The sequence below is a fragment of the Lasioglossum baleicum genome, chromosome 6 (genome assembly GCF_051020765.1).
Source record: "Lasioglossum baleicum chromosome 6, iyLasBale1, whole genome shotgun sequence".
NCBI lineage: Eukaryota > Metazoa > Arthropoda > Insecta > Hymenoptera > Halictidae > Lasioglossum > Lasioglossum baleicum.
This window is the reverse complement of record NC_134934.1, coordinates 12677695-12821873: the sequence shown is the minus strand read 5'-3', so window position 1 is coordinate 12821873 and position 144179 is coordinate 12677695. Positions and strand designations below refer to the sequence as shown.

The 144179-nt window shown below is 46.2% G+C and overlaps 1 protein-coding gene across 1 annotated transcript; it reads right to left on the bottom strand.

Annotated features, from left to right (window-relative positions):
- Nucleotides 1–80002: 80002 nt before the first annotated feature.
- On the bottom strand, nucleotides 80003–122218 carry LOC143209401 (uncharacterized). The gene is made up of 3 exons (XM_076424980.1): nucleotides 121554–122218; nucleotides 110271–110348; nucleotides 80003–87466 (listed from the first exon to the last, which is right to left on the bottom strand). The coding sequence occupies exons 2-3, from the start codon at nucleotides 110346–110348 to the stop codon at nucleotides 86276–86278; spliced, it is 1269 nt and encodes a 422-aa protein (XP_076281095.1). The 5' UTR covers nucleotides 121554–122218; the 3' UTR covers nucleotides 80003–86275.
- Nucleotides 122219–144179: the final 21961 nt, after the last annotated feature.

Sequence of the window (144179 nt, the reverse complement as noted above, 5' to 3'; positions counted from 1 at the left end):
GCGTGCTCTGGCCATCCGTCGACTCGCTCCATATAATTTGGAGCGCTCACGTGACCCTGGAACGACCAGGGTCAACGCCACATTTGTAATCTTCGAGACGCCGGCGCGACCTGTTCGCACGTTGTTCTCTCGATAGTTGCCGCGGCAGGTAGACGCCGATGACGATGGTCACCGAGGTGACGACGCTTCGACGGCGTTCCACTAGCTTCGTTTCCTCTCGGTTTTCTCCTATGCCGGTGCTGTCCCTCTTCGAAATTATTATTTTCTTCTGTTGCAACTTTTATAATATTTTCACAGAACATTACACGCATGCGTTGGATAAAAGATGAACATGTACATCCATGATAAATACTATGTCTTGAGAATATAGGTACTCTTAAAGTTGCCAGTCTAGTATTGACTAGAATTTTACGCAACTTTGAAAAAGAAATTGGAAACGGGTACCCGGTTATTGACATAAGAACGAAGTCCGACAAAGACGCGTCTAGAATACCTAACAGAAAGAAAAGAGTTACGCATTCAGATAAATTGCTCGGCCCTTCCAGAATTAATGCCACCTGACATGACCCAAGCCGGAGCTGACCAAAGACAAAAGACTCATTCCCGAGGAGTCTCCATCAACCAAACTGTTGCGTCCGGAGTGAGCCCCAGAGACATCAGTAAACAATATCTCGATCCGATCGGAGTCCGAGGTCGCAAAGCCGTCTCCCATTAACCACGGGTCAGTCTCGTTAAGTCGGATCGCGCCGGTTTCCCGGTAAAGAGAGGCGTCGGATCCATCTGTCGCTTGGCTTGGGGAGCGTGTTTCGCGTTGGTGTGGATCCGGCAAGATGTACGAGGGTACGGCAGGGGCTGAAAGCGAGAGCAATTTGGTGGAAGGGCACAAGGGCACAGGGGCACACGGGCGAGGGCGGTGGGCCCCGGCGCTGACATCTCATTTGACTCCGGCGAGTAAGCTATTTTATTTAATCCGTGATTTACGGATGCGAGGCGAACGGGGTCCGCAGGGCGAAGACATTCCGTGTCGGAGGGTTCCGCGCGCGGCTCACCGGGGCCATCTAAGTATATAAAGAGAAGATGCCCCGAAGATAAGTCCCCGGGGAGAGGGAGGGACCGACCGAGATGCATAACTTAACCGTCTACTCTCTCATTCTCTCTCTCGCGGTACGTAGGGAGAATTTAATCTCTGGTTGAGCGTGTCCGCGCGACCCCTTTCCTTCTCCACGGGTAAAATAAATAAATAGGACGCGTTCGAAATATGTCCCCCGTCCGGCTGATATATATATAGAGCGGACTACCTTCCAGCTGGAATTCCCGAGTGCCAGGGGATCTTTCCACCGCGCTTTTGTTGTTCCGCACTGGCTCCGCCCCTCCCGCTTCCTCCGTCTCCTTTCATCTTCCTCTCTCCGTCTCTTTCGCTTGCTTCTTTCGCGTCGTGTTTCTTCGGGAAGATCGAGAATTCCACGCTAGCGCGAGATACTTCACGGTGCGTCGCAAAACATTCACGCACCCGCGCGAGAGAGCTCGCGGGTACGTGCACGCCGAGAGACATGCGGCGGGTACCATCCCGCGGAATTCCGGACCCGTTCCTCTACTTATCGGAAGGGATTCCTGCCCGTCGACTCACCCGCTGCGAGCAGACGATGTTGACGCAGAGCGCAGCTGCGCGAGGGCGAGACTCCGCGAGCGCACCGCGCACTGAGGATGTTAAAGGTAATTGGTTCGCGTGATTTACTGGACGATCGCGAACCCGCGATCCTGGGGATCATCGTGCTGGGACATTAGTAAGCTGACTAGCTGTATAGCAGTCACATAATCTTGTTGTCCATATTCCGTTCTATTCATCGATGGTATTGTTTTTACTTAATATCATGGGATCCAGGCAATGATTACGTGACCAATGTTTCAAAGATCAGTGTATCTCAATGTCTTCCTTGCTCAGAGCAAACGTGAATACGGAACGAACGTAGAATTGAAAAAACAAGGTAGCTCTGGAAAGACATTTGCAAAGGACCTGGAGGGGTCCCGAGCAACTCGCGTTCGAATTACCCTCCTTCGCACCCTCTAAGAATTCCCAGCAGTTTCACACACTCACACAGCGAGAGAGGTTTGCAAGAGGGTCCCGGAGGGTTGTGCTGGTGTTGAAGCAAGGATGGACGCAACGCTGCACGAGTAGCGTGTAACCACGGGCTCGCGTAGCTCTTGTTGGCAGTCGAGGGGCCTTATGTTGCGCGGACGCCTCCGGGTACCCGCGAAGACCCTTCCACTCGGGCCCCGGTATCGGGACCCGGTGTAATTGGAGCGATCGGCACTTGTTTTCGCACGGCACGGCACGATCACGAGCGCTGCCGCGGCTTGCTGCCTCGACCTCTCGCGGTACCGGTACTCATTACGCGGCTTCGACACTCCGTGCTGCCTTCTCAGACACCGGTGTGTGTGCGCGCCTATAGTGTATCTCCGTTACGCTCGCTTGCCTCGATATTGAATATCCCGGGAGAGCACTTTGAGCGCCGAGCGCCGGTCTGCTCGAGAACGCCCGCCACTTTTAGGTCCCGGGTACTTTATTGCTCGCGGAGGTTCCGTGGGCTGATTAATGGCGGCGGTGCTCGTTTGTTTGTCGTGCGACCGGCCCGAGCGTTAGGAAACGCTTGCCATCGTATATTGTTTCTATTAAGAATAATTAGCACGGTATGACCTCATCCGACTGCGATTCGTTACTCTCCGCTAGCCTGTTCCCTAACGATCGATACGACCGCGAAGTTCTCGAATCGTCACGGAAACGTGGCTCCGACACAAATACTTTTCAAGGTAATTGGATCGTTATTAACAAGCTTCTATGATATTTCTTTTAGCGACACTTTTCATGCCTTTCTCAGTTGATACATTGTTTCTGAAAGATTTTACAATGCAGTGTAATGTGAAGTGATTGTACAGTTTTCTGTAGCTGTCTGTATTCTTGCACACACTCGGGAGACTAATTTACATTTATTTCCGATTAATATGCAGCCGAGTATTCTGGAGCAGTAACAGAGAGCGTGGAATATCCTTGCGATCCGACTCTTTTCTCGCGAATGGAGAGATCAAACGGCGATACCGCACATTCATACACGACACGGTGAACAGTGAAGTCGAGAGGTAACCGTAAAGGATCTTCAGGGGCCGAAAGCCGAGTGGAAGAAGAAGGAAGCAGAACAAGGGGAAGGTTGTCGGGAGTTACGAGGTCGCGTTGTCGTAAAGATGAGGGCGCTTCCACTCGTGGCTGCTCCCTTCGTCCCAGGACGGCGTAACCGTCCAATTGACTCCCGTATACCACGATGCAGGCATGATTCAGCCTGGCCGACTACCACGTTCGCTACCGACGCCAACTCGTGATGCTCGTGACCCGAGAGAATCCCTCTGTATACGATCCAGCTTTTACGATCGATCGCATTGCCACCATCGGATCCCGGACATTAGGGAAACAGCCTGTCGGGAATGTCTGCTCGGTGGAGCTTCGTCCATTCTAGCTTCGAGATCTGCTAGCGATTAGGCACTCTCATTACGGAGTTACCGATGGTAACTTGCTTTGATTAACACGATTCGCAATGTTTGAAAGTTGAACAATTTAGCAAATGAGATTAAAACTGGAGAGCAATTTATTACAGTTGACTGGGAAACTTTTAGAATAGGAAAAACATTTAGAACAAGTAGATAAATTGATTACAATCTAACGAGGATCTGTATATTAGCCTTTATCTGAGGCCAATAATTTCTAATTACCGCTCCAGTAGCCAGGTGCTTACCCGCTTTTATTTTATTCAATTATCAGGCAAATCGCTCTACACGTTCACTGTAATTAATTCATTGACAAAACGTTCTTTACGGCATTCCTTAAAGTCTGACCCCGCAAAGTTCATTTCACTTAATTCCCCGGTCGACTTTCCCAGCGTGAAATTTCCCATCTAGAGCCCCGATTCAATGGTGAATAGTTGCGTTTATACTTCAGGAAACTAGGAACGGGTTAAACATTAATTCACTTCGATGAACCATAAATACTTCAGCGGCGGATAGCTCGGTTTCGATCCCATTCGCCGGTGCATTAGTTCGCGATCAGCGAACCATGAAGGCGCGGAGCTTATCTTCGGGTCGTAACCGTGAATTAAAAACGGATATTCAAAATCGATTTCAGTTTACAGTCGGTTTTAGAGGTTCCCAACGTATTTACGTTAACGGCGTATTACGGGGGACCCGGCGAGCCGCTCGTTTCCTGTCCCCACGATATCGAAAGAACCCGGTAATGGTACGAAAAGTGGTTGTAGCTCGTTGACATCGGACTTTAGTGGCCCGTATCTTTTTACTGCTCGACCGAAACGAAGATCTATACGTCCGTGACACGACACGGGGGATCGAAATACCTTCCAGCTTCAGAAATCCCAGGTCGCGATCCAGCAACTCCTGTTACTCGATTATTTTCCTCCTGGAACGTTCTCCATTCACTCTGCAGTTCTGTTTCGGTACTATCCCTCTCGTTCTCTTAAATTCTGAATAATTAAAATGTTTTTTATCCCGGTATTTTTATTTAATAAAAAGTTGTGGAAAAGTTGTTCTTTAATGTATGCTTAACGGAAAATCTTAAGAGATAAAATCCTGTCTCGTTCATTGTTCGTTAACAGGCTCGTTTTTCTTTTATGAGTTGATGAATGATTGGCCTGTCATGCAAATGGGTTTTTTCTTGCGCAACATGAAATATCGTTTCCTAATTACACTTTCCACGCTTCCTCAGAGATCTTCATTTCAGCGTTAAACTTTGTCGGTTATCGTTGTATCGAGAAAATCACTTCAGCGCGGTGAAGTGAATTTTCTCGTGGCAAGTATTTAACACTTCGACTTCCGGGAATCTGCCGATGTGCTTCCGAATCGTTGTACTACAAGAAGACGTTTTCAAATAAGAATCTCGGTAGACATTGTTACATTCTATAAAACACGATCTACTTCGTTCCCGATTCACAAACGAAATATCATTCATAAAAAAGTACACGCGCACACCGAACAGAGCACATTCGTAGAAAAAAACTTTATTAAGTTCCTTATGGTTTCGAGGCGGATCGTCCGTTCTGGAAACGAGCAAAAATGCGGGCAAGGTTCCGCGACGGTTCGCGAGGAGGAGAGGGTAGCCGCGCTGTTGAAAAATGAAAGGCGGCGGAAAGTGAGTTTCGCAATTTCGATTTCACTATCGAAATAATCGTCATCGTTAAGCGGGGCTCGGTCATTAATTAAGCAAACGGGAGCCTGCTAATTGTGCGGGCCTCGGTAACGGACCTGAGTCGAGCCCCTGGGCACAGCATGGATGCGCTCATTCACTGAGACAGAAGACGCACGCATGCTCCTCGCATAAAAACGAACAGAGCGGTCCGTCTCATCCGACGGTTGCTCCTCTTTTCAGGTCACCCGCGATTGCACAACGTAGGGCCCCGACGACACGGTACGAATCGGTGAACACGTGTACGCCGGAGGCCCGATCCTACTTGTTTTCGTTTTCTCCACCTCGCCAGCGGGGGCGCTCTTTTCAAACGTGGTCCATATTCAGAAAAGCCTGGCCAGTATCTTAAAACTTTGCGATCTCCGGTTCGCCAACGGTACGAACTAGCGTATACTATTAAAAAGCGTTAGTTAAAAAATAAGTTCTTTTAGAAGTTAAACATTTTTTGTTATACAATTTGATGTATTAATGTCTAGTATGTACATCGGTAAGTTTTTCCAGTTTAACCTCATTCATAAATATAAAAATCTCGATAATCGAAAATTAATTAAATTATAATAATAATACAATAACACGAAGATTAACAGGTAGGGGTGTGCGAGTACCCGTTATTTACGAGCTGAGCTAAACTCGATTCGATTGCTCGAACCGAGTCGAGCGTTTGATTTTCCCGAGCTGCTTGAAATCGTCGAACTGTTCGAAAAAATGCGAGCTACTTGAAAAAATCAAACGGCTCGAATATTCGAGCCCTCGTAAAACTTCGATCTACTCGCAACTGAATTTTCAGCTCGTACAGACCTTTAGCTTTCGAATTACCGTGCGTAACACACGTAGTTGACAGTGCAGAACACAGGCTGTTTGACAAGAATCGTGACTTTACTGTATTCGAGTAATTGGTAAAGGTTGGAGCTAAAAATTCAGTCTCAAGTAGATCGAAGCTTTACGAGGGCACGAATATTCAAGTAACATTTTTTTCAAACAGTTCGTCGATTTCAAGTAGATCGAAAAATTCAAACGCTCGACTCGGCTCGACAGACCGAGTAATGACTCTACTTGAAATTCGTGTACTCGAATATATCGAGTATTCGCACACCTCTATTAACAGGTGTATTAAAAATTCTATTATTCATGAATAAACGGAATGTTCAAGTGATGCTGAGTTTTGTGCGAATTTGTAGAAAAATCGAGCACTGTGCGTCGTGTCGCCATAGGCCTCGCATAAATGGCTCGTTACGGTCCGCTCGGGTCTCAGCCAGTAATTAGAACGAGCAGAGAGCTTCTCGGCAGCCGCGCGTATCGTCGTCGCCTTTTTCTCCGCCAGCCACCTCTCCTCTTCCTCCTTTCCTTTTTTCGCTTTTTTTCGATCTCGGTCAACCCGGTGAACCGCCGCCGTCACCTTTCTCCGTCGAACGACCTCGGTGACCTCCATCGCATCGCCGCGCGAGAAGACCGTCCTCTCTCAGGTGCAAGCCCCGATCCCGGATAATTAGCCGCCGCGATCGAATCCGACGCGTTGACGCGCGATACGTTCACGTAATCGATGCGGATCGCCGTCAGTAATGAACTTCTGGCCGAGTCGCGTCGGGATCTCAAGGATGCAGTTCCACGGTTCTCGGGGCCTGCTAAGGAAATTGTAACACGATCGAGAAACGGAGCGCTGAAACCTCGCGCGTCGACCTGTTGCGGTTTTATTGGTCGCGCTTCTCGTATAATGGCGTTATTATTACCCGCAATTTAAATGCTGCAAACCGGGCCGAGATATTTATGGCAAAACTTGGTCCGAGATCGCTTCGCAGAGAATTTGCTCGCTGCACCTGCGGAGGAGGAATTTTATTCTAAATTCTAAACCGTTAGCCGTCCGAGTGCCACATTGATCATACGTGACCGATATGATTTTTCTACCGAACTCGAAAATCAATTTTTACTACAGAAAAATGTTTATATGTTCACCGAATAAATTAACACCTCAAAGTTCCAAATCCATTGTTGACAATGACTGAAAAAGCTAAGCGAGAAGGAGATACAACTTTTATAGACTACCTCGCGATTTGTAACCTAAATATTAAATTGAAAAAATATCCGCGTGCCGGTGAATTCTGGGCACCGGTTATTTATTCGACCTCTCCTGGGGTTTACAAAACCGTGCCCCTCCGCCTGTATAAACTAGTATCTCGGCACTAAATCTCGCGAAGATCGGCGAACAGCCGGGCACGCAATCGCGCGACTGTATCGGATCACCGGGGAGGTCAAAGAATTTCAGAAATGTCGGAGCACCGGCGATCAACTTACGGCGAGATGGGGATCGGTTGTTCCGAGAGAGGAGGCATCCCGGGTCGGTTTCGTAACGTAATGAGGATCCACTCGAAAATCCGGGGTCCCTTTCCCAACGGTGGGATATCGTCGTGTTATGTTGCAACGCGCGAACGAAATACGGTCACCGTTCCTGATCGAATTTAATCGCGGCTTTAATCGCCGCGGTGTCCACAAGTTCCGTCGCCAATTACAGCTTGACATTTTCATAACGATATTCCCGCGGGTGAATAAAATCCGGTGGTTTCGTGAACCGTAAACAGAAGGAATTTCTACAGCGAGAGATATCGGGTATCGATCGCGGCAACCACCGCCGCGCCGCTGGATTTGGCGAAATACGTCGATTTAATCGGTCGTCATCTCGAGAAGCTCGCTCGCTAATTACGGCTCCGACGTTTCCAGACCGATCCGCGGCGGCATGCAACTCCATGGAGTAAAGAAAAAGAAAAGAAACGAGAACGTCGCGCGGTATGTGCGGGGACGTCGAAGAATTTCGACAGAGAAATCAGTATTCGTCGGAGATGGTCGCGCGGCAATTTTCTCGAAATTCCGTTTCGCGCCGAGCAATTATCGATAACGCGCCCCACCCGGCCGGCCAGCCAAGCACACGAGATCGCTAATTACTCCGGGCAATCGGAGACTGCCAATTACGGAGGCGTAATTGCGCGACGCGACCGGATCGCATCGCGACATTCGGGCCCCGTCGCTTTCGTGAACGCTCGAGGAAGGGAAGGTCCCGTTCGAGAGATTCGAATCTAACGGGACACCGGGATAATGACGCGCCGCTGATAACATCGATATTATGACGGGGAAGAACGTGACGCGCAGGTGGACACACGGCTGATGAAATACGCGGGCGGCTACGCACGCGTGAAAGCAGCCCCCCTCCCCTTTCTCATCATTCTCTCTCTTTCTGTCCCCCTCTTCGCCCCTTTCTGCCCCACCGAGATGCTAATGGACGTGGAAACAAATTACGAAAGCACCGGGCCCCGCGGTGCATAAAGCCGCCTCGTAAAACTGTAACGTTAATCATGCACGGAAGAGTTACGGGGCCCTAGCTACGGGTGTCACGAGGATCCACCGTGATCCAGATTTCATGGATTTTCATGGGCCGGCTACGTTGTTGTCGTTGTCGTGACACGCGTTTCCAAGCGTCTCCAGCTTAGGATTATTAAGGCTGGTCGTTAAAATTGATTACTAGACTGGTTTCTCCCGTGTGGTCGCCACGCGAACCATGTCCGTTACGACCGTGAGGCCTTTTTTCCGAATGTTATTGGGTCTTAATTTGTGGGCCGCTTTTAACCACTGTGTTTTCATTAATTAGTTGTGAACGTAGTGCTTCGGCTGAGCCGTGTTATTGACATAGAGATAGCAGAATGGAGGCCTGGAGTAAAATCAGATCAAACTAGAATGAATAGACTGAATAGAAACAGACTAGAAAGAATGGAAAAGGCGAGTGTTTCAGCATTGCTGGGTGGGGCTTTTCGTGATTTTTTCATAGATGTGGCTGAATCCGTGCAAATATTTGGACGGCGAGTCGTTCTTACTAATTCTTGAATATAGTTCTCGAGATCAATGCTATCCTTGGAACTAGTGTAAAAAGCAAGCGGTTGGATACAAAATAACCGATTTCAAGTCTCTAGCTCATCAGGAAGTTAGTTTAAAATCAATTGCAAAATTTGTTACCGAACAGAGAAACAGACAAACAAACAAACAAGAAAGCGAGCTAATAAAAACGTGGTAAAAATTGGAATATTGGCGAACGTTTGCAATTCTGAGTCAAAATGGCCCTTAGGTGCGTCATGAATATTTTTATTTGAAAATTTGAAAGCTTGTCACCTTCAATATTAAACATTGATCAGTGAAAGCATTAGATAAAAGATTGCTGTTCCACACCCGTTGGTCATTACGCTTTCCCAAAGATGTCACGTATTCTTTGAAGTCCGTGGCATAACGGTACAATTATCCATCAAACGGCTCACTTTTCTCCTTTGAAGCCGTCAGTCTCGTGCTCGAGAGCAAAGCGTTCGATCGGCCTGGCCCGATAAAAGCAATTTATTATTTAAGGAGAGTCAGATACCACGCTCCCGATCAGCGAAGCCCGGTTTCCTTTTTTCGTTCTCCAATTTCTCATAATCGGCCACTGACATGCTCCAATGAAGTCGTAGCACTTGGATCTCTCTTATCCGTGTATCGCGCGTAGTACGCGATCGATCGGTGCCACGGTTCTCACAGTCCGCCGCGGGATCCCATTCGATCGAATATTTCATACACCTATTCCCATTCCGGCTTCCGCGGTCGATGCAGCTCACCGATGCGATGCAGCGCGCCGATGAAAGTGCTCGCGCGCGTGGGCCCGTGTGCACGCAGGAAATTCAAAGCACGCGGCGCGCCGCACCGTGCCTCTCTCGCGAAACTCGCCGCGGTAAAAGTGTTCCCTCAGCCTGATCCCGAAGGGACGCATTTTTCGATACCGAGACGAGGAGCGTCGGAAAGATCGCCGACGCATTCCCCGGTAATTCTCGCTTTTCGCATCCACCGGTTATCATCGTGGGAATTCTCCTTCGGCGTCATTAAACATCGCTGCGATCTTACTAGATGTATATCAAACTGGTACATTCACTATCTACGGTTATTTAACCCCTTGCCGTAGTATTTTCTTTACAGTTACAGTGATTAAAACGTTTTTATCCCCAAAAATGTCGTAGAAAAGGAAAGAAAATTTATATCTTTTGTATGGCTACATTGATTTTAATGCTTAAATATTGATTAAACGCGTAACATTCATATTTGTTAGACTTGGGTAAAAATCTTCATCGCGATGGGGTTAAACAAAAATTGTAGAAATGAAACACTGATAAGCAGACTGCGGATCTTTATGCAAAATAAAAAATGTCTGCATAGATTGCAATACACAGGGGCCAAACAGAAATTCCTTTCTCCTTTTAAGTGTCCTGTTAAGCTGAAATTAATACACTGATGTCCTTAAATCTTCTTAATTCATCCACTGCTTTAAATTATACGTGTCCTCTATCGTCATAAATGCATAAAATCCGCAGTCTACTGATAAGTGTATCAACTTATCCCGGTCTGTACCTTTTAAAGGAGTACTTCGGATTGATTCTGAACAGTTGAATCCTGATTCGGGACTGGCGCGAGAGGTTGACGCGACAGGTAGGGTAAAAGGAAACAGATATCCCCCGTGGCGGGCATCCGGATGATGAAGTGGCTCGTATATGGGACGAGACGGGGCCGGTCATAAGTCCGGCTAATTAAAAAATATGAATACGATGGCGTTCCGGGTTGCGACAGCCGGGGAGGGCTGATTTGCGTCCGTCGACGAAACGCCGGCCGTATTTTTCATCGGTCCCCTGGACCAGCCTCTCCGACACTGGCGGATGGAACGAACTTTCTACGCGTCCTACGCGTGGGTGGGCGAAATCAGGTCCTCGGTTTTCTCCCGGGACGGTTTAATTGACGCGGCGGACGTTACGAACGCGGTCAGAGGAACAGAGACAACCGGACGACGACGACGACGCCGCGCCGCGCTGCCTCGACTCCTAAGGAATTATTGTCGAGTGTGTTTTCCCAGCGGGCCACAAAACGCCGAGTTTATTATCCTGCAGAGCCGCGAGAAAGGAATTTCTTTTTCCCTTGAGCCGATCACCGTCGCCGTTAAAAAACGACGGTGTTCTTTTCACTTATCGGTGACTCGGATGGCGCGACTTTCAACGACTGCAATGCGATTCCCGATCGGCCGACTTGCTTCGCGGAAGTGGACTTGCGAAGATAACATTGTCCTTTGCTTGGACTTCGCCAGCTGGTTTGCATATTACTTAAGCACACTGTGCTGCTTTGAGCGCCGTAGGCTGCCCTAAATTTGTCTGTCTACAAGTCACCGTTTCTACTTACCGAAAATACTACTGACACAAATGACGTGCCTGTAAGCCGTAAGCCAAATATTCAAAGTTAATTCGACCCAGCAGGGATCTTTAGTTGCCGTAGAATTTCATTCTTTATTGTTCGCGTCATTTCGCACATACCACACAGAATCCCTTACGCAATAAAGTGAATTGATCGTTAAAATTTGGAACGATTCTTCGGAAACGGAGTCTCGCAGAGACGTACCCCGGTCGTTGAACTCGCGAACGAAAACGTTCATCCGCCGGTCCGTTTCTTAATATCCAATCACGAGTCCCCGTACACCTTCGTTCGCGGAATGTCAAAGCGGTCTAACCGAATGGCTGCTCCGTGGCTCGTTTATTACACCTTTAAATCGAGCGAGCGTCGTTCCTACGTGGGTCCCTGGTTCGTTAATCGCGTCCCGCGAATGGAAGATTCGACGATTATGCTCGAATATACGATTGTATCGGGACACATGTCCGTCCGAATGGGATTCTAACTTGTAACTGCGGTTTTATGATGTTCCTGATTGCCGGCCGGCTCATTTCCTTCCCCGGGACATTCAATTCGAAGAATAACCGGCCAGGAATCCGTGGAGCCCCGGGATCGTGAACTGCATTACGATACATTTTTTGGTAATTAAGACAAATATTGATGGTAATTCCCTCGTGGAAACACAACGATACCGGTTGTCCGACAAATAGAGAGTACACGGAAAAGTTGCGCATAACTTACACGTGTACTTCGGACCGAGCATTCTCGAAAATACTTTTACGACATATTATATAGGTCTATTATCTGTCTATTTGTTCGAGCCGTAAGTCCAACACATTTTTACGAAATAAAATCGCATACGGAACCAAAGACCTCGCATACTGAACAAGAGGGTGTTATGACAATAATTTATTTTATTTTTAAAATGCCAACGAAACTATTAAACTCTCTAGTTAAAAATATGGAAAAATTGGAGATATTGTAGATGACAATACCGTATTATTACATTAATTTTCAGGGTGGTCGCTCTGGAATCTGTATTTATCTGTTTTTTCATTTTTTACAGCCAGAGTTTGCAACTGAAAAATTCTCGAATATGTGGCTCGATATGCTAAACGTGCCAGATTTTTTAAAGAATTTTTAGCTGCAATTCAATAAGGAAAATTTGGCAAAAAACGGGGTTTTCTTAGGTCCACGTAACTACTCTTACAGACGAGGTATAGAGCTGAAACTTGGTAGAGAGGGTTCTTTCTCGATAAGCTATCGAATGAGCCATTTCCGATCAAAATCTAGACCGTTCCTATTTTTGCATAAAAATCCGCAGCCTGATCACAAAGGAAGCTCGACCGAGTCGGAGTAAAACACAGAACCGATCGGCAGGAAAATCGAAATTCACAAGGGTGGGACACTGGGGTGGAAAAACCAGGAAGAGCTTGGAGGAAACAGAAAAGAATGGAGAGGGGAAAAAACCGGGCAATCGTAGGCACGGGGCACCATACCAATTATAACAAACTGCCGTTTAATCGCCGCATCCCTGCGAGAGAACGAGATACGTCAGTTGCTCGTTAACGGCGCCCGTGGTCGGTCTTAACTCTGGTTCGCGCGGCACCGTCTCGTTTCCGGCACCGATAAGGAGGTCCGCGTTTAAACTCCGCGAGGAAACGAGCCTGAGCCAGGAATTATGGCCGCGAGCATAGCCTGCCGCGGATGCTTGTTCCACCATCCGAAATAGCCGGCGAGGGTTGAACCCGCGGGACCGAGCAATAACTTAGTTTACGAGGTCGTGGCCACGGGCTGATGGAACGAGACTATCGTTAGATACGCAGCGGGCTCATTAAGAGGCGTGCAACGTTCGTACAGGCGAACTTTATACTCTTTCCCGGCCAAATACGCGCGATACCTGGCCAGGTTCCCGCGGCGAGTACCTGAAGATACCCGGGAACTGTGAGAGCTCGCGATATATCCTGAGGTGGCTGAGAATGTGGAACGAAACGAGTTTGCTGTAGGTTTTCAACGCAATTTATTCCATCTTGCGATCGGACGTGTGGAAATTCAACAGTAACAACTAGGGCTGTTACTATCCTTCGAAGATTGAAGATCTTTAAGCCTCGAAGGTGATGAGAATCGAAGTTTCGAAGTTCCCTTCGTTCCTTCGAATCTTTGGAAAAGTAACAACCCAATAAAAACAGTACTAAGAACGGGGACTAACATACTGTTAAACAAGAGACTCGCAAAACTCGTCCATTTGATGGGTGAATTCGATATACAACCCTGATGTCGTCAAATTCGTCCAAAGTCGTTGCAGGGCGACACGCAGCTCGGTCGACCAGCGCTGTGGCTCGGACGAAATCGTGCTGGGTCGATCGAAAAATTCGGTACGCACCTTTAATGACGCTCGAATCCGCGCGCGGTTTAAGTGCGCCCGATAAGGGGCTGGCTTTTGCGTTTACGAGCGCTATTAAAAAACTCGGATCCTCGAGACTGTCGAGCACCGAGCGCGTATCGTCGAGCGCGAACAGTGGGGTGCACGCGAGCAAGAGGAACAGAACGGAAAGGGCCCCGATTGAGACGACACGGCTCTCGACCTAGTAAGGGGGTTGTTTATGAGGCCATATAGCCGCTGATATTTACAATGATGTCGGTGGCGGCCGTTTAAAATCATCCCGCGCCGAACGACTCCCCACCGGCTTTACGCCCGTCACGGATCCTCCCGTCGAGCTCCTTTCCCCCCTCGTGCCTCCATAAATATCGTTCCGCGGATCGAGATTTAATTTTCGAGCCGACCTCCGATTGTTCGTTCGCAGATTTTACGAGATCCTCCTCCTGAAAATGGAGGAAACCAGCGGAGACTCGTTCGCCGATTTTGTAGTCTGGAAATGCACCTTGTGCTTGCTTTGTGATCTCTTGGTGCATTTGGACTGTTCGGAATTCGTAGTTTCTGTGCAGAGAATTTGGTAATTGAACCACTTTATCAAATCGAAATTAAATTTAAGTACTTGCATACATGTGCCAGTTGCCTCGATGTACATTGATGGTCCTAATAGGTGTCTAGATTATTCTAGGAGCGCTCTGGGTTTATGGTGTATAACTGATAGTCTCGATAACTGATCGCTCGCGAGCTGCCGACGCTCGAGCCGCTACCCCCTTTAGCGCGCTCTTACTCGTAAGAGCGGCGGCAGATCGTGAGCAAACAAATGGTCAGATCTGCCGCATGTGTACGTGTATGTATGTACAGATTGTTTGGCAAGAGATGAGAGAAAATTTTAAGTATAATTTTTATAACCTACACGCTGTAACAGAACACACACACATACAACATGAAAGTCGCCGGTCTAAATTATGCTGGAGTTCGAATATTCTTCTGACCGACTGTAAACAAGTTCGATCCACAAAGATTGGAAAGTGAGACATTTAGTATCCCGTAACCGGAGTTTTGTAAATCCCATGACGGTGAAGATATTTATGATGCGGAGATCGCAGATCGTATTCTCCGTGCGATCTGTTTCTGCGCGTCAAGGTTCCGCGTCGGTTATCAAATAAAGAAACGTTGTTTCGCCAGCAGCACGCGCTAAACGAGCACAGCGATCTCTCTGATTACGATTCGAGGCAGACGTATACCGACCGGATAATCCCGCGGAACGAATTGTCTGGAAAAGGGCACGCAGAAGATCGGTGCCCTTGATCGGTGTGCGCGCTTTGATCCCAGTTCGCCGGCCTTCTCGTTCTGTGACGCGCGCGAACCGCAAAAAATCGGCAAGAAACTTCCGCCTGTCTCTAATGGCGGGCTCTCCGAGGCTTACTCGGAATCGAGAGTCGATCGTGCTTATTTTCCGACTGCTGCTAGCTCGAATTGTTTAAACAAGATCCCCTTTCAATTGTTCATCACCTTACAACAGGCATGTCAAACTCTTTTACCACCAAGAGACTCATTAAGTATTACAAATTAATTCGAGGACCGCAATAGAAAAAGGCAGACTCGAAATAAAAAGGAAACACATTTTATTTATAAACATTACTGTTACGCATACAAAATAACACACGCACACATGTTGTTTTTTTCAAGTTTACTCTTTATTTGAATAAAACTATTTCATTTTTGTTTCGAAGAAACTTGGCAATGTTTGTCAGTAATCAAATTTTCAAAATTTGGTTGAATTTGTTGAACCGTAATTAATTTTGAGATTAATTGTACACGTTGGTCTGTTCATTTTGACCAATCTGCAGTTTTATTATTTTTTAACGTTGAAAATAGTGGTTTGCACTACATATATATATGTGCTACCACTGCTACCGAACATAGCTGAAATAGGCCTAATTGCACATAACATATTGGGAAGTTGGTCGACAGATAAATAATTGTAGAAATATGGAATCACAACATCCATTGTATATTTTTGTTTCAATACGGAATCGTACTGCATTTCGATTAATTCCCGTTGTACAGGACTCCAAATTTACCCTTCTGCAAGTCAATTTCACCTTTCTGTAAATCAATTTAACCCTTTTGCAAATCAATTTCACCCTTCTGTAAATTATTTTCACCCTTTTGCAAATCAAATACAAATAAAGTATTTTTTAAGTAAGTTTTTGCAAAAAAAAAATCAGATCAAATGTAAATTAATCGTTAAGAAATTGAAAATTTATTTACTGCAAATATGTACATCAAATACTTATTTAAAAGTAATTACCAATTCACTAACTTTGTAATGTGCGGAAACTGTGTGTAGATATGTATATGTATTCATTGTAGCCACAGTACATTTTTATCGAAGCGTATTGAGCATCGAGTCTTCCCACGCAGTAATGACACCGTGCACGTGTGTCTAAATAAATAACTAATCGAAATAAATAAATAAATAATTTTAAATATTCTTAATGGGTGAGAGAAATTGATTTTCAAAAGGTTGAATTTGATTTGCAAAAGGGTGACATTGATTTGCAGAAGGATGAAATTGATTTGTAAAAGGGTGAAATTGATTTGTAAAAGGGTGAAATTAACTTGCAAAAGGGTGCATTTGGAGTGTAAAACCTATAAATTGTCATCAACAGTTCCAAAGTTTTTGGTCGGGCCGCAGACTACTTGTCGACGGGCCGCGTGTTTGACACGCCTGTCTTACAAGAACATTGCTAGCAGACGGCCTCGCCGTTTACTAAAATCAGTGCGTGTGGTACAATGAAAAAATCACAACAAATATATTCTCGTAATTTTTGCAAGGAACTCGGAGGAATCGAATTCTTGTATTAATGATATTGCTTTTAAGTCCACCTCTGTATACAACATCATAGAAATCTGAAATTATCTACAGAAACAAAATAGGAGATGCTCGCCGATAATACAAAGGATTATTCAAGCTGGACGAATCAAAGCGAAGAGGATCCCGAAGAGGAACAGAGAACGAGTAGGAAGCCTGACCGGGGTGATGTACGTATTCCGAGTACCTGTACCAGTCGAGTAGCCGGAGAAAGAGAGAAATTCCGTGACAAGGAGAGAGGAAAGGAGCCACGTAGAGCCCGCGGTGGGTGAGAGCATGCACCGAACCAGGGGAGTGGGTAAGAATGTACTCCGAACTCTCAACATAACGGGTAGCAATGTAACCAGATCACGACCGGCGAGTACTGCGCCCGGTGAACAAGAAGAGAACCGGGGGTTATAAAGAGACACAAGGGGAAGCTGGGGAACGCATCCGCGACACGGCGCCCGTATTACGATTATTAACAATTACAATTGATTTCGTAGCATTCCTCCGCATTGTACTATTCAAATTTATTCAAATCAGCACACGGCAGACTGCACCGCGAAAATCCCAACGGAAACTCTACTTCACTGGCCATGACGGAGTTGTAGATTCTTTTCTTTAATTCATTTCTTTTCTTTTTGTGCGTATTTTTAATCGCCCATGGATGGATCGTATCGTTCATTATTAATGTTTGGTAATTTTCAAAAAATTCTGGTCAAACTTTAACGAAGATATACCTGTTCTGTGGAACTTTTATGGAAAAATGTTACCCGTTTTCAATCTTTATAACTCGTAAATCAATCTACCGATTTAGATGCAATTCTCAGCACGTATAAAACGTAGATGTATCTTCAAAACACTTTGTTGAAATTTTTGTTACAGGCCCAAATAAAGTTTGTAATTTTGCCAAAATTTTCATTTCATATCATCTAGCAAACTAATTCATCTAGCTCGATCTATTTCTCACGCGACTGACTGTAAAACTACAATATTCGAAATTTTGTCTTTATCCACTACCATCGTAGTAACATAGGGACGTTTCTCAAGAAAGATCTACGATGCATGTCTCAACCAGAACTTACCAAAAATGTCACTTTTATCGGTGTCCGAGTGATAATGCACCGAGAAGAGCGTTAGGTGGCCGTGGTCGGGGACCGGGCGATTCTCCTAAGAGCGCGCGCGCGCCGGTTGGCTCGATTAACGATCTCCTCCGCGGACATGAGTTCCAACTTCAAAATTGTATATTCACGAGCGGTCGTGGGTGGCGATCGTCGTCCTGGCTAGCAGGAAGTCTCGGCAACATCGCCGGCGGATGAATCGGGGGTACATCTACCTGCGGATCGGTGGCCGACGAGAAAATCCTCTCGCGGAGGTGTCGCGGACCGTTTCGGTCGTGGCTTATTAATTTGCATACGCATTTTTCACCGGCGAGTCGGCACGACCGTGCTCCCAACTCGTCCTCCCTATATGGCCGACGCAGGCCGCTACCGTTCGCGGCTACCGTTCCCGAACGATCTCTGCACGCTATACATCGAAACATACTTTATAACGTCAGTTCCCCACCCCCGCGACGCAATCTCAGGGACCGATTTCGTGTAATGATCGGGATGAGAAGAGAGGCTCATCTCTCTGCTTTCTCTTTCGCTGCCGGGTAAGGACAAAGCTTTTCATACGGACCGGGTCCTGGGTCTCTTGATGGGGCCTTTTGATAAACCGTCGAATAACTCTTTATAGTTCCTCGTCTCCTCTCGATCCGGACACGTGTGACCGGCCGACGACGGGAATTTAGGGCACGCGGGATCGTATTAAGATTTATTCGCCCCGAGCACGGCTAATTCGTGCACGGAATAAATACAGGTTACTGCTTGTTTTTAAAACGCCGCGGAATCGATCGTAATCGGACACGACGCGACGGTAATTACGGTCCTCAAGTCGTGTAGACACGCTTTCTTCTTTTTTTTTGCGCGTCAGGTAGACGAATAGGCTCCTCCGTAATGGACGATTTACAAGACTTTGTCTCGCACTTCCGTTAATCACTGGGTTCGCAAGTGAATAATGCTAGAAGATAGGAAATCGTCTTTCGCGGCTTTAATATGAAAAATCATTTGTAATTTATAATACGTATATGTAGTCTAAAAGCATCCGATTTAAAATAATTCTTCGTATTTTATTAAATTTTTAAATGTCTGTTTTGATCCAGAATATGTGCCAGGCCCATTTTTGTGCAATTGTGCTTCGTTCTTTTAGCAAAAGTAAAAATGTACATGGTGTATACAAAGTAATGGTCATCCGTCGTAGGGGTGAATCTACACCTCTGGATAGGTGGACGTTCGTAAAGGAAACTTGCCGAAAAATTGTTTGTAACGAAGAAAATTGTTGTTAAAGTTTGTTTAAATAGTTCTCGAGACATAAGCTGTTGGTATTCTTTCATATTTTGCAATTTCAAATTTATGATTTGAATGGGCAGGGAGATGATCACTTTTTACAGGCCTAGCGACAAAGCGCGCACACGATCATGTTCTGTCTCATCGACACGGTTGTGTGGACTGTAGTATATAGTAGGCTTTTGTCTATACGTATAATTCGACACAATCAAATTTTGCAAGAACTTCAACAGCTTATGTCTCAAGAACTATTTGTTTGCAACATGTGGCTCCTTTCAAACTCTTTCTCTTCTCGATGAGTAGAATCTATTGATGTAAAAACAAACTTTAACAACAATTTTCTTTGTTATAAACAACTTTGCGGCAAGTTTCTTTTACAAATGTCCACCGATTTAGAGGTGTAGATTTATCCCTACGACGTATGACCATTACATTTTATACACTCTGTACATAGTAAATGTCTAATTGAAAATAAAAAGTTGGAGCACGTTACATGATACATGATATCCAAAATTTTTGATAACCATCTACGTCTGTTTCTCACAGAAAACCATCACATTTCTGTCACTGAGAAATAACACAACTTTTTCTGCAACCCCAGTACTCACTTACGTTAGAATACTTAACGTCGCGATTGGTAATCCACGCCGGCGTGCTGTTTAACGGCTACGAAGAAGTTTCTCGGTCGGCCTATAAATTGCGCCTCACCCCATAAGGAAACATAATATTGGGCTAATAAAGATGCTGACAATGTTGCTGACATATTTCTCCGGTGCTCTCGTGAGAGCGGACATTGTTGACCAATATTTTTTCACCGAGTGTTCTCGATAGATCGTAAAGATAAGAACGCCGGCAAGTGGACTTTTTACGACTGCGACTCTCCACCCCGATTCGGCGTTTGGTTCTTTTTCCTCGATGACGTAACTGGCGAAACACGAGATCGCATTTCTTTCTCTCCGGTGGAAAAGATCGCGAAAACCAGAAACGAAATGACGAACGCTGGAACAGTTTCTTCGACCGTTCATTGGAAGTTAACAGGGATGTAGTAATAGGTTGGCCGCTGCAGAATAAAAGGCAACAGCGTCGAAGGTACAGCTCGGTAGGGACACAATCTGCCTTTCAGTTTAAAAGGCGATTGCGGTTAACGTGGGGAGCACAGCGTCCGTAATTTATCGCTACCATTTAAAGCGCTATATAATAATACGCTGGCGTACGACTATTTCTTAAGATCGCGGCGCGGCGCGGCGCGGCGCGGCGGCGAACACGGCCATGGAACAGGAAAGACGAAACTTGGGAGGAAAGCGGCGGATCTTTAAGGAAGCGAGGATCTTATAAAGTACGGACACGTTTGCATAATAATTACCGGGGAAAGTTATTCGAGAAGGAGATTACTTTGAGAAGATCTCCGTAGGAGGCGCGCTTCCCGGTTCTTTCGTTCGGACCTCCTTCGTGCCTCTCCTTTGAGCCAGTTACTGAAACGTTCAGGCCCATTTCTGTCCATTCGACGAGCTTACGAACAAGTTACTTGGCAACTGCAGGTGTGTACATCGTTTTCGTTCGTCTAAGATTCACAGTAGAATCTCGTTCATAAGAACCAATTAATGCTAAACCGAAATTCAAACTACAATGAACATGCCTCCTAGTTTACCAATCTTTATACTCTCAAAAAGAAGCTTGAGAAAATTCAAACAACCTATTAGAAAAATAGATTGTGTAACAAAAGTTCCCTTTCTATTTTCTTGATATAAATACTGACTACTAACATCATGAACACAGTGTATAATTATGTCTAAAATTCGTTTTTCCCCTCAGCCCTTGAAATCGGCTTCAGTGTCGCCAGGGTGCAGACTATAGCGACAATGTGCACCGTTTAATGGTATCTCGTGCATTAACCGGCGAGTTCGGCCGATGACTCATTAATGAAGGTTGTGCATCTCGTATTGCGGCATACAGCACTCGCGGAGCACTTCTACGGCGCACACAGATGCGGTTAGGGTCGTTCGCAACACGAACACGTTCGCAACCCGGTTCTCCGCACCTTTTGTACGTACCGGCGGTGATTGGACAGTGGATACATGCTAGACGACCGTGGGTAGATCGATACATTTGCCGATCTATGGTTGGCGATCGCGCGAGCGGCTACCGCGGTAAGTAGATCATGTTTCGAGTCCGGAGCACATCTCGCGCCGATCGGGACGCGTGCAGGATCGAGGCTTATTCCCGACTCGGGAACTGGTACCTGGTAATCGGTCCCTATCGCGATCGTGTCGCCGATGCTCTCCTTTGATGGGCCGCGTAAGATCCAGATTCGATCGCGATCGCGAACGCGTAGATCGCTCGAAGCATCGCCTGCGCGGCATTGAAGTCTCTCGCGCGGCATTGAAGTCTCCGGCGTGCAACGGTCTTTCCCACCAGTTTATTAATCGTTTCCTATATCTCAGGAATGGCTTATAAGGATTATAGCAATGTGTGCGGTGTAGACCGACTTTGAAAGTAGGTCGTACACATTTTTTAATATTTTACCGATCACACTTCAACTCCTTTGTTCGTGTTCTGTGTTGCCTCCTCAACTCAAAATATTTTCAGCTAAAAATTTTAGTAAGCAATTAATTTAATATTGTGACGAGTGTACTCGTCATAATCAGCTAAGAAGTTAAAACTTGATTTTTTTCCACGATAAAAAGATGATGTACAGTACATAGAATTCTGAAATTCTGATTTTTAGAAATATTTATTTAAAGATGTAGAGAGTTGTGTGAGGTAGTGATTTTAAAACAACCGAGACTTGAAAGTTGCGATTCGTGTTCGCCTTAAAAATTGGTAATATTCCTAAGATCCTGTCGGATTTCTTAGCGGGTAATCTGTTTCACATTCTGCCATCGTTCATTTCCAGCGAGAAAGCATGCATCCGAGGATTTTTTAGAAGTCGCAGAAAAATATGATGGTTTAGAGAAATTTAGTCTACACACCGGGGGCTTGCGTGTGTTAACGCGAGAATGATTGCATAATTAAGGCAGTAGAATTTCAATAAGTTTCTACTTCTCGTTGCCCCGGAGCGTGAAAGCGCAGACTCAAGCACATACAATATTTTATAAACGAAATCATGATTCTACATTCTGACCTATGATTTATTGCCGCAGAATGTGGTTATATCGGTATTTTGACGCGATACTGGTATCGATCATACGGTAGTTTAGTAAAAGCTGCTTAGAATGCTACGTTTTATTCACTTTTTCTGTCTATGAAAGGAAGAATTTGTATGCACGGTTGTGGGTGATACTTCGATATCGAATCTTGTAATTTTTGTGAGAGTTGGAGATTTCTTATCTTTTAACATTCTATAAAACTGATGCATGGTAATTTTTACATGATTATTTAATGGTGTGCATTTGTTTATGGGAACTACTTTTTATTATTTCCTGTAAATTTTATCTCTCGATAAGCGAATCTTCGAACATAACTGAATACAACCATAATTTTAAACTTTCTACCCAAATGTCTCTGCCCAAAAAATGTATTCTTCGAATCTTCGTAAATAATTCAAAACAACACCACCCTCGAATGTCTCTTTCCGAAAAGCGTACTCGGTGATAATTCCTAGGTGTCTCGAATATCGTAGATCTCTATCGGGAAAATATTCGTACATCAGACTGTCAGACACATTCTACTAGTATACCAGGCACGTCGGAGGATCGAGGGACCGAAGAAGGTGAACAAAAGAACGCGCGAACAAACGAACGATACGGAATCGTTGCTGTCAATGCTGCAGTAAAAAAATTTGCATAATCGCTCGATGTCGTCGATACGGATTTGCATAAAGAATTCGTTGTCGAACCAGTCGAAGGTGTCCGAGATATGCGCGCAACCATCTCTGGTGGAATTTGATTTCATTCATTTCGGGCCAGGAGTGCCACTGGTCTTTTACAATGTGCGATGGTAATATTCATTTTATCTATATAGCTTTGCCTTTTATGCACACAGTATCCTTAATGGCTTTCTTATAATAGATTTCTGTCTTGGAATATTCAAACAAGATGTCAATCCCATGAACTAGATATTTTTCTTATGAAGCTGATCAAATTTTCCCAAAGAGCTTATTTTATACGTCCCAAAAAAGGATCCAAAAGATTACAAAATACAATTAAAAACATAAAAAATATTTGCACCCCATATCATGTCCTCGTTCGTAAACAGAAGGTAAAGGAATTTGGTTGAAGAATTTTTTCGACAGTCGAGTCGAAACGTTCGTATAATCCACGTTCGATAAAAATGAATTTCGCACGTTTCATTAAAGTCGGCCCAGAAAGGTATCACCGATCGTCACCTGCGGCGACGACAGCGCCGTGCGCGATGCCCTTAACCGAGGATACTTTCGCTCGTGGTTCCCCGGAGGGCCATTTTGTTGGTCCGGAGCCGGGGTTCTGTGCTGGGGCCCGAACCTCAGCGGGCAGAGGCGCGCGGCTGTTTCGGGGCCGCGACAAATTGGAAATTACCCTTCCGCGGCGCGGTCGCCTCGATTGAGATTAATTGATTTTTTCAACGGCCGTGGTGCGGTGCTCTCACCGGGGCAACGCTCGCCCCGGTTCGCCATTTTCGGACGAAACTGGCGCAGATCGGGATCGTGAGAACCGTGACGAACGATAGATCGCCTCGGGTGGAAGAAGCCCCGCGCCGAGGAAAGCTGACCGGGGACCGTCTTACGTCACACCGAAAGTACCGGAGAAGTCCGGTCCCAAAGAGGCCCCGTGTGTCGATGATCGGGATAATCACGATAAGATGGCGCGCGCAGAAAAATGCGAAGAGAAAGATACGGGTGGGCGCACACCATGACGTGCGCTCTCTCGACGCCTGTAGTTGCTGTTCACCGAAATTGGACCTCCTCGCCGCGTCTACGAGGACAGGTTCGACCGTAAAGAATCACCGTACGCTCATTTCCCGGCGCGTCCGGGTAATTAAGATATCGTTTAAATTCCGTGCCGCCGGCGCGTATCTCGATCCCCGCGAATGCATCGACCGTCGTCGATCGCCCGCTGAAATTTTTCTGCCCGGTACACCCGTTTCTTGCCAGACCGGGAGAAAGTTCGGCGGGACGTTTTAGGAATGCCGGGGATCGTAATTAGCGTTTCTACGAGAGCAGCAAATTACTCAAATTCTTCGCGTGGCGCAATCGTCCCGCGGCTCGTTAAATTGCCGCCAGAAAATTGATTCGTAAAATCGTTCCCACAAAATCTGCGCCTCGAGTGTCTCCCCAATTAAATGTTGCGCTGGTCCAGCGAAACTTCTATTCCGCTTTCCCGGAGAAAAGATACTATTTTTACTGCTGAACTTTTTTATTATTATTTCATGCAAGCGGATGACACACACGAATAAACCAGAAATTTAGAGACGAGGTCAAGTTAGATGCAGTAAACGCGAATCTCCGGGTTTTGCGAAATCGGTAACACCATTTGCACGAAAGGTACGATCGTACAGAAGATCGTGGATCGCCGAAAGTCTCGATTCCACGTAATTCCATCTCGGCTGGTCTTTTATTCGGCCGCGATTCCCGCTCGCCAATTAGAATTGCAGGTTGCGCTGGTCGGTTTTCCATCGTCCTTGATAAACGAAAGCGCCTCGCTCCGGAGCGACGTGATTCGCGTACGCTTCTCATCACCTTCGTCGTTAACCGAACAATCTGGTTAATAGTTATCGCCTGCGTTATTGCCGTCGTTGCTCATTACCTTGCTGCCGTGTTCGCGCGTTTACATCGCGCGCGAAAAGGAGCCCGGCGATCGCGCGCGAAGCCGGGGAGCATTCCATCCGCACAATGATGATTCACCCCGGATTTTCCTTCCTTCTTTTTTCGTCGTTCCTTCTTCCTCGCGCCGCGGCGTGATAATCATTTCACTACCCGGTTGAGCATGCCGCGACGGCGCCATTTATTACCCGCGACACAGATATTATTACGTTGAGTCAGGCACGGTTTCGTGAGCGGAATTCTCGTTTCTGTAGTAAAAGCGTCTTCTTTCTTTACTCCGCGATCATTAACACGCTCTCAAGCCGGCGTTAAGAACACTCGTACCGAATAATTGAATTAAGACTCGCTCGAGACTCTCGAACAACACGATGCCACATGAATCGCCTCCTGAGAAGAATACTTTGATCGTATTCTTTTTGGAGAAACTTAGCTCTCCTATTTCGACGAAGCTATCGCTCGAAGTTTAAACAGTTTTCTTAGTTTTTCGTGGTCTTTTTTACTAGGTTCGTAAACCTTTTAATTTTCGACTATCAAGGTCGTAAAGATACACGTCACGGTTCGGTGAAAAATTATTTACCAGTTACTTTCGCGAGGCCTGAAATAATTAGTATTTGAATCGGGCAAGTGCATCCCGCAATGCAGGTCTTTCACCAACTGACTATATAAATTCCGCTTGCAGCAGGTACGTAGAACATCCCGGTAGATTGAAACAATGTTACAGAATCCTCGGGTTCGCGATCGGGGATCCCGTTACGACCGATCTCGAATCGGCTGGCGTAGCAAGGATCCGCCGATCGGTCGTCCTCTTTTTTGCACCTGCTGCACCGGTCCCGGCGAGGCCTGCCAGCGTGTCCCTTCCCACGCAAACACGGTAAACATTAATTGAAATGTCACTCCCGCCGCGACATTTTCACCTGGCATTCGGCCGTAGCGGCGGTGAACACCGCGCTCGAGCGGCCACGGCCTCTCCGTGTCACTTCCTGGTGCACCTTATTAAACTGAAAATTAACATAGGCGGCTGATATGGTCGCTAAAGAAGCTCTCTCGAGCCGAGAGGTTCGGTCTGGATGCAACGGTAAGGGGATCGAGGGGAGTACGAGGGTAACCGCGGCGAAGAGAGAGAGGAAAGAGAGCAGGGAAAGGGGGAGAAGGAAAGAGAGAGCGAGAGAGGTGGAATCGTGCAGAGCCAGGGGGAAATTTATCACCATAGAAGCAATTAATGGGATTTTTGTCGGGCCGGGCCGGCCCACGGCTCACGAGCACGGTCTCCGTTCCGTGCATCGTGGTCACGTCTCTGCTGCATACACGGCCCTCTCGGCTCGGTCTGTGTGCACGCGGCTTATGTAACGCTGGTCGTCCGGCTGATATTAAGGCCACGGCTGAGAACGCCCGTCGAAATCGTCCCCCGGTTCATTAGGGTGTCTGAATAAATGAGCGAGCCGTGGCTCTCTCGGTACCGGTGCGCGCGCTCTCGCCTGGACGCTCGTCACGGTGGATGAATTTCTTGCGTCGCGGGGCCAGCGATTCCGAGTCGTTTAATTGAGGCCTTCCAGTGACCCACACCAACGCTGATGGATTTTAACCTTTTCCCACCGAACGGATTTCTAACTCCGTCACTAAGAATCCACCGACAGACTGAACAGAGAATGCAAGCATTCCTGAGGGAGACGAAGTCTCTTCTGATTTCAATTTTCTTGAATTTCAAAGTGAGAATTTGTATCGCGTCCCACTGTCTAGGTCAGTCTAATTTGGTCTCGTTACGTATAGTTTGCTCTAGCTTAGTTAGTCTAACTTGGTCTAGCTTGATGTAGTCAGATTCAGTTAAATCCTCAGTTACGTCTACTTTAATCTAGCTTGGTCTAGCTTAGTCTAGGTAGGTCTCCAGTTATTTATAGTTAGGTCTACTCAGATTAGTATGGTCAAGTCTAATTTGATCCAGTGTAATACAGTCCGGTCCAATTCAAGGCCTTCGCCAACATCGCAAAGTCAGTCCACGAGTCCACACATTATCGTCCAATCGTCACATCCCAAATGATGTGTTCACGCATTCATACGTGAGCGCCTGGAATTTACAATGAGCACGATTTAATAAAATCCGATGAAGCTTTTACCCCGTTTACAATCCGATGGTATGTTGATTACGGGGTAAATAAATATATGTTTGATAACAGGTTGTACAAATTAAGCCGGGAAAAAGAGATACATTCATTTGCATAAACACCTGCAGTCTGCTAATTAGCGGCTTCGGAATAACGGTGGACTGTCTTGCAAATCTCCCGATCAAATCTCGTTTATGCAATTTGTTACGAGATGAGGGACGTACCCAACTACAGCACTTTAGGGTACGATGGATATTATGCTCATGTAACACATTGCCTTGATATTTAATAACGAGACCGTTGATTCCATGTTTCAAGTATTTAATTGTGTTCCTCCTTTACCTGACATCCTGTACTTTGGTGATAATTATATTATTGCGTTGGTACGTTTAGGTTGGAGACGCGACAAACAACATGTATATATGTATATAATGACACACATAAAGAAACATAATGATAAACGTAACAACAATAAAACAAAACTACAATACACATACTACAATAAAACAATAATACAATAAACAAACAAACATAAAACATAGTTTGAAGTAGCTCCTATGACCACCCTGACGATTTTACGGCTTGGATCGTAGCGTCAACAGAAACGTCCCCTCGGAAAGTGGCATATCGAAACCCCACATTCCAGCTGGTCGCTTCCCTCGCTTATCAGAGAACAGCTCGAGGGATCCGTTGGCAAAAATGATGAAGCGTCGCGTGCATTCGCGAGAGGCCTGTGCCGTAGGATGAATCTCGACGCACGCAGAGGCAAGGGCGCGCAATCACCGGGCGCGATAGCGGTCAGCGGCCGGTGCCGGCCGAGTTTGACGTTAATTGGCTGTAATTACGGGGCGAACCGCTTAATTAGGTGGGCCCCGGGTCGGCGGAGGCGCCGATTCCGAAATTTATCGATGCACGGGACACGGCTCGGCGAACGGGACGCTCGGAGGCTGTCGGGGTTGCCGTGCATCGCGGCGCATCGATCGCCGAGATCGGCGGAAGAAAAAACGAGGACGCCGAGGAGCGCATTAAAAGGGGGAAAAGAAAAACCGAAGGGGGTAAAGGGAAAGAAAGAGAGGATCTCTCGCGGCCGGTCGGTGGAGCCGCTATCATGATCTCGCGATCTCGGCCGGTGTTGCGCAGAGAGTGGAGAGGTGCTAGGAGAGTGCAAGGTAGCGCGCGGACGCTACCGGCCCGGCGTTAATTAAGCGACGCCACCGCTAGAGCGGCGGCACCTAGTTGCAAGCAAGGCCTCTCGGTTGCATTCGGCGAGCCGATCCCGTGCGATTTTTACCCGCTCGCTGGCCGGCCGGCCGGCCCTCGCGATTTTTTTCGGGACAGACCCGACACCGACACCCGGGGCCCCTATCTGCCGCTCGGAATCGGAAGCGCCTCCTCGCTCTCGCGCTCGTTTCTACCCGCAGCAGGAAGAATTCGAGGCGCGCGTTCCTGCCGCGAAACCCCGTGCAGCCGTGCCAGCCCCTTGTACGGAGATAGCCGTATCGGGGCCGGCTAATCGCGCCGTGGCCGTGTCCACCCATCTGCACCCACTACCGGTTCACGCTCAAAGGTATCGGTCCGAGATCGGCCGCGAGCATCGACGCGATTTACCGGCGTCTCGCCGGGAAATTGCCCGTCTCTCGTGCCTCGGAGATCATCGGCACACGGAATCGTGAGAAATCTGCGTGCGACACTGCAAAACTACTCACCTGAGGATTCGTCCCCTCTCGAATCTTGAAAATGAAGTTCGACACTGTGAGAAGGTGGCAGATCTGCTAGGTGAGCTTGGGATGCGAGCTTGGGATGAACGATGTGGGAGAAAGACGCGGAATACTATGTTCTGTTATCCATAGTCATACTTGTGAATTATGCCATTCGGACTATGTTCGATTTAAAGTCGCTAGAAACGATCGACTACCACATACCAGTACATCATATCTTCGGAATCCTGAACTGAATGACCCGGTGTCCAGAGACAGAACCCGGCTAAATGCCACTATGACGTTCACTTAATCGCGCGATCGGTTCACACGACTCATCCCGGTTTCGTTTCCATGGCCGGCTAACTGGTCTACGTCGTGATTATCGTCACGCGATCGTCCGGCAACCGAGTTTGATGGTTGGCAACGGGTGTCAGGGAGTCATACCGGCAAACAAGTTCCTATAGAAAAGTCCGCCGTGCACTGAAACGCCGGCGCAGCCTCCGTTAAAACGCCACGGAAACTTCGCCGCGAAGGCCGTCAAATCGCAATCAACGTTTAATGAGAAACGCCATTTAACGGCGCTGCCAGGCTCTGCTACAAAGTATTTGCTTTGCCGCGACCGGCGATTTTAATTGCACCGTCGACGAATTCCATCTCCCCCGCGTCTTCCGCTTCGGTTTCTAAAGCTGGGTATCCATTTGGGGGCTGTACCCCCGAGATCACAGTTGTAAAATTTTAGTTTGAGTTAGATACTAAAATGATCGGCCAAAAGCTTACTATCAGACCGAACTCTCAGAAAGTCTGTAGCAAAATAAGAGCACTAAAGGATGGACAGTCACTTGGCTTGTCAATAATTGATCGTTTACTTCGCTTTTTTCACCCGAAAATAAATTTTCGGATGCTTAGTCCCCTTGTACTAGTCTAATCCTTTAGAATCAACGATCCCCCTAACCCATCAGAAGGGAGGATCATTCTCAAACATTGAAGAACCATGCTCGCAATCATTCTCCACGCAACGTCCACCTGCGTGCTCTTTAGAGCCAGCTCGCTAGTACCATTCTCAAATGAACACCTAGCCTAAGGTCGTGCGATCTCGGTTCCTTCTTCCGATCGACTCGCATACTGGCCCGTCCGCGGAAGAGACGAACTCGTGCACGTCGTGTAAAACGTCGGGACGTCATTCGTTTTGACGGTGTACAAGGCAACGCGCCGGTCCGGCCCGACCTGGACTCCAAACACGATCGGCGAGCCGCCGATCACGCCGATCGCGAGCTCTGCTCGCAGTCACCACTCCTACAAGGTGACTCACTGACTCACCCGCTCGCTCACCACTCACCTCAGCTCACCTGGCAATCAGCGACGGTATCTCCTCCCGTTGACGAGGCTATATGGAGGTGAGCGGAGGTGCACGGGGGTGGGGAAACGAAAAAATCAAGTGTTCTTCCCACGTCCCGAAACTCGTGTCTCGTCTCGTCTCGTCTCGTTCCGTCTCGATTCGACCCCGCCCCGGGCGATATCTCGTTTGTCGTTGGACCATAAATCGATTTCAATCGGACATCGCGGCTACGTCCGCGCCTTCGACCGAGGAAATATTTCAGAACCCGCCGGCGGGCCACGGCTGATCCTTATCGGACGATTTTATTGTTTCGCAGATAATAAGTTGATCGGCAGCTCCGAGATTCTGACGTGAGTTCTTTAACGCCTCGGAGATGCTTTCGTTAGGTTGAACATGCTCGAAGATGGCGATTTATTCTGTCTTTTTCTAGAGGTTTTTTTCTTCTTGGTTCGACTGGATCGTAATGTTGAACAATGTTCTCAACCTGCTAGTTGTAACTCTGTTCAACGTACTTACAGTAAACAATATCATGTCTTTTATACGAGACAGACATAAGAGACAGAAAAAAGTGTATTTTCAAGGAAATTAAAAATGAAATTCTACTGAGTGTCCAACCCATTATTTTTTTATGATCACTACAAGCTACAAATATAAAGCCTCGAGCTAAAAATAAGTATACAACGATTCACAAGCATTAACACCTACCAAGGTCTCTTAATAGTCTTTTAAAAACCGATGATTAACAGCTAAGGATTTCTTAATAAATTTGTCAATGTCAGCAGCAATTATGATTGCGAATCAACAAGTCATCGCGAGAAATACAAACTCACCATTTTTCTGAGAACTCTTTTCAGCAATACTGCCTTTTCTCAATGTTGCACCGAAATCTATTAATAATTGCCATGTCTGTCAAGTATGACTCGATAGTGCTCTATAGTGTATACTAGTACTGTACTCTGTGTACAGTACTCTATAGTGCGCATGTTGTATCGCAAAGATTTGCGAAATATGTTATCAATCGAGTAAAAATGTGCAATTATAAATTCCGAAACCTTTTTCTTGTTTATTTCATCGTTGTTGGAGTGGGTTAAAACAATCAATGGCTATTAACGAAAGATAAAATCATACTTTATTAAAAAGTATAAGAAAAGAGCATAGAGATGAACAGAAGAAACAACACCGATCAGATATACAGATATGACGATTATAAGATGAGCCGCACAGCGTTTTTAGAGTCCGTGTTTTTCATCTAATGTTCGAACGAGCGGTTTCACAAGCGACTTACCCGGTCTCACAATTAAGTCCTAATGGTAGCGAACAATTACGCGATTTTTCATCGCGTGTCGGTTCGATCACGGTGGCGATTAACACGCGCGAGAAGACTAGCCGCGTTCCGATTGCTTTCCATATCGCGCTTATTAAAGGGATCACGGGAAACGGTCAAGGACCGAACGTTCTCTCAGGGCCGTGAAAGTTCCTTGACAGCCTAGACCCGAGAATGGCGCATCATGAGAAACTAACCGGAGTCCTTTCGGGATCGGGGGAATCGATTGTCGTCGTCGATACGATTCCACCGGCTTCTCTATTGCACACCGTATCGCTTCATTCCGGGGAAGTTGGCAATGTTTTACCGGTAATAGAGATCCGCCGGTTCGATACCGTGTGTACCAACTTTGTACTCGTATGTTCGATCGTGTCGATCGGCCACGATCGGCAATCAATTCCGCGATCCCCTTCGTTCCATCGACTGCGATCATTTCACTTCAAAAACTCTTTATCAGTCGTTCTGAATTGATAAAAATATCTTAAAACAGTATTTCAATAATATAGGGTGTCTCAAAATGACCTGACATTTTAAATTGCGCGCCATTTTTTTTTGTGGCGAACATAGATTGTACTGATCTTTGCCAACTGACATCAGGGAGTATTGAGATTTAGTCACGGAGAATTACACGATCGTGCAACGCATAGAAATTGTGAAAATTCACTACAAAAAATGGTGAAAATTTTTCAGAGTCGGTTCGAAAAGTCCGCACGTCTTTTGGTGATCATAACGCACCATCTCCCAACACTGTGGTGCAATTTAATCGCAAAATTTGAGGATAGTGGTTCAATTCTGACCGCGGAAAGCAGTGGCCATCCTCGTACCAGTCGGTCGAATGAAAACATAGCCCAAGTGAGTGCGAGTTTTGACGAAAGTCCTTCCACCTCGATTCACCATCCTGCTCAGCAATTGAACATTTCAACATGCTCTGAGCAGCGAATTTTGACGAAAGATCTGCATTTGCATGTTTACAAGATCCAATTGACACAAGAACTGCAGCCAGGAGACCATGCGCAGCGCCGTACATTCGCCAATTGGATATTGGAGCATCAACAAATTGGTGGTGATTTTTCAAAGAAAATCTTCTTGAGCGATGAGGCGCATTTTCAACTTAATAGCTACGTAAATAAACAAAACTGTCGAATTTTGTGATTAAATGCACCACAGTGTTGCGAGATGGTGCGTTATGATGACCAAAAGACTTTTCGAACTGTCTCTGAAAAATTTTCACCATTTTTTGTAGTGAATTTTCACAATTTCTATGCGTAAACCTCAATACTTCCTGATGCCAATTGTCGAAAATTAGTACTCTGTTTGTCACAAAAAAAAAATGGCACGCAATTTAAAATGTCAGGTCATTTTGAGACACCCTATAGTAAGTGAGTTAATACAAATAATCTTAGTGTAAACTTCGGTTTTGAGTTTCGAAGAATAAAGTTTTACAGTTAATAGTATTGACCTTTTACAAGAATAATTACACGAAAAATCATCTCGTAACTTTTATTCATTTCCATTAATCTTCATTAATTTTTATTTTTTACTTCAACTCCACTAATTTCGTTTTATATATACTTTTTTATATATTTATAACATGATCATAAAAAAATTATGAATATAAGGAGGCGTGTGAGGATTGAAATAGATAAATGTGTAAAGAAGAAATTGTTGAGTGAACGTAGAGTGTAATTGTGTTTCAGGGATCAGCGCTGTAAGATTAATTCTTTCCGGACATAACGACGGTAATTTTTAATGGAAGCGATGATGCCCCTGTGAAAAATCGGATTACGCCGCGAGTGTGTGGGTAATGACCGCCTGCCGTGAAAAAGAATGAACGTTTTCATGGTATACGGTGTTGCGGGCTATAATCACGGGTACGAGTACAATATAGATCTCTCTAGAATTACCTGAAAGAGTCGAGTACCGATTTTTATAACATTCACACTTTATCCTTGACGAGCATCGGATGGTGTAATTTGTGTCTGCTGCACGATATAGACCTCAAACGAGCCAAGATAGAGGTAAATTCATCACAATTATGTCATTTTATCGTAAACGTTGCGGGCAGGCTTCGCAACAGCCTCCTTATGAATTAGAAGAGCGGCTTGAATCGGCGCTCGCTAGTTTTTCTCACGATCCCGCGATAGACCTTGCTCGAAGGCAAGAATAACGCTACGTGGCGACCGAAAGAAGTTAGGAATCCCGTAATCCGCGGCATCTTTGCCGGCGAAAGGCCGGGGGTGGTGTTATACTCTTCGCTCCCAGGCCAACGATTCAAACGCAGCACCGGGGAACCCCGGCCAAGCCGAAACGAATGCGTTATACACTCGCGAAACCATGCGAACCGTCGCGTCGTGTCAGAAAGGGAAACACGATTTTAAAATCACCTCGCGATCCACAACCTACTCAACTTCATTTTTTACTTGCAGGAAACCCAAGTTGCACCTCCATTAATTCATTAATACAGGGAGTTTCAACTTACTCCCCTTCTAGAACCACAAGGTCCCCACCATTCGAACCTCTTCCCACTACTTCGTATAGTCGGAAAGTTAGTGAGTGAGGTGGTAATGGCGGCGCGGGAAGGGAACAGGGACGAAGTTCGACGGTTACAATGTATGTGTGTTCTACTATGTATACATATGTGTAACGATGAAGTCCAAGAGGGGGGAAGAACCTAAGCGGGGAGGAAGATGCCGCGTGTGACTCGCGAGCTACAAGTTGGAACTCCGTGCATTAATAGACTGTGGATTTTATGCATTTGTGACAAAACTTTGTGCAATTTAAAACAGGAAAAACATTACAACGACATAGAAGAATCAATGTACTATCTTAAATCTCTTAAAGTCATTAAAGAAAAATGGAACTTTTTATTTGACTTCTATGTTTGGTAACTGGTGCAGATAATTTTTATTTTGCATGCAAATCCACAATTCACATTAATTATTTCCAAGATTGATGTAAATCCATCAGGATGATGGATGGAAGTGTCCAAGACGGAGTAAATGCATCAGAATTGACGGAGACCATTTTGGAGAGTAAAATGCATTTTAGTTGTTTCATTGGATTTACGAACGTCATTGTAGGTACTAGGATACAATTTTACAAGTACGTGTCTTCCGCGTACCTTTCGTCCGATTCGCGTACGGTGAAAAACCCTGAACCGCCATTGACATCGATTGCGTCGCAGCCGAAGTTATGGGCGTCGGCTTGTTCGAGCCGGATTTTCCAGGGAGCCGTGCGGTTTTCTCGGAGCGCGCGTTTTCGCGAGGTTGCGAAACACGGCCGTGGATTTTTCTGGCGGCCGCGTAGAACTTCCACGAAGCCGAAGACAAAAGGCGCGGTTGCCTAGAGCCGAGGGCGAGCCGCACGCATGTCAATGCTCCGGCAATTAAACCTTGTTTGGCGCGGACGCCGGCTCGTTTTGTTGCTCCCTTCGTCGCGGTGGAGCCCTGGGCTGTCGACCTCACAACGGGAAAGTACTCGCAGAAGCGCCGCGCTGATTTATTTCCGCGCGTCCTGCTAAACCGCCGCTCCTCTTTTTTCCAGCAAAGATTTGTACGCGCTTGGGTCGCCGCCATCCTCGTCTTCGTCTTCGTCTGCGCCGTCGTCGTCGGTTCCGCGCGCGATCGTTTGTCCTCTCCGGCCGCAATCGCGGATGGTAAACTGGAGCAGCTTTTTGCCAAGTCAGAGGAAAGTCCCACGGACGCCTTTTACGTACCTCTCGCGACCGACCGACGGCGAGAGTGATATTTCTCTCTCTCTTCCTCTCTTTCCCGAGATAGCGACCGCTCGGCATGTCACCAGACGGACGGTTCCTGTCGCGATTAAACGGCGATTTATCAGCTACATATTCCTGACAGTGATAAATGCCAACAGAACGTTGCGGTTCGAAATCGGGTCAGAAATCGAACCGACCGCGGAGTCAGCTGACTCGACCTGGCATTGAAGTCTCCGGGATTGCCCGGACGTTCTTCTGCGTTTGATGCTGTCTTCGACTTGTCTTGCCTTGAAGTGGCAATGCTGAAGAATTCGAAACTTGACTTTTACGGATGATCCTGCCTCGACAGAGCCGAAGACAATGTGTCTGTTTGATTCGGGTAATAGCTTTGTACATAAGCGTCTGTAAGATCACTCTCAATTTGATTCTTCAATGCTTGTATTTTAACAGCTGATGTTCGTTGAACCGCGCAGTTGATGCATTTATAACAACAATGTCGCTATGCAATTAAAAAGTGTGGTCTGACATAAGAATGTGGAACAGCATTCTCCGGAACTTTTTGTACGTGGCCGTACCAAGGGAGCATCCCGTAGATAATCGGGAAGGGAAATTTTAATATCGTTCAGGGTATCGAGTGTCGATCGTTGATCGGATAACCGTCGAAGCAATTGCCCTCGAATATTTCTGACAATCAAGATGGTGTTCCACCCCATTTAGCGCGAAGTACGTTCCCGGAATTTATGGGCTCCATGGGTGCACCGGCCCGTTCCTCACAAAATTCCATCGGGCCGGACCAGCTGGCAGGTGAGCGACTTTCAGGTGCAGGGCTCCAATAAATTCTTTGCCCTGGGGTCACGTCATGCACCGGTTAGGGGTCGGATCGTGTTCTACATTGCATACCCTCCGCTTTGTGCCCCGAAAAAATTAACGCTTGCTCGGAATCGTGTAAAACATTGTTTGCCTACCTTTTCTCGTTTACCGGCCCCCTTATCATAAATTATCTCCATTATAAAAATCACTGGAGATACTTGTACATATAATTATTTGAATATTGAACAGTTGGATTGAATAATTGAATTTTTGTGTTCGAAATCTTAAGTAATTGTAACGGAATGGACAGCTACCTGACGGCACAATGAAATGTTAGTGTTCTTTAGATTTTCACAGTGCTCACAGATGATTGGTAACAATAGTTTATTTAAACGCTTGATGAATAATACTGCACTGTAAGACAGGAGAACGATCGCTCAAGAATTTCGAAAGCACACATATTGATTGATTCGCCGATCGCTGACGGACACCGTGGCCCACAAAAAAGCGCGGATCATAATTATTCTACGATGCCGTAAAAATCTGGTGCACAGGCATTAACCTATCTCGGGATCGTGGTAGATTTATCGTCCGGCTCCGCTGTAATTAATTACCCGGTCGAAAATCGTCGGAATTAATTGATGATAATATTCTCTGGGAACTGCTGCGAGCCTTGCATAAATTTCACGTGCCCCACTGTAAGTGGAACCATCGGCAATTGAGAGATTGAATCACCCGGTAACTGTCGATATAAGAATGAATTCGGCGAGTGCATTGACTTGTTCTATGGTTTCATTAATTTCTTTGACAGTCGGATACGACGTCCGCCGTCTGTACGAGGTACAACTTAATTTCATGCGACTTACATGAAATCGATTTTTTCCCCAGAAAAACGATTTCAACGCTGGGGGCTACTTTCGACGTATCAATCACTGCGTCGAAAAAAGGGATATCGATTAGTATTAAAGCTGCAGGTTTATCGTCGGTCACGATCGCCGGTAGAAAAAGAACGGAGAAAAAGCGCGCGCGAGTAAAGAGAAATCAAGCGTATCGCGATCCCACGCGTCTCGCGCTCGCTCAAACAAGAAAATGACACCGCGTCGATACCGGCAGTTCGATTTGACTCGTTAGCCGCGATTAAGCGTGACGGCCGGCTATCCCCGTCGATTTATATACTAATTACGCTAATTAATTTATCCGCCGGAAGCGGGGAAGCGACCGCGGCGAGCGAGCGAGTGGAGTAGAGTCGAGTCGAGTCGAGCAGAGCCGAGCGTTTTGCCGCGATTAGCACGATCGACGCGGTCAATTTGCGCCGGTTATTTTTCATATCACGCCGACACACCGGAGCTCGTTTACGCGCCCGAGACCGAGATTATCGTACGTAATGCGATCGGTTTTTCTGCGTGGCCGCGCGCGCCCGTGTCGCTTCGTAATTAGAGGCTCCGGGTGCGTGTTAGGCGTGAGCAAGACCGGTAGTTAACAAGAGCATCGCCGTCGTATATTACGCCGATGGATAAACGGCTCTTATCAACGCCTCCGTGATTACCCATCCTGCTTTTTTCCACCGTCTATAAACGCTACTAATTCAATCTCCCGGGAAGCACATGTTCTTCTCGGGATGATCGTCGCGCAAGCATGCACAGGTGAAACAGTCCTTTGCATTTCGAAATGTTTCATTAATCTTCAAGTGGTGTGTGCTACGACCTTTTAAAATTCTTTATAAAATTTCTCGGATACCTCTAAGTATATAATTTAAGGCTAATCCAACTGTTCTAGAGAAGTTAAACAGTTCTTCCGCATCATTTGATTCAACCCTCGCCCACGGTGCTCAATACTGCATTTTTCACTCTAAGAGCGCACTTTTCCCATCGATTTCTCGGTTCGATCACCTAAATTGCACCCGAAAGACAACAAGTGAGACTTATTACAGCTGCAGGCCGGCGGCCTCGTATTTTCCCAGATTCCCAGAGCCGGTCGTTCTCATCTTCGAGCCTAATCGCGTATTCCGGCGCGGCCTTTCTCACAGACGCGAACGGGGAAGTCGGCGTCGACGGCGATTCGTTCTAGGCGTCGATGCCGAGAGGCGTCCCGACGCGGGGAATTGTGCCGAGATTATTACGCGCGCGGATAACGTGCAGGCACGCGTGTCACGCGCGTAATTAAGATTTTTCTCATTACGTGGCACAACGCGCCGTATCCCGCGTCTCGAATCTACACCCTTTCATCCTCCTCGATTAAAGGGGTAGCTCACCCTGAGTGAAAAAAGCCAAATTTCCTTTTCATTACATTGTCTCAAAGTTTACAGTATTAGATGAATGCAAAAGTTCCTGTTCAAAATTGAAACTTATGCTGGCACATTTTAAAATAACACTAAGTAAATTTCCTTAATGCTGTTCTTGAAACTATATTTTTTTGTTCCAGAGAGAAAATACTCTGCACCAAGTATTCTGTAATGCAGCGTGCGATTTTATCGATATCTCAATTATTTAATCATTGTATTAATATTTAATCGTAACTGGAACGTAACGTGATGTATGTAGTTGGTAATGACCCCATTGGATTAATGCGACTTTAAACATTTAATAATAATTATTTCATCGACGAAAAAATTCGAACGGTGAAAGCGGCTCGACGGAGGCCCGATTCGGTATCGGAAGAAGTCCTTTTCTTTTTTTTTGGTGAAATTATATTCCATATAATATGGGAGACCGCGAAGCGATTGACGGCTTTCTTAGCTCCGAAATCTGACTGAACCAGAATCTACTTTTCGTGAAAGTTGCTCCTTATTTAGAGGTTCTGGATTTTTTACACATTTATATACGCTCCAGAAGGTTCTGAGATTTATATTTGAACTAAGAATAAGTTCTTGTGTATCTGATTAGAATTGTAAGTGGAATCAATTTAAGAGACCATCGAGAATGATTAATTCGATTGTTTAGATACTTTGCTTCCATTCTTTTAGTATGCATTTATTTCGAATGTTTTCATTCATATGCGACGAGAGAGAAGTCTCAGAGAACATACTAACGGCATTACATCCAAGTTGTAAAAAAAACTTGTATGTGTGCTCAAACTACATTTACTTACCTATCACTTCAATCACTTTGTCGCTCGATCACTTTCTCCAAATTAATAAATATTGTTCTTATCTTAATCGTGAGTACATTAATACAAACGTGTTGGTTATTTAATTATGTATGCGTAGCCCGCTCGTTAAAAATCATTATTCAGGTCCTGGTACCGTATAAGAAGAGTTATCATCGACCTGTATCAAAAAATTATTTTTCCTTGCAATAATTTAAAATTCTGAAGCAGTGATGTGTTTCGACCACCGTACACGCGTTCCATAATAATTTCTATAATTATTACAAAATCCCTGGACGTCGATCAGGTTCCACCAGAGAAATCACTCGCACGAGTATTTGTAGCTCGTTTCACCACTTCCCACAAAAGCTGAGCCTCTCCCTCGCAGGAGATACGAACTTCGCCGGCCATAAAGATCATCCAACGCGTGTCCTTCCCGCAGACAGTCGGGAAAAGGGTGCGATTACGAAATCATAGCGGGAACTCGGGCGTTCCGAGTCTCATTCACAGCCGAGCGATGTATCAGCAATGAGAGGCGCCGTGGTCCGTTCGATAACGCGTGAGTCATGCTCTCTAATTAATGATGTTGAGCGAGCGCAGTAATTTGTGAGCCATTCGTAATACGTTTTTTCCGTTTGCCGCAGCGGCCCACGTTGAAACGACGCATATAAACCGCGCCGGCAACGCCACCGTTCCGATTCCACCGATCTAATGATCACCGGATTCCCTGGAAAGCATTAGGAGACGACGATCGAGCGCGTCCTCAACAGCGACAAAAGATTGATCAGCCGATTACAAGACCCCTCGTATACGGCACAATCGAGACTCGGATTTCCTGGGAAATGTTGTTCGCAACTTCCTGGTGTCCTGTTCCCCGTGTCCGAACACACTCGATGCCATTTTTCCTCGACGTTTAACAGCCTATTATCGAAGTCTATAGAAATGCAGAAGAGCCCCCTCGTACAGTTTCGTCTCGTAAAGTTGCTTTTACTTTTACAAGAGATTCCCCAGCACTAAACGTTTTCCAAGAATGAAATTCTTACAGGCATAAAATCTTCTTCAGCGAATTCCACGCGAGATCGTGGCTATTGGATTAACATCCCTGTATGAGTCACAAATACTTGCATACTGGGTGGCTCGCTTGGAACCAACAACTAAATTATTACTGTCTAACGACCATCGCGGGACGACATTCGACAATGTTTCTAGAAACAATCAGATTTTCGGTTATTGTTTTAAGGATATTCATTGTTCTACTTTCAATATGAATGCCTGTATAGATTGGGTTATACTAATTTTATTCGAAAACTGCATGAAAGAGTTGTTTCTCTTTATAACATATCAAGTATAAAATATGCAAAATATTCCATTGCTCTCTGGTCTACAAAATTGAAAAAAATTATTTCTTGTTTCTAAGAATAAGATTTTTTGAGATCGATCCGTTCTAGAGACAATGGCGTAATGGTCGATCAGAGAACAGTTTACAGCCCGAATGGAGGACAGTTTTGAGGGAAAATGAATTTTGTGAACTGGGTAAAACCTCGGCGACAAGTACGTCGCTAGGATGAACGCGGGCCGAGCGTCGTTTCTTGCGCAACGATCCAGCGATCCGTCTTCTGGGTGACGACGATCGATCGGTGCGCTCGTTCAATTACTCCGGCGTGCATTCTACGCGAGCGAAGGCAAGGTTCAAGGACGTGACTGAATGCGTTCCGCCGGCGCTGGTTTCGCGAAGTTCCGGTATCGATGAGTCAGTCAGTCAGCGCTCACTGAATTATGTGGGTGATCTTTGGATAGGTTGCCTGCCGGAGAGTGGCAACAGTCGAACGTTTCGTCATGTTCGCGGCGTTATTGGCAACTGCTGTTAGGATCGTTACTCTATTTTAATAGCTCTCTTAACCGTAAACTCTAATTTTCGTGTCGCAATCCGCGCTACGCAACGCGGACGAAATGTAAATAAATCATTACCACAGGCTTCGCCTCTACTATCTGGGCGTTGGAGATGTCTCTCAATTTTTTTTCAACGTAAAAGACGTCTGGGATATATATGGAGTTGAAAAAACTGGACAATCACAGGAAGAGAATTGTCGGGTTACAAAGAGGTAGGGGAACAATATGTCATGTGCAATTATAATGATAAAATGAAAGGACTCGTAAAATACAAACATAAATTGTGCGACTTAAACAGAATTATAATATGTGTATGGTTAATTGGCCACATCTTTCACTTTTTTTAACCTTGAAGTTTCATACATTCCTCATGTGAGAAATCAACCATTCTGTGTCTTTTAAACATCGGTCGCTGAATAAAGTATGAAGCAAAAATGGGTGAACATTAAAATCCTTTATGACGGTACTCCTTAGGTCGTACGGGTAGTAATCTCGCTTTTCGTGTAGAGGTGACATTGCTTCCATTTGTTATTACTTAACTTTATTTTAACCAACTTCTGGTATATCTTGATAGCTGACATTTCGAACGCCATTTCCTGTCTTGTAGTTCTTTCTAACCTTTCAAGCATGTTTTTGTCTTCGCATCAAATATGCAAAATCAAAGTACGCGTTTCCATCACCTTTTGCTTTTTTATCACCGCAAGGGTAAAAATGCAATGCACGAAAGAAAAGGTTGTGTGCTGTTTAAGCCGAGCATCGGATTACGATTTTTTTCGTTTTTTTTTCAACATTTTCTATGCGGTGTAAATTTAATTTCAAATAGACTCGTAACAAGTCATATAACTCAATTTTTTGCTAATGAGAAACAGAAATTCTTTAAGTTGCCTGAAAAATTGCAAGAGATCGTAGAACAAAATGTTGTAAAACTTATTCTAAATGGTAAACAGTGCCTTTCATTTTCCCTTGAGAAAACGAAATGACTATCCGAACGACCTAATGCCTAATACTTCTAAAGAATGTACAAGCGTTATTTGAATATTGTTTCTAGTATAGGAAACACATTGAAAGATAAAACAGGAAATCAGTGAGAAATATATTTGAAGCAATGTTGTAACTGTAAATTTTTAAAAGTATGTCTGTGTTTGCAAGGAAAAACGCCGCATGTCACAATTTCAAAAAATTTAAGTTTATACATTAATTGAGCTCTGTAGCATAGGATTTATGTATTTACCAGAAAAAAAGTCCTGAAAATAAGTTGGAAAGACTGAAAAAAATAATGCAATCAAAGCATCTTTCAATCACAACTTTAAACGGTAATAACTCGAAAGTGAAATTTTGCGACATGCGGCGACCTTCCTCGCAACCACAGATATTTCCTGAAGTGTACATAAATTAAATATCTAAAGAATATTTATAGAAATCAATACAGCGGCCGACGATCTCGATTTCTCTGAGCGCGGTTTAAATTGTGTATAAAATTGGATGAAGCAGTTATAACGGGGACGGTGTTCGGCGACTTAACGAAGGTGCCGAGTCCAGGGATCGGCGCGGCGCAGGAGACGGTGCTACCAAATTGAAACCAGGCGATGGAACCGGCCGGACACGATAAAACCTAATTGCAACGATCTGGTTCCGAAATAACAGTTTCACCGAAGACACAGTACCTCGACAAGCGTTCCCGGGAATAATAAATGTTTGCTGCGCTCGGCACCGCGTGGATTAAGGGCGAACGGTACACACAGCGGACTGGGGCCTCGCGTGAACATCGTCTTGAAAAATGTGTAATACACGGCTCTTAGAGGATAAACCCGAGAAATCCGGCGTGGCGGCCCGGAGCGGTTACCCAGCGTGGAATTCGCGAATTACGAGCCGCCACGGTGTACGTCCGACGTATATTTCGACCCGGCACGACCGCCGATGGTATTGCGCAAGGTGAAGGCGGGTCAGCCGACCGACGTAGCCCTGCAGCCGCCGCAGACCCAGTTCTCATCTATTAATGCGCAATTACCGGCAAACAATGTGATTACGGCCGCGTTTAAGTAATTACGCGACGCTCGCGAGCCGCCTCCGAACCGCGCGCCCCGGCGCTTCCTCTTCCTTCGTTTCGACATCCACCTCGCCCCTCCCGTTTCGCGCAGCTCATTCACCTCCTTTTTCCATTAAATTTCGGACATAATTAAATTTTAAGAAGATTAATTTGATAGACATAATCGATCCCAATTTTAATTGAAACCGCGGATGGCCGTAGCGACATCTACCAGTAACCCAATAATTATTCAAACATTCTAGATCGAGTGTTTCACAGCGTCGCGAGGTGACAAGAGGATTTATGGCCGGCTTTAGCCGCGCCGATTCCCGCCGATTGAAAAAGCGCGTTAAGAAGATTGCTCGGTCAAAGGAGTTTCGATGCCAGTTTTTACCGGCGCGTAACCTTTGCGTTTAATGGGTCAAACTGTCCGTAACGTTTATTAATGCTCGGCGTTAGACTGAGGCGTTCCATGTCAACGGGATGGAACGGTCCTCATCCGATGACGCGTGAAAGTCACTCGAATTAGAACCGAACCACTTCCCATGATTAAACGATTCGATCGAGAGCGACCGACGACGGGAGACCTTATATCGGGCTCGCAGCTGTCATTAACTCGGACATCTTCAGCACCGGCAGAAAAGGTTGCCGGTTGGTTGTGACTTTTAAATCACGGGTTCTGAGCGGCCGACGACGTTCCGCCGCATGGCACTCGAACATACGCCGCCGCCGCGCCGCGCCGTGCCGGTGGAGCAGAGAAAAAAACCCGTGACATCAAACGAGAGTAATCTATAAATATTGGATGGAAAAAAGGCGCGGTTGTTTTTCTAAACGTACGTTTGCCTGGCGGCGAGCGAAATTGCACGCTTCGTAGTACAATGTAGGTGATTTATCGACGGCTAATGGATTTAAACGACGCGACGTCGGCGGAATTTTTTTGTTTTTGTTTGCAACCGTCGCCGCTACGACTGAATATGCAAACCAGTAGTCCTAATTGATCGTTAATCGTAACAAGGACTGAAACGGGATGGACCCCGCGCCACTGCTCACGATTTATTGCGTGTTCTGCCATGCCAGCTCGCGCTTTGACTTCCTCGTTACGCTAATAAACTGCAACGTTACGTGTCGCCAGAAATATTGCTCGGCTTATTTCTAGTGAAAACTATTGCGAGCGAAACGCACATTTTTTCTAATTGATTGGAGGTACCCGATCCGGTGATTTATGCCTGAATATCAAAGGATTTCTCATGGTTGCGTCTTTCATACATTCATCCGAGTTTTGCAACGTTTGCACACTATGTGGCACTATTTTATAGATATTTATATTAATCGATACTCAACGTTATACTGAACTGTCTCAGAAACAACTTAAAGGTCGTCTAGAATTTATTCCTTTAAAATTTGACGCAGTGGTTAGAATTTTTACCAATAGGACGGAATCATCATAATGCATTTGCAGAATCAGGAATCACCCTCTCTCTACCAGCACCGGATTAGTCACGTGGAACGTGTCACGTGGTCAGGCCGTGGCGGAAGCGTGGGGGAATAGCGCCGTAGAGGGGGAAGGTAGAGTAGGGAGACAAGTCTTGTAGAGTGGCTGTATTAATACCCTCACAGGCCAAGGAAGAAAAATGCCGATCTAAGAATAGCGTGGACGTCAATGTTCCTTTCGTGCTCGAAGTAGAATTGATCACTGATAGCGACAACAGCATTGAAAACGCCGCGCATCGGTCATCTCAATCCGTCATCCCGAGGAACACCGCAATCGGTTTCCCAGACGACCGATCGCGATCGCCTTGTTATTTTCTACGCTGCTAATGAGTAATAAACACTTTCCCCTATGAACTAATCGATTAAGAATCGGCACAACCGAGGATCTCGCGCCGCTCGCAGCCATGACGCGGCCGAGCTTTTTCCCCCTTCGTACGAGACGATCGCCAAGGATCGTTCCAGGATGCTTGCTCTCTATTTTTCTTTCTTTAATTGTCGACAGCCGTCTCGATCTTTCGAATCGTTACTACCTCGTAATTACGGAACCTTGACTTGGCTTGATTCGGTCTGACGAAAAAAAAGAATGATCCAGGGAATCAAGGTCCCTGCTACGATCGGCTACCGGTTGCCATTTGCATAATTTCGGGTCAGCTCTGTTGATTCTAGCCAGTTCGAAACTACTTCCATGAATCTGAACAGACACGCTTTGTTCCATTTCCGTTTCGATTTTTTCGATTCCGAGACCTTCTGGGAATCACAATCGATCCATTTTGCTACTATCTTTTTAATCATTGCATAAAGACGTAGTTTCGCAAAGAATTTGTTATGTAGACGTACCTTGAAATTCGACGATATTTATTGCTTGTGTTTCTACATGTTCGACGTACAGAACATTGTCGCGCGAACTTAATTAAACAATTAGTCATCGCTGTAGTTCCCCTCTTTTTGTGTGCATCTTCTTCGAGCAATTCGACACCATTCTCGTCTTAGAAATTATACTAATATTCTTTGAAGCGACAAAAACTTTTAGAATGGTCCCATACTTCTTACCACTGTTTTTCTTCGCAACAAAGTTGAGCCATCGGATTGGAGCGGAAGGCAGTTAAGAAGGGGAAAATCATCGACGACGATCCCGGGAAAGATCATCGCGATCTACGGAGCAGGATGAAAAAGGCTCGGAGATAAAGATCGGGAAAAGCGGTCGATCCCAGCCGGATCGACAGCGGCCTTGGGCATCCGTGAAATGCAAAGTAACTGGCGAACGATTCTAAAAAGTCGCGAGCAAAAATCCAAGGATACCGGACCGCAGGGAAAAAAGGATCGAAGGTTCAAGGCGAGGCTCTAACGAGTCTAACCTTTAAATTGATCTATAAAAGCGCGCGAGACCGCGGACGTCATCGCCGCCATCTTGTTTGTTCGGAATTCATCTGGAATGTCGAAAAAACCGACAGTTCACGCGAGCGATCGACTTCCTCGTGTCAGTGAATAATGATCAGTGCGTTGATCGACGTTAGCAGTAAACGTCCGCGAATTTGCAAGTTTAATTGGTCGGCGAAGGCTGTTTGTCACTGACAATTCAGCTCCACAATAAGACCCTCCTTCGAGTAGAAGATTCTGCTCGCTGTAAAATCAGTTTATTAAGTCACCTCGTTCCTGTTGCATATTGCTTCGTTTTTTCGCCCCCGTGGCCACTCATTTAGACATGATTAATCGTCCGAGTGTTAAACGATCGATCCTTGAACTTGGATTACCGATGCTTTCATTTGCCCAGCCGATTTTTTGTGGCGCTTACACAACAGTTTTAAAGATAATAGATAACGTATGCTCGAACGAAGTCAGGACTTTTGTACCGTGCTGTTCAATTCATGAGATGATTCAATGAATAGTATAACGAGCAGTCTGTGGATGCTCTGTACTGTAAGGAACAAAAGTTTTAACGAGATGTGATCCAGTCTGTTTCTATTCCTGACACGATGAGGCCATTTACAAGGGAAATCGGCTTCTCTTTAATCCTCCTTGCTGTACACGTTGAAAAATTCGAAATTTGTATACATAGACATCCGAGCGATTAGTCTCCGTAGTTTCATTATTCACAGCCCCGGTGATAAAACATCATCCCTGAACCAAATTATCTCGTTTTCCTTCACAGTCTCGCAGAAGACATTCGATTTCAAACGGGAAGGTGTGGATGACCGTGTGTCACCCACGGAGTCGAAGCTTCGCCGGTCGTCGTCACCTCGTCATTATCCCCCGGCGATGATTACAATTATTATTCCGATCGGGCAATAATCATGTCCCGTACGCCGTAACCAGTCGCGTACGATTGCGATCGGCGATCACGTAGCCGATCCCGCTGTTTTGCACACTTTGTGGAACGGGAGAGATCTTCCCTTAGATTCGATTGCACGTTCCGCAAACTTTCGATGAACGGAACGTGAAATCTCTTTCGGACGGCCAATTTGTCCCTGGAAATACAACGGATATAGAGTTCAGCAGAATCGATCGTTCGAAAGCTGATTTTTTTACAATCTAGAATTGATCAAGTTGACACGGAGATGGCATTTATTATACATGAAAAATTCTTGTTGTTCGTTCCTGTTTTTAACCGACTTCGAAAAAGGAGGAGGTTACTCAATTCGATGTGTATGTGCCTTTTTTCGCTTTTTTTTTCTATGTACGTTCACCGAGATGGATGGACCAATCAGGACGAAACCTTCTGCATTTTGTAGGGTATGTCTCCTGATTGGTCTCTTGAAAACAAATTTTGCATTTTTTCATTATGTGCGGTTTTTGTTGCAAATAACCAATAAGACCGAAAAACCATCCTACGGTGTTCTACAAATTCTTCTCGTTCCACTAAAAAGTGTGAAAAAAGTTTATAAAAAAAATTAGACCGACTTCGAAAAAACGCACTAAAAAGTATGAAATAATTTGTATTTATAATAATTTCTGTGAATATACACACGAATTCAAATACAATACAATCTTTTCGGAGGCGGCGCAAAATTGAAAATTTTCGACACTGGAAATTACGAAGATCCTTCAATTCTTCTACATGCTTTCACATATTAATGTATCCTTTCTACCCACCTACTGATTTCCAAGTCTACCATATTCCAATGAAATCATAATCAGCAACATCCGTCATTTGGAAAACTTTCAATTTTGCGCCGCCTCCGAAAAGATTGTATTGTATTTAAGTTCGTGTGTATTCACGTAAATTAAATGGAAATTATTTCATACTTTCTAGTGCATTTTTTAGTGCGTTTTTTCGAAGTCAGTTTAATTTTTATGTATACAGTGTTTTTATATTGACAAAATGAGGGCCGCAAAATTGCGAGAATGGTCTCCAGAATACAAGAGACACCAGTGCCGTGACTCGCGCAGCTGGTTCGCCTATCAAGTTACCATTATTAGGAAGCGGATTAACGAGGTTGGTCCACGGGACGATTTTCAAACAAGGATTCCCGTTCCGCTCGGCAAGACGAACCGCTTGAGTACGCGCGATGACGCGCCGCTACGATAGGACGCCGAGCGCGTCATGAGTCAGATATCCTCCAGGTTTCAGCGTGCCGGGTCAGGGGTCGATTGCATTTGCTCCTACCGCCCCCACCCTTCTTCCGTCTCCGTGTGTCTTGGAGTCCTTGATATTAGAATGGTCCAGGGGAACGCGCATCTAGTATAACCGTTACATGCTGCACCGGCGAGGTGCACACAGGATCCTCTTGATCGTCCACCGACGACGCCGCTTCATTATCGTCACGATAGGCTCCGCTAGACGAATCGGTTGGCCTCTCATAGTGTCTTTGATCGCGGGGGATATTAAGGATTCTCGCCTCGAGCTCCGGCCTCCGTTCATGGGAATCTGTTCCATCGATTTGTCCTCTTTCCATGTGGCCACCGATCCCCTCACAACCGCTGAACGTCCCTTTCTATTTTACAGAAATTGTCCCCTTGACCAGATCGATGTTTAACTTCTTTTAAACAACGTGGAGAGAAATATTTAGTCTACATAAACATGCCTGTCCAATTTTAATGATTTCAAAGAGTTGACGGTCGAAGAATTTGTAAAATCATTAAAACAATTGTGTAAACTCTTACATAAGCGCGCCAAAGTGTTATAGATTTCGAAGTAACAATGATCATCGAGCAGGATCATCGATCACGTCTTAATCTCCGGAGAAGACAGCCGTCGAATTGTTGTCTACTCCAATAAATTTTGACAGTAGAACTTTCCGCGGGCAAGATAGAAGGAACGCTTTATGAGACGAGGATTCCAATAAATTGAGAATCGAAGCGCTTCGTGAGCGTGGACAGGTGTCCGATGGAAGGTGCAGTTGAACAACACGACGAGTCTCGATGGAACGAGCCGTTTAGCAACGGAGAGTCCTGAGAGCGGTCGAGCGACCCTGAGATTTCGATCCTATCTCGGCTGATCCTCGATCGAAGGACATCTCGATTGACCGAGTTGGAAAACAATGCACCGAAGAAGAGAGATAGAGGAGAGGGGTAAGACGATGGATGGCGAAGACCGCGTATTGCAAATTATCCTGCCGGTGTAATTACCCCGGCGAAACGACGATGCTTCTGATAGGCAAACGGGCACCGGCGACGATCGATGCCAGGTATCGAACGGTACGGAGGCGATTATGGTAACGTCGTTGTCCGTGCTGAGAACGCGAACGCTTCCTTGACACGGGGAAGCCTCCTCGAGATTCTCCGATTGCGATTAAACTGATCCTTTCGTACCGGTACACGGTCCAGGATTCCTCCTCGGCGACGCAACGGGCAACTGGTGCAAATTATTGCGCCATTAATTGAATATCTTCATGCACTTGCAATATAACAATTTCCAGAGCTTGCGAACGTTCGAAACGTTTGTAAACGTTCACTGGACAAACAGCCTTTCTACAACACGCGTATGTTGTCATTCGATAGAATGTAATTTCAGAACCATGAAAAATTTGTCATGTTCGACCTAGTTTCGGATCGAACATGTGTAACCCCTTAACAAGGTTCGGAGCTGTCGCAGGGTCCTCCCAGCAAGGATCTCGCATCCTTTTCTTCTTGTTACCCATTCCTTGTACCAAGATCGGTGACCAGCGAGCAGCCTGCGCCCACGAGCAAGAGGTCCTTGTAGGGCACAATCTTTGAACCGGCCCTCATGCCTTTGCGCGCATCTCGAGCACTCATTCGGCGAGTCTTAATTTTCTCCAATTACGTGCGCCTACGATTCGCCATTAACATGTATATACGAGAGGGGAATTGTAATACGCTTATTACAGGACGAGCCGACCGAGATGCGAATCGCCGACCGGAAACGAGCCGCACGTGCGATCCTAGATCCCAGCTCAGACCGATTTATTTTAGATCGCGCGGACAAACTCGATCTTCGAGATCTGCGGAATTCAGTGAGCTCGGACATTCTCTGGTAAGTGGACGAGCTGGAAGGTTCAGTTATATTATACTGCTTCTATAGTGGACTTCCAGTAGTGGAAATAGGTTATTTATCGGAGCTTAAACTTAATATTTAATTCAACGTGTTCACGATCGTCAGACTATGTTCATGCTCTGCAATTTTCTGGTAAGTGAATGGACTGGGACGACAGTTATGTTATTCTGCTTCCTAAGTACATTTCCAGTGCACAAAATTAAATTGCAATGTCTGAAAGAACCACCGTTCATGGAACTGCCCTTTCGCGTTTTTCAGTTTCATATTTGTGAACAGGCTTCAATTGTCGCTCGCAATTGACAGACGACTGTTAGGAGTAACGAACGCAAGCGACTGAATGGAGCAAGTTCCCTCAGCTCGAAGTCAACAATCGACTGTAAACGCGTGTTCACTGGATCGAGCCGTGAATCGGGCCTGCGTGTCAGGAAAGTGGTACGAGTCGATCTTGGAAACGTGGTTAGCGTGAAGACGCATTATTTGTTTGACAGCTGGGAGTATTACGACGCAACGAACGTGACTACTCTTCTGGGAATAGATCGAGATTCCCTGGGAGACACGGGAAGCGTCCTTCTGAACTTCCGGGGAAGATCGAGCGAGTTCGAAGACCGAATACAAAGTCTGTGAAAAGCATTTTCTTAGCTAAAATCTTCCTTGATGTTATGCATTTTATCGTTAATTTGAAACTGAGAATTTCTCTTAACAAATTACTCAATGACAATTTTGGTCATGAACCAACAAGCCACCTTCAGAAATGGAGTCCAATAATTTCTTTCAAGATGATCTTCTAAAAGATTTTTAAATTCTTTTTTTAATAAGTAGACTGCAGTTCTGTATGCAATGATCTGCATGAATAAATAGGAGACAAATAGAAATTTCTTTCTTTAATAATTTTATAAAATTCACAAAAATATATATCGGCGATATTGATCCTCAAGAATTGGGTACAAAAACATGTAAAGAAAGTTTATGTAAAAGGATCTGTTTGGATTTAGTTATGGTTTCGTAAAATCGTCTACAGCATTCGGCTCGAGAGGATTAAGTTAGCAGAGGGCGTGTAAAAATCTATTCTCGTCGAGTTTCTTGAGCAGGACAGCTCGAAGAGGTCTGCGCCCGTGTAGATACGCGCTATCTTAATTACGCTTTAAGCATTACGCTCGCGTCGTTTATTTTCCGCAATTTCTTCGCCTCCGCGTGCATCAATCGCCCGACGCCAGGCGTCATTAACACGCCTCTTGATTTATTGCGCGAAAAAGAGCACCAGTGCTCTCTGGATTTCGGTGCGCGTCGATAATTCCGTGGCTAATAACCGAGCCGAGCGTGATTGTTCCGAGTCGAGGGGAATTAAGAGTCTTCATCGGTGAATTGGCAATGAAAGGGGAACGTAAACTGTGACGAACGCAATCCCGTGTACGCCGCTAACTCAATTTCATCGAAAGTTTACCAAGAATAACTTACGAGCAATTGACCATTTATTCAATGTATACCAACAATAATATGCAAATTAAATGCAAATAATCTTTTGATCTTGCTTTCCGAAAATTACATGTAGAAAATTTAAAATCTTTAAATTCGTAACCTTGGACAACCTAACTTTGTAAATTTAAGCGGGGTAATTGTTTTCCAATTTGGCTTCTAGAGCTGTCTAGAAGTTTATTCAATGTATTTCATTTTGCATTCAACTATTATCGTGTAATATAGCTACATCTAATCAAAATAATCCAATAAAATCAAGTTGGAAGCTTGTATTTTTTAATTAGCATATTGTTGAAGATAAGTAAGTGATCCGGTGATTTATGAACGGTAAATATCCTCAGTCTGCTTGTAACACGGTGTTTCAGTTATAAAAGTGAAACGAGTGTACAAGTGCACAGGAACAATGTCGAAATGAATTCTGAGCGGGAAAAGAAGGGACATTCCTCACCGACGACTAAATAATTGTATTAAAATATTCGAAGCTTCCAGGTACCTTCCGAAGAAGTAGCTTCATCAGCGATGCAGCGTACCGGCCGTGTCCCGGGGACTCCTCTGTCTAGATCGATATAAGGATCAGAAAACGACCGAGAGGAAGCCGCAATTGAGTATTCCGCTGGAATTCGATCAGGGTCAGACGTTACAGGATTCCCCGGAGCGTGGATTCGCGAACCCGCGGGAGTGGTTTTGCTAGTCGTCGCACGTCGGATGTCACCATCATGGGACGACCTTAGGCGAGCGCACCAGGGCCACGCACGAAGAACGCGCGCCGCCGGATTGTGGCTCGCTTTTAAACCGTCGAATTAGCCGGCACGGATCGCCTTAAAATCGACTACACTGGCCGTCTTCGGACGTCCCAGACTCGATCAAGGCCGATACACGTACGTGCGAATTGCATGATCTGCCGAGCTTCAAAACATTGCCCAACCGGAACTCCACAGGTTCGGTATGGGAAAGCCTCGGGCACCAAACCATGCCAACATCGGAGGAAACGTTGTAGCTCTTGGGAGAAGAATTCGTGAAGAGAAAATGAGGTTCAAATCCCTTGGAACCAGCGTTAGGGCACAAAGCCCCTCAAAGCGACCACATGACGTGACGCGTCGAGAATTGCCCCAGCAATCGTGGGGGTATCCAGTGGCGTCACGATCCGTACTGTAGGGTCGTGATTAGGGAGGGGATCAAGTTCAATATGTACTCACGAATCCGAGTCAATTTCATTAACCAAGTTTCATTTCATGGGTTTCGATTACTACTTAAAAGCAATAATGTTTCAATGATTATATTTGAAAAGTATTCATTTTATACAAACTGATATCGAACCTCGGAATGAGTACTTACAAGTTTCGAAAAGATAGTTTCGAGGTACTTGATCCCATACTTAGTCGTGATAGGATCCCGACCCTCTGAATCGCGACGTCTGGGTTAGACTACACTATAGCTTCTCACTCAGATTCTGACCACAGGATTTCTCCCACTATTTATCCTAGGAATCTCTCGATGCGGTAACACACTTTTCTCGAATATAAAATTGTGACGAAAGGATTTTAATACAATCGTAGATATGAAATACTTATTCGTTTGTCTTAGAAGTGCCAACATTCTCGAAAACCAAACCGCACCAAAGATCGAACAGAGGGGGACGGAAATATCAGTTTTTTATTACCACTTTGCGTCGAATTAGTTCGCGGACGAGCATAAAGTGTCGACCTGTTCCATCTTCTCCGAAGAGCATCCTCCCCGAGCATCGCCTCGCAATTCCGCTTACGTTATTATCGTGGAGCTCGCGAAAAAAAGCGAACGCCGCGGGTACAACATGGTCGTATGCAAAAGCGGTCACGCGATAAAATCAAACCCCGCGTGAGTGACAGGTCGGCTTCGTCACCGCGGGATGCGGCAGATAAAAGCTGGAGCGCATAACAAGGTGGCTGCGAAACCGCACGTTCGTGCGAGCATGTTCTCGTGTACGTCTCCCCCTCGTGTCATACCTATTCGAGCAGCCGCGATACAATTATCCCTCGCGACTATCCACAGCGACTCCCGACTATCTTGGTCGAGTGGGTGCTCGAGATGACGACCGCCGAGCGGGCAATCGGAGCGGAATCGAGATGAAAGTAACGGGGATGATGTAAGGAGCGATCGCTCGCTCGACGATCAGTCGCCTCGGGTGGATCAAGGTTGATCTTTAAAGCTGGCATCTCCCTTTTCGGGTAAAAGGTGCTTTCAATGCAATCTGTTATCAAGCGTCACATACAGCGTATTGCGTTTCTATTCAGGAGATCTATCAAAAAGATTGGAAAGACAATTTTTATTTTGCATGGAGATCCGCAATGTACTCTAGACGCAGTGTTTTAACTGGAAAAATAATGATGTGCTTATTCGTCTAGGCAGTTAATGATAAATATCACTCATCATGCAGAGTGGTTATTGTTATACATAGATAGAAGAGTGAAACGTACACGTGGTCCGAATTTAACAACGAAAGCCTGTGTGAAAATAGAAGAATGAAACTTGTAAGATTTACTGCGAAATTGCGATTTTAAGTGGATTGATGGTTTCGGTTAGACTCGTGTATACGAGAGCGCTAAAATCATAGTTGCGAAAGGAAGTCGAAAAGTGGAAGAGACGAGACCGTCTTGCAATCGGAAACGGGGAATTAGCGATTCAGTGACAAAGTGTCCCTTCCCCGAAGTCGCAGTGGCGAGACGATTGAATTTTCACGAGCGGCCCCGAGGTGCAATAAAAATCGTTTCACGAACCGTTCGCGACTGGCGATGAAAATTTATACCGCTGGGAGGGACAGGAAGTGGTCGCGTTTGGGATTCTTGAATTCACCGCGATGAATAAAGCCCGATGAGACAGAACATCGCTTCTCGTTCCGTTCGTCGAACGTACGGGGGATCGGGATGTCGCTCACGTCCACATGCATTTGCATTCGACCCATTGTCTCCTCGTCCCTCTGGTCTGGCCGTCTCGCTTCATCGGCAAAAGCGAGAGAGGCCTTCGCTCTTGAACTCTCCCCGATTCGCTTTCAACGTTATTTTTGTACGCGTCTCGTTGTCATCGCCGGCGCATCTAAGGCCGCCCCGATTTATACGACGCCGTGCAACGGCGCTTCGCGCGACGATTAACAGCCATTACGTATGCAAAGTGCAAGGAAAACACCGGCTGACGCCATCGTCGCGAACTTTAATTTATGGTCTCACGCACTCTCCGTGCATGCGTGTCGCGACTCGGTAGACGCGAATTCTAATACCTGACGACCCGCGATTACTACCGCCGTTTAGAGCCTGCCTCGGTAGTACGTACATTGTGTTCGACTATGCTCGATCGCGATCACGACGCCGGTATGGAAATCAAGACTTATGAATGAGAATGCTGACTAGCGATCGATGAAGTTGCTCTCGTTTCAATGGCACGCGGCTTCCGAACGATCAGCTGTCGAGATTTCTTCACGGACGTACGCGTTATGCTAAACGCACTTCACTTTCGGAGATAATTGGAGGATAGCGAGCAGTACAATTATTAAATAGGTTTTTCCATTCAGAAACGTGACATAAAAATTATAATTCTATTCATTTGTATAAAACAACATACTAGGTGATTCAGAAAGTTCGTTGCTTAACAATGAAATCACATGAAATAATGAGTCAAAATACATTTATTCTTCCTTATATTCTCCCTTAAGCTCAATACATATTTTCCAGCGATTTTCTAATTCATTTAACCCATCTCTGAAATGATATTTTCCTCGAGACCTCTAAAATACTCATCTACGGCTCCTGTAACTTCTTCATTTGATGAAAAACGCCTGCCACATAGGAGTTTTTTGAGGTTTGGGAACAAATGGAAGTCAGAGGGGGCCAGGCCTGGTGAATATGGTGGATGCTGCACAATTCATAGCATAACTCCTTTAATTTGGCCATTGCAAGTACACTTGCTTTGTGAGGAATGGCTTGGTGAAAAAGGACTTTTTTCTTCAAAAAGCCAGGTCTTTTCTCCCGAATTTGTGCATCCAGTTGATCCAAAAGGTTTGAGTTATTGTTTTCCTGATTTGAAGCCATTTTTTACCATTGCATATGAAGGAACACTGTCTCCTAACACATTCACTAATATCATTAAAAGTTTCCTTTCCGCTTAATCCTTTTTTCTATAAATGACTGCACGATTTTTCAAGTTTTCTATTCTTCTAATCAAAGCAAACACGTCTACTTTAATCAGCTGCCTGAAGCAAGCTATTTGACAGATCGATTTGGAATGTATGGTATGCTCATATCAAGGACGGATGTTTTCAACAACGATATGTTTTTGCTGCTATCAATATCATCTATGTGTCAGGCTACCAACTTTCTGAATGACTTGGTACACCAGTCGCCTGCACTGCTCACTAAGCTGACTTGAGTTAGATTGCTGCATATGAAATTTGAGAGGACAGTCTTGCCAAAATCTTGCGGTCTCGAACGTTTCGCGTCTTCCGGCCATTTCCTACCACGATTCTCTACGTTGCCGGAGCAACGTCCATCCCTCTGCCTCCAGACGAACGTTCGAGGGTGTCAGCTACGGCAACGGATCCCTTGGAGGCCGGTGAGGGCACGGGTTAAGAGGTTGGTCCCCATCTCGGTACGTGTGTATGCATTCCGGCTCTCGCGATATAACCGTGCTCGCGCACGTATAATACGTACATACGAAGTCGCGTATATAATATGTATATATGCACATGGGGCAGTTATATATGCATATAAATACGTGGGTACAAATAACGAACACGCGGCCGTGTCTCGGGGCCGGAGCTCGTTGGAGGCGCGCACCGGAGAGCTGAACCAGAGAAATGTTTTAAGCGAGCCACTCACGGCGCCCACGCTCGTCCGCGCCAACAGACGCGCCGACACGCGCGCGCACACGCCGGGCCCTTATTTCAACCATAAATTAATGTTCTGTCTTCCGCGGATGCATAATTGTGCGAGCCGCGCTAGCCGACCCGGCTTTTCGTGTCCGCACCGCGGTTACGAGCGGACAGGAGGACGACGCCAAAGCCGCTCCGCGCAAGGACCAAGACGATGGCCCCCTGATATCGCCGGCAATGACACCTAACGAGCCTTCTAATGGCTCCGCAAACACTGCCGGTGTCTGTAATACCCGCGACACCCAACAGCCTCCGCCAAGGACCGTTTACCGAACGTGTCGAATTCCGAGGGATCCGATTAGGTGAAAAGGTGAGAGGACCCGCGGGCTGATCACTGCTTGCCTGACCCACTTTGCTAGGGAGCATTTAGCAGAAGCCTTCGCATCGGTACGAGTGCAGCGGGAATCAAGGCGGAAGTGCTCGAGCTGTGTGCTGCCAGTTGTATCTGCGAAGGTCGCTGCCAGCCCAGTTAATGGGCTTAGATGTCGACTTGTTCCTGAATCGATTTTGGCGTCGAATTTAATAGAATTCAGAAATTGTGAAATGGTAATGAAAGAAGGTGTAGGTGGAGGTATTTATTGGAACAGATCGGAAATTAAAAAATATGGCACATTATAATTATAAGATTAATAATTAGTTGAGAACAATTACAATCGACGTGCTTCAAGTCGAAGCCACATACTATTAAAATATAATTTCTCATCATCCTCAATAAAAAGCATCGCTCTTAACAAGTCATATTGATTTCGCGTAAGTTCGAGCTCATTAACCACAAAATTACTGGAATGAAAGTATATATGAAAGGAAGCTACGCGTGATTACTATAGTATTGCAACAGTCACGTTTTTACGGGAGTTCAAGCATACTTTCCTGTCCGACGAATGTGTAAATTATCAATACGTTGGTCAGCAGAAAAAAAATTAAAGGAGAAAGGAAATATACGGGAAGTGGATTGAGGAAAGTTTCGGTCGGCAAAAATCGCGATGAAATATGAGAAACGAAAGAACCTGGAGGACATGGGAAAGAGGAAGTGAGAAGACGGAGAGAAAAAGGTATAACTAGGAGAGTAGGAAGAAATAAAAAGGGCAGAAGGAGCGTGAAGGTGGTAGAGAAGGACGGTGGGAGACGGTGAAACAGAGACAGTCGGAGTCCACGGAGCGGACGATTAATAACCGAGGTGTTTCGAATAAATTAAAGCACTTACTTATCTCGCGCTCGCGCGAAACACCGATAGCGAGCGGCCCCGTGGTCTTTGTCGTAACACGACGGACATATTCGTTGGATTCGTTCTCACCTATTCACTTGACACGCCGTCTCGGGGATTGGTTACACACGGCTACCTGGGTGGTTCCGCGTGTCACAGGAATAAGGGAGAACGACGCTCGAATCTTCGCCATTTTTCGCTAAAATGAGTCGCTCCCATTTACCATGATTCTACAATTTAATCTCTACCTAATTCAATCTTTTCTCATTCTATACTATTTATTACCTGCTGACATCTTTCTATTAGTGTTTGAAATTTTTCCAATTAAATCAAACTTTGTTGGGCTGAATATCATGGAATGGTAATAATTGAAAGAATTTTCAAAAATATTCATTACTTCAACAATTTCCTCTACCTTTTATTTTGTAGAGCCCACCGATTTGTCGAACGAGCGGTCGAGTAACACACCCAATATAATATGCCATGGCAACTTCTCTTGAAATACTTTATGGAAACTAAAATATTCCAGTATCGTTTACGTACGATCCACGCGGCGATCCGCCGTGGCTGAAAGGTTAAACTGAATCAAGGAGCAATACTCCACATGTCGCACCCTGTGAACAACATTCCCTTGCTGTAGCCACCAGGTAGGACTCGATCAGCGGCAAAGGCAGTCGCTGTAGTGATCCGTTCTCTCGTCGTTACCCGCAACAACGTGTCGCCACGAGGAGTCAGGTGGATTAGATCGAACACGAAGAGGATCAAGAACGAACGAAGTGGAAGACGACCGGGCTGTAACCATCCTTAGCTTGCCCGGAGCGATGTTCACACGTGATCCGAGTGGAAGAAGCTTTCTGGGCCAGATATCGGCGTAACGACGACGGCGACAACGACGACGATGGAAGAAGTCCTCCGCCGAGGGCGCAGGAGCGAGGACGAGTCGTGATCTAGCGCGCAAACCTTGCTTAGAGGGTGAGGAGGGGGGAGGACGGTGGGATCTTTTGCTTTCTAATCATCCTCAAGGTTAAACCCTGGTGAACCTGCCGGCTCCCGCACGACGTGGGTTCAAGCCTCTCGTCCATCTCCTTTCTCCCTCGCCCCCCGTGCCCCCTGCCGTTGCATTATATACAACACCGTCGCGTATAAGGGTACGACCTTAGCCGCGGGAATAAGACGTCGTCGACCTGCTCCCCCCGGGTTCCCCGCGATTGTCTCTGTCGGGGCCCGAGTGGCGAAGATATTTCTATACCGTTAAGCGATCGGAACGCCTCGTTCCATTGTCTTTCCCCGGCGCGCAGTGGTCTCCTCCGCGCCGCACCGCGACGCTCTCTGCTACGTGCATAAGGTGCACACGCGTGTGCACCCGATCCACGGCCTCCACTCGCGCGGGGCTCTCCTTCTCCTTTATGGGTTAATTACCATCGGCCGATGGACTCGCAAGCCGCGAGCACAGCGAGCACCGCGCGTCGCAACCCGGTCGATCGATCGATGAGAGAATCTTGAACCCGACCGACACTCGATGAAGCAACCGGACCGGGGATTCGATTCCGCGGAACGATGGGAATTCGAGATAAATCGCCGGCACCACTCATTTTCCGAAGAGGGCGAGCTTTGAACGCGAATGGAGAATGGTATTGTAGTTCAGGTGAACCAATGTGCAGAATCTGACCACCCAAAATGGTAAGCGTGCCTTATTTCGGTCCCTATTCAGTAGTCGGCCTTCCTCAAAATAAATTGAAATGTATTTTGGAAAGTGAACGATCTGATATAAAGAAAATAAGAACAGTCGTTAAGCGACTAGGAGAATCGTTGGTTTTCTGAGAAATTGGCATTCTTCAAGACCACGCTACTCTATGTACACAATCCCCGTTCACTGTGTCGCGTTAAACAATCGATCGGTTCGCGACGTTGTTGCAGCAGCTGGCATAAATCGGGCCTGGCTACCGGTAATTACCGGCTACGGGAATCATTCGGCATAATTGATGGTTTCTCGTGGGCGGCTTGAGTCGCAAAGAGCAGTGATCGCGAGCCCGCTCCGATCCAGCTTCTGTATCCTGCACGACTTACTACGTTTCTGATCCCGGAGATGCTCCAGAAGCATTTTCTCACGGAAGTCGAGGCGAAAGTATTTCGACACAAGCAACCAAAAACGTTCGGTGCACCCTCGTTTCAAAACTGCAATAACTAGACCACGAACTTTCATGCAGCCTTCCATTTTCGGAATTGATTTCATATACGTCGAACTAAATGACATTCATTGATACGATTAAGAAAAGTAGTATGTAGTTTTGTTAATATGTGGATTCTCGTGTAAATTCCGAAAATTCTGTTACGAATGGGAAAAGGCATAAAGATAATATTTTTTAATCCCAAATGATGTTCATCAAATGAGATTCATTGTTTCTGTCTGTTTATGATCGTTTTACGCATTCCTTTCGCCTCGCGCGAAATAATGCTGTTGCCTTCACGCTTTTGTTCCTCGCCGCTCTTTTACTCTTCGTGTTCCACGTTCGAAATCGTGCCGGCGCGGCGGATCGAGCCACGTCGGCGGTGGTCCCCGAGGCCTCTGGCACCGAAAAATCATCTCCGTCAAGAGCTTATCGGACGTCTGTGGAAGGGTTGAGGGAGAAAAAGAAACGGCGGGGGACCAGTTTCGTGGCAGGATCGAGGCAAACGAGGCGATTTAAATGTATCGAGAATCTGCGACGGACGCGCGCGCGAAACGATCGCAATCGGTCACGACGCCTCCACCTGCATTCCGATCTCGACGTAATACGTCGGAGAGATTCCTTTGTCGCGTCGCGTCGTTCCCCTCGACGCGTATGAAACGTGGAAGAATCATTCTACATTCCCGTTGATTGGCGGCGCTCGTTTTGCAACAAGTGGACGTAGGTGGAAAATGTTGCGGGAACGTGTACTCTCCGCGAACTCCTTAAGTTCATCTCTATCCTGCGATATACTAATTAGAAACGTTCCACGGAATAAAGGTGAACCTCCTTTACCGTTTTGATTGAACGTCAAACACTTTATCGATCTTTATGCGAAATGAAAATTGTTTACGTCAATTGTAAGGCAACAGAGTTATATGAAAATTTATCTCCTCCTTTAACTCATTGAATTATGATTTATTGGCGATTACAGTGATTAGAACTTCTTTCTCGGTCGTATCTTCTTAGGAGAAGGAAGTGTTATTATAAATTTCGGTTTAATAGAAATCTTCGTCGCGAGTCTGTGCTCGATGTTGTATTGCAAATTGAAAATAATTTAATAATATCCTCAAATTCCGATTGTCTTCACAGTTCTGTATTCAACCTATTAATTTTTTCTTCTTAATCCCCAGTCTACTGATCAGTGAAAATCAGAACCGAAAGGATTCTGCGAAGATTTCCGCGGTATTAGCAATACTGATAGCACACGGCGATGTCTGGCAATGTGCGTTAAAAATTTAAAGCCTCCGGTGCCTAGCAGTCACAGCATGTTCCGTAGAGTCGAAGTCCAAGAAACTTCTCTGAGATTTCGATGCCTGATTGCGACAACGCTGCTTGGAGACTTCAATGCCTGGTGGTCTATGTTCCTGCTACGGACTTCGATATTGACTAACGGTGGGAGGAAACTTCCTGGAGATTCCAATGAACGATAGTAGATAAACCGCTAGGAAACTTCGGTGCTCGGTGGTGGCACTTCTTTGATAATGTCAGGGTTTTTGTTACAGTATCGCTGCATCAGGTTGTAGGAACTGGTGGAAGACGACGATGGAATCAATTAGTTTCGCTACTATCTTTTCAGGCATTTCTTGCACGTAGAATCTCACAGATCCTTGGAAAACTACGAAATTGATTGACGTACAATGCAATTTATTTTACTTTTTATTCGTTGAAAATAAGAACGATAAGAGTTGAACTTTCTTTGACCTCTACTCTTTTATGTATTTTTTTAAAAATTTGTATTTTATTGTACATATTTGTACATTATCATTTTATCGTAAAGTAACAATTGGCGATTTTCAGTATTTCAGCATCCGCGAAGTTTCTCGCAGCCACGGATCGAGCGACCTAAAATCGTTCTCACACTTTAGCGAGCGGCTCCGTCCTCCCACAATTGTCTCTTCGTTAAATGCAGGCATATAGCATTGTTCGTCGTCGGTCCGCAGCCCGACCCGCGTGTTCATATATCACCGCGATGCTGGCCAACAGGCTGAAACTATCGACGACACGATCGAACCATAATTTCTTCCCGGGCTTGTTAATCACATCGTCCGCGGTATCGTTCGTGTTGATCACTCATAGTTACAAGTAGCAGGGAGCCGGCGTGCGTGACACTCGTGACGTCCTCGGTTAGGTTTTTAAAGCGGCTTATCGGCACGATCGCGAGCGCTCCCGTAACGTTCGACCGAGAAACGAATCCACCTGTCGACAGGTACGCCCTTATCGCGCGCTCGAATCGGCTTCTTTGATTTAATAAGACCTCCACACGATGACGTGATCTTGACAAGCCGCGAGCCGGTCCCCGACGACGACGTCTTTTTGGCCCGGTCCGACACGAATTTCTGGCCGCGATCGCACGCGGGATCGATCGGCGTCTCATTTGAATTCCGACCCGGTATCGGACCATCGGAGGACCCCGCTCGGTATGCGAGCCCCTCCGGAGCATCGCGTTTCACGATTTCGCTGCTGTTCCAGTCCGTTTTTCCCGCGCGATCGATCCACTATCGCGATCCGAGGATCTTCCCGACCCAGCCGCTTATCTGGATCCCGGTTGGACGAGCAGCGTTTCGGGAATTCTTGCTGGTAAATTACCCGCAATCTAGGTATAGAATGCTAACCGTCGGAACGCGAATGAAGATCTCCACCACGATACAGACAAATGACCCCCCTTTACCCTGAAACGCTACCCTCTTCCACGGTCACCCGAATCGCTCGAATAATTCCCGAGCTTTTTAATTAGTCTTCGGTATGCTACGTTACTTTGTATTTGTTCCGAGGGGCTCTGATGGCTATTTCAACCTTACTGATGGTCTGACAGACAATTATGTTGATCGAAACATTTCATAGAATTTTTATGGTAACATGCACTTGAATAAAGCAGTAAAAATTTTCTTCACGAATTTGCAATTTTTGTAGACGAATTTTAAGAAAGTGAAATCAAATAAAATCGTATTGTTAATGGTAGTAAACTTCGTAGATCTGAAATAAATAGAATTTGTACTACATTCGGTTGAATTTTATATTCTAGCATTTTTTGGAAATTTCTCCAGCAATAATCTGCAGTACTTCCGTGTTACACGAATGTTAAGGAAGCTTCCACAAGTTAATTTTACCTGCGCGACTGGTAACTTTCAATTTAGAATAATCATAGTCTACACACGAGACGTAATATCGTAAACGTTTGTATCTCGTCGGAGAATTTTCTGAGATAGCGAGGAATGGAGGATCGGCCGACGATTCGCACAACGCAAATTAGGCAGTGTCGAAGATAACAACGACAGTCCCCCAGTTTCCGGCGGGAGTTCTAGAACAAGCACACGCGAAATCGTTATCTTCGGTGCGTGGGTGTGCCGTTTGGGGCGTGCATTATCCCGCTGTCGTCGGCCGTCGAGGCTGACTAATGAGAGAAAAAGTGCAAGGCTGACGGTGGCGAGCACCCTGGCTGCATCCTACATGCAGGGTCCTTACGAGCGTGTAATAAGTTCCTCGCGAGGATAAGCACGTCGTTAAGGAGGGAAGGGAAAGAACAATCCGATCCAAACACGAAACGCAATTCAGATACTTTCGAGAAGAGCCATCCGAATGTTTCTTTCCTTTATAACGGTCTCCGAAAAAGTTTTCGACACAAACGTCCCTTGTCACACTGGCACATTGCAGTTGTGAGAGGACCTTCAAATTATTTTAGCCATTTTAATTCTACATCGCCCATTTCTAAATTCTTCATTTTTAGGTGAACCGGTGAATTACAATGGTGAACCATAAAGCCAGATGCAATCCACAATAATTTTATTTGAAAACACAAATACGAAAATGAAACTTAAATAACACTGTCCAACAGCCAAAAAGTATTTCGATTCCCATTATGCGATTCTTATAGAGTTTTCCGCGCTGATTCCGAATCTGTTTTTCATTTTTTCCCTATACGTCCAGTTTTTGAGAAAATGGAGTTTAAAAAAAAGACATATTTTTCAACTTTAAACAAATATTGCGATGTTATTATAAAAGATATTGAATTGTTCTTTACAGCAAAAGATTCTGTAGACTTTCCCGAATACAGTGATATCCAATATTAATACATTATGATTGTTTAAACATGTTTAAACAATGATTAAAGACAGAGAGACACCACTTTTGCACCAATTTTTGCGGATATTTTCGAATTTATCTCAAAAAATAAGGGTCCAGCGAAAAATTGAACTATACCACGCGAAAGAGCAGACTTTTATCTTGAGAAACCCCCCTGTGAAGTTTGCATGGTCGACGTTTTTTTCGAACCAGAAAGCAAAATATCTTCGCGCGACATGAGTTTCCGCCAGGACCCAAGAACAATTCAATATCTTTTATAATAACATCGCAATATTTGTTTAAAGTTGAAAAATATGTCTTTTCTTTAAACTACATTTTCTCAAAAACTGGACGTACAGGAAAATAATGATAAACAGATTCGGAATCAGCGCGGAAAACTCTATAAGAATCGCATAGTGGGAATCGAAATACTTTTAAAAAGTTGAAATTTGTTGGACAGTGTAATAACTGTATACCGTTTGCATTTTAATTGGATTCAATAAAACCCGGTCGGATGTCGGTGAAGATCTATTAGAATAATGGCAGGAGCGCATCTCGCGGAAGTAATATTCGTGTTTTGCGACAATAAATTGTTTGTTACGGAACCAGTGGAAAAATTCTGCGGTTGATCGATATTAAGTTGGAAGGTATTCTTCTTGTGGGATCGTTTGCGCGAAACGATCCAGCTATAACGATGATCGTCTTTCTATTCTTAGACGAGCACCAATTATCATTACCGCTTGTTTTAACGTCCCGGCTTAATGCTCGATTACTATTCTTATCAAGGATCTCTCGGGGAAGAGGCGATGTCACTGATACATCGCGTCATATCGCATTACCGTGCGTTGAAATCACCCGCGTTCGCTGATTTTGCCATATAGCAATGGAAACAACGTTTAAATAAAATAACTGCATAAAATACAGATTATTTGCGTTACTTCTCAAAAATATTCGAGCACTTATTTCACTTTTAGCGAGCTCCTAGGACAACTATACTCGTGGTTGACACTCTTCGGCAAGTGAAAGTGTAAAATTCACTCCTATTACTTTTATAGTCTCTCCTATAGACTAACATTATCTCAAATTACGTAGAATTACGTTAATATTTGTATCTTCGGTGAACAAAATGCTTGAAATTGCACAGGGTTTAACACTTTTAATCGATTAGGAATAGCAAAATATTCTTCAAACACTTTTATTGTCTGCGCTGTAGACTATTATTAGGTTAAATTATATAGAATTACATTATTCGCGTAACAATCGCGTTTTTAGTGGAAAATGACCGTTAGAGTATCGTAGAATAGAGGATAACATTTCCAACCTGAGTGAAATTGATAAAAGTTGATACAGTCACTTTATTTAATTTAATGGTTCTAGTGCATTCCTAAAAATGGTTTTGCGACCGTAATCAATTTTTTCACGGAGAGAAATTTTTAATTTCAAGTGTCCCGGTAGAGGGGGGATCACGTAGAAGAGAAAAACTGCTCTCGCGCACGCTGCTCGTTGGCTCGGGGAATCAAATTGCCGGGGTGGGGTTGTTTCATGAAATCGTCAATCCCTTAAAGATCTCCGTGATCGATCCCTGGAACCGTCCCAAATTGCTGCGGCTCGGCTTCGGAATCAAGATACCAGGGCCGAAGAAAAGGGAGAAGAAATCGGGGCCCGAGGGGGTTGAAAAGGGGCGAGCGTGGAGAACGAGGGGGCGGAGGGCGTTTTAGAGAACGCGAGGACGGTTTGGCGAGATCCCACGACGCGTACCGGCGTGATTACAGGGTCAGTAATTAATATATTGAGCGGTAATTAATATATTGGCCGGGCGCGGCCGGCAACGTGTTATTAGGGGAATCCTGTTTAGGGGGCCAGAGGGTGGCCGATCCTCTTTGCGGCGACAGATTCGGGGTTCCATGGCTGCAGGGGTCACGCAGCTGCCTCTTCCGCTTCCTCGTCCTCCCGGGAGGATCGTGACTCAATTAATCACTGATAATTTGCGCAGTACGAATCCATCGTTGTCGCGAATAAACGTCCGCGAAGTTATTACCGCGCGACGGTGGCAGACATGCCGCTCGATCGGGTACACGCATCGTCCTTACCCGCTGCCTTTCATATGCTTGACTGTAATTTATCGATCGGATGCCTCCGATAACTTGTCCCCTTCCCACCTATCCATATGCTCTCTCTATCTCTTTCTTTCTTTCGCGTCCTTTCTCCGTCTCGTCCTTCTCGCGCGTGCACCACGGGACGCGAGTTAGTAAATTACCGGGATGCCGGACGCGATGATTCGGGGAAACCCGATCGGCGTCGATGGAATTTTTAACGAGAGATCGGGTGTCTCCCGACGGTCGACACTATCGCCGGGAATCTCGGCGAATTACAAGTTAATCGAAGATCTGGAGATTGTACATATAGTCAACGCGAGGAGACCCTGCGCAGGGCGCATCGTCGCTGCTGTAAGTGTACCGAGCACCTGCACGAATTTTCTGTTCGGCTCAAATTTAATTCTTATTTAAAATGAGGGCCCAGCTTCGAAGAAGTATTATTCTAGATTGTCTCCACGAAATTGTAACGAAATCGTGCGAACTAATAGCTTGCAGCAGCCATTTTTCTGAAGACTGTATTAAGGACTCCGTCATTTGAAACAAGAAATAGAAGGATTTACTAGGTAGGCTATACTGATTTCTAAATTTAAATAGATTAAAATTTTAAATAGATTTTTAAAATTAGTAATCTAGTAAAACGAGATTATAGTATTGCGGCCAATCAAAAAGGAGAAAGGTCGTCGCTCTTTCTTACTCGACTTCACGAATTAATTGCAAAATTTCATGCATACGTAATAGACGCAATAACCTCTAATATATTGGAAAAGTGAGTTTCTATTTAAATCTAGCATCCCGAAAATTGGCCGTAAATTTCGGAACCCAGAGAAGTTTCCTCAATTTATAGAATTTGATTGACCGATTAAATGAAAATGACCGGAGACTTTCTACTGTACGTATGTAAGAAATCATTACCATGAAATAAAATTCCACTCTTTCGTGATCAATATTTAAGCATTATAGTAAAAGTAGACATGCAAGTAATATAAATTATACCTATCGGAAGTGTGCCTGGTATTTGTAAGAAGTAGAATCGGTGGTCCATGCACAGACGCGTCAGACGAATTTTCCAGTGAAATAAAATTCTATCTCCGCGACTTATTTTCTCATGCAGAATCACTCTCTGCACCATCAGTACCGAGACACCTTGTATAATGTGTTAAAAATAATGTGAAAAAATCATATTAAGGATTGTCTGTATCTATTGAGGATAAAATGTAGTCAACGTTGGAGCGTGCTTGCGAATCGCTTGAACCCGTTGCTATCAGGTGCAAGGTAGCAGGAGCGATCGTCGGCTAATTCGCCGAGCGTTATTGTCGCGAGCAGGTTCACCGTCTCGCCACACCGAAATGTCGCCGTGCTGACCTTTCGAGCCGACACGACACGGTTTCCGCGATTTCTCGAGCCGCGTTTCTAGACGACATCGGACGACACAGCTCTTCCTCCGCACTCGCTCCGAATCGAATCGAATCGAATCGGCAATCGATGTATATCTGGGAGAAGGATCGCGCGCGCCTCTCCGATTGTCAGGGAATTTCTCCTATTCTGGGCGCGCAGGCATCCATGCAGACGCTTCCAGCTCTCGGACTCGCCGCGAGTCCTCTCTAAATAAGGGGCTGCCGGCGGTGTTGTAAGGAAATAATCGATGGACCGGATAATTTATTCTGGCCGGTGAGCTCGCGCTCGCATTTAAATGGAAAACCCTCGGACAGACGGACGACGCAGTCCCCGCGATTTCGATCTCGCTAAAATCAAGCCGATCGGACGTGGACGTCGTAGGATCGTCGGCCAGATCGATTCCCGATGAAAACGAGCCGGGGAAACGAGCCTGTTCGACCATACTCGATTCTAATACCCCGACGATCAACTCTCCCACGTGAATAATTGCGCTCGTGGATGCGAGAAGCGCGTCATTGTCTGTCACAATCGTCGATTTCTACGAAAACCTCTGCAAACGTTTCTAATCGCAGATCAAGAATACTCGCCGTTATCATTTATTCACATATGACTATGTATATTTATTAACACGTTGTTTTAACACGTTGTTTCAAATTGACACAGTGATAAAAAATCGACAAAATACAAGGTAAACAGTGTTATTTTCCGATGTTTTTTTAGTTAGGTTTCTCGGTTATGTGTTTCGCATTAAAAAAATAGAAGTCACGAAGTTTCAGGAAAATATACCTACAAATAACAGAACAGTATAACTTATTTCGGGAAATCTGTGTCAGATTGACACGAGGGGCGGATGAAGGTTACATACTGATTTGAATACTACAAAAACTTATGGGTCAAGTGAAAAAACGTTCACTAGTGCATGTAATTATACGGCTGTATCTCTGGTGTATTTAAACACACCAGCAAGGCAGACGTTCCACTGGAATATAGTGCTGTGTTTAATGGCATTGCTGAACCTATCCCCTTCGGACCTGTTTCTAATAAATTCATCTGCCGTTGTAATTATTTACTGTTATTGTCGTGATATTATTATTATTCCCGCGCGTCTTTATTGCGAGAATAATATGCCGTTAATTTAATAGAACGAACACAGTAAGAAAATAATAAAATTGTATGGCTAGCGGAGGCGAGGCACGGCCACAAGCTGTTATTAACCTAATCTTAAACGCGCGTACGAGATGGATTGATTAATGGAAAGGTGCGCAAGATATTTTCATTAGTTTAAGGAGAAGGATACAGGTTGTCCGGAAAACTTCAGGCTGTGTTCCCTGTCATCAAAATCTAGAATGATAAAATAAAGACAATAATTAAGTTTCTATTCAGCCGGAGATCTGTTAAGAAATAATAAACTGTTGGTACCTCCGGCGAACGCTCGCGAAACTCCCGAGTCATCTCATTCATCAGAGCTCCGGGTATTAATTAAAAGTGCATATAGAATCGAAATCGTACGATTGCTTTCCCATAAATCACTGGACATGCGCATTGTGGCGGCGAGGATCCATTTGTCGGGGCCCGGATCCACGGGATCGAGAGTGGCGTTCGCGTGCATAGATCGGGGGAGCTGTCTCGTTGCCGGGTTCGAAGGTGCCGAATGATGAAATACAGCCGTTGATCTACGCGCAGTCTCGTCCATCAGCGAAATGACGTGGAATTAGTAGTTTGAAGATTGGTATAGCGGCAGCGAATTTGAATTTCATCGGAGCGCGAGGCGCGCGGCATGGCGCGTGCACGCGCTATATCGCGGCGGCTTTACCATTAGCGCGCCTCGGTGAAAGGCACCGAGGACAGTGCGATATTATTTGTACCTTTTTACACTTTTCTTACGTCGAAACGTTGAATCATTCTCTGGGAGTACTCGTTACTCGTCGGGCCGGCGAGCGGTGCGATTGTAATTCGCGACGCACCTGGAGCTATCGATGCCTATTCACCAACCTGTTCGAAAGGTTGCGCTGATTGCGGCTGTTTACTCTCGTACGTACCGTCCAGGCATTATTTTGCCTCGCGGTGCGATTCGCAGATATTAAAAACTCCATCCACTGCACCGTGCCGATGAAAAAAGATAATCTGTGCGGAGGTCTCTGATCCCTGGAATCCATCGACTCATCATGCTCGCCCCTCTGTCACTTCCTCGTAACCTTAAGGTAGGCTTCTTTACTTTTATTACCTCAAAGACACTTTTACTCTTCAATACTCGGCGATGCGATAAAATAACATTTTTAGAAATCGTTTAACTCTTTTCCCTATAATGTTGAGTAATGGCTCGTGATGAAGTCTCATAATTAATGGCACACACTTTAAATCAGAATGACCTGTTTTATAAATAGACCAAACGACTTCAGTTTTTCTGCCCCGAGTGCCAAGCTATTAGATGGAGTAGATTACCTGGTGACAAACATTGAACATTTTAGAAAAATTACGTTTCTGAGAACCCACAGTGGCTTCTTTCGTTACTCAATAAAAATACGAAGTGGGTCACGGACCCACACAGCAGCTGGATCGTTGGAACGCGTGTATCTTCTTAATCACCGGAAACGCGTCATTGGTAAAGCCCGGTAGAAAGCAGGCAGACAGGAGCTACCGCGATAACAGGTAATCCGTGATTAGCAACGCGTCGATTGCCTCGTATCGTTGATCGGTAGTCCGATCCCGGCGATATTTCAAGCTGATCGGGACCGTGGACGGTGAAACTCGATCTCGGGGATCGAGCGCACGGGATCCCCCATCGGGAAAGCCTCCTTTGAGAAGCCGGCAGAGCTCTCCGCGGACATACTGCTGGCCTCCGCTCCGGTTGAGTGATATAAAACCGGCATCCGCGAATAAATACTCCATTGCGGGAGTACCGGGGGCCCTAAATATTCATGGGGCAGAGGCTCGCTCTCCTTAGTGTCCTCCGTCCTCGTTCAGTCCCTACCGTTTTAACCTCTACGACGATGGCCGTGGCAACGTCACGTTCGCTACGACCGACCGCGGGAGGACTTTACCATTGGAAATCGGTCGAAGGCTTTGTATCGTTCTGATCCGATCGATGCGACGACCACGTTACGAAACGCCGCGTTCATTCTTGTACGATGTCCTTCTTCCCCGATCCGCGCTCTGGATCATAGCTTTATCCCGCGATATCCATCCCTCATGCTGATTCGACAACAGCTCTGAAGATCTATAAGTAACCCTTTGCAGTCGAGGTTATTTTCACTCGAAAATTAAACATTTTTCCGACCTAGAATAATTCCATTGTATATGATTTTTTCCATTTTACGGATAGGAAATTGATATAATACCTCGTACAATACTTAAATGTGTAGTAATTGGTTATATACCAACATATTTAATAATGTAAAAATATTGTGAATAATGGTACAGCAATTTTTAGTGGTGACTTTCAGTCGCCGGTGATTAATGGTTAAACCAATTTCTGACTACCAGTATAACCTGATTGTGAGGTAAGGTAAAGTGCCCGAATATGGTATAGTCCCCTATTATGGCACTACTCAAACAATAGTTTATATACTATCTAATATACTGCATTCGCACCATTCTATAGATTTTAGTATCGATCCTCCGCCAGTTGTGTGTCTCCACGTGTTGAATATTTTTGTGGTTATGTAGATTTTCGATTGTATCTTTTTCGAGGAAGGTAAGTGATTTTGAAATGTTTTAACATATCTATAGTTTCAGTTTATTTATATTAATGTTTGCCAACTGTTGGTTTGGGCTGAAATTCATTTTCTCTTTGTCAGTACATAGCTAGTATTATCAGTCCACGTGGAGTTCCCAATATGGCACTACCAAGGGTTTTCTAATATGCTTATAGCTATTGACATTCTTGTTGTGGGTGCCGAATATGGCACTAGGTGTCATATTAGGGACTCAAGGTGTACCATATTAAGAACCCCTTTCGCTGGATCCTGCAAATGACACACCACAAAAAAGAATTTTCACAAGCTGTATTAATTTTTGAACAAACTTGACCCCAGAATCTCATAGGGAGGAAATGCATCTACAACTGGTAATTTTTTGGTCGAAAAAGAGCATTCTAAAATAATTAAAAAATGACATCAACAAAAAGTGGTTCATATTTGGGCACTTTACCCTACACAATTCTAATGTAAAGAATGAATTTTTATCTTGGTAAGTAATTATATAATTTGTCTAATGTAAATGATTTATATAAAATTTTCTCACGGAAGAAAATCCTACTTTCGCGAAACGGACCGCGGTTCCGTTTTCTCACGGTGCGCATTGCAATTTTATCGATCTCTTCTTAATCCCGGACAGTGTTGCTCTGTTCAGTAGTTCGTCCGCGAGTTCAATTTTTCAATGGAGTCGTGACGGGGTGATTACCGACCCGCTGACACTCGGGAATTAAACTATCATCGAGACGTCGGTAAATATAGAGATATCTCCTGGGCATTTCTTACATAAAACATCAGGATCGATAGTTAATTAAGTTGCAAACCTAGGAAACGTACTTACAAACCGTTCTGGCAGACTTCATCGATACGTAATAACGTTTTCACTTCGGCCCCGTAAGTCATCGTTAACCCTCCGACGTGTATCGTCAATTTTCCCCATTATCTTAATATCTTCCATCGTCTCTGCACTTCCTCCATTATCCACTCACGTTTGACTCCGCGAATCGAGATTGCAGATTAACCGTCGAAAGCGGCGTTTAGCGTTAAAACGATCTTTAATTCGCGTTATCCTGGAAGAGAAACCTCGGACGATTGTGTTGTACGCAGTCAATGCAGATCATACAGGAATCATCCGTTCCTTTCAATCGGGAGATGTATGTCATCTTCATTAGAATATAATCATTGTTACAAACGAGGCGGCACATTAAATTGTTACGGTGATACACCAGCTGGAAAATAGACACGCTACTATTAAAAATCCAACTTCTTGCTTTCGATTTTTATCGTTCTCTGATTCAGCAAACGAACTTTAACCTGGTAGTCGAGGATGACAAATTAACTTGTCATTCACGTACAATACGGCCTTTCGTAACTTCTCACTTTCTTCTTAATTCAATAAATAATTCCTTCAATTCATTGCCAGATAGTGTCACATGATTAGATTGCGGTTCTTCATGCAAAATAAAAATGTTCCACCTGAACATACTTCATACACTGTTATTATACGAACCACAGAGAATCCGTTAATTTTTACTTGTTTCATACTGCTGACGACCGAAAAATATTTAGAAAACGGTCTTATGCCCAAAGGTGGCGTATATTGAAAAAAATAGAGGAATATTGGCATAATGAAATCGTAATGAACAGTCTCATAAGGCGTCGATCAGTTTCGTGTTAACCGCTTTTTCTCGATGCGTCGTATGGCGTCGGCGCGGCGCGGCTGGTCGATCCGTCATAAAGGTAACTCAATTGCGCACCGTAAAAATGGCCCCGCGGGCCGTAAAGATCGATGATCGGACGTCGAAGTTGCCGCGCTTTGTCTTCACGCATGAGCCGGCCGGATCGGAGTAGATTAAACGCGGCTAAGGTGACGGACACGGACGGGCGAGAAAGAAACGCGAGGAGAAGCGACGACCTCGGGTCGCAAGCGTCGACTCTCCGATCCGGCGAACTTAATTACGCGCCAGAACGGAACGCTCGTCGTCGTTGCTCGCCCGCAGGGATCCGCCGCGCCGCGCCGGGTTAATTTATTAGCGGCCGCCTTCGAAATCGGGAACGATTGCACGTCAACGTCCCGCGCTAACGAGTCGCGACAGCAAATTGTTTCGTGCGATCTTACCGCGCGCCATTGTCAGCCATTCAATTACCGTCGCGGACGATTTCTGCCGGATTAATTGACCGATTGTGTCACCACTCTCCCGAATCGACTCCGGTTTGCAAAATCGAGTCTGACATTCGAAACGGTACGATAGACTTTTTCTGTCGCGTCGCTCCTCACGAAAAGCAGGCTGAATTCTGAAGAATTAGGGATTTTCGGGAAAGTTTATATAAATATCTTTAATATTTTTACTGAAGCTCTAATTTCATACGACCAATTTATACGCACTCCATACGGAGTTATAAAGGAGTTGTTAAGCTTAATTAGATGTCAATCACCGTCCGGTGTAATTCGCAAAACGCTAATGTCACAATTACCCGTGCAGCATCATTATTCAAATGGATCGGTCTGCGTGCAGGAATTTAATAAAATTCCGCCGAACACTCGGCACAAAGTGTCGCTAATAGATGCTCAGAGTGTGTTATAATCTAACGAAAGGCCGCGGGGCAGAGATAAAAGGTGCGAGATAAAGAGGGAATACCGGAGTCCGGGGCGCAACATTGTGACTAAATCGGGTTATTTTGAGATCATCGTCGGTCCGAGGGATCGCCGGTAGCCTGTAATCGCGTTGATATCGGAGTAGATCCGATTATAGCCACAGGCTAGCAATACGGATTCCGCTAACAGACTTCCTTCGGTATGGTAGCTCTCGCAGAAGACGCGTCGAATTTCTCCGCTCTCGTGTTCGCGAGTGCGCGCGCGCACAGGCGCTCGTGTGTTTACGCCGATTTACCCACGGAGCCTTGTTGCCTTTTTTCCCGTGGGCCACCGGGAATGGTCATCGAGCACGCAACCAGTAGCACACGCGACGCATTAATTCCGGCATTTTTCTGGCGTCCCGGCATTAACCTTTAAAGTATACGCGTGATCGCCCGCAATCACGCGTGTGCCACCGTTAAAGCCGCCTATCGTTCCACTTTTGCGGCCGCCGATACGTTCGTCTTCGTTGCCGAGTGTTTTGCCGCGGTCGATGCCGATCTTCCCGACGCGACGACCGAGATCAAACCACTTCGCGGCCCGGAGATATTCATGACGATCTTGTTGACAACCCGAAGACATTCAGCCGCCCGGCGGAATGGTAAGTGCGCCGTGTCACGCGGACTTACGCTTATATTTCTGTGTCGCTTTTTGCCAGCTGCCGGTTCGTCTAAACGGCTTCGACGAGTCTCTTAATAATACCCCGATGAGCCGAACCGTCCCATCGGTCATCCCGGGGAACTTGATCCTTTAGGTTCGACAAGTGCGCGCACAGTTTTCCTCCGGGCGCGTTTCACTGCCGACACGCAACTCTACAAATGATCGAACCACTAAAAACTGGAAGTTGCTCTTTGTAATACAATTTTTTCTGACAAAGTTCATAAGAACAATAGCGAACATTTTAACCGATGACTGATTATAACATATCGCAAACATACTAAATATGCCAAGTCAAAAACCGGCACGAATCAACGCAACCTCCCAGTAATACGAGGTCCGCAAATCCAGTTCCGATCGACGAGTCGCACGATCGCGTCGCGCGAACCGTACGCGACGGGGAACCGGCGTGAAATCGAAGTTGCGTTCCGGGATCGTTAGCGTCGAAATTACGAGGCGTTCTATCAGAGGTGGACGCATGCAACTTTGTAAGTCGGACCCAGTCGGGCAGGCGACTTACGAGCCGCGTAAATCGCGGGTCGAGCGGATCCAATCCTCTAAGTCATTACATGGGAACTTACGACCGTCAAAACTCCGCTCCACGCACGGTGCCGTTCGTGAAACCCTCACGGTCTTCTCGCGACCCGTGAGTCGTCGCGCGTAGAATCGATATACATGCGAACCGCTCGCGGCCAAATGATTTGCGAATTGCGAATTTATGAACTATTAAACGGCGAGCAGTTTAGAACCGCCCGCGAGGCGCGATCGATCGTGCTGCTCGAGGAATGCTTGTTCGTCAAATCGATTTTTCTTCTAATGGCAGGCCGGAAACTCATTGTGTTATGGCGGATCATCTGACCCGATTATCTGACTTAAGCCACCCTGTGTGTAAGCATTTTTTCGAGGAGAAACGAGCAATCCTAATAAGGAGTGGATTCAAGGATTGAGAGGAGGTTCGGGAAAATATCGAAAATTCGCCGGCAAGGATGGCAAACAAATTCCCGTGCGCTCGATTACGTTCGCAGGGTCCGCGCGGAGTCTCGGCGCGAGAACCGTATTCGTTCCGCGGCGATAATATCGCCGGGATATATCCTCTATCTCACGAAATATCTGCTGATAGTATCTGTACAAGTGCTCGCACACCCCCATGGGTCGTGGACAGCGCACACCTTGCGCCGTGGCTCGGCGTATACACGAGCATTACGCTATAGAGGCGTATGAGCTCGGCCCTAAGTGTATCTATATGCATCGCGGCCAGTGCATCCCGAGCGCCTGTTATGGGTTGCGCTGGCGTTGCACCATAATATTATTAGATAAACGGCGCGCTGCTAGATAGTGTGTGCTTCTATATGGTTTACATAAGCGGCTGTGACCCCTCGCCTCGCGAGGGCCTCTTCTTCTTCTTCTCGCTCTTCCTCCGCCTCCTCCTTCTTCTTCCTCACCTCTTTCTCCTCCGCCCTCCTGCTTTCATTCTCCTCTTCTTCTTACCTTCGGTTCATGCGGTTCGAGCCAACTATGTAGAACCTCGGCGCATCTCCACGCGATGCAACACACCGGAGGAACCTGGCAAGCGACAAGTGCGATCTTCCACGTCCTCCCCTCTGATCCTCCTCGCGCCTGTCCGTCCTTATCCCTCTTTGGAGACCGTCCTACCACCTTGCTCCCTGCCTCTTCGTCGTTCATCTCCGAAGGGTTAATGGGGTTTCAGGGAAATTGCCTCGCGCCTAGCGACGGATCAGAACTGCTCTCGAACCTTCGGCAAACTCCCTGTCACGCGGTGGGACAAATGGGAAACTTACGTGGAAAAAAGTCATATCAGGACATAAATATATCTTATATTTATTCTTGTTCCGGAGTGTTGACTGCGACGAATATAATTGTACAAACACAATGAAAACATACAACAAATTGAAAAATTCGGTAAAACAAAATATTCTACACGATCTGTAATCTTTTAAAATCGGACTATAGAGTTTCATAGCCAAGGGGCTACGATCACTGCTGCTCCCAGCAAAGTAATAATTACAAGTCGCAGTCCAGGAGCAGATATAAAAGGTCTCATTGCGCCTAATTGATTTCCAGTTTTTAACCGCGTCGTGTATCCATCTAGCCATCGTGCACCATAACTTTTCCGGGAACGATACCCAGGTATTCCGATACTAAATAGGTACAAGATCGTTGACAATTATTGAGATGGCAAGTTGAAGATTCAGCATCGATTAAACGGTACCTGGCCACGAACGTAAACTGACTAATTCCCTTTCGAACGCGCTGGCTTGGTCCACGGAAGAGGCAAACGGGAAAACGTGTGTCCGTGGCTGCTTACCAGTGACAGAGGTTAACGAGCGACGAATTCGAGCGGTTTTCGAAAAATATTGCGTTGTCAGGCACCGAATGGAAATGTCCCGTTTGATTAGCGCCACCAGCACCGATAACGATCCTTATCGCGGGGCTGGCATCTACCTGGCCCCCGGGGCCCTCTAAACCATTCGTCCTCTCGATTCCGGAAAATCAGCCTTCGAGTGGGTAACGTTTCGAGGAGTCGCACGAGGGCCGCGTTTCCCTCGATGATAAAGCGCGCGTCTTCGATTTCCACGCGATATACCACGCACACGTGGACGCACAGGTCGAATCGCCGGATCAGGAAAAGGAGCGGAGAAGGATGAAGAATGTTCCGGCCGGGGCCGTCGGGTCCTTCGGATCTTCATTAATAATTACTCCTCTCCTCCGCCGGGATCAAGTTTCTCTGCGTGTACGCGCCTCCGGTCGGTCGCGTTCCTCGTTCCTCGTTCCTTCGATCAGAAAGTAACCAGATGCTGCTACCACCGAACCAGCCGGCCGGCCAAGCTGCGTGAAAGCGTGATGAAGACGTCTGCCGCGGACGCTGCGCATGCACCCAACACTGTCGTTAACAAATTCATAAGGAAACTCAATTAGCTGCGGGAGGACGACTTTTTACTATGTAGTTGACGATCCTTAGGATCATCCACAGCTCCATTCTGACATTTTTTGGTCACTGAATTTACCTTGTACGGTCGCTTTTCTATTTCACTACGTGGCAGGCATATAAACAAGGAAAGCATTTAATTAAGGAAAGTAGTCTCACGTACAGCATCATCTTAAACAAACATCTTCAAAAAAATATATGCTACCTTACGTAATTACGAACATGAGTCCACATTTTTGTACGAATAGAAATTACATTACACGCTACAAAATACTGTAAAATTGTAAACTTAGAAAAATGTGCAGTCTAGTTCTAAAATCGTTGTAGCTGTGCAGAAGGTTGATCTTTTCTAGAAGAAATAGGGAATGAGCGAATTAGAGAGGGTGTTTTCGGCGATGTGAAACGATGTGAACGGTAGCATCCCGGCACGCGTCCCGCAATCGAAACGGTTGTTTCGTGTCCCCTCCTCGTCCTTCTTCCTCGCCACGATTCTCGTTCCCGGCTGTGCCTCGGGTTTCGTAAGAGAACGTCGAGCGAGTTGGCCGGCGTGATCGTTATGTCTGCGGCCGGTTCGCACCCGTTGACAAATTTGACAAGACACGCAATCGATCGCTCTTAACCGGCGCTAATCGATACAGCGATCGGTTCATTAGGCGGATCAGGCTCGTTTCTCCCTGCGGCCGGGATCGAGCGCAACAGATATTGGCTTTTCGATCACGTCGGCTCTCACGGAAATCTCCCGGCTACGCTCCGCTCCGCTCCGCGCCGCTCCGAGCCACCGACGTTCGCGGGCTTCCTTCTTCGCCGATCTCGCGCCTCGATCGATCCCCCTCGGATCGCGATTCGTCCGCGCTCACGGTAGCCGTTTTCCGGCTATCTTCGATCTCGAAACAAGGTCGCGTCGTCGTTCGAGCGACCGCAGAAAAAGCATCGACGCGATTGGGGCTCGATTACTCGATCAGGCGAAAGCTCATTGCTCTTTCGGCGATTTCACCGCTCGTCTTACTTTTCTATCCGCGAGATCCAACAAATAATAAATACTCCTCGTTGAAATGGGGACATCCTAATGCATGAAGTCTGTTAACACAAAACATAGTTAGTTTTCCATTAACACTGAAAAATAAAGTGTATTAACGTAGTGGAAACAATTTTGAATGATTTATTTTCATCTAAAATTAACGTAAATTAAGCTTGTCTCATGCTTGTAACATTTTTAACAATCTCGAAACATTAGCATCAACTAGATACTGTTCTTCCTCGATCCCATCATCATCTAAATTACTTCGATAAGTAATTATTGTGAAATGTTCCCACAGCAACATCGTTGCCTCATCCATCTATTTTATGGCCGCGTACCTCCTAAAAAGGACTTCATTAAATAAAGAATATTTATAGCTGCAAAATGATGCAAATTTGAAGTTCGACTAACAAAGCGATTGGTTCGATCTTCAGTCAATAAACCGAGCAACGATCTCCTCGCTTCAAGAACCTAACAGCACCCTGGGCTCTCCCTCTCTCTCTAAATCCGACTCCCTATCGCACCTGGCCTTAAAATCGCTCTAGCGATTAGCCGAACGAGCGTATCCGGCAGAGAAGGTGGCAATCTGGCCGAAAAATTCGAGTCGGCAGCGTAACGTCGTAATAAGCCGTTCCATTTCCTCCCGAGTAAAACTAATTGTAAGTGCCAGGTTGTGGTATCGGGAGCAAACCGGTCAGCTTGCGCGCGCTTCTTCCGAAGATCGTCTGCTGGATCAGCGATTTACGATCACGGGAGGGTTCTAAGAGCGACGTAGCAGTCCCGGTCGGCTTGAAACGTGATCCTCGCGACGTCCTCCTCTTTCCGTTCGCGTGCGTTCCCCGGTGCACACACATCGAAATGCGCCAAAAGGAAGATCCAGCGAGCAACACGAGTGCGGCCCAATTACTTTAAATTGAGTTATAACCGGATCAAATTGCCGATAATTGGCGACTGCATAGGTTTAATAGGGTGCCACCCCCTCCCCGTCTCCTCCCACGTGTTCACCTCGTGGCTGCTCTTCATCATCTCGGCACTCTATCGCCTCTCGGCCGTGGCTCGTATGAAGTTATTCCGTAAAGTGGAGGATCGAGTGGAGGAGCGAGAGACAGAGAGAGAGAGAGAAAAGATAGTGACTAGCGAAGGCAAGAAGAGGGAACGAAGGGGCTAACGAGAGAAAAGAGGGATTCCGTCGTCCATAGAGAGCAGCCTTATCCTTCAACAATACAAATTGCTGATTATGCGCCCGGCTTTTACGTGCCTTCTAATTGGGCCGCCTCGGCTCTTGGGAAAGATCGACCGATCGCACGATCGGCCCTCGTTAACCCCTAACGCTCTCCGTGCACGCCACGGTTCCGCTCTTCGGCTCTCCTCTCCCTCTCGAAACCGAAGAGGATGGCTCGCGACGACGTCGTAGGCTGCACCCAACGTGTGCTCTCTCGATCCTCTCCTCTCCTCTCCACGTCTGTTCTCGTTCGGTTTCCAGCCAGCTGGACGCGTATATGGGCATGCAGGAAGTCGTACCACGCGTTGGACCAGTTCCGAGTGTCGTCCCTTTTGACTATCGAAATCTGGATCGAGGGCCGAGCGTCTCGTCGCCGCGCCGATTTCGCCGGCGTCGATCGCTCTTTATGGGACGCGTTCCCGAGTGGGAACACCGCGCTTTCACCGCGGATTTTATCCGCCGGATGCAACCGTTGCGACCATGCTCGATGCTCCAGCTCCACACCATCCTCCGGGACACTCGTATCTCGAACCGTATAAACGAGGCGCGCGCGATTCGCTCTTGCCGGAGAGCTCGCTCGCCGAGTCCGCGCCATTAGGATAATTTTATTGGGCAATTACGGCCGGTACGGTAGTGCCGGTCTCGTTCCAACCGATTCCTGCGCTTGTATTTTGTCCAAGAATCGCTTTCGGACTCCTCGCGACCACTCGGGGATCAGTCTGGTCGCCGATAGTCATTGTTTCGTTTGTTACGGTAGCCTTTTCGTGGAGACACTGCTCCGATGTGCAGTGTCCAATAGTTAACGGATTCGAATTTCGATATATTAGATGGTTGCAGATGTTTCTGCCCGATTTGCAAATAAAATACCAGTCTAGTCACCAGCAATTTACATTCCAGTTGGTTCGACCGAAAATTGGTCAGCGTTTACATACGCACCGGCGTGTGTCGCGCGCCGTTTAGCGAACACCAATAACGCTGAAATGTTGTTTTCGTGGAGGCGAGACTGTCCATCCAGTCGTTTTCACGATCTGCGAGCTACATTCTTTTTAAAAAAACAAAGGCCCGTCTTGAATATTAACACGAGATCCGTCGGATCCTCTAGCGATTCGCGAACGCTTCAACTCACCGGACCATCGATACATCGCGTGATCGGACGCTATCAGGACTCTCATTTTACTTTTTCGGGCGCCGACTCGCTGCAGGATGCTGTCGCGTAAACATTTCAAAGCGTCCGAGGCTATCCTTCGAGTCGCAGGTGGCTGGCGCACTTTATGAATTAATAATCGCGCGAAGACGCGGCTCATTACTCACCGGTCTAGCAGCCGGTGGTTACGCGTGTACGCGTACGGTGTAATCAATTAATGCTCATTACGGTTGTCCTTCTCTCTCTCCTCGTGGTCGTTAATTCGCTCGACCTGACGACAAGGAGGGGAACGAGGAGGTGGAGAAAAAATGGGGGACAGACAGGAGGCTGTGTTCTACGAGGTGACTTCTTATTCGATCCGCGTAGGATAGTAAGTAAGTAGTCGATCAATGGCTCTGCGTGTCCGCGTTCGGGGCCCGAGCTGGGTCCCGATAGTCTCCCAGGTCCCCGGAGAGCTGTTGACGTCGAGCACTCGGTGCGCTATGTTCGCCAGTGCTCGTATTTTATACAGCGCGCGTTTCTCCTTTCGCAGACGATCTTCTCCAGTGCGCGAAAGAGAAAAGGCATCCCAATCGGTATTGGCCAAGATATCTCGTTTGCCAGTCTCCTGGCGGTTCTCAAAGGATTTCCGGAAGTCGCCGATCGGCATGCCAACAATGCTGTGAGCCGGCTGCCCTGTGCAGTTTTTGTTTTGTGCAAATGAACCTATCAACGTCGGCGCGCAACCTCGTTTAGCTAATGCAAGGGCATCTCTCCGGCTTTAAAGCTTCTCGCATAATTTCGCTTTGAAACCTGCCTGCCAATGATAATTTTACGATAGGTCTGCCAAGGGTTAATTGGTTTACACGCTCGGCGCTCTAAGCGGTTTTTGGCGAACTCCGTCGCGCCGGCGAACAACTTCCGGATGCGGAGTGAAAGTTACACGACGACGGCTCCAGCTGTTCGATTGATTCAGACGTATGCAAATGAATTATTAATTGAGATAATGTTTACCTTAATTACACGAACCTGTAGATTTTATTATACACCTGTTTTGCACGTGTTCCCGTTTACGGTTCAAGAAGTAACATTGAGATGCTTGTGATATAAGAAAGGATAATCATCGAATAGCATATTAAGCGCGAGATTATTGCCATTGAACTGCTTCTGGTTCTGATTTAAACGACGCATAAATGATCCAACGCGTCAGAATAAATTAACAGTGGAATAAATTAATTTTATGTAAGGATGAATTGTACCCGTCATTATGAAACTTGTCTAAGTTATATGTTTCTTGTTTCGAGATACTTAAAGGAAAAGGAAATTCTACGTGACAGGAGTTGCCAACCTATTACACACCATGCGTAAATTTTGTTCGCATGCAAGTTCAGATGCGCCATACAATTCTAGCACTTTTTCTACCTTCTTACGTTCATTGATGGGGTAAAATCTACTTCGCTTAAAATTTGGACTTGCACCACTTTCATAATTATATGAAACGAGTACAAGACACATTCACGACTCTGCGCGTGTGAGAATAAAACATTGTTTCAGGAGGTGCACGACCATTCACAAAATTAAAATCGTTTCATGTGGATTCTGCGAGTCATTCGATCCAGATCTGCGGATCGAAGAGGTACGGCTCGATCGCTGTACGACCGGGAGGGAATCACGAAGGAGCTCTCGTCGAAGGAGGTCCGCTCGATCGAGATCGCTCCAGTTTCTCCCGCAGAGCGGATCAAGCGGCCGACGTCGATCTCTCGAACCCTAACCGGTAACCCCGGGCCCGGCGATATTTCACTCGGCGAGAGGCCGAGGGAACGCTTACCGGGCAAAATCGCGTCCTGCGTACGAGCTAGACTATACCAGTGTATACGAGTATCGTACTCCAGCGTTGCCCAACTCATGCATAGAGTCATGACGAGTCTAAGCGATTGCTTATTGCTCGGGTGGTGCAACCAGTCGCCGCGGACTGACGCATTGGTCCGAGTCTCGCCCGTTTGTTATCCTGGATAGCCTGTGTAACCGTGTACACACGATACCAAGGAGTCGGTACGTGAGCCTCTGCGAGTGTAGCTCTCTTTTCCGCTCGGCGAATGCGATCCGCGTTCGGTCCATGTACGTGCGCGTACTCCGCGGACTCGCTTAAGGGCACCTTTACACCGGCTACGATCTTCCGTAACGACCGGCCGACGGGAAAGGGATGATTTTAATGAAGCGACCCGCCGGAGAGAATTATAACTTACTGCCGCCATGGTGGAAGGCTGCAATGAGAACCTGGATCGTTGGCATTAGACCCTTAATTTCATTTATTTAATTCTTTCCACTAACTTAGATCCAATAACGGAATAAATGCTGTAAAAAAATTGTTACATACCAATCCGCATGGATCTATCTACGTAAGGTTAAATATCTTTTGTACGAACACACAATCATACCGTCGAGCTTCGTATCCATGAATTAGCGCAGTGGTTCTTAAACTTATGTATTCCGGGGCCTCCCTCTTGAACAACATTTTTTTGCGGACCCCACATCCCAACCCTAGGCATTTTACGTAGTTCTTGAGACTTAATTTGAAACATGAAACATTTTAAACATGAAAATGATTTGAATAACCTTTTTCTTCCTTTTTAGCAAAAATATCTGTCGATGTCAAAATTGTTTCGCGGACCCTCAGGTTAAGAACCACTGAATTTAGCGTATTCCTATACTTTCAAAGCCTAAATCAAATCTGTAGATTACATCCCGCTAAGAACCACAACAGCTCTGTAATTTCAACCTCGCATCATACCTGCTAAAACCCTCAATTTCGTAAACAAACTACAACTTCCTGTCAGTTTCTATAGCACAGCTCACAAAGACTTAGCACAATGTCTCCTTTCACCGGGTAGCAAGATTCAAATCTCTTAGCAGATTCATATTAATTAAACGTTACTTCACGAACCACCGTGTTAATTGTGCCTGCATGAACATTCATGGCCCGACTAGACCAGGTAACAGATCAAGCTTAGACTCTCGAACGCAGGCAGATGTACGGCAGCAGCGCAACCCTAGATCGTAGCAGTGTAAACGCACCCTAATAGGATCACGGACCGTCAAATCGATCTATGCCGTTCGTAGCATCGATTTTTCAGGGTGTACCAGTTTTTTCCGAGCGATACCTACCGCGCGCGAAACGGGGTTGCACGTCCCGTATACATTACGCGCGAAATGAATGATTCGATATAGGCCGCGATACGGTGAATGATGGGCCGTAATAAAACCCGAGTCTCGATGAGAGTTTCGTGTCAGACGGCGATGGCAGATCGTTGATCGCGATTCACACGGGAATCCGACGACGAGACCCGGCTACTTCGGTCTCTCGCGGAGCTTACGTAAAGTTATTATCGCGCCGCGAATAATGCCACGCGTGATTAGCATCGATAATCGACGGGAAGACGTGTCACGTGGATTCAGCACGGAGGACAGATACGGGACGTGCATCGTTCCCGCATGATCCGGACGTGGAAAGAACGATCGACTTGCCAAGGTTAACCGCGTGGGATGATCGGATACCAGAGTTATGGAGCTTAACGATTTTACGACGTTCTCGCGCGCTTCCTGTTGCGATTAATGCCGGTTGCCGGGCACCTTTCATCGTGTGCGGGATTGCATTGGCATCTCTGATGCGTTCTCAACTTTAAAGTAAATTGACCCTCAGAAATCTGATCGGGGCTTAAAAGGGCGTAAAGTTGAGCGATAATCTTCTTTTATGGGCAGTGTTGCTTTTTCTGGTTTATCATTACATTTTCATATGTGCTCATTTTTACGTAGCTATAACCTTGGTTGTTACTACCAGAATGTTAATATCATTCTATTTGATTAAGCTTTTGGATGAGCATTGATTCGATTTTATTCGATTTAACCATCGGTTCTTTATTTTATTGGACGAATGTTTACTTAATTCTCTGGGATTCATCTTTGGATGAATATGGAAATCTGTAACGGAGACCCGCATACTTACAAAAGATTGCACAGGGTGTCTCAGCTGAAGGAGGCCACCTAAATATCTCCTTTAATTTTTAATGGCACCAAAAACATTTATGGCATAATTTAAATGGTATCGAAGGAGGAATATCATGGAAGAATAATTTCTTTTTCCGGTTATTTTTCCATAGTTTTTTCAAGGTCATCATTATTTTTTCATCGGGAAAATTAATTCTTTTATTCCATCTTACAGCGGCTGAAAAATACATTTGAAGATGGTTAAGTCATTAGCAAGGTGGAATAAAAAAAATAAGTTATCCAATAACAATGACCTTGAAAAAAAACTATGAAAAAAATGACCGGACAAAAGAATTGTTCCTCTATGATATTCCTCCTTCGATACCATTTAAATTATGCCATAAATATTTTCCTTGTGCCATTAAAAATAAAGGAGATATTTAGGTGGCCTCCTTCAGCTGAGACACCCTGTATACTTACCAGCAATTCTTCGGATCTCCTCTTCGCAACACGTCGATGCTGGATGCACAAGGAGGGGTATGATAATAACAGACACACTGCAGAGTAGATTAAACAAAAATATTTAATTCCGCGTTATGTGTAGGTACTGGCCGCTCGGGTTCACCGCTTATATGCTATTATGTACAAAATGGAATGGAAAGAAGCTCCGTCGATAGAACAGTATGGAGAGGGAAAACGGAGAAAAAAGAGAGAAAACAAATATATTTACATTCGCCTGTCACGCCAGCCGAGAGGTCGTACACCAAGCGGAAGTACAGAAGCAGCATTCTGATTCGCAGGCGAAGTCCTGCCCCCTCGCCCTTCGCGATTTTACTAGATGCACGGTCGTTCTCCACGTCGAATTGACGTCACCCCTCCCGTGCGTTTTATTTACTGGCCTCTATCGTCGGCGACGGAGTCACGGACACGCGAGGAACGCCGTTTCCGCGTTTCGACACGCACGTCTCGCCTAGCAGGATGGATATACAGTACAACCTCGCTCGTTGAACGAAATGGGACGGAAAATACGTGCAAAGATGCAGGTCGAGCAACGAAAGATGGCAGCCAATCGCGCGATCTGATTTTTCCACTTTTCCACTCCGGTTTTCCCCACCATTCTAGAACTTGGTGGGAATCGCTCGGTTGCAACGAGCGAGGTTCTACTGTAGTATAGCAGCGCTCGGTTAAATTTACACGAGTGAGCTTCGCTCTTTTCCCACAACTCGCTTCTCAGTGCTTTGAGCTCGGCGAAGCTGTCATGGTAGTATGGAATTTAATCTGACGTAAATTTAACTGAACATTACTGTGAAAGAAGATCACGCTAGCCGAGCGATCGCGCGGCTATCTAGGCGCGACTGTCCTGAAACGGGCCGGCATTCTACGTACATATACATAAAGAATATTTCTATAAATATATTATGTTAAGGCACTCCACTACTGGCCGGTATATCCGCGACTCTCCCGGGTTTCTTTAAACAGCACTCGCGTGCTCGCGTATTTGTCAGTAGTCCGTGCGTATATAGAGGCGGCACGACTTGGGACGGAAAAACCTCTACATGTCAGAATTAAGGAGTTAAGTGAAATCAACGATTAAGTCGACTGTTTCGCTCGCTTTCTAGCCGTTGCCGTAATAAATTAATCTCGACTCTTGGATCGATTCGACGCACACCTATGTACAGATTTGAACACATTCTCGCAATTCGACGCCGTTGCTCCGGAACGTTGTTCCACCGTGAAGTGGATACTCCGACCCTGCGTCGTAGTCAGTCCCATCAGTCTCCCATTTTCTTGGAGAGACGCGTTTCCATCGGTTCTCTCGAAGCCGTCATCAGTCCAACTGTGATCCTCCTTGAACGAGGATTCACCCGCACCGGATGGTGCGTTAGAGCTCGGGACCAGCCCGTCTTGGGCCTGCAAGGACACCCGGAGGCTTCACAACGACAGAGGTAGCTCCGTCGGCCTCTTCACTCCCAAGGTCAGGTCCAATGGTTTGCTCTTGGTTGTCGCCTCCTCTTTCGCCGGGCTCTCGCGGTCGCAGACATTGTCGACCGACCTGTTGTCCTCCTCGGACGACTGACTGGGTCTCGGGGAGCTTCTGCTAGACCGTACGCTGAGATCGATCGGTTCGTCTTGCTCGACAGCTAGGCCGCCTGGACTGGGGCTAACTAATAGCAGATCGCCGCCTCTAGGCGAGTGTTGCGATGCTGCTGGGGTTACTAAGCCAGGTGGTGGATAGACCAGGCCTAGAGTATGATGAGGATGATACCCTGTCGTCAGGGTAACAGTGGCGTTGATCTTCCTGGGTGGGAAGTCTCTGTCAGAGAGGGTCGGGGACGCTGCGCTAGCCTTGAAGTAACTCAGCGCTGAATTGCTCCTGGATTCGGTGTCCTGTCCATCACCGCCGTCGACCGACGACGCTCCACTATCGCTGGGGGTGTCCGCCGCCCTCTTGTACGTTGGCAGGAAGGGTCTGAAGACGTCCGAAGGACTGGACGGCACGCAGACGTCCTTTTGAGCAAAGTTCATGGGGAACATTGGCGAGGTTGGGTGCTGCTGCTGTTTGTAGAAAGGTGGAGGAGTGGTGTCTCTCGGGGGTGTTGTAGGGGGTTGTTGGGGATTACTGCCGATCCTCTCGCGCTCCTTCTGCCACGCTAAAAGACGTAATTGGTTTTGCAGGGCCACGTCGCCCGGGTGTGGCGATTTGTTGTTCCGTTCGCGCTCTTGCTTCAGCATCGCCACGTGTAGAAGGTGCGATTGGAGGGCTATGTCCTCCTGACTAGGTGACGCACGGTCCTTTTCGTTCTTGTACACGCCGCTACCCTGCTGTCCTTGAGCTTGAGGCAGGAAACCAGGTATGAATCCTGGGCCGAACGGCGATCCAGCGCCAGGTGTCACGTTCACGTTCTGGCTCCCGTTGGTCTGCTCCTGCAGGAGGCAATGGATTTTGAACCAATTCGACCTGCGACCATATCGCGATCCGCTCTTCGACATCCCGACGAACAGGCACTTGCGTAAGCGACACGCTTTGCACGCGGTGCGGTTCTTCTTGTTGATCACACATACTCCGCCGTTCTTGCATTCCGAGATGCTGCTCAGGTTGTTGTAGGTCCGCCCAAAGAATGACTGTAATCAGAAGAGAGACCGGATTGGTGACCACTGCTAGTTGTGTAGATAGATAAAACATAGAATCGTACATATCTAACTGCAGATGTCGTAAACGTACGCGAATCTCCTTCGACGTTCTCGCGGGTGGTATTTCTATCGAGCCGGACGAACGACGTCCGTTTATTGAGCATAAAATTCATAGCGACTTTTTCGAACCACGACGAGCGCGATCGAAGAAAATTCTTATTGCCGGTGGTTGAATCGTTTAGACAGCGATTTACCGCCTTGCTAATCATGTTTTTCATAGCCCACCTCTTATCATTCGACGCATACCGAATGATTTCTTCTACTCGCCACTAATAGACTAGCCGGGTATGCTTCTGGGAAGCCGGGTGCCGTTTATGACCTCCAATCGTGTTGCGTTCATTAATGGCTACCGGTTGCCGGGTAACGAGACTGCTGTTCCGTGATTATGATAATATCATCTTCGTTTTGGTTAATTACCAGCTGCACCGGGAAAATCCCTCGTTTCCTGCGAGAGATTTCACACTCGAGGAGTCGTGTGCTGTGGTCTGTCACGAATCTATTGCTCTTGTATTCGAGTACATAAAATATTTGTCTTTCAAGAATTTTGTTATAGTTACATTTTATCTAGATCACGGGCTAACGCTAACTGATTCTACGACAGGAGAGCAAAGAGAGCTTGTTCGATTAAGCCTGCAGATTCCCAAATCGTTTTCCTAAAACGGTAAAAAATCCTCGCCAGAAGCAGCTCTACCGATGACAATACATTTCCTCCGGAGATCAACGGTGTGGTGAGTTATTGCCACAAATTTTTGCCACGGTTTCTGCGAAAGGCAAGTCATCCCGGTAACTTCCTTACGGGGACACCGAGTGGAAGCAAATAGCGAATCGCGCGGCACAGAATCCGCCGTTCTTTTCGTCGTGGACTCTGCAGGCTATACAAGGTGTCACGAAACTAATGGTAGAATTCAGTGGCCAAGAACTAGATCGAAATGAACAATAAAATTTTACCACGGGAGACTTCGTAATCTTGAATAATCTAACAATCAAGTTTTGTTTTATGGAACAGGCTTTTATTAAACACCGTGTATATCTAGGACCAAGGATCGCCCGTTCGATATAAAGGGCCGACCGCGCGCGGACCGCGTTTTCTACCGGATTAAACGTCAGAGGTTAATGTTACGCACGTCACAAGAATTAGCATGCCTAGAAGAAGAGGCAACGTCGAGGGGGTGGCAGGATAGTGCATGAGATTGAGCACACGGCCGCTCGTAAAGTTAGACGCCTGTCGGCCGACAATAAAACCGCCTCGAAACCGACGAGCATCGAGTTCTAATTTACGACGATACTCTCCCGCGTCTTGGGAACCATCTTATTCTTTCGAGGATGCTCATAGTGGCGATCAACTTCTTTCATCGCGGCCTGGGAGCATATAAAGTATCGCGTACGTTCATCAGCTTCTTTTTGAGTTACTTTGTCGGGCGCACCTTCTCCGAACAGTGTTTATGAAATGTTCCACGTTAATGTTGTTACGTTAAACCTCGTTTCCTTTCCCTGAAACTGTCCAGAATAAATTTGAATATGAATGGAAAAATTAACTCATCTTTCGGTATTCTGTACCGCGGAATTCTTAAATTGATTTACAACCGAAGATATTCAATGTTGACTGTAGACTGCGAATTTTATGCATTTACAGGAAAAATTGATAGACACAATTTAAGATTATGAAAAGATTGTGAGAATCTGTTATAAGTAATACATACTTCGACTAATTAATTCTCGGCCTGTAAGATTTCAAATAAAATCGATATAAATCGAAGTAGAATTTAAAGGCAGTCCAGCATAAGCGATCTCGATCAATATTATCAAGCGCATCGAATGCAGAGACTATAAAACACGAAACCCACGAGTCATTCTCCGTGCGTCCATATTTCATCGCTCACCGGAAACGCTCGGATTCTGGATTTCACCTGACGCATCCGCGTGGGTGGCACGATAACGGTCCGAACCATCCAAAGAATGACTGAAGGTATATCTCAAATGAGAGAGGCAAATCATCCGGCAAATTCGAAAAAATGATCGATCAATCACATCGCGTAGCCGTCAGAATAATTAATCACGTAGGTGCTTAACGTAGAGAATATTTTCAGTAATGATATAATCAAAGGATGTCCCATACCGTATGTTAATAACTGTTCCTCCTGAGCTACTTCTATGTGGTTTTAATCTACCGCAAAGCAGACATCGCACTTGAAACGTAAAAGAAGCGAGTACGTAACACAAGGAAGATTTTGATTGTTGGTCAGTATGCAAATAATTGCTCGGTGATTCGAATTGGCTAATGCGCAGGGCAGTCGTGAGAAACGGGCTCGTTGCTCGGCAATTAGAATGGCCGGACGGTCCGCTGGTATACATACACTTGTTTATTAGCGGTGCGAGTCTCGGTGAAGCGGGGAGCTTGAACGTGGAGATTCGAGCGTCAGCTAGGGCGCACGATGGCGTTGATTAATCGATGTCACGGGTACCTGAGAAAGAGCGCCGGAAGGTTGACAAACTGGTAATGATCGCGAGATGCGAGCTCGGATCGCTGGACCAGCACAGCGGCGGCGGTGATAATCTCCCGGCAACGATCTTAGATCTGCGCGCTCGGTCGGACGCGTTGGAAATGGCTCCCGTACGCCAGATGATCCTTGGCTGTCACCGCGACTGTGTGAAAGAGGTCACGGTGCCGTCTATGTGCACGCGAAAACCGGCACGGCCTCGGGACCCGATCGCTTCCGCCTACGAAACGCTCATTGTCCGCGCTGCAATATGATCTAGTGTACACGCGTGTCGGCTTATAGCATCGGCGGCGGTCCGGCTGCAAGAGCGGGACTTTCGCGGTGTACGGAATATTATATAGGCTCGCTCCGTGTGTCTGTTACAGTACGTATACTTGTGCAGTCTGTCGGGGATGGAGGGAAGCAGAGGCGGACAGCGTGAGTCCAAGAGCGTTCCGTTAGAAAGCGTTTTCTTTGCGATCGGAATCGCCGCGATGGTTTAAATCCTACCGATACCCGGTTTCTGGTTTTATGGAGAAACTCTGCTATGGGACTCGTGAGCAGCCCAGCTAGATTGATTATTTTGATTAATGCTTCAATGGGAGATCCCGAGACGCCGATAGTTCCTGCCGGAGCTGCACGCTCCCGCGGAAAATGCGGAGTTTTATGGGCCCAGCTATTGAACTATGAACCTGAATTTCACTCGAACCCGTTCCGAGCCGATGTGCATCAATGGGAGTCAAGATCGGAACCAGGTTTAATTGTGCTCCGAGGAAATGTTAATATGTATACCATGATGAATTCACTGCAGAGATTTGGAGACTTTCGAACGGTTCAATGCGTGCCGAGAGATATCTTTTAGAGATTTTAATCCATGGTAAGGACTATGTTTCGGAGATTTCAATGCGTGGAAAAACATGTTTCTCGAAGACTCCAACACGTAAGGTGTGTCTTTTGAAGATTTCAATGCATGGCAAGAGATGACTTTCGGAGACTTCAATGCATGGTGAAAGGTATCTTGTAGAGACTTCAATGCGTGGTAAAAGCAATTTTTCGGAAACTTCAACGCGTGGCAAGCGACATTCTTTGGAGACCTTAATGCACGGTAAGAGCTATCTTTCACTGAATTCAATGCGTGATAGAAGCTATCTTTCAATGATTTCTATGCCTGGCAATGTTGATTATCGGCAAGAGCTATCTTTCAGTGATTTCAATGCGTGGTGAGTACCATCATTATATAAATTTAATATGCACCATTTGTCAATAATTACTCAATATCAACTCACACTTTCGCCAACGATACTGCTTCCATTAATTTCTTTTAAATCGCAATCAAATTCTATGTTGTCAATATACATACAATCATTCTTCTAAGAAATTATGAATAACAATAAAGTTCTAGTCACTGTAAACGTAAAATAAATCGTAATACAAGGGGTCAGAATAGTGTTATCAAATTGGTTGGGAAAGATATTCTTTACGAAGTGAAACGCGCCGACGGAACGTGAAGCTGCCGCGCGTACAATCGGGTTCGCGTTCGCGATTGCGTCGCCGGAGTCGGTCAGCTGTGCGTATCTTGACCGTAGACAGAAAACAAGGTGGACAACGGGATTCGCGTGATTGCGTAAGAGCGTGCGAGCGCGTGTTCCTCGGCTTTTCAAGTTTTTGCCGGTCCTCGTCCGGTCGCGAATCACGTACCGGCAGCAACGCAGTCCACGGAATCAAACCGCCGCGCGTCGCGTCGCGAGCAGAAAATTCTCAGCGGCTGAAACGCGAGCCATTTAGGGCTGGTCGGCTGCGACAAATCCGTCATGGACGCCGGAGATTATCACAAATCAGCCGGCATGCCCGGAATCCCGGACTGATTTGCAACGCCATATAAAACGCCAGCGGGGAAATCGTTGTCCGTGATCGTGAAGCGGCAATCGCCGCGGGAAAGTTTGACAAATTGTCGACGGCGTTGTACAAGAACACATCGTGCCATAGTTAGGCCGCGCAAAAACCGCTCGTGAAAATTCATACCGTATCCTTCCGACTTCGATTGTCTATTTCACCATGCACCATGTCAACGTTTTCGTTTCAGATTGCATAATTCTATCGGCTTTGTTGGCTCGAGAATTTGTCTTACTATCTGACCTTGTATTCTATTGTGATCACTAGACTGCGGGTCTTTATACAAAATAGGAATGGTCTGCATCAGTTGTGTTAAAAATGATTAGGACAGAAAAAGGAGAAGACTCTAGTTTCCTTACAACTAACTTCTACACGATTGTCAGCTACTTCTCGAATCAAATTACTGTAACATCAGACCGTCTTTACAGATACATTTCCAAGAGTACATTCGGACTATTTTCCTTATTACTTGGTTCTATGTAACTGTCAGCTATTTCTCGAATCAAATTACTGTAACATCAGATCGTATTAATAGACACAACGCCTTCTTGGAACAACAAGACAAATCGAACTACCGTTCGCATCTAATTAAGCAAGCGAGACCGCAAAATGTCGTCATTCGCAACGTGTTAATTCGCGATGAAATAACATCCGGCAAAAACGAATGAAAATCGGCTGTGGATCGTTGTATTTTGCTCGAGAAGTGAGAGAAGAGAATTGGAATGGGTGTTCGAGGAATTGATTCATTTCGCGCGGATGGGGTCACAGCGCCGAACACGGTCATTTCTTCGACCCGGCGTCGGGAATGCGATTGGCACGGCGTTTGCTAAGCTCGCGCGCGTTGCGGGAACAATTTCCTCGTGGAAAGAGCGAGCGAGAGAGGCCCGAAGAGACAGAGAGAGAGAGAGAGGGAGGGGAGAGGGGGTGGGAGAGAGAGGGAGAGTTGAAAAAAACCCGAGCTCGCCGATAGTTTCCCGCACGTGACAGGAATTCGAGGCGCGGGCAATCGACGTTGTCTCAAGCGAGCTGAAACGGATTGTAAATGGTCAACGCGATCGTTGGGTGCGGATCGGCGCACGCTTCGTTCCGGGAAAACGTGAACTGCGAACGTCGCTGGTCGAGGAGCACGAGCAAATTTTTGTCAGCTCCGCGATTCGACGATTCCGCGAATTCGCGCACGACCTTTGTCCGCGCGACACCGGCTAAATGCTCCAGCAAACACGAGTTTCGCGGCCGACAGACGCGGATGACGTTGCGAGTTAACGCGATTAGAGGGGACAACCGCCTCGAGGTTGAAATAATTTTCACTCGTGACAATCGCGAAACCCGCGGACGCGCTCCAGCCGAACAATGGGAGCCGCGTGCGCGCCGAACACGCCTCGCGATTACGTAAAACGGAACACGCGCCGATCAGATGCCGGCCTGTCCGCTTCTAATTGAGGATCACGATCGCACAGCCCGCGTGAAAATTGGGGGAAACTCCGCGAACTCGGATTCCTCGAAGTGAATCGGAATTTGATCGTTCCTCGTTTCCTCCTTTAATCACGACAACAAAGTGGAATAGTTGTTGAGGAGGATTTAAATGAAACCATAATCGGTTTTATTTCATTGAAACGGGATCATAATTGAAGTGAGGAATCTTTCACTGCGTCTTTAGAGATGCATTTTGCGGCAAAAATGAATTGACGTGTTTCTTGTTGAGATAGCTGATTGAATCAGGATGAAGGAATAATTAGCTCAAAGTCAGCTGCGCGGCGCGCAACAGACGGGTTTGACACACAATGTTGCTCTCTCGAGACCGTACCGCGGGCTTCTACAGTCTAGCTGGACAGGTCATTTCACATTCCCACGTCCTTAATATAGATTCTTGATACGCGAGCGAGTAAGAGGCGCGCGGAACAAGGACGCGAAAGGTAAATGAAAAGGACGAGGATACGAGGAAGACCGTTCCAAGAGGTAGAAGGAGGCCACAGGCGAGAATAAACGAAAACGGATGGCTAAAGGCTGCGGGACTAGAAGGAGAGGGAGAAAGAGAGAGACGTGGCTACGTGGGTGCGACAGCGAGGGCACTGGTCTCACAGGTGTCTCAGCTGATTGTGTAGAAACAGCATAGAACTGGGGAACGTGTACTGTTCGCTATTTTTAAAGAGACAATACGAGTGAAAAATTGTACTTCCTCCTGATGAAAGAGGTAATATATTAATAGCATTGAAGACATTCGTAAAGAAGCCATCGCGGATTCGATACTTCCGAGTCTGAAGAGGACGAGACTGGTACAAAGAGACAATGCAAGAATGTAGAACGTTTTTACGTAAGCATTCCTTAAAGACAGGCAACTAGTGCCACTTAGATACAAGCTTTTAATTCGAACATTTTTTTCAGAAGTCAGCACTAACGTATGGAAACGTTGCAGAAATGTAGAGTGTTTTTATACAACAATTTTTTAAAGACAGGCAATTAGCGCTACAAATTAGATACAAGTTGAGATAAATAACTGGTTTAGAATCATCAATTTTGAAATGGAAAAATTGAAATGTTAGCCGGGAGTTAATAGTCTAGCGCTGGTGATTTCAATGCCTGGAAGTAGTATCGCCCCGGAGATTTCAACGCGTGGCAGTAGTATCATTACTCACAGCCAAGGCACCAGTGCTTAAATTCATTTTACCAGGCAATATACTTAACACTAAAAGCGCCCTGTATCCTGCAACTGTTTCAGGCTATAAACGAGTACACTAGCGTCACGATTACGGTGCAGGTTCACAAACCAGAATGTACAGGGTGCTCGCGATTTTTTCCAGAAAACGATCATACTCGGAGAATAATACAGATGTATCTAACAAGAACAAACTGATTTTATCGATAGTCATACATATGCTGTAAATGTCCCGTCTTGATGAATACATTATTATTTCGTCAATAAACATTTTCCTTCGGTTAATATTGAATATTTAATGCTTTCGGCGCAAAGGTTCGATCAATCGTTATTTTTACAGTAATTCCGACGTTTCGATCTTTTTTTCAGATCATCTTCATTAGATAATCATTATCATTATCAGAATCATTAGATATACAATATTAACAATGAATACGATCGATATAAGGATATAATTATCCTTCTGTGTTCTACACTTGTGATTTTAAAGATCTCGATCAGCTATGAATGTACGAAGATCGTAAGTCTAATTACTAGATTGCGGATGTTTATGCAATTTCCTATTAGTACAATTTACAGGCGCGCTACACCAAAGGAGAATTAAAAATTTTATTTTAGATAACAATCTTGAGAAGAATGATAAGGTTTGCGTTCCTGACGGTGATTTATTTTTTAATCTATTAACCAGAGCCACGGGTGAGTTAAATGCAAATTATGCTCGTAGATCACACCGATCAAAATTCGCTGGGAAAGCCCAGAATGCAACGTGTGTGGTGCAGTTGTTGCACCGGGGATCGGAGAACCGGTCGCGGATGCGTCAACCGACGTTGCCCACCAATTTCCCGGACGGTGGTCCGCGAAGCGCGTGACTAGGACGCGCGTCGGCGCGTCATGACCCTGATACGCGCACGATTCAGGCTCGCCGATGTTCGCGGAACGCGCGTCATCATCCTCGTTCCAGCGAATCCGCTAGCTGGCTAGCTGGCTGGCTGACTCGCCAGCTCGCTCGCGTTTCCTTCCTCCCGTGACTTTCCCATCGGGGATGACTCGGCGATGCTCGGAGATCTGAATTCCGTGTCCTGGCACAACGTGGTACCAGCTGCTCCGCTCGCGGTAATAATCGGTCACGCCGGTTTTCGTGACGTCTTGCCGGGAAATCATTTTCCCCGTGTGCGCTGCCATGCCGTCGTGCGACCAGCACCGAGCTCTGCGCGCCGATTGACGCGTGATGGGAGGACGGACGAGTGTGAATCGTTAACGAGCCGTTCCACGTAATGACTTATCTAGATATGCCCGGCTATTTCTAGACTGTCGCTGGCGGCCACCGCGCGAGACCAGCACGTTCCAGTCTCGCGATTTTACTCCGCTTTTCGCGATCCCGTGGCGCCGCGCATGACTGGCCACCAGGTATGATCGATATTCACCCGATTCACTACGAACGCTGAAGGCAGTTCCTTTTTCCGCGTATACCTTTTCCTTCGGATATCGAGACCAAGAGTGGCGGTTGTTCGGCCTCTACCCGGGGTCACTACCCTTTCGAAATGGAAAGTGCACCGGTGGAAAGATGATTTCTGCGATCCGTTCGCCGCGAACGGAGAACATTTGGCCGCGATCCAAGGGAACTCTGCTGAAACGGGATCGTTGAAAACCGACGCGGTGACGTCACTGCGATGCGGAGACCTTGGCTGATGCGCGGCCTGCATGCCGAACAATAGAACCGAGCCACTCTCGTTTTCGTTTCGGATTTTTAACCGTTCTACGTGTGCTGCCTTTGTAGATCGTGCCTCCCGCTCGATTCCCTGCATATCGGATCGATGTAATCAGGACAACTTTCCGAACTTAATTGTCCACGATGCGACTGACAGGTTCGTCGGAGTACGCAGAGTTCACCGGTGGTCCCCGTGCCTAGCGTTTTACTGCCGTGTCATTCGAGTTCGCGCGGTTTAACGCACTTTTATGACGCGGGACGCTTCCATGTTCTACGTACGCCGCCGATTGAATTGCAGATCGAGGCGGGGACAGCTCCTAACTGCGGGAACAATGAACGACGGTCATTGTATGCTGATTCCACATCGCGATTTTGTAAGTTCGTTTCTCCGGCGCTACGTGCGGGGAAATGGTGTTTGACGCTCGGTGAAATCGATTTTCGTTTTCGGCCTCCACGGAAACCGCCGGACTCTGTAATTGCTCGAATCACTTGGGAAATCCAGTGAAATCAACTTTTGGAGAAATTAGTCCTGGTGATTTCAATGCTTGGTCTATAGCACGGCTTCAACGACGGTCTCTAGGTAGTCAGATGTTTGTACAGCCATTGTAGATTTTGAAATGGAATGAAAACAAGCTCCAATAAATTTCTTCTAACTTTGTCAAACCTCCACATCAAATTTCTAGCACAAGAATTTCTGAACGTGCGAACCATTTTGAACAGCCTCTAAGAGCTTCCTCATCAAGTCCAATCAATGTCCATCTGGAGCCGACCGACAACACGTAGGAAAACATGGAACTCGAGAATTGTTCTGGTGGTTAGCTTCGAAAAGCGTTCGAGACGGCCAGGTTCGTCTTGATATTGGCGGCTCGCACGTTTCTACTAATACCCTATCCAAATATTTTCGAGGAGCGGGTTCGAGCGTCGCCGTTCGAGCGTCCCGATCAGGAAGTCATCGATCTTCTCGCGGCGAGACGAGCCCGTGTTTCAGTCGGCGTGCCGCAAGCTCTAGTCCTCCGCTTGCGTCTGACTGGCGCTTTATGGTCGCGGACAAGATCGTACGTCAGTGATTTTTCCGGCGGCCCGATATGGTCGCGGGGAATTTGTCTGCGCGCGAGCTATTTGCTTACATTAGTCGGTCGCGATCCGCGCCGCGGAGGAGCCGCTCAGTCTATCTCGAAGGGACACCGTACGACGAACTACGTGTTCCGTGGATCCTTCCTCGGATAGCCTAGCATGCCGGGATTGATGCGCGGCTGAGGATTCACGCTCGAAGATGCGAGTTGGACGATAGACAAGTTGCACTGCCCGCTCAAAGTTCGGATGCAGGGAACTCCGTTTCAGCGTTTCGGACGAAATTCCTGTTAAAAATAATTTGTACGAACGTATTTCGTTTCAACATTAACCGTTTGCACTCGGATCTATTTTCATTCGAATACCGGACATTTCTTGCGACCGAGAATATTTCCATTCTGTATATTTTTAATTTTATGCACATACAGGCTGAGTCACCTAACGTGTTGCCACCTCAAATATCTTTGTTGTTTTTAAAGATACGTCAACTGTCTGAAGGACAAACTTGAATGGTTCAGTGGGGCTCACGTGATACCAAAAATATTTTTGTTTTTATGTGATTTTTTTAGAGATATCAAGGTTACCTTCATTTTTTAAAATGGAAGCATCCTTTTTTAAACACCTACAATGATAGTCCCTTACATTAGGAATTCAGTGACTATAATTACCTATGCACGTATAAACTTTCTAAGTAGCTCCTAGTCCATATAACAGACACAGTCTACTCGTTAATCACTCACTAATTTTCGAAGCCCCTAATTTGTAGACTTCATACTTAGGTTTTAAAAACAACAAAGATATTTGAGGTGGCAACGTTAGGTGACTCACCCTATATGTATATGAAACTGATGCAATTGACTCAGATAGTACCGCATTAAATATAATCAAATGTATGAGATCCCCTTTTGGAATAGGACATCTGCTGAAAATCTTAGGATTCCGGTAGGCAAAGTGTTAAAATAAATAAAATCTATAGGAAACTGCTGTATCGCCGGGAGCATCTTCCAAACTTTCAACCGATAGCGTACAGGTGTTCCTCGCGGAAAAGGGTACGTAGCTGCGTCGGTACGTGAGAAAAGCGCGGGACAAGAAAAGAAACCATCGGATCGATCGGCGGATACCGAAGAATTATTTCTTCAGGTTGGTTATCGGGCTGCGAGAAAATGCGGCTGGTTGGACGAGGGGCCTCGGATGGAAAAGTTATGGTCGGACACGAGCGATCGTAGAGTGTGCGTGTGTATTATATCCATATGTACGTGTGCGTTTCACTCAGCTGCTCGTCCTTTTCCCGTGGCGCGCAATCGGCCGGTCGAATCTATCCTCGCGGTGAGACCGATTCAATTGGATACAATCGGGCATCTCGGTCGATGATCACGATGCTCGAGAGTTTCACCTGTGTACCCCGTGTTTCGTGGCCTCTCGGTATTACCAAAGTCGGGACAAGGAAACCGTTCGGACTCGTCGGAAAAGTCTGCTCTCCCCCGAAACGGACCGAGAGGCATCGACGCTCCAGCATCGGAGAAAGAGAGGTTGCTCTCGCCGCGAGGATCGAGGATCGAGCGTGATCGATCGCTTAGGACCGGTGATTTATTCGTTGCGTGTGCCGGGAAAATGTCTTGCCGCGTGGATGTCGCCGCGCAAAGGCCGCGCATACCATTTAGCTACCGCGAGATGGATTTAATTGCTCGATCATATTCAAACGCGGAGAAAGGGAGGGGAAAGGGAGGGAAAGAGAAAGAAAAAGGAAAAGAAAAAGAGAGAGAGAGGGGGGAGCGACGCAAAGGGAAAATGTCGAACGATCGCCGGAGAGCCGTGGTTTCGCAAGCAGTCGATAAATTGTTCGGCGACTGCCACCGATTGTTTATCGAACCGCTACCGAACCGTTGCTTAATCGAGGCGTAATCTGCGATCGGTCGCTGCCTACGTTCCCTATTATGTCCTCGAGGAAAAGAATCTCCCGCGGATCAAATTTCTTGATTGAACGGACGGACACCGGCGGAGAACAACGCCACACCATGTTGTAAAACAAACATGAATACATATTATTAAAAGGATCCTCGTCGCTCGGACTCGGATAATAAATTCGCTGCTTTCACTCTTCGTCGAGCAAGATGAACGCGAAGACGACGACGACGGCGAGCACCTGGCGGAGCGCGCTAATTTTCGAGGATCGAGAGATGGCTGCAGCCGACGATAACGTGTCGCGATACGCGAAGTACCGAGAAAACAATACCGCGTTTCCTCGTTACGCGAGAGAGGCCGGGCACGAGGCAGCGGGACCGTTCCTTCGCGACCTTACTCAATCCGAAAGATCATCCGCGATGCACGCCACCGCACCGTCCCATGCTGCTGCCTTGCCTCGCGTCTCCGCCATGGGATCTACGGATGCCTGCAAGAAGACGGGTCACGTGAATCCGATTCCCGCGTGATAATCTGTTCGACGAACGCTTTCCACGGCTGCCTCGCGTTCGATATTTCATCCCGGGCCGGCTCGCGTGACTAACTGTGGCCCCGGCCGCCTCGTTTGCGAACCAGGAACGACGACGATTGTCTCGTGGACAGACAGACAGATTTAGCAGACAACGGACCGCGCCGCCAACGTAGACACCCCGAGAGACGCGCACGCTTATTTACGAGCCTGACGAACGGCAGACACGCGCCTCGTTTCCGGTGAAAGCTGGCCAACACGAATTTTTGATCATGCCAGGACCCATTTGTCGAAGACTCGAATTGCCTCTAAACCTCTGGGGAAGCTGCGGAGTTGGATTCAGTTCCTGCGATCGAGGAATCCTAGATGAGCATGGTGAGAAACCTTCTGATCTCGAGCAAGAAGCAAGTGAGGGGAAAACTAATTACTGGATCGTAATCGTAGCTTAATACTTTTTTTACTATTGGTAGGATTATGTAAGTTGTACGATTAAGAAACTCAGATGTTTCATCAAGAAAACCACAAAGTCGTACGTTGAGAAAACTGAAGAAGCGAGATGAACTGTTCGAGAGTATCCCTAATTTCCCAAAGTGTCGACAGCCAATGCAAATGCGAGCACGTGCCACGCAATCCTTGGCTAAGGTATTCAGCGACCAAAATGTTGGGCTGATTTCACGCGCAACTCATTACACGAGCGCCTGTGTTCCCAGCGAGTTGCTTATACGCCAGTTTTCGACGTATCTCCTTTGAAAACGCGCGGCTCGTAATTCCGCATTCATAACCTCCCGGAGCCTCTTTTTCCCGAGAATTGGATGCGGTCTGGGTGATTCCAAGAGCAGTCGGTTTCGCGAGAATTCGCCGGGTTGCGTCAAGGCTCTGTGTGTGTCAGGCTCTGGGTTTGCGCAAGCCCGATCGTTCTGAAAAGATCGGTCGCGGACGTGAGCTCGGACGTCGCGACGCCGCCACCATCGTCGGTTGCGACGGGGAACCATCGTCTTCTGAATATTAAACACTTGTACTCAAGGGCGCCGACGCTGTGGCAAGAGGACATGATCGCTCCGGGCGTGAACTGGGCCATCTTGACCATCCTTTCGCTCCAGCTTTTGCCGGGTCGTCCAACGATTCTATTCTCTCTTGACACATTGCCTGCCGGTGAATATTTTATCATTTTTAAAAGTTCACAATCTGTATTGTGAACCAACAAGTCACACCCACTAATCTAATAATTTCCTAATTTCCACCATTAATGATTTGTTGAGGTGAATATTTCTCAAGATTCTACGGTTAAGCCTGATCTAACACGAGGAATTAATGGGCACTAAACGATATTAAACACATGGCGAGTCCGATTCCAATTAGCGGAAAGTAATTGCAAAATAACATTCGCAGGAACTTTGACAGTCTAATGTTTCCAACAGAGATCGGAGGTTCCGTTAACGGGATTCCAGGTCGTTCGCGAGGGGGCGACCGATCCTAATTCGAGAAACAGTCGTAAATTATGCTGGCGCGTTAAATTATGTCACGGATGTTACGGTTTCGCCGGTGGATCCGTTCAGGAGAAAAGGGTGCACCTAGCTCGCGCGGACCGGAGCTGGCTGGTTCGGGCCGCGGCGTCGGGATCGATAGATCGCGATTTATTGGCTCGTAAAACGGAGCGTAAAGCGGACGTCGCGGTGCCGCGATTTGGCCCACATACGAGCAAGGTGCTTGCCGTCGCGCGTTTCCGCGCTGGGCACCCTGCCCGCTCGTAAATCGCAGCTTTATACGAGCGACGCATTGTGGTCCGCGGTTTCCTCCCCTCTGTCACGTTTTACGCTCCTCCGGGCTAGACATCGGCCAGGCACAACCTCACCATGGCAAATGTTCCATGGGAAGCGTCGCCGAGGAATTTGTCCGCCGTTTTTATTCGACTCTCGTAACCTGCATTTCTTTCTGCTCTTGCAAAATCGAGACTGAGGTGCTCAAGATGTAAAGTGTTTCGATACTGCTATGTAGATGATTGCAGAAGTTCGTGCTCGATTTAAAATTATGTACAAGTTATATAGGGTTACATTTTCAAGTAACATTATACAGGGTGTCTCAGCTGAAGGAGGCCACCTAAATATCTCTTTTATTTTTAATTGCCCTAAAATATTTATGGCATAATTTAAATTGTATCCAAGGATGAATATCATAGAAGAACAATCTCTTTCGTCCGGTTATTTTTTCATAGTTTTTTCAAGGTCATCGTTATTTTTATATTGGGAATTATGCCATAAATATTTTTTTTCCATTAACAATAAAGGAGATATTTAGGTGGCCTCCTTCAGCTGAGACAGCCTGTATAGTCACCTATGCATATTTTCTATAATTGTCCGATTTAATTTTGGTGAGAATTGCGAGAAATGTCTTTTTAAAGCAGTCTTGCGGATTTTTGAAATAATGCTACATAATCAAATTTTTATGAAATACGACATTTATGCCTTCATTTACTTCTTACATGTTGCTTTTGAGTACATGACGCAAAGTTTAGAAGAAATAATTCACGGCCGAAAAGGTAGATTGTATTTCTAATATGACAGTAAATGCGTCCACAAAAATTCGAGTTCACGACCAGAGTTCCACTAGAAGCCTAAGAGTAATCGTTTAAAGGTAAAGAGGCTGGAGCTCGGAGATGCCTAAAATTTAGAACGCCGTGTAGATTTGCAGGCACGAGAAGCCGCTGGAGGATTTATTTGCGAGCGAGCGGGAAGAGCAAAGCAGGGAATGGAAGGCACGATTGAAAACCGCCGAACATTTCGCGTTCGCCTAGTTCCCAGTTCAAGCAGGGGCAATCGTCAGGAAATATCTCAGCGGTGTCGGCACCGAAATGCCGGCGGAAGATGCACGGCCGGTGCATCGATACAGCCGTGGCGACCTCTCGAACCTGCCGGCTCGCGGCGAAGTCGAACGCAGGTGACACGGAAACTCGGCGCCCGCTCTTTGCCCGCTTACGTTTACGCTCGCGGGATCGAGTACTTAGGCTTTTAGCCGTGGCGCGCTCGCCTCGAACATCGCCGTAAACTCGATTATAGAGGCAATCTCCGCGCGATATCTCCGCGGCTGGCCGGCCGGCACAATTAGCTCTCTCATAAAGCCGACGTTAGGCAGGCAATAAGGTGGCGCGTGTTAACACACGCGGAGAATCCGAGAGCGATTCCAGCAGCGCGCTCTTCCGCCTCCTCCTCCTCCTCTCCTCTTCATCCTCATCCTCATCCTCATCCTCCTCCGCCTCCATCGACTTTGCTCTTTTCCGCGGCTTCCTTTTCTACGCTCGGCCGCAATCCGCAGGCGATTCGGTTGGCAACTTCGTCGGCGCGACTCGCTCCTTAACTGCTGCGATTACGTCGCCTAATTGCCGGCCATTTAAATACCGCCGCTGCAAATAGATCCTCGCGATAAACGGAGCCAGCGATCCACCGTGCCGGATGTCGCAGAACGAACCGACGCGAGCGTCGAACTTGCTGTTCCCTTTTGAAAAACACTTTGACATTTTTCTCGCGACTTATCGGGAAAATAAATGGCGATAGCGAATACTTTTCTCCAATAAAACAGCTGATCGGTTTCGGTCCAAATGCATATTCACTCCGAAAGAGTAACATACATCCGTAGTATTTTTTCTTCATTAAAGTGGAGGAAACAATGATTGTGCTTATTTAAGTCCCTTAATGTACACAGGTTAGAAATTATTCATGGGAACGAATGAATTTCTAAATAGCTACAAAGAATTGTCGCTGAACAAATAGAAACGCGTTACACACAGTAGAAACTCGCACTGCGTTTAACACATTCACTCTATTAGTCTATTCAATTTATACGGACGTTTTTACTAAAACTCTCAACTTTTATCACACGCGTCAACATAAATGTGAAAGATAATATTCGATCGAACTTGTAACAAGGTCATTAAGGAAACGTAAACCCTGTTCCAGTGATTTCAACGGGCGATAGACAGGCGATATCAGAGAACAGTTCCAGAATTGCAACATATTCAAGAACTCAGTTGAGAATTTCAAATCGCAGACTAATAATGTGTCTACGTTCCACGCAACAAGATCAGGAAAGCGCTATTATGGCGAGTCCGGCGATTTCAGATCGTGATAGACAGCCAATGTCAGCCAAGAATTCCGAACTTTCAGTGTGTTTAAGAAACCGAGCAAGAATACCGGATTCCAGACTAATAACGAGGATCGCGTAGTAAGATCGGAAAAATAAAATTATCTCTAACAATGATTCCAATCCGTCGTGATGGCTTCATCAGGCTGACAGTTTCAATTTAGTGATTAAACCGATGTAAATTTAACCGTACTCGGGTAGCTCGGGTCAAAGTTTTCGAAAACGCTGGACGTTAGAGACGCGTCGTCGCCGGCAATTCATTTACGTCCGTCCGCGAGGCCACTGGCGGTTTCGCAAACCGCTCCGCAGTCGTCGACGATACAATTGCAATGAGTTCGCCGCGGTTCGTCGAAAGTCGCCTGCGTTCCAGGTTTTGCGTAACCGCGCCGTTGCCTCTCGCGTATGTTGCTCGCGGAATCGTTACGATTTGCGACGAGTTCGCTAGCGTAACGAAAGCAGACCGATTCCACGCCATGCTGTGCTGTGCTGGCCGTGCGCGCGTGCTCTTGGTGCGGTGCGGTGGCTCGTATAAAATACGGGACGTGACAGTTCTGTCTAAGGGACTCCGTAGTCGATATATTCTGCCGCGAGTCGGACTGGACACTCCCAGCGAAGCCAATAAAGCGCCGCGGCAAAAAACGAACCGGTCGACTAATCTGTCGATCGTGACGGGAAACGGTAATCGACGCTCGCGAAATCGTCCGGCCGTTTGTGGAAATCGGCCTAAACGGTTTCTCTAAAACGGTCTTCGTGCGTCTGTCCGTCCCCGTTCCTCTCTCTTTCTCTTTCTTCCTCGCCGTTCTTTCGCCGTGGTCCCGTGGCATTGTGCGTCTCGCGAGTGCACCTCTATCCAGCTCGACGGTATAAGTGTTCTTGTTGCACGGACGCGCGTGGCTCGCTGCGTTGCATAAAGTGCTCCGGTAATCTACATCGATATTCCGCGGCTTCCCATTTCTGACGTAACGATCGACGAGAGTCAGCGCTACTGCCATCGCAAAATGGCCGATTACATCTGCGTACTTCTATCTTCCTCGAGGAAGTTCCATTCTGGTCGACCAAATACTCATAGCTTCAAAAATTCCAACTGTCTCTTATGGAAATATTTTCCGCGCCTCTATTTTTCAAAATTATTTTATTTCACTCGTTCCTCTCATATTTCGTTAGTTCACCGAGGATCTTCGTGCGTCCTCATTTATTCCAGGATGCTAGAGCATCCAGGTCTGTTTTTTTTAAATACACTCGAGAACTGGATCTTCTCTCAATAACGTCGACCAATAAAAGTCAAAATGACGCGCCTCACAGAACGAGCACAATTATCACGTACATTGTTTATCGTCACGCTTTCCTGCGCCCAGTTCGACCAGAAAATCGGCGTCTTATCGGAGGAAACAGTGTTAGCAGCTCCTATCGCGAACAAAGCCAATTGTTTCTAAGCGAACGTGTTCCAACTTTTCCGGCACGTGCGCTCCACCATTTCCGACAAGCTCGGAGCTGCACTTCTAGCTCCTGATGCAACGGCACCGGACCGGAAAACCCGACACTTCCATCGGGGCTAAGTGCCTTTTCAGATTCTCCCGCCGGAAGTAGCCCGGATTCCAGGCTGAGGCTGTTCTTCGCGAAACAACTCGACAAGACCGGGTCGAAAGGCGCGAAAATCGAGCCCTGGGTTGCTTTCTTTCTTCACCACCGTGTCCCCGATCCATTCGACATCATTGTCGCGTGATGAATAACTCGCCCTGTGAATCATGCTGGTCCCCGAAAAATGTTCGCGATGTCGGTCGCGCATAATCGCCTCGCGGAAGACAATGGTCCTCGACGGTGCCATTTGCATCGCAACGCGCCGCGAATCCACGAAATCTTCGCTCCCCCTTGTTCCTTTTAAGACCAGTTCGCATAACGAGCGCGTCGAGCCTTGCAAATTGGTGCAACGGAGAAGGGGGCAGCAGCTCGGGTCACGTTAATATTCATACGTCAGGCGCAGCAGGATCCAACGCTGGATCTCTTCGATCGGCCTTCGAGCGACCGTTCCCGCCTTTTTTTCGCTCATTTTGCCACCTAGCGGCCGCTGGAATCCAAGCGCTGCTAGAGGAAGAATCGTAAAAGAGGGTGGAGGCCTGGATTCCTACGTGCTAGTGTTAGACTTCTATTTTTGGACCCCGGGAACTAGTTTGCAAAAAGAGCCTGCGCGCATGGCTGCGCCCGAAATGTTGATTAACCTTTCGAGGACCGGGGTTTAAATCGCCAGAATGCTGGTTAAAAGTTACCCGTAGTTGCTTCAAATATCAGCGATACGGTTATCTGTGAATATGAATGAAGAAAAATTTTTGCCCGTGGGTTTTTCAGAATAGAATTACTCGGCCACGTCAAATGAAGATCGCCGAAGACTGACACCGACGCAAAGTAAGACTTCACGATCCCGGATTTTCAACGGAAAACAGCGTTTAGCATTTCGCGAATTCCCGGGATTGTCAATCGAGTCGAGATTGAAGACAGGTTTCGAAGGAACGCGGTGTCGCCAGAAATGGGATGAGGCTCGAACGACAAAGGGGGACAGAAAGGACAGAGAAGGGTGGGGAGATCAGAGCGGGATGGCTCCTCCTCAATGTTACGCGGGGAATTCAAGGCAGTCGTTAGTATGCTAATGAGTGTCCCCGGCCTCTCAGCCCGCTCCCGTAATGCACGGGCCCGTTGAATTATTTCGAATATTTCCCGAACGTCTACTGCGCGTCGGACCATCTTCGAACGGCGAGGCGCGCCGTGAGAATGGAGTCTCTCCGGTCCGAGGTCCGAATCGAGTCGCAGTAAAACCGAAGGAACCGCTTACACGGGATTCTTTCGACTGGTATCATAACTCCTAGCATTCTTCTCACTTTCCGAACACGATCCTTTTTCCCCTGGCCCGATCTCTCTCGATCATCGGGACAGAAACGCGCCCGTTCGCTCGCGCGTCCAATTACATCATCGCACGGTCGAGCGAACGTTCTGCCGGGAATTTTTGCGAGAACGGCGAACCGTTAGCGAGATCCGAAGCGGCGAATAGTTCTGTCGAGATGTTCCCGGGACCTTTTTCCCGCCCCTGATCCTGCATCGATCAAGCAGCAGCACGCCTGGCGAGCTGAAACAGTGCGGACCGGTGCGGAGCGCAACGCAAAATTTCTCATACGAATTGAATGTTTAATTAATGATCGCGGATCGCCGCGACGCGACGGGATCGGATGAAAGACGATACGGTCAGCCACGGGAATTAATATTATCATCTCCGTGCCCGTGTACACGTCGCTCCGCGGCGTAACTATGTGCTCGCGAGGCCCCGAGAGAGCCCGGTACGTTGCTCTCACGGCGTTTCGATGTTATCGCGGGATATATAACGGCGCCATCGCATCGGGTCTTGATATCGAGAGCCGCACGAAAGTCCAGAGGTGAGAATTAAAGGCAGTCGACCCGGCGACCGATCTTTCATCCCACACCGACACGCACCAGCACAGATCCTTGACGAACGCCTCGAAAAACCGCCTCGCTCCTCGGCTTCTTCAACGGAACACCTTATCGGGAGGACCGCTCGGACAGGCATTAGCTCCGTGAACGAGGGTGATCCTTATGTAACCAACAGGTAATTATAATGAACTTTTTGTTACGATGAAAACGAACGCGCTTGACAACTGTATATACGGATTTCTACTTTACTGGAAGTAGACTCGTGTTATGAAAAAAAGCTTCTAGAAGCTACAAATGTATTACGGTACTTATACATTCTAAAGCATGAGAAATCTTGCAATGTCCTTTCGATATATTCAAATGTTTAGTAACCACCAATGGATGAGAAACAGACGGCAAAGATCTCTCGTACGGTTCCGAAAACGTTCAGACCACTTTCGAAGAAGTTTTGAACACTTTCACCGCTCCTTGCGTTCGGAGGAACTCCGTTACAAATCATCCGGTTTAAACCGACATTCAGTCTCCCCTCGACCTTAATAAACTCATGAGCACTGTCCCTTATCGCCAAGGTACTCAGAATAGTGGGGCAACAACGGGAAAAGACGCCGGGCTATAGAGAACGCTAGAAAATCCGGTCTCGGAGGAGGATGCCTTCGAAGGCAGCGCAGATATACGGACATAAATCTGTATGGCGTAGACCCGCGGCCGTATTTTCCCCGTAGCCGATCCTAGTCCACAAAGAGAGAGTCTAATTTACCTAAAACGCGTTATCTGGCGGCTCGGTCTCTCCGGGAAACCGAACGAACGAACGAAGGAATAAACGCACCCGGCAGAACAGAGACAGCCCCGTGGGCCCCGTTGTTGCCTTAATGAGGTCCAATTACTATCGGATGGGTCACTTAGTATGCGGTACCGATATTCCACGGTGTACCACATTAGTGGGACGAGAGACGAGAGCAAGGGTCAACACCCTTCGGCCAACTAAACGCGGCCTAACGAGACTCGGGGATCGTCCTGTCGGGCCCGAGTTGTATACGCGTTCGCCAAGAGCTCGCGTGCGCCCCACGGAAAGCCCGCCGATTGAATATTATTTGCGTCCTTATCGATCGATCCCGCGACCGGCGAACCGGCGAAGGACATCGCGATGAAAGCGCGGTCCCCGCTTTGCTGTCCCCGCGAGTACCCGATCGCTACGGACGTTACGAATCGACGTCGAAGATGAAAGGACGGTTCCCCAGGGCACGTTGGAGCCTCTACGTCTTGGGAAACATTGTGCGAGCCAAGATATGGGCCATAATTTCAGATCGTAACGCTACAAATGCCAGACTTCCCGGTCGGACGCCTATCTTATACGCGAATAGGCGTTTTCGATGCGCGAACTATGCGAATTTATTTAACGAAAATTATTAGCTCCGCATGTTCCGGAATAGTAATGCTCGAAGTTTTGATGAGTTGTTCTGTTCAAAATTTAGAGAACTATAGCTGATTACGTGAATTAACTCGAAGCAGAATTTGTTCAGGTGTGTGAGAGTGTGAATTTATTTAATGGACTCTATAATTTTCATATACGATCTCCGTTGATAATACTCAATAATTCGAAGCGAAGAAGAGCTGATGAATTGTTATAAATTGTCTGTTAATGTATCCCGCATTAAAGATGGAACGTCGAAGTCAGGTTTCTCCGGATTTTCAACTCCATCGGCAACGAATCCATCCCTGCAGGAGGACGATCCGAGACAATCGATTCGTCTCGCTCGATTTTTCCATCCACTTACGGATTCGCATCGGGCGAGCTTTTTTCCTTTGCACGCTCCGCTCGTCAGTCCATCAAGACCGGACTTCCTCGCCTTCTTCATCGATTGTACGTGCCGGTCGTTTCTGTTCGCGATTCGTCACGGCTTATTAACCCTCTCTCTTTCCTTTAAACCGGAGCAGACAACGCGGATTCGTTTCAGACGGCGACGAGCTCTCGCGCGTGGATCGCGATCGCTCCGACTTTCGGCCAATGATTTCAACGCGTGTGAAGCAGCGTCGCGGGAAAGGGAACTACACGCGCAACACACGGCCTTAATTAATTCGTTGATACATGATTTACGCGAACAAGTCTGGCGACACTATCTTGTAGTTGACGCGTGTTGCAATGCGGAACGGAGTATCCTGTCAAACACGAAAACGATTTTCTTGTTGAAGAACGCCGTACGCGGAAAACGTTGCAGATCTTGCTGAAGTCATCGTTGCTGCAGATTTAATTCTTAGGAAATGTGTTCTACTAGTAATTATTATTGAACATGAAATTGTTAAGTACCCAGTTTCCTTAACACTAGAACTACCGAGCACTAAACGCAGTTGGCATGCATTGCCTTATAATAATGACAAACTTGCATTTATTTTGATTTCGTACCAGTTTTGTTTAAATATGTATTTGAATAGAGAAGTTCACTAAACAAATTTCTCAGCAAAACGTATTTATAATTTTAATGTTTCAAGAGAACAAATCAGGAGCAAGTCATTTTGACTCATCCGGTAGTTCTAGTGTTAACTCTGTGTAATATTATTTTCTTCGAGGATACAATGACTGGAACTTCTTTATCTTTAATAATGTTACCCGATCTTTCAACGATCCCTATACAGGGTGCCCAACACTATTGTACCTTGACAAAACCGCGGAGAACATTTTCACAAAGGAAAAAGTTATTTTATATGGTCTTAGGAATCAGCCCGTTCCAATACACCATTTTTGGAACATTCCAGATATCCCAGTCTGCTGGATAGCCTTATTGACGAGTCCTCTAGCAGGTTCAGGACGAAACGCTCTCTTTCCTTGTCCTCCTCACGCACACACACTCACACACACATCTGCAGCCGCCGCCAAAAAACGCAGCGGTTAAAGGGGTCAAGTACTACGTATCCAAGGGACGATTAAACGGATTCCTTACCTTGCAGCCCTCGCACGTGAACGCTCCGAAATGAAATCCAGCCGCCGGCTCGCCGCAGACCTTGCACTGTTGGTTCATCTGCAATTATAGAAATTATGTTATCCGAGACGGATAGTGGATGCGTCAGTTTAGTCCGGCTCATCCTTGGAAAGATAAAGGAGACGGAGCGGTCTCTCGGCGCGGGTGGAGCGACGTGGAGAGGGAGTGACGAACCGGTTTCCCGGTGTTCGCTTCGATTTTTATTCCTCCCACAATATCTTACGGATGTTCGAATGCTATTTGGATTACCAGGAATGAGAGAGCTTGAAAAATTATTCCTCGTCTTTTTTTTACGGCCGGTATCGCCCCTGACACGGTTCACTGGCGTGTAGTAATGCTTCAGGCATCCGAGAGCATCGCAACCCGATCGATTCCGTTCGTTTCTCGACGCCGTATCCGACTCTTGTCTCGATCGTTAACTTCGGGAACAGATTTGTCCAGGCTGCGACGCGTTTCCCTTTTTTTCACCCGTAGCCAATTAATAAATTAATGTCGCACCGCCGAAGGATCGACAGACCATTAGGCCCTTTCCGGACGCGGCGAAGTGTCTTTCTCTGTTCTAGGGTCCCACTCGAACAAGGGAATCGTAAATCAACGCTATCTACGGAAAAACCACCATCTGACGCAGGCCGGTGTCGGGGAAACGGCTTTTCTCCGGTAAACGGGAATCAAATTGGACCATCGATGATCTGATAAAACGGGTCGTCTGAAAACTCGAGTGAGCCGTAGGAATTAATTAATTATACGGCTGACAGCTTGGAGATCCTTGTGAAACGATAAAATCGTTTATAATGGTAACGATTGCAATTAGTAGACAGCGGATCTTTATGCAAAATACAAATTTTCTATCTGCATTGTAACAAAGAGGAGTGCATTAGGAATTTATTTTCTTTCAAAATATGTTTAATAGGTTGAAAACAATATAAAAGTAGTTTTAAATTCTACTAATGTTTTCACCATTTTAATTTACACCTACTCATTTTTTCCATAGGTGCATAAAATCCGCTGTCTAGTAATTAGACTTGAACGAGAAAAACGAAATAAATGTAAACTTTGAAACGTACAAAAAGCGTAGCGGAACAAGGATAAGAATTAAGCTGTTTTTTATAATCTAATAAATTCATCGAACAAAGACGATCAAAGCGGAAGACACCTGGTCAAACGTCGTTCTAACCGATTACTGTCGCGCATAATTTACTCAGGCGAGATCTCTGATAAATGCAACTTCCTTCGTCTAAACATATGTATCATCGCTGCACAACGAACGCGCAGCTGGTACTAATGAATAATTTCATTCTCTCGAAACGATTCACGCTCGCTCCAGTTTCTATTGCTTTCAAATCTCGATTTAAAATGCTGCCTTGTAACTCCGTTTCCGATGAATGCCGTTAAATACGGAGTTCAATGTACCGCGCGAGGGTGTCAGCCACCGCATAGGTGCTCGTGTTAAGGCGCCATTAACGCCTTAATGAGAATTTAAAGCGAGTATAATTATGTCGCGATTGAACGCGGAGCCCTTCTAATCGTTCCCTCGCGATTGTTCTTGAAAAGGAAACGATCTGACGCCAGTGGCCTGTCGTATTAACCGGCCACGACGAGGACAGAGGAACAAGAGAACCACACAAGAGGAACAAAGACGAAAGACCAGTGGAGCCGCAAGTTCGTTAAGGTTTCCGAGTTTTTTCTCGACCCAGTTGTTTGACGCCCGCTCTTTCTCCATTCCGCTTGCTTATGAGGCCAGGTTATCCTCTTTTCCCTCCGAAGAACCGGACAACAGGTATCTACTCTCCTTCTTTCACGTCCATCTTACTCCCTTTCGACCAACCTTCGTACAATGACACGGTTGTCTTTTCTACAGATTCTCGAGCCATTTTGCCTTTCGTTCGCTTCTAAACACTACGCTGGAGACTTCGATGCTACTCGCTGCATTATGCTCTACTGTGTATAACATAATCCTCGTTTGTTCTTAGACGAAATTTCGGGGTGTTCATGTTAGAATTTTGACTTTCTTGAATTTTATATTATAGAACAATGTATAAATGCGTAAACTTCTGCAGACTCATATTTTTCAATCCACCTTTTTGTTTTTGTCCTTTTGAGCGCAATTTATAGACTTCTTGGTTGCTATTGTTCAAGATAAAATTTACTAAATAATTAAAACCGACTCTCAGTATTAATAATTCACGACTGTGATCACCACAACCTTAACAGCCTCTAGAACATGACAATGAAATCAAGTGAAACAACGTTAAAAATGTTCGCACGGTTATCTTTCCCAGGGAATCGCTAAGAAAAATGTTGGAGGGTGCAGTCTACGAAAACAGAGCTCGGATTGTCGAACACCGGTGTGGAATCGTGAAAATTCACCTAAAAGCAAAGGTTCGTTCGCGTGAGAATCGAGCGGGAGGTTCTGGATCGCGTTGGCAAGCGTGCAAAGCGGGCCGGAAAGGACGCGGGCGTACGAAAGGTTAATCGGCGTAAAAACGGGGCGCGGAGCTAATATCGGGACGTTGTTTCCATCGATGCACACAGTCGGAACCGGTGGAATACATATATTCGAGATCAGGCTGGCGAGCGGCGCGGCACGCAGGTCGACGTTGATTAAGAGTGGTCTCGCGATTAACAGTAAATCACGGAGCGCTTCGATTCAACCTTCGTAACCGTATCCGCGGGGCCGTAGCCGATCTCGCGACCGGTGACTATAACCAGCGAACGGTACCATTTAAGTAGCCGAGCCTATTGATTTTACAAAGGATCGGGTTAGACGTGCGGCTAAAGGAGACTGATATCGGATGCTATCCCACGAAGGTTAATTCGGGCCAAGGCTGGATCGACTGCATCGCCGGCGAGAGATCGATTTCTCTGCCCTAAACTGTCCTCCGATCCGTGAAATCGGCTACCGCCGCCGCCGCCATTTCCGCCGCGGTTTCACCGCTAATCGAAATCTTTTAACTCGTGGCCGTTTATATATATCCTTTCCCCCCTCTCCCTCTCACTCTGTCTCGCCCCCCCCCCTCCCAACCGATCAATTATTTCGAGGAACACACGCTCACAATCGATTCTGGTTTCCGTAATCGGATTTCGATACGAAACACCCCGTGATTAATAGCGCTTTCTGAATATTCATGCGCCTTAACTGGCCGGGGATAGAGAGGTTCGTGTTACGGGCAACGGGCTCGTCGCGTTTCCAATTCGACGATAGGAATTCGATCCGTTCATGAAACTAAGAAGGCGTGCGCAGCCACCGCGCGTCAGACTCGATAGAGAGAGAGAGAGAGAGAGAGACTCGAATATTGAGGAGCGTGTAAAGAGTCTCGGCTCGACGTACGCCTCGTTAGATCACGTGTATTCCACCGTTTCTCGTTTCCGATGATCGGGTAGCCCGTTTCACGGGACATTCCAGCCAAGCACCGAATTCCCGTTCCCAAGCGGTCTTAGACACGGTTCTCGAGCGGCGGCCATTGCAGTTTCACCGCAACCGAGACGCTTATCACGGGGCACGAAGCATCAGATAACGCGGCGACTACCAGACCGGCAGCCGCGCTAGCGCACCTCTTCCATTGATATGCAAAAAATGCCTGTGAAGCCTGAACAACGGAGCTCTCGGCTCTCTATAATCGGCTCATGAGGATAGCGGGCCAAGACAGAGAGAAAGACCAACACCGGAGAGGGCACAGGGCAGCCTCGTGTACACGCGTGCACCTCGTACCCCAGTTTCCAGAGTCAATATTTGCCACGGGACGCGTTAATGAAGTCGATCGACCTGCTCCAAATATCGGCTTACACCGCTCCAACGCCTCAGCCCAGCCAAAACGACCATGGCAGACAAGGATCGGCTGATGGGGGACCATAAGGCCCCGTAGCCCCTCCTGTCATCGTCCCGCTCCTTCCTAGCGCGCGCGTGTTCACCGGGTCCAGGGGCACGTCGAACTTTACGCGCCATTAAACTCGAGTCCCGTCTGACGTTTATCCCTTTATGAGCGTTTTTTTCCGAGATCCTCACCGGCTGCCCCGCCATTGTACTACAGCACCCCGGCAACCCTTTTCCTACCGGCGACTTCTTAGGAACCCTTCCGATTCTAACATGGAGGGGGCAGGAACGATCGAGATCGTAGGGTGCGCAGACGAGGTCCGAAGAAGATTTCGGGAAGATAGGACCGCATTGTGAACCCGGCCTGCCGGAGAATGTGGGACAGGCGTTAAAAAGGCCTAGAGCAGTGAGAAAGAAACCGACTCGGCACACTGTTGACGATGTAGTCGGATGTACCAGATTCAGGATTTGAGAGCATAGTTTTGGGGAATTCGGGAGCTTCGAATTTTTGAGTTCCGAACATGTGATCTCGAAAGATTCGAAATTTTAGAAATCTACCTACCATTTAGTATATTTGAAGTTTGAAATCGAGAAGTTTGAAACTTGAACGCTAGTAAATTTGAAATGCAGAAATCTAAAAATCTAAAAACCAACAAAATGAAGGTAGAGAGAGAGAGAGAGAGAGAGAGAGAGAGAGAGAGAGAGAACTTCTGTTCACAAACCATAAAACCATAAGAGTGATCAATCCAGTCTACTGGCCCAAAGAAAGTATAACAGAATAATCTTTTTACGTTCCCGCTCGAGAATCTGGAAAGAAGTTAAGAACTCGTATAGATCAGGTGGGTTTTAAGAGAGCCAGTTACGCGTAGGAATCTCCAGGTAGTTTCCACACCCCCGGAATAATATAATCCGGAGATCGGCGAGCGATCGTGTTGCAGGCTGGCGCGCGCGGCCCACAATTACAATCAGGACGAGGTGCCCTCGCGGTCCGTTCATTTTCTCTAATTGGCGATAAACGGTTGTAATCGTCCGTATATTTTAAACCCTGTTACAGGCAAAACGCGCTCGCGCGAGTCCGAGCGCGTAACTACGCGACGATAAGATCGCGACCGGTGGTCGGTTAACTTTCGTGCGAAGAAATTCCCTTGACGCGGCGTTACACACCGGTGATATATCGACTCCCTCTTTCGAGTAGATTCATTAACTCATTAACTTAGCGAGAAAAATCGTCGACCGTATATCACGGGGTTCCCGGCCGGGTAATCAAGCGGTCATTCTTAATGCGGCCATAAATTCGCGAATTAATATACCGCCAATTAATTAAATCGCGCAACGCTTTCTCTAACGCTGAGAAGCAAAGCCGAGAGATCGAGTTGGGACCAGACGCGATCGGGGGGTCCAGGGGAATTGTAACAATCGCTGCCGGACTTGCCCTGTCAACCGAGTAATTGCAGTTAACGCGCTCGTGAATCGCCGCCAAGCGCGGCAGAGAACTCGTTTTGCACCGACTGGCTCGCTCGCGGCGGAAACTCTCCATCGACGAAAGATTATTCGAACCGTTTAATTGGACGATTATCTCTCACTCGGTTTTTCGTCTTGAAGCTTTTTGTCCTACGAAGGGACTGCCCACGGTTTGTCGCGCGATTCCCCGCGCGTGACCGCATCTCCTTCTCGGTTCATCTCCGTAATTAATTATCGAGCAGCCCGACATGAACGAAACCGGTCCGCTATTTTCCGATGGAATGATAATCTTATGATCGTTCTACGCAATCGACGCAATCTTCGATTGAGGGTGGTAAACGGTGTCAATGTCGACCATCCGAGAACCTCGCGGATCTTCATGGCAGACTTGTTTCGTAAATATTGACTCGGCTGCGAACAGATCCTTCGGCAATTTCACCATCGAGGCAAATGGTAAACATTATACCAACGACTATATAACTGTTTACCGATGATTTTTTTCATTCACTTTTCTATAATATTTGAGATATCAATGGTATAGGAATTACGAACGCTGCGTACTATTGATGCGCGCGAATATTCTGCAATCTATGATTGACAACTTTATGGGCAGGCATTGTGCGCCCTCATCGATGAAATGGCTAATCGAATTTTATTAAATTCCTATCGATAACATTTTAACACCTTCTGGCACTAATTTGAATTTTTGTTGAAAAGTACTGGCCATTCTACGTTTGAAGAAAACGTGGAGGCACTGTATTGTCCACGCCATTCGGAAGAATGAAATATAGGAGCCAATATATTTTCGACCAAAGTGGCCGAAGGAAGAAAATCGGCGTGAATCGTTCGAGCATGGTCCCTCGGAACAAGATAAAAAGAGGATTGCAGGACGTCGGGGGACACCGGTAAAAAGGTGACCCGGCTAGACAGCCATGGTTACTTGCGAATTCCTTTGTGATCCATTTCCCGCCATGGGGTCTAAAAAGCGAGACAGCGAGGCTGTCTCTGTCGCCGAGGACCCGAGACGCCCGCTCATTGCCAGTCGCCGCGGGTCGTCGTCAACCCGGCAAAAGCGGACGAGTCGAGCAGGGGTGAGAGGCAAAGATTTAGGGAAAGCTCGAAAGGGAAACTGGAGTGCCGTTTCGAGAACGCGGCTGGGTATACAGGTCGCGCAATTTGTATCGGGCCTGGATGCGTTTTTAACGATCGGTTTGATGGATGATGGCTGAGCGAGGCGCGGCGCGGCGCGTCGATCGAGACCTTGAAAAATGATGCTCTAGATCGTTGTATACGGCAGACACTCGAGAATATGGTCGGGCGTCACGGTCGGGACCGATCTCGCAACACCGACGATTCGACGGGGCATATGCGCCCGGGGGTAGACGACGGCAGCTCCTTTTCGGTTAATATGTTTTCGCGATCCACAAAGCGCCCGGTTGGGAGTCAAAGACAATTAATAACCCTCCGTAGGATCATTTATCGCGACAGTTTAGCCCCACGAAGGCAAACCAGGTTTCTCGCCGCTCCTTCACACACGCTCGCACGTACACACGCGCATCACCTGACCCGCGCGCGATCGTCCTCCGGCGAACCGATCTTCGGCATTGTTCGGCTCCTCGGCCCGTGACCGATCCAATTTTTAACTGTGACGATCCCCTCCCCCCTTCTACACGCACCATTTTCCTCAGCCACTCCAAGTTAATCGAGGTCGACCAACGGCAACCCTTGCCACTTGTGGGAATCCGCCGCGGGATTCGCTATGCCCGCGAACACTTAGGGGAAGAAATACTCTTCCCGTGACTGCCGATGAAGAAATCAAAGATTCGGTTAGAGACCCACGAATTTTGTAGTTCACCGAACTTTGAAAACTGCCAACAGAACCACGCGCGTGTCGTTCGATTTATCTAGTCCACTTCAGTCCGAGAGAGTCTGCGAGACACTGCGAGGGAACGCGTCGCTCTAATCCACGTTTCCGACACGCAGTCGCGCCGGTACAAAGTTTTATTATTGTCCCGGCGGTGAGGTGGCACGAAAAATAAAACCGGACAATATCGAGCATCGGTCATAAATTACACGTAATCTAGAACGACAAGCGCGTTTTTGCTCGATCGGTTAGATCGAGGTGGCGAACGCGTCGCGGCCTCGTTTGCGGCGTCCACCGTCGCAAAACACTAATAACTATTCACTGTATTACGAGCGCATCGTTCGCAAAAAGTGGGTTTCTCAAACGCCTTTTTACGGGCGGCAAGGGTTAACATCGTAACTCTCCGCGGCGAACGTATTCCGACGATCCGTAGACGCGTGGTATATCGGGATTTGGGAAATACCCAGTCGTATTTTATGCACGAATAAATTGCCCTGTTCCGATAATTCCGCTTTAATTACGCTTTCCGGTGATTTACAAGTCGACGGTTCCGACCGTCGCGCCGCACCGCGCGGATTTATGCCCCGCGTGTTGTTCCCGCGAGGAGAGCCGAGCGGATTTTATGCGTACGCTTATTTTCCGCCGGCGCGGCTCGCTCGCGGCGTACCGGCCGTCGCGCGATTTAATCTCCATTTAGACGACGATTAAATGCGCCACCGTAGATTTATAATATCGTAAACCCGCGGCGATATCGACCAGCGAATCGGACTCTCGGTTTCATGTTCTCATTCAAATCGGCTGGAGAGAATTCGGAGATAAAAGAATCCCTAAGCCGCCGTATATGTTCCCCGGCCTGTCGCCTTCGAATCCCTCTCTTCGCAAGACCAGCAGCGTCAAAATTGCCAACCAGTGGCTCGTCTCTCATTTTTTCTGTGGAACAGACTCTCTCATGACCCCTTCTCTATTGTACGATAATTGCAAATCTCAAGTTTCTTTGATTTCTTTAGACGATTATTATTTAGTCTTAAATCGAAGGAAGTTGAATTATGATTTTTCAACCCCTTGGTTGATCGAACTTTGTAAGACTGTGAGAGAGCGCGCGCGAATCATATAAATTTCCACAGAAAATTTATACCTAAATTGGACACGTGATTTCTGTCCGGCGGAAAATTTATTAACAATAATGCAGCTCTCGCGAGCGTGATTACCAAACAAATCATAAGGCGAGGGGTCAAGTATATGGAAATTCTAGTTCTTGCGACGTTAATTCCTTGTTTCTTGCAGCGAGATGAAGCGAATGTTCTCTTGTAGAATGATAATTGCCATGCTGCTCATGCGGTATGCTGACGGCGTAACGAATACTTTTTATCCGGACGATTCTTGGTAAAACGGACGAGCGTGTTCGATGAACAAAAATGTAACTCGTGTACTTCCCGATTGCAATAAAATGCTAAGAGTTATTTTCAAAATCAGTGGAGTGACTACTATCTGGAACAACGAAAGACGTGGACACTGCAAATGCCAATTGACTACAAAACAAGTTGCATTGCACTACACGATACATACTGAGGAAGCTAGAAACCAAATGTTCGAGACTAACAAAACAATATTTAACTGTACGGAAAATCAAATTGATGACAAAACAACGATATAGACTTCGAATCTTTTTGCATTGTTAATCAGATTATTACAAGAAAACGCTTGTTTTTTATGAAGCAACCTGTAAGAACTAGATATTTCATAAAAGTCAGCTGCCAGCAATTCGAAATCATTCTGAAAAATGTAATTTCTGAATAACAAATGTTGCAGCGATTTCCTTAAAAGGAGAGATAAGATTGTCTAAAGAAGTTCGATCGGCGAAGCATGTCGAAGACACGAAGCAGCTCGTTTCCCCGGAAACCGCGAACGGAAGGAAGCATGTCGGAGTGTGGTTCCTTGTATTTCGCGACTAATCGGGGCCCGATGCGACTCGCATCGGTTCAGATTAGAAAAGTAACGGGTCCGTGGGGGCCCGTGTACCGTTAAAAGCATGTCTCGCAGGACGTTGCATCGAGATAAAGCTTGACTGGAAAACCTGGCGTCTCCGCGAGCACCGTTTTTCGCGAACATCGATTGGAACTCGGTCGTGGAACAGGTCTCGACCCAGCGTGACCCGATGGGCCCGACAGGCCCCCATCGCGGGGACCGCTCAACCGACGACGCGACGCTTCCGTTTCCCGCCAGGTATCGTAAAAGCCGAGATAATACGCGTATTTGCCGGGAGTTTTACGATTCCTAGGGCCCCACGTCAAAGGGTGAAACAGCAAAAAGGCGTTAAGTCAGAGTCCTCGGGGCCCGGGGTCCGCGAGGGTTAATATGCAAATCGGGACCGACGATTCTTCAGGACGGCTCGCCAGAGAAACCGAGTGGGGACGAAGGGTTCCTAGCCGTTGATTATTCGACAGATACAAACGAGAGTTTCGAAACTGCACTCGCAGTTCGGATGAAGGTTAATTAAACGGCCGCCGATTCTCTAGGAGAAGCGTCTTCTTATCGATGCTAATTTAAAGCTATTCTTCGTGTCCACGCTTTCTCCAACAAAGTAATCCTTTTCGAGGTTGGCCCGTGCGCGGACGTCGTGAATTTTCGTCGACTTTCTCCTAAAATTAGTTGATAGACCGTGTAATCTTCCAAATTGCCTATCGGGCCAGATCCACGAGGAATATTTATTCGAGTGTCTGGCGGAGAAATCGGCGCGGACGAGCGAGTCTGCTACCATTTTACACGTCGGAAAGGGATGGGTGGACACGTTTCTCGAAGGCCTCGGGGCCTCCGACGACGTACAAGTGGGTAATAACCGTATGAAAGGGCAACAATGGTAGCTGACACACCGCAACCAGGCTAAAAAAGAGAGAGGTGACGGGGTGAAAGGTGGGGGGCAATAAATATATTTTGACATGGGAGAAGCCGGTCGGGCAGCTATGCATAATAATTGTAACGCTTCGTCCCGGCTATCCCTCTCTCTTTTTCTCTCTCTCTCCCTCCTTCCACGTCGCACACGTGCGTGTGTATGCTCTGGCTTCCGTGACTCTTGCTCGCCTTTATGCGACGACAAAAGTGCGGGCCTTTGTGCGGCCCGAATTACGGCACTGTCTACCAGTAGGCAAATATTATAGCAACAGGCGGCCGCGAGGGGTGACGATAATGTTTTCATTTGCGACCGACCCCACGATCAACCGCACCACTCGTATAGGGTCGCGTAGTTGTTTTCGAGAATCCGCACAAAAAGACGACTATAATTGCTGTGACACCGGGCAATGCGAGACGCGGTCACCGATCGTATATTGGCCGGGGAGACGACGTTCTCGCGAACGCTTCTTTGTCGCGCGAAGAGTCTTTTCTCCGGAGGAATTCGTGAAAGCGTCGAACTTCGGCGTAAAAAGCTAATTCTGTGTTAATCGTATAATGGAAACGTCGATCTCGCGAGACCATTTGAATTACTAATGGCCTCGGACGGAGCCGAAGAATGCGAGGTGACAGATTTCGACGCAGCTCCCCGGAGATAAGGACTTTCCCGGCACGGACAACAACGGTGCAACGACCGCGTAATTATATTCCAATCGAAATTTACTAGCCGGTGGGGCATTTTTAATGGGCACACGGGGCCCGCGCCGCAATTACGACGCATTATCAATTTCACGCCGCGAGTATAATCGCGAGCAAACGCGGCCACTTCGGATGTAGACATTAATTTACGAGGGATAAATGGAGCGGTGAATGGGCTGTAAGATTGACGAAACGCCGTTGATTACCGCCTGAACGCGAGTGATTTATTCTCTAGTTTTTATAACCATCATTAGCCGGTCTTTTTCATCCCCTCGATCCTTTCACGTGCGTTGCCGCGCATTGTGACCAGAATTTCCGTCACTTTCTTTCACTTGCGTCATAGGAAATCGCGCGCGAAGAAGTCTGCACGTCGGTCCGAGGGGTCAACGACACTGTCAATGATGTTCGTTTAACAATTCGGTGGCGCTGACGTTAGGAGACGGCAGCCCGAGCGACCGAGAGACATCGACGCCCGCGTAGGAAAGGTCGTCGGGGAGGTTAATAATAAAACTAGTCCACTCACCTTCGTAATCAGACGATATCCAAATCAAACTGGCCAACCGTTGTCTGTCCGCACCATAAACTTAATATCAACCTTCTGCTCCGGAACAAACTGATCGTCCAAGTCCTAGTGTCACACGTTACACACCATACCCAAACGTTGCTGCTACCTCGGCGAGCAATAACTTCGATCGTAAGAAATCGTTCGATCCCCGGCACACACTGTTCGAATAGATTAGTCCTGTGTTGCGTGGTCACGTGGCGTTGTACACCACGACCTCACGCATACCCGGAAATGTCAACGTAGCCGCGAATATCGTTCACCTCGGTCTCGACTGGGCGTATCTCAACCCCTCGAAGGACACTGGTGCACCGTACCCTTCAATGCAGATTCGAAGAGTGCCCCCGAGTGGTTTAATCACTGTAACTGTCCCCTTCTATCTTTCCGGGTCTCTGTCTCTCTCTCTCCAGCCAGAGCCGTCCTCGTTCCCCGACTAAATTTTTCCTCAGCCTTCAACTGACTGACTAAATGTCTATTTATCTGTCTGTCTGTCTCTGTCGAACATCCACGAGTCACGGTGCGGCCACGTCGATGGACGGGAGAGGACTGGCGCTTCGCGATCGCTGCGACCTGTTCGACTGCATCGAAGGCGCCTAAGGAGAGCCACGGCTTACCGACGGGATCCGATTTTCCACCGTGTGGCAGGGAGCCACCTGGTACTTCCCATCGGTGCACGCCTTCCTACTCGACAGCCAATCCGTCCTGATCGGGCCCGATCGCTCGACCAATCGCACGCCACTCGGTCCCAGAACGCTGGCCAAACAAGTGCCACCCATTCGTCCCCTACTCCGGCAGACTTCTCGGTCCTCCACTCCGCGCTATCTCCCGGTTCCTCGTGTATCTGTAGATAGATTCTGTACCGGCGAAGCCCCCGTTGTGAGCCGATCGCCGGCTGCGCACCGATTGCTGCCCATTTTCCCTGAGAAACCTCGGATTCGCCTCTTGCGGTGACCCTGGGCATGGGAACCTTTGTTTACCTTTCCTTCCTATTGTTTTCTGCTCCTTTTTTGGGCGGAGATTCAACCGACTGCTTTGACGGACTCCGACGTTCATTCGATTGTATGTTGACCCCATTTTATTACCCTCCGTAATCCGAATTCTTTTTGTAAATATAGAAAGGTTCGTGTGTATCTTGAAACTTATAAATATTGATTTCCAGGCACGAATTTTTGGTTACTGGATGTAAATGCACGTTTATTGGTATCAGATATTCGTGTATTTTAATTTTGTCGATGTCGTGTATTTACATTACACGTGTATCGTACTACACGGTGACATAGTGTCGAACAAGTTCGCCGTGAATTTATTAGTTTGTGTCCCCACATATGTTTCAATCAAGCCTCTCAATATACTCCAACCTTGTCAGCCCCAATATTGTTTCCAAATTTTCCCCGAGCATCTCTGGTCCAAATCCCGAGGAACAAATAAATCCTGGTCCCGACAACAGTCTGCACGCGTACGCCGAAGTACGTGGCGCATCGGCCAGGCGTAGTGGCTCACCCATATAATTTAGTTGCTGGCCTGGAAGACGTAAGCGCTGGTAATGATAGCTATTACCCGCTCGCTGGTTCAATTAACGTACAGATCCGATAAACACGCGGCGCGGGGAAACCGAGTCGGACGGAGGCGCGGAACCGTCGATCTTGTCGCTTCCACTGGCGGCTGCTGGGAACGGTATTCGACCTTGCGAAATCAAGAGTAATTAGACAAAGCTAACTGCGAGTGGGGGACGCGATTTAGAAGCCGGGGAAGGTGGGCAGAGGTGAGTCCGTCGATTGGATCGCGTCTAATTTCCAGCCGAAGTGGCGTTTCCGAGCAGATCCCGACGAGTTAGAGAAACTGGTCGACCCAATAAAATGTCGAAAGGCGTCCGCAGAGCAGAGTAGGAGGGCAGGAAGGACGGGGTTGGACGGCGCCATAAATTAAAGAAGATGTCCACCCGTAAAAATTAAACCATAGAAACTGGTTTCGAACGTAAAACGCTTCTTCTTCTCCTCCTGCTCTCAATCCTTCTCCTCTCGCCCCCGTCCTCGCCAGGCCCACCACCTTGCTTTTCGTTTCGTTTCGAGTCCCCACCCAGCCTCGTGACCCTATGAATCCTCCCGAAGCCCGGTGCTTTTTGTGGTGGCGTGTCTCTTCTCTTTCTCTCTCGGCTCCTCTCGCTTCCTCGTTTAACGACCGATTTCATTTTATCGAGATAATGCCCGGAGAAGAAGCGGCTACAAATCTGGGAAAGTCCGCTACGTTCGACCCGATCCTACGGTTCTTTTTCTCTTTTCTTCCTTCCTTTCTTTCTTTCTCTTGCTCCTTCTCTCTCTAACTGTCGCTCGTTTTTTACGAGCCAGATAGCCGATGATGATGGTGTCGGTTGACCCGGCACGATACACGATACACACACCTTGGCATCGGGAATCGTAAGAATTGCGTCACTCTAACGCTCCATCCTCCAATTCCTCGGCCGGCCGTCATCGATCGAAACCATCGTCCGACTCGTAATGGATCGTAAAGGCGATCGGAACCTTGTTCCACCGCGGCGAAATTTATTCTATTAAAGGTTCATGTAAATTTATGTCTCTGCGGCCGATAAAAAATCGGGTTGAGTAACCTCCTCTAAATAAACACTAATGTTTCTACATCGCTAATTCGTATTGCTGCGCGCCGTCCTCGTTTTATTCGCGACAAAAAATGCGGGTCGAGAAACTGAATTGATATTGTAGCATCAATCATTCCTTTTTTCTCTCGCATGTATTCGTTTGAATGTGTTTCTCTTGTCTCTTTTAGAAGTCACTGGATTTAGTTTAATTGCTGCATTAACTCGCCGACTACGATGTTTCATCTCACCTCTCGTATTTATGTATGTATGCGCTTCTTCTCTCGCTTTTTACGCCCACCTATTGCCTCGTCATTTTTTAAATTCTCTAATCTTTGTTTCAGTCTGTTCCATTCTAGAGTCAATTAATATTGCGGATTGATGTACGATTGTCATTAGACTGCGGGGATATTTATGCAAAATTAAAATTGTCTGCATCGACGGGAAACAGCAGGGTTCAAATAAATATGTATGTATTCCGCGTCTCGGAATAATTTTAATTATTCCCGAATAATGTAACAGTACACGTTCTTCCGCCTGGTGGTTCATCTGTTCTTTGTGTGCGTCATTAATCTTTGTCATAAATACATATAACTGCAAGTTTTTCAGACAAAATGCACGTCCTTGTGTAGAGTTGGCAGGGTTTCCCTAGGAGACAACAAAACGTGTAAGATGAAGATATGCTTTATTACTACTCCCTGTCGAGTAAGAACGCTGACTGTTCTTTAAAAAAAACGGTTGTATTGGGTCGGATGCTTGGGTGTCCGCGGTTTTTTTTACATATTTGGCCTTAGAGCGCCAGTCGTCGTTGGTCAGCTGTTTGTCCTGTGACGTCGATATGGGGCGACGACCGCGCTTCATAATATTATTCGAGGAACAATACTTTTTCCTCGCGTAATGGATATAAAGTAGCGGACAAAGGTTTAATACGCTGTGAAAAAGACGGTAACTATTTTAATATCGTTAATTATACGATTTGAACTTTTTATGGGAGCTAGAGCAATTAGTTTACTACAAGATGTGAAAAGAAATTTTTTCAAAAATTGCAATTGATCGGAATTGTTGAAAATATAAAAAATACGTTTTGTAGATCTATGTCAATTAAACATATTCTGAAAATTTCGTAAAAGTCGGTCGACGTTGCAATGAGCTACGAACGTTTAAAGATGGTAAAAATGGCAGATTTACACGGTTTATTGCAATTAAAGGCCGAAAATCGTGAAAAGCTACAATTCTTACCATCTTTAAACGTTTTCACTGACAATAACATTCTATTTGATTTCACTTGCTTAGAGATTAACTACAAAAATTAAAAATTGCATAAACATCCACAGTCTAGTAATTACCAGCATACAGTCGGTCACAAAAATATTGGGACACGAATATTGTGAAAAAATTGCAATAGATCGGAATTGTAGAAAAGATACTAAAAGTTGCATTTCACAACTTTTTTATGTAGGCCTACATTGAAAATTTAAAAAATAATTTTTGTAGACCTGTGTCAATTAAACATATTCTGAAAATTTCGTCAAAATCGGTCGACGTTGCAATGAGCTACAAACGTTTAAAGATGGCAATTTTTCACGATTTTCCTTGCCTGTCGTTTTTCTTCCGGATCAATCGATTTAGATGAAATCACAGATCTACAAAATGTACTTTTTAAATTTTCAATATCGGCCCACATAGAAAAGTTAAAAATGCAACTTTTAGTATTTTTTCAACAACTCCGATCAATTGCAATTTTTGAAAAAATTTCTTTTCACATCCTGTACTAAACTAATTGCTCTAGCTACCCAAAAAAGTTCGAAACTATAGTACAATATTAAAATAGTTATCGTCTTTTTTATAGACCGTCTTAAACTTTTGTCCGCTACTGTACATATGTGGACACATAACAGCGTACAATGTTTCTTTTACACAGTTGACACTGTTGAAAGGCGTGTTCCAGAAAGATCCAATGAGAGAGAGAGAGAGAGAGAGAGAGAGAGAGAGAGAGAGAGAGAATCTCACAACTAACAATCCTGACGCAACAAAGTTCTACTCCATCCGCCTCGAATCACTTTGTACATCGCGCCAGAAAACAGGCTTCGTTCGTCCACATTTCTCGTAACTATAAATAATTTCTCCGACTTTCGGCAGTACGTGAAAAAGCTCCACGGTGTGTCCGTCGATGTGTAGCAAACATGAGAGGCGCGGCAAGCGTCGTCAGATTCGTGATCAATTGGCCGAACGTAATCCGGATGTATTTACGTTTGCGAGTCCGTCGATCCGCTGGTCCTTCTCGTTTTGTCAGTCGCCGTGTCGTCCTTGTGTGCATGCTCGTTCATGCAGAAGCCCTCCGCCGAGGAGGCAGATGGGGCTAATATGAACTCGATTCTGCCCCCGAAGATATGAACTCATTCTTTCGAGTGCACGAAGGTGTCTGCCCATCGACACGGAAGGAAACAAGATTTATCGCCCTCTCGACGGTGAACGGTGACCTCTCTCTTATACGGTGAAACGGCTCCTTCCAACGATCTCGAGTGGCAGGGTCGTTGCTGTTGTCAACGCGAACTTTTCTTCCCCATTGTAATTCTGCTAATGAAAGATTCAGGGCATTGTCATAGTCCCAGCTGGACCGGAGGAATGGGGATTATGCAGGATCAAAGCTGGACATTTTTTTACGGACACAGGAATGGAAACAGTGTCGATTATGAGGATTGTACAGGGTTGGTCGAGTTTTAGACAATGATTTGTAATGATTAGACTGCGGTTTTTATGCATTTATGACAAAAATGGGTAGCTGCAATTTAAAACAGAGGACAAATTTAAAAAATTTAAGAACATCAATGTATTAGTTGCAGCTTATGAACATTATTAAAGAATGAAAGAAATTATTACTTGGACCTTGTTTGTTGCAGTTTATGCATACAATTTTTATTTTGCATAAAGTTTCGCAGTCTAGTAATGATGAATGAAATAGGTAATGATTAGACTGTGGATCTTCTACGTCGATTCCAAGACACAGAGGTTGCTTAAAAATGTCCTTCTTGTTTTAATTATTACATTGAGCTGAAACTAATACGTAAATGTTCTTAAATTTTCTAAATATATGTCCACTGCTTTAAATTGTACGTACCAATTTTTGTTATCAGAATGTTTATAACTGTCAAACTGGGCCCAGAGACATTTCAACAGATCAAATTGTGTCATTCACCTCTCGTATTACTTTCGATTTAATAATATTGCGAATAAAAAAAGAAAGAAATTGTAAGTGGCTGCTGTTTCTGCAAAATTTTGATTTTGCGTGAAGATGTCTAGACAGCAGAGTAGACCCGTCTGCTAGGAAACTTGAACTGCAACACGGACGGTGCGGTGCTTGGTTCAGACCGTGAGATCTTCCGCAGAGTTTACGCAGCGAGAAGTCGCGTCTCGTCCCGTGTCCCTTTGACCTCCTCGCGAGTGCGATGCGTTTTCTTCGCTCGTGGGTAGCTGGACGCTTAATAATCCGGCCGTGGTAATCGATTACCGGTGACGACGAACGGACGTCGCGGGGTCGGCGACGGCGGCTTTTCGCATATACATACGCGGCCGACGACGACGACGATTCGCACTGAGAAACACCGTTCGCGCCGCTTGCACCGCCGCGCCGCGCCGGCTCTTACGACATTCCGCTGCGCTTTCGATTAATGAGATTGAGTGCCAGTTTTCAGCGCTGCCGGCGGATCGGCCCGCGGAATTCAATTAATCGTCCCCGCGTTCCTGAAACCTCGCGAATACCTAAGCGATCCCCGCTCGACCCAGGATCGAACGTCATAATTCAGTTCCGCGGATAGCCTGAATTTCAACGGACTGTAATCCTCCCGCGAAGATTGATGGTGGCGGCGCGGCGCGGCGTCATGAGAGATCGACTTTGGCGTCGATTGTCTGCCTTGTTGCTCCAGGCGATCTCCCTGCCATTTTAAAATCGCTAATCCAGTATGAAAATTCAGGGTAATTATTTAGAAAAACGACCTAGTCACAGTTTTTAATGACCTTGAAATATGTTGGTACACAATGATTATGACAGCATATTTCAAGGATATCTAAATCAATGTGAAGGACCCTTTTACAGATACTTACCTGGATAGAATTTTTATATTTGACGATTTAACAAAAACGTCCAAAACAGAAGAGCAGAGAGTTGTAGAAGACCTGTATCGCACTTTGTATGTATGAAAATATTAAAATAGTGATAAAAATCGCTTGAAAATTGTCAAATAATATTTACTGTGAACTAATTGAGGAAGAGTTGTGATCATTAGAAAGAAAAGATCCGAACACATTCCGAGCAAGCAGAAACAAAAGTGGAATGGTCCGGGATGAAAAATGGTCCGGTGGTAATGGTCCATTTCCCCAGAAAAGGATGCCCGGGAACATCCTCGAAACGCGTTTATCATATTGTGGGCAAACATCGTTTAGTCACCGAACGACCCGGCTCTCAAGTGACCATTCACGCAGGACACCTACCGTTGCGGAGGTCCTGCGCGAAAGGACCCTTTTTCACCGGGTCACGAGTCCAGTCTCAAAAATGGTCAGGCTGTTTGCTCGATCTCGACTAACGACGTTTTGACCGGAATCCCCTCCGAGTTCTTAAAGGAATTCCGTGCCAGTACGAATCCTATTAGGACTCGTTAAAGCGTCTTTTTCATCGTGCTGTCAGTTGACAGCGTTTTCTGTGCGAAACGTTCTCGCAAATCGCCGCGTAACGGATACTTTGGCTTACCGACTGTGACTGAGAGGTGGCGGTGGCTTAGAATTCGCTGTGTCCTGTCGACTGTGAACTACTGATCTTCTTTCGTGGCAAATCTTCGGGTTTCTGTGTTGTGCAGTTACTCCCTTGGTGCCGCATCGAGATTTACTTTTCTTTGGGGGCAGCTTATGCACGGTGAAATTTGTTTAATCTGCTAGACCAGTAATCTGCGCGCTGGGTGACTTAGCAAAGGGTGCATCTTCTCGTTACCATTTTTTAACAGAGGCTCAGTCTCTTCAAGAACCTGTAAAGCGTTTTAATATAAAATGGACCCAATTTACATACAGTATACCACAAATATATCTACTACATTTAATTGAACAAACTGAAACTTGTCTCAGGTCTGAGGATGGGATCAAGTTCAATATGTACTCACGAATCCGAGTCAATTTCAATAACCAAGTTTCATTTCATGGGTTCCGATAACTACTTAAAAGCAATAATGTTTCAATGATTATATTTGAAAAGTATTCATTTTATACAAACTGATATCGAACCTCGGAATGAGTACTTACAAGTTTCGAAAAGATACTTATAAGTACTTCGGTGTTGAAAGGAATCGAATCTTTCACAAGTAGTACTCGAATCTTGGAAATCAGAACTGCATAGTAGGTTTTAAGCACTTTCTTTATTAAATTCGTAATTATTTAAGAATAATATTTCCGATAGATTATGAAATTATAGTTATACATGTTGAATTAAATTAAAAAAAATAATAATTTGAAAAATCAGAGAAATTTCGGTACGATATACATAAAAGTTTCGAATCTATTCGACCAAGATTCGAATATACTTGCACGTATTACTTGTAAAAGGTTCGAAACTGTCTGGCGTAGGTTCGAGTATACTTAGATATACTTAGATACTATACATAGAGTTCGAATTCAATCAATCAAAGTTCGAACCTGTTTGCGAGGTATTTGATCGCATCTCTACTCAGGTCTGAAAATACAAGACTCTAATTGTTGTGTGAAGTCTCAAAATCACTTCACTGAAAGACATTTTCTTGCTAACGTAACTCTACAGATAATTCCGTAATGATCACGATAATTGTGCCACAGGTTGCACAACCCAGCCACGTGTGGAGCACATACACGAGCCAGAAGCTCGACCACAAAGCAGTTTACAGCAACAGCAGGCTGTCCGAACACTTTCCCAACCAGTACCATTTTCAAAAGCAGTAGCGTTCCAACAGGTGCAAAAACCAGTGCCATATTTTAAAATCCCTAGCTATCCGATCGCGCAATTGCCTCGATAGCAGAGCTCCGGTTTCTATCGGCCCGTATCAGCGTGCATTCGAAAAGGAGCAAGAAGATGGCGATAGTAATGCTTGGTATAGTAAGGCTCGGGGCCTGTTCCCAGCAGCGCGAGCTTCGCTATCAACCGGCGACAGTGCGCGATCGGCAGAGTTATCGGTCAGCGTTGCACCCCCGAGAAATAATTCTTCTGTCAGTGAGAAAAAGGACAAAGAAGGGGGGCCTAACGTTAGCGGGCGTCGTGCATCGGCTGGTATCGATTTCACCGTGGACAACGACGAATTATTTCGAGTGATCCGCTGGAAACAGGATCTCGAACGTACGCGTGTCCTTCGGCGAGGATCCTTCCGCGGGAAAGGGCGTAGGCGAATCTTCGATCTCGAAAGCAACTGGAAGTCAACCGGCGGCCATATACGACCGGCACGACCCCACGGGAACTGGGAGTGCACCGTGTGCCGGTATCTCGAATCTACTTTGTGTCCTTCCAACGGGCACGCCGAAGAAGCAAGAGAGAAGGTGGGCACAGGTACTACACCCCGCGCGCGATCCGTGGGATATACGTTTCAATGATCTACGGCACGGTTGGATCGAATCCTCTCGCTGAAACCGTGCAGGATTCCGTGGACTCGCTGAATCCTTTTACCGATATCCCGCAGACACCCCGGCTTTCGGCCACAACCGAGTCGGAGCCGAGCTGGGATTTTGTTTCTCTTAACCGCGATGATGGATACCGATTAAACCGTGATTGATTCCGGACCTCGCGCCCCGACGATGTGGATTAAATTAATTGCGATTACCGGGATTATTTCTTGCCCATCTGGCGAACGCTTACGAATAAACTGCAGATTTTCTCCGGCCCTTACTCGAGCCGACTGAACTATCCAGTCCTTGCTTCATGAGAATTAAACCCTTCAAATTCTGAGTAGACTGCGGATCCCGTGAACATTTTTATTTGGACGGACCATTCTTAACAATGATTAAGACTCCTAATAACGTAGAAACTTCCTTAATTTTTTTCAAAAAATATTCTTAAATATTCGCACAGAATGGACAAGGATCCAGGGACTGAAAAAATGTATTGTTGTCGTTGACGAACCGAATCGAACGGGCGAGTGCCATTTTCCCTGCGCGGAACGAAGTGGCACTCGACGCAGAATGACTCGCAGGGTATCGATTCCCCGCGTTCAGATGACGAATCAACAATGATCAGCGATGATTAACATCGATCGTGACAGTGGAGTGTCGGTGACAAAGTGGCCCGGGGCCTAACTAGGCCCCCGACATCTGTTCGATTTGTCACGGGACGGTTTTCCGTGCAGTAGATCGGCCCGCGGCGCGCAGCCGTCCTCGAGGTCGCCTCTGTGAATAATTGTTGAATACCGCTAATGAGAGTCTAGTGGTGAGAGACGCGCGATGCGCTCTCAAAGCGCGTCGAATCGGTGCGCGTCTTGCATCGAATCGGCGAACTGCTTGCGCTCGTGAGAACACTGTTTGGGTAACCGTGGATTCGATCGTTTCGATACGCGTAACTACTCGCTTCACCACTGTGTATTGCGCCTCTAATCAGTGGATATTTATGGTCGACGAGGGTGCGAGCCGATGAATCGCGACGGAATTGGTTGCATTGACCCCTTTGATCGTTGTGCATAAGTTTGTTGCGAGTTGATTGTGGATCTTCATGCGTCTTCCGCTTGCTGAAATTGTCAACTAACAGTAAAGAGTTCAGTTTCGTGCAGAATGATTCACTTCATTCCGCTCCTTAAACTGTGATAAAACATGTTTGTGGATCAATTGTTGACTTCGATGTGGAAGAGTTGAAGAGGCATTCACAGGAAAGCAGTGCTCTGGCGATTTCAATGCATGGTAGAAAATGTTTGGCCTAAATGCATAAAATCCGCGGTCTGACTATTACGCTATGTGTCCACACTTGTCTTCAACCTAACATTCAACTTATACTACTACGCTCCCGTCCATAAATCACCGGACACTTACTTATCTTCAACGAAACGGAAATTGAAGAATACGAGCTCCTAACTTGATTTTATTGTTTTATTTTGATTAGATGTAGCTATTATACGATAATATTTTGAATGCAAAATTAAATATACATATACGTACATATGCTATTTGAATAAATGTTGGAAAAAAGAGATCAAGAAATTGTGGTATGATTATGGACATCTCTAGAAGCCAAATTGGAAGACAATTACCCCACTTAAAATATAAGAATAATAATTAAAATTTAGAAAATATCGGTTATTTTGGTCAGATTTGAGTAACATGTTCTCTACGTTCGAAAAAATTAATAAGTACAATTTTCATTTACATAACCATTTTTATTTACCATAACATAGGCCCTTTAAGTGTCCGGTGACTTATGGACGAGAGTGTACCTCAGTATTCCCAGCAATTTTCCAAAATCTTGCAGCACATTATCAAGGAAGCAGAGAATCTTCATCATGCTTATAGCTGAAATAAGAATAACAGTGAAATATCCGAGAACGGTTTCCGATTTCACCGTGGCAGCGTTCGGTTCACGGTCGCAGGACCTTTTACAGCGGGCAGGATGTGATTTATAAGCACCTACTATTTTGATCGATCCAGAGAGATTCACGACCGCCGAGGACAGTGTAGCGAGCGGCCCGCTTTCCTGACGACAGGAAGCAATGACCCGTCCTGCCGGTGACGAGAAACCCCTGCGTCTAAATACGCTTAATGGATGACAACTATAAACTGCCGCGCCAGTACATAACACGGAACCACACGGTGAATATCGTTCCGCACGATTGAACGTTCCTCCGGTACGAAGGGGGGCCCCACGTTGCTCCTTCGCTTTCAACCGATCAGCCTCTCTCCGCTATCATTTCGCTCCCCCATTGTTTCTTCCCGGTACAAAATGCACCCTGTAGCGGCTTCCTAGCGACCCTCCGTGCAACCACGCTGCACCGTCATGAATATTTTCCCGGCGATAACGAGGCCCATCCAAGGAGGAACTGACACTGTCTCAACGGTGATCGCGTTGGTCACGCAAAAATGATAGGGTACATCATCCTGCTAGAGAAGAAAAATTACTATATTCACCGCAGCAATGAATATTTCCCAGTAAAGTGTTCGATAGAGACCCCGATTTTTCCAAGTTTCAGAGAACACAAGTTGTCTCAACATAAGATAAATCTTGAAATTACATAAACTAGAAAAGCAATCTCAAGAGTGGAGCTCCATTTTCATGACATAGTTGCCGAACTAATTTATAAAAATCTTCTACAAGGCTGAACTCCATCTTTATAAAATATTAAACGTTGGAAAACTTCTCCGTATACAGGGTGTCCCAAAATTAGTGAAAATCCCGAAAGGGGGTGGTTCCTGAGACCACTTCAAGCGTCATTTTCCTTTGCAAGAATGTTATCCGCGGCTTTGTTTAGGAGTTATTAACGAAAAACACGAACCAATCACAGCGCGACCTAGACGCGAGTTGCCACAGACGGCCCGGCGCGCCAAATGTCTATTGGCCGACTGTGGCAACTCGCGTCTAGGTCGCGCTCTGATTGGTCCGTGTTTTTCATTAATAACTCCTAAACAAAGCCGCGGATAACATTTTTCCAAAGGAAAATGTCGCTTGAAGTGGTCTCAGGAACCACCCTGTTTCGGGATTTTCACGAATTTTGGAACACCCTGTATAATCTTACGATAAAAGCATCACTTAAAATGGTGTGAGAAGAATGGTGTTCTCAGTCCCAACGTCAAGATCACAGTGGATCGATGGAGATTTACGAGATGTTACCAAGCTGAAAACAAGAGCGTCGATACAGAATCGCGGTGGGACCGGCACGAGTCTTGAAATGCAATCCGCCGGTGTTCAGGGGACTACCAGACCCTATCTGAAATTTAATATCGCGTCCTCGCGGTTTTCGCGATAAATCGACTGCCCACCGCCTACCGCCCACTCGCGGGGCCCGGCATATTTAATTACAGAAAATCGCTCGACCTTCGCGCTCGGACCTCCCCACGCGTCTATGGGTTTATGCTTGCCCGTGAACCATCTTTCAGAATCCGCTGTCCGTGAACCCCGTCGCGAACAAAGAGGCTTAATGAATTCCCGTAAAGGATCACCGAACGCGAACGAATCGATAATTACCGCTTTCGATCGGCGAGACCGGTGTACTCGTCGGCTCGACGTCGAACTCAATTTTATCGCAGCGTTCTCGTTCCCAGAGCAAATCTCCCGATCATTTCTCCTTGGATCATAGTGTGGCATCATTGAGAAATATTTTGGAGCACTCTATCGCAGATACTTCGTCTTCCTGAACGACTTTGACCAATTAGGATGGCTTAGCAAGTTCGAACAGAATCGTATTTTCACTAATGAAGTCTCTTTTCATGTTTTATACCAACGTCTCCTTGTTCTACTTTTTACGCTTCTTATCGAGAAGGTTCATTAATCCCTTGCCGTAGCTTAACGAGTCACACTCGTGATGAAGATTTTAAACATAGTCTAACAAATATGACTGTTACGCCTTTCTTTTTAAATGAAATATAATTTGATTCGTTTGTAATCAATACTTAAGCATTAAAATAAATGTAGCAATACAAAAAATATAAATTTCCTTTTTCTCTTGTACGATATGTTTGGGGATAAAGACGTTTCAATCACTGTGACTGTAAAGAACACCTAACAGGGCAAAAAGGGTTGAAGTACCTCATCCCTTATGTATCACTTGTTATAAATGGCTCTGTTCTTGACAGAAGTGCTTGGACTAGGTAAAAGACTTCGAACCTTTCACGGAATACTTTTGAGGCGCATTTTAAGAAATTGAAAAATCCTGGGTTTTCTAGAGGAACGTAACCAGCGTTAATGGTGCAAGGGCTTAAGCCGCGGAGTAAAGAGAAGAACCGGTCGAAGCCGGTGGATGGATTGCGAAGTTGAGTCGTACGCGTGTTCATAAGCCGGCTGGCAGCTCGTCGTATACAATCCGTAAAGTGGCATCGATGGCAGCGCGAACAGATTCCCAGCAACGGTAATCCGAGGAAATTATCGAGTCGTGGGGAGCACAGTGAGCCACGGTGGCCCGTGCTCGGTAATTGCCATGGCTTTTGGCGCGCAGAGGGCCCTTTTCATCCTGCGGGACAAAACCGCAACAGCCACAAATCTAACCGCATGGACGCGCCGGCGTTGAACCGGCGACACGTCGTTCGATAAATCTGCTTCGAGAACGCTAACGCGGCCGAATGAATGGCGTTACGGGCCGACGAGCATGCTGAATGAGGGTACGCCGGCTCGTTGACACGGTAGTCAAAATATTGGGGGAGTTGCCCGGTCTGCTGGATCTCCTCTCCTTCTTTCCTATTCTACCTTTTTTCACAATTCGTTATCGGACGGGCCGCAGCTTTCACGAGTTGCGTGAACCACCGATTCCTCGAAACGACCGAGAGTCTGCTCCCTGCAGAATCGTTCCCAAAATTCTGGGAAGTTTTATCTGCTGTTTAATCGGCGAATCCGTGTATATAAGCCTTAATGTGCTTATTGTTGAATAGGGGCATTGGTCAATCTCAGTTAGCTAGTCATACTTTTGGAAAGTTGTACAATTCTGAAGCTTTATACGATAAGGCATATTTACCCTATCGAGTTTTAGCAGACTCAACATAAGGATAACTACGTCTACCATTTTGTAATTGCTGTATTTATATTTTTATTCAGGAGCGATTGCTACCAACTGCAGCTGCTGCTAACAACTCTTGTTCGCAGTAAGGTGAAACGGTTATAACCATCATTCTAGTGCTCGCAATCATTCTGAATTGCAACCTGTATGAATAAAATTGCACTTCATTTGCGTACAACGTTTCCAAACAATTAGACACGAATCCAATGCAAATGGTTTGTTTTATATGCAGCATTTAAGTGTACAAGATCTGTGATCTCGTATTGCGAGCAATTTTGACCCGCATTCGGTACCCTCATCATTGAAATGTACAATTTGCTGTATTAATTTAATTGGTAATGGGTCTTTGAAAAATGTGTCGAGAAACATTGTGGATGCATACACTCATTTTATTTATATGTTGAATAGAACATTGATTTTAATTTAGATTTCGATGTAGATTAGAATACAGAAAACCGATAAAAGAAATTTATTTCCAATTTTTTCAACCGAGAATAAAATTGATGGTTTTTAGAGCATCGTTTTACCAGTTAAAGGTGTCGATGGCGTAACCTAATGTTCCATTTTTGAGATTCTGATTGAATATATTTTAAAGTTGAGAAATTGCTGGACGTCGCAGGATCTCTGAATTCACGAGAAACTGTTCGCAGACGTAACTGCCTTGTTTCCGGTAGATTTACTACGGTATTAACTACGACATATATCAATTAATATCTATTTCTATCAACTATTGATACTAAACGGCCGACCCGCGACTCGGACGAACAAAAGCCCGGAGCGTCGGTAGCCGTTGCTATCGTTATTTAACACCCGAGCAACACTACAAGCCCGCATAAATTTAAATAATACCTGGATAATCCCAAAGGCAACAAACTGTCCCATAAATCGTACGCGTTAGGCGATAAATCCGACACCTGCTTATCAATAAAACTCGCGAGTTAAAACACGAACGGCACGTATACAAAAAAACCAGCGGTGGCGAAACGAGGGTGTGGTGGGGAGGGGGGTCTTCGAAGAGAAATTAAGAAAAAAATGAATCAACACGCGGTGGACCCGAGTAATATAATTGCTTTTACGATTGCGAGTACACCGAGCAGATAATTAACGGAACATCCAGAACCACTTTTACGAGGTACAAGCGCCGGGATCCCCCTGCCCCCTCCGAAAACTGTTAAATACGATTTCCGTTTGAAAACGAAAACACTGAGGCCCGGCGTGCGTCCCGGTGTTTAATAGTGACAGGCCGTTGTTCCCAGCGTTTTATACGGACACGATGGAAATCATAAAAATGCCGGGGAGTGTCCTCGCGACGCGACTGGCCGAAACGGTTTTAACGACATCGTCGAACTCTGGGGAATCGGAACCCGTGGACTGTTCTGGCTAGCGATGGGACCAACTTCAACATTTTCACCTCTGGCATCTGATTTGGCTTTGAATATTCTAAACGAAGTTCCCTTCATCGAATAAAATCATTTCTATTACGTACATACTTAGGCCATCAACTTTTTGCCATTATTCTGAGAGAATCCCTTTCTCGAACAAATATCGACTGAAATAATATTTAAGGCTTTGATGGACGTCTTCAATTTGACTAGAATAAAATTATAATAAAAAATAGGTGTGATGGTGTTTATTAACAGGAGGATAGGAAGATTGTCTGCACTGTATTATGTACGTTTAACACGACATGTACAACACGAGAATTGTCATCATGCTAGCACAATCCATGATATTACATGTCTGCTTACAATTGAAAATCCATAAGCACAAATCATGTGCACACAAAAGATCTGAATAAAGTCCAGAAAATATTGGAGTCCAATTAAAGATCAGTAAGCACAAACAATATGCATACATAAAAGACCCGAGTAAGGTCCGCAAAGTATTGCAATCCTGGATGAACACAAAGACGAAACGAATAAATGTTTGTACGCCTGGGATGCTTATTTAGGCAGAGAATTTGCATGAACACAGCAGAACGGAGCTCGTCCGCTTTCACAGGTACAAGCTCATCGAGGCACACGTGGTTCCGATACCGTTTGCGATGTTTTTGGACCCATCGCTAGCTGGAACACACGAATTCGTTCGGATCGACCGGGACAGGTCGAAGCGGGGTTAGGGGGGCGGAAGATGGACGGGCAGAGGTGAAAAGAGAAGATGGAGAAGAGCGCTCGTTACCTCTGGCGAGAGGACTCGTCCAGGCGCTTTATGCGAAGGTCGTAAAAAAGGCACGGCGATTTATAAGGCGAGCCACCATAGAAATTGGGCCAGCTTACGACAGACGCCCGAGGAAGACACCAGGCCCAGGACGTATCGCTTCGAGGAACAGCCGTGAGGAGGCCGAGAGAATCGCGTTAACGGGACGCACCTGTGTGCGTGAATTGCCCAAGCATTGATACCTCTTCTTCTTCCTCCTCCTCCTCCTCCTACTTCTCTTCGTCTTTGCTCGAACTTCGCGGAGATGTATTTTCGCTAGGTGTCGGAGAAACGCTCCTAGCACTCGATTAATCTCGAGATCGTATCGATAAGTTGGAAGTGGGGTTGGGATGCGAGTGTCGCAACGAGCGCGTGGTTCCCTTTAGGAGACTGCCAGACCGTCTCTCAGACCGCGGTCGTTTGTATCCGGTGGCTCTCTTTTCACGCGACGAATTCCATGCCAAAGATGGTCACGCAGGAACGGGAGAAACTGGACGGAAGATGGACGATGTGAACGCATTCCTCTCGGCAATAGGGTATGAGCGGTTATGTAGACGCGCCGTGTCGAGCTCGTGTTTTCTCAAGGAGAATGGGCCCCTCTCGACTTCAATTGGACACCTAGTCCTCTTGTAGTCACCGATTTCTTCCGACTCGGCCAGCTCGAATTATCTTAAACTCTGTGTTGTCCACTCCTCAACAACTTCGACTAGGATTGTAGGACTCTATTCTTTCTCGGAATAATTTAGAAACTATTTCAATAAATTTTAGGCAGTTCAGAAAACCTCAATTGGACATCCGGAACTCTTGTAGATGCTTATTTCTTCGGACTTGACGAGCTCGAATTATTCCAAACTATGTGTTCTTCAATTTTTGACTACTCCGGCGAATTTACATGCTCTCAATTTAAATCATCTTTAAATTGGACACGTTTATTCTTTTACAGAAAAATTATTTTAGGAAATTTTGGGATTTATAGAAGACCTCAATTGGATCTCTGGACCGCTTGTAGACACGTATTTCTTTGGAACCGACGAGTTCGAATTATTCGAAACTGTAGGTCGTCCACTTCTCGATTACTTTGATGGGTTCCCATGACCTCAATTTTCTATCCTCGAATTATAAAGTTGTAACCTATTTCGACAAGATTTGGAAACTACTTTAGTAGATTTTGGGAATTTTAATAGTCCTCAATTGGACATTTAGTTTCCTCGTAGACTCCTTTTTTTCTCGGTTCGAAGCTCGAGCACAAATTATTCCAAGTTATACATCACAGGCTCGGGCATTACCGAAATAAATTGTTTCAAAAGTAATCGTTAAGATAATATATGATCTTATTTGGCAACATGTCATGTGAAATAATCATATGTTAATTTATTTAAACGGCCAAATAATTTTTTCAAAATCATTTCATTATTCAGTCGATCAAATAATTGCTACTCTGCAAAATTCTATTTATTTCGTGTCTTGACTACCTTTCCCATATTCCCAATTGTCTGTCTTTGAACAGCAAAATCTCACTTTTGTCCAAAATGTAAAAATTAAATATTTATATAAATAATATAAATATTTTAATATTTCTCAATTAGACGTTTATTTCCATGGCAGACAACTCGAAACTGTCGATGACAAATTCTAAATCGCTAAATGGGATCTCATTGATTAGTTTTCTATTTCTAAATTGTAGAGCTTCTACATTTTAATCAGGCAAAGTGAAAGAGCTGCTTTAATAGCCAAAGTTGTCTAAGAACATCTTGGACTATACTTCATTCGTGTGTCGTAATAAACTTAACCAGGTATTTGCAAATCAGCCACACTGGAAGGTGGAGAAATCATTGTGGCTAATCCGATTTATCAAAACTAGCAATGCTACGGGGACCTAATAAATCTTACCAGATTATCATCTATTTAAAAAATTTCACTGGTCCCAGGATACACGCCCAACTAATTAAGGAACAACGAATAACAAGCTATCAGATAGTATAGCAATAATTGTCTAATATTTCCTGTCGACTTGTTAATATTCAAGCGAGAAGGTCCATATCTTCAAGCATTCGTCTCGTTATCGAGAAGACGTCAGCCATTCTCAAGGTACAAGTCCAGGTTCAAACGAGGTCCCAAGAACATTTCCGCAAATTCGAAAATTATTCATCAGTTTACATAGATGTCACGATAACCGGATTACTTTCGAAAGTGGAATACCGAGAAACACGATCGTCCTGTTAACAACTAATTCTGACTCGCGCCTAACGTCCTATCTGATTCACGAATGTCTGTTAAATTCCTGAGCTCGTGTTGATTACTTCTCGTTAACCGATTTCTGGGAGTTGAATGAAACATCTCGACGAAAATAGGCGGGCTCTGCGATTGTGTTTCAAATTACCACTGTTTGCAAACACCTCCCATTAAACCCCTCCAGCTTATTCAGTGCATCGACATTGCGTAATGAGTCTGAACCAATTCCACGCCGAGATGTTCCTCCCACAAGTTGGAGGGAATGTAGTAAAAGGATTAGCCGGGCGGTTCAATAGGGAAATCCGGTTATTGCCATCTTCCCCCGAGACCGTACTAATCCGCTTCGTCTGCCTTCGACTTGACCAGCACTTTCTCGAATTTCTTTTGTCGTCGTCTGCGGTAGCTATCGCACGATTCGTTTCGAAACGGTGCTCAATCCTCGAGCGACTGCGTTCGACTGCTCGACTATAAATCACATCGGTACTTCGTGGTCTTGTATCTACTATTCAAGCGTCGAGAGTCTCCTCGCCTTGTCAATTTTACTGCGCGGGAGTAATCACGTCACCTTCTGCGTCGTATCATCTCTAAAATTATAACAATCGCGTCGCTGGCTCTCGTTCGCACGACGGCGGCTTGTTCCGGTTTGCGGAATCTTAATTTCGTCTGGCGCGGTAGATTTCGTTGTGGTGTCCTCGGTAGCACGCGGTCACACAAATAATGTCAAGTGGCGAGCCCTGCCGTAAATTAAGGGAACGTAGAAGAGGTAAAGGGTGAAATTGACCGTCAAAAGGGTTGAAAAGACCGAACGGGGGAAAAGGCGCGGGTTGGCACGGCAGACGGCGTAAATGTTTTGAAAACCTTGGCAATCTTGTGGGTGGAGTCGGAATACGACCGAACCCAATATACAATTGTTCCATTCTGCGAATTCCGTCTTATCCTCGTTACGGAAATTAGAATTCCCGTTTTTGCTCTACCTGTGTCTCCACCTTTTTCTCCTTCATCTAAAGTCTATATTCATTACTGCTGTCACTTTATTATTTTTAAAAGTGACCTTTTTAAATTTTTAAATTAATTTTGCGGCAGCTTTCGTGTTGAATCAAGCTATGATTGGACATATAATTTCTTTACACCCTGTACAGTAGAAGCTTATTTATATAAACCTGTCGGGAGACAAGTAGAAATGAATGTCTATGTGGCTCCTATATTTGGCAATTAATGCAGACAATCTCGTATAAAAATTCGCTGTCTAACGAATCTTTATTTCTCAGTTAGACCACTTGGAGGAAAGTGAAAAGGATGTCCGATAAGATAAATTTCTTGGACAAGTGACACCTTCTCTTTTTAAACGAGCTCGGTCAGAAGAATGGGACTCTATGAACATTGATTCGCTTAGGCAGCCCCCGTGAGGCGTCGCCGCCCTTAATCCTGGTCCTGGCGATGTTATCCATTTATTTCGGATTGTAGGCGTGCGGTATCGCAAGCGGAATCTTATCTCGGAGACTTTAACCAGCAATCTGGTTAGCCGGCACGCTGGTCTGCCGTTAATCCGCGGATTGACCGTAGCGAAACCGAGTAATCCTTGCTCGCCACGGGGGGTACGGAGGCCACCCTCTCATCTACCGCACCGAAAGCAAATATTGCAAAATTTGTCGTTGCCCCGGGACCACCTTTTTCTCCGTCGACGACGCGGAAAGGTGCAGCCACGTTAATCCCAATTTAAATGGGATCCATCTGTGCCGGACAAAAGTCTCACGGGAGGGGTAGAAAAGTGGGCGTGTGCGCTGCGGCCTAAACGAAAATCTGCAAAAGAAGATCCTGGGATACTAGCCCACCGTGAAATTGTCAACACAGAAGGCAAGCCGATGTCCGGGTCGTCGGAGACGGAACTGGTCGTTCCGCACGAGCTCAACATTTCTAGCTTTGTTTTCGTCTGCTCGAACGAACTTCGGGAACTTGTAATTGGAAAATCTATCGGGACTCTAAGCTGCGCTGAAAGAGATACTTTGGAATTTATTCCCAGTAATAATGAGATACTAGAGAGACCTGTTTGATCTTCAGTTAATAGTCTCACAGGGTGAACAGATATTGTTTTGATTATTGTGATAGATACTCCACAAGTACTGAATTTATAGGTACTTCTTCATAGTTATTGTATGACGACATAGATTTCCATTTTATCAAGAATTTGCGGACGAATCATTATGATTGTGCAGAAAATAAGACAGAAAAGAGTTAACTAAAGAAAATAAATTTCCACAGAAAACAGCACTGTTTTTTCCGAAAAGATCAAAATGGATCCTCGCAGGATCGCCAGGAAGGAAATTCTAAACGGCTCGTGCTAAAATCAGACGACTAACGCCATTATTCGAAACAAGCTACAGTTAATAACGACATAAAGAGAGCCGAGGCGAATAATCAAGAGATACGGTCGGTCGTTACGGGTCGCGATGACGGAGCACGCTAAGCGGAAACGCTTTAATGTACATACAGGACGCTGGAAACGAGCGACCGGTCGCGATCGTAATTGCAAGGATTGCGAAGTGGTAGATCAGGGGAAGCAGCGAAGTAGAGAACCGTGTCCCCCATCGTCGATATCGCAATCGCTTGTCGCCAAGGCCTGGCGAAATCGCGTCCACCTCAGGAGATTTCAACGCTTCCCAGAACCCGTTGACGACCGGCCGCGACCCGTATGACAGTATACGATCGCCGATTCACCGCCGCGCCGGTTCGTGTCGCGAATACAATTACAGTTCGCGGAAAACGCCGCGCGAAACGCAAAGCCGCCGCAAAAGTTTCCCGGACAACCCCTGACCCGTGACCCGCAGAATTTTACGCACCTTTCTCCGCGATGACCGCGCTATGAATCTCGCATACTGATTTTACTGCTTGCGGTTGGCTTGCTGTGAATATTAGATTCGCACGGTTCGGTTGGAAATAAAGTATATTACCCTACTGCCATTCTTAGAAAATTATAAGCCAGTTTATACATGCAGATTTTAATGAACATTCTGTGAAGTTCTGTTTTATTTTGCACATTATGCTCGACCTTGTTAATTTCTCACGAAGTTGTTTCAATGAATGTATTCACTAAATTAGAATAGACTTCGTTTTTTGTACATAGTTTTGTTTCTTGTTAGAAGTCGTTTAATTATTGTATGTACATAGTAAAGAGCTGCCAGTGGATACGCAAATTAAAATCGGAGGGGACTAACTTTCCCCAGGGACTAGTTCAACTTTAAATTTTCCGGCCGTAACTGCAACTGTTTCGCATTCTCCCGCGAAACAACCTCGTTGCCCGAATATTCTTCTGCGGCAATTATAACGGTACGCGGTTTAAGACCATCGATTGGCTGCTCCGAGCGAAGTATTTCGAGACCGAGACGTACAATAACCATAGTGAACGAACAAACGCACCCTTAAAGGCTGTGTTTCGAGGGCCGCACCGGCTGGACACGTCATTCACCCTTCCAGGTTCTCGGATTTTATGGTTTGGGACTGTGGAGAAAGGGGCGTGTCCAAAGCGTGCTACAGCAATAATTTCGACAAATGGGATTATCCTAATACTGGTAAATACGCCGAGAAATTCTGGGGCCTTGCCTGCCGGTAGAACAATGAGTCCGCTCGGTCCAGGATCACCACTGTCAACCCTTTTGCACATAAAACCAAAAATGATACCGAGCGAGGGTTTTATGGCCACTCCTATTTCTAGCCTGCTTTCTAACCTTTTTCTTTGATCCTTGAAACACCACCCATAATAGCAGAAAATGATCGTATTCAAATGTCAACGAAATCTTAAGGCCTTTGATTAATTGGTACCTATATAATACCGTTTCACAACGAAAATAAGCACATTGGAAACACCAAAAGTGGAATTGAAACATTTCT

Excerpts from the sequence above, each read along its gene's own strand:
- LOC143209401 (XM_076424980.1), bottom strand. The coding sequence starts at position 110,348 with ATGAACCAACAGTGCAAGGTCTGCGGCGAGCCGGCGGCTGGATTTCAT. Across the intron at positions 87,467-110,270 it reads TCACGTGCGAGGGCTGCAAG|TCATTCTTTGGGCGGACCTA; the intron begins GTAAGGAATCCG and ends TTCTGATTACAG.